General features: G+C 45.8%; 6 protein-coding genes and 3 pseudogenes across 6 annotated transcripts; 4 read left to right on the top strand and 5 right to left on the bottom strand.

Moving 5' to 3' along the window:
- The first annotated feature begins 30377 nt into the window (after nt 1–30377).
- On the top strand, nt 30378–31135 carry LOC125506538 (non-specific lipid transfer protein GPI-anchored 23-like). The gene is made up of 2 exons (XM_048671332.1): nt 30378–30815; nt 30907–31135. Exons 1-2 carry the CDS (start codon nt 30434–30436, stop codon nt 30996–30998), a joined length of 474 nt encoding a protein of 157 aa, XP_048527289.1. The 5' UTR covers nt 30378–30433; the 3' UTR covers nt 30999–31135.
- A 7449-nt stretch (nt 31136–38584) lies between these two features.
- LOC125506539 (protein synthesis inhibitor II-like) lies at nt 38585–39595 on the top strand. The gene has a single exon (XM_048671333.1). It carries the CDS (start codon nt 38585–38587, stop codon nt 39323–39325), a length of 741 nt encoding a protein of 246 aa, XP_048527290.1. The 3' UTR covers nt 39326–39595.
- A 1921-nt stretch (nt 39596–41516) lies between these two features.
- Nucleotides 41517–44141, top strand: LOC125507649 (annotated as a pseudogene).
- Nucleotides 44142–44592: 451 nt separating this feature from the next.
- On the bottom strand, nt 44593–49542 carry LOC125506540 (annotated as a pseudogene).
- Nucleotides 49543–70147: 20605 nt separating this feature from the next.
- Nucleotides 70148–71363, bottom strand: LOC125511658 (annotated as a pseudogene).
- A 12403-nt stretch (nt 71364–83766) lies between these two features.
- On the bottom strand, nt 83767–96641 carry LOC125511656 (putative L-type lectin-domain containing receptor kinase I.4). The gene is made up of 4 exons (XM_048677081.1): nt 95958–96641; nt 95791–95856; nt 91970–92480; nt 83767–84666 (listed from the first exon to the last, which is right to left on the bottom strand). The coding sequence occupies exons 1-4, from the start codon at nt 96547–96549 to the stop codon at nt 84054–84056; spliced, it is 1782 nt and encodes a 593-aa protein (XP_048533038.1). The 5' UTR covers nt 96550–96641; the 3' UTR covers nt 83767–84053.
- Nucleotides 96642–114188: 17547 nt separating this feature from the next.
- Nucleotides 114189–115141, bottom strand: LOC125511659 (60 kDa jasmonate-induced protein-like). The gene has a single exon (XM_048677083.1). The coding sequence runs from the start codon at nt 115106–115108 to the stop codon at nt 114389–114391; it is 720 nt and encodes a 239-aa protein (XP_048533040.1). The 5' UTR covers nt 115109–115141; the 3' UTR covers nt 114189–114388.
- Nucleotides 115142–121655: 6514 nt separating this feature from the next.
- LOC125511657 (probable nicotianamine synthase 2) lies at nt 121656–122965 on the bottom strand. The gene has a single exon (XM_048677082.1). The coding sequence runs from the start codon at nt 122880–122882 to the stop codon at nt 121881–121883; it is 1002 nt and encodes a 333-aa protein (XP_048533039.1). The 5' UTR covers nt 122883–122965; the 3' UTR covers nt 121656–121880.
- A 4570-nt stretch (nt 122966–127535) lies between these two features.
- Nucleotides 127536–128475, top strand: LOC125506541 (60 kDa jasmonate-induced protein-like). The gene has a single exon (XM_048671335.1). The coding sequence runs from the start codon at nt 127551–127553 to the stop codon at nt 128256–128258; it is 708 nt and encodes a 235-aa protein (XP_048527292.1). The 5' UTR covers nt 127536–127550; the 3' UTR covers nt 128259–128475.
- Nucleotides 128476–144179: the final 15704 nt, after the last annotated feature.

The following is a 144179-nucleotide window of genomic DNA, read 5'->3' on the forward strand; positions in this document are numbered from 1 at the left end:
AGCCGAGTCTCCCCTTCACCGGTAGGGTGGTCAAGCTGGAGGTCCTCAAATCCCTCCGTTATCTCATCCACCATCACCCTAGCATATTCTTTTGGAATCGGCCGGTAGTGAAAAGTTGCGCCGGGTTCAGTAGGAAAAACAGAGCCAACAGCCGCCTTGACCTTCAAATTCATCCATTGCGTCATAAGGTGGCAATTTTGAGACTCCGTTATAGCATCCACGGGATAGCTGGCAGGAGCCGTCAAGGCATGCTCCGGCTGAAGCAGCTCGGTGGAAGCCACGCTGCTTCTGCGCTGAGATGGTGGGGTAGCTTCGGGGGAGGCTTCGGCAGTACGTTTGCTGCGATTTGCTTCTCGTTCCTCTATCGCGTCCACCCTTGCTTTCAGCGCCTGCATTTGGGTCTGCTGCACTTTTTTCCTCCTCTCATGGGATTTGTAACCGCCTGCGTCCGGAAACCCAACCTTCCACGGAACGGAGCCTGGCGTGCCTCGTGTCCGTCCAGGGTGCTCAGGATTCCCGAGGGCCATTGTGAGCTCGTCGTTCTCTCTGTCTGGAAAGAACGTCCCTTCATGCGTTGCTTCGATATACTGCTTAAGCTTATTGACTGGTATGTCCATTTGATCGTTCGTCCAAATGCACTTCCCTGTTTCAGGGTCCAGGGTTCCGCCAGCCCCGAAGAACCAAGTCCGGCAACGGTCTGGCCAGTTATTTGTCTCTGGTTCGATCCCTTTATGAACCAGATCATTCTCACTCTTGAACCACTTAGGCCGGGCTACGAGGTAGCCACCTGACCCCGTGCGATGGTGAAGCTTCTTCTTCGCAGCATTTTGCTTGTTTGTCGCCGACATCTTCTTACTCTTTTCTGATGTCTTGTGGGCCACAAATGCGGGCCAGTGATCTCTGATCTTCTCATATCTGCCCTTGAATTCTGGTGTATCATTATTTTCGACAAACTTATTCAGCTCTTTCTTCCACCTCCTGAATAGTTCTGCCATCCTCTTCAGAGCAAAAGACTTGATTAATTTCTCTTTAACTGGGTTCTCTGGATTATCCTCAGGCGGTAGGGTGAAATTTGACTTCAGCTCAGTCCAAAGATCATTTTTCTGCATATCATTGACATAAGACACCTCAGGGTCTTCTGTAGCTGGCTTAAACCATTGCTGGATGCTTATCGGGATCTTGTCCCTAACCAGAACCCCGCACTGAGCAACAAATGCGCTCTTTGTCCGGAGGGGTTCAATAGGTTGGCCATCGGGCGCGATTGCTATGATCTCAAACTTTTCATCCGAGCTCAACTTTTTCTTCGGGCCTCGTCTCTTTACCGAAGTTGTGCTCGATTCGGAGGGCTAGAAAAAAGAACAAAGACTTAATTAATATGTGTACATACCAAAACAATGAATGCGTCAATCAGCTAGTCAGCATAGGCTTAACTAATATATATACCTGGCCGGACTCGGTTCGGTCACCGGAGCCGTCATCGCGGTCTCCTTCTTGCACCGGCATTGGGTCACCGGAGCCGTCCTCATGTTCTTCTTCTTGCACCGGTATTAGGTCACCGTAGCCAGCTTGTTCAGCCTCTCCTTCCAGACCATCGGTTTCGTTGAGAAACAACGAGATGGCATCACTTCCTTCTGCGATTATGTCCCTCAACAACGCTTCTTTTGTTGCTTCGTCTAGGGCGGTGTCCATAGTTTCTACAAATATTTACAACATGGCAATTATTATTCAAACATGACAGATGGATATATTAGTGCCAAACGTAGAACTAGCTACCTAATCATAGTAAACTATCGGGAGGGGGTATATATCGACAACGACGACACTACATCATGTTCGAGAGGATCGCCGAGGGGTCGGGAGGTTGCCTAGTGTCAAAGGATTCAACAAAACCATGTCTTCATCATTAGGCGAAAGTAACATGTGCATGATGGTACGAAGCTCTTCAAAGTTGTTCTGGAACGGAGTCCCAGATAGGATAATTCGCTTTTTGGTACAAAGTTCAGCAAGAGCCTTCCGAATATCGCTATTTGGAAGGCCTTTGCTGAATTCGTACCAAAAAGCGGATTATTCTATCCGGGACTCCATTCCAGAATAACTTTGCAGAACTTCGTACCAACATGCCCTGGTTACTTCCGGCTAATGATGAAGGCATGGATTTCTTCAATACTTTGACACTAGGAAACCTCTCTCTACTTCCGGCTAATAAGAAGAAGAAGAAGAAGAAGAAGAAGAAAAGAAGAAAAAAAATAGGAGAAGAAGAAAGGAATAGTGGAGAAGAAGAGAAAATAGAATATATTCTTTTTCTTATTTTTTCTTCTTCTTATTTATTTCTCCTCTTCTTTTCGGTAGAGGAAACCCTAAATAGCTAGCAAGTATCGTGGGTGCGAGATACATGTGGCCTTCGGTGTCGGACACTACATCCACGTCCCACAAGTGACGTGGGCGTCGAAGCCCGCGCCACTTGTGGGATGTGGGTGTAGTGTCCGACACCGACGGTACATGTATCTCACACCGACGATATTTTCTATTTAGGGTTTCTCCTCTACCATGCCTCGACCTCTCGACGACCCTCGTTCCCGATAAAATAAAGAGGAAGAAGACGATGAAAAAAGAAGAGAAGAAAGAATAGAGGAGAAGACTTCCTCTCCTCTTCTTCTCCCTCTTCTTCCCCTTCTTCCTCGCCTCTCTCATGAATGTCCGGCGTTCTCGACCCCCCCCCCCACGTGTCGAAGAAAAAAAAGAAGAAAAAAAAGAGGAGAAGAAGAAAGGAATAGAGGAGAAGAAGAGAAAAATAGAAATTCTATTTTTCTCTTTTCTCCTCTATTCCTTTCTTCTTCTCCTCTTCTTTTTCTTCTTTTTTCTTCTTATTTATTTCTCCTCTTCTTCCTCTCCCCTCTTCTTCTCCTTTCTTCCTCTTCTTAGTTCCTTTTTCCTCTCATTCTTTTTCTTCTTCTTCCTTTCTTAAAAATACATGAAGTAGTATTGCTTGTTTTTTTTTAAATAATGATCAAATATAAATTTTAGAAAAAAGTAAAGGTTTTGCCTAATTCATTGTTCATATGAATATACAAACATTTGCATATTTACAATAATTAATATCACCAAAAAAATCTATGAACAGAAAAAAATACTATTTTTTCTAAAAATCTATCTTCTTATTTATTTCTCCTCTTCTTCCTCTCCTCTTCTTCTCCTTTCTTCCTCTTCTTATTTTCCTTTTTATATGAACATACATTTTCTTTGCATATGCATATGAACATACATACATACATTTTTCTTTCATATGAACATACATACATACATTTTCTTTGCATATGACCATACATACATTTTTCTTTGCATATGACCATTCATACATTTTCTTTGCATATGCTTTGCATATAAACATACATACATATGAACATACATACATACATATAAACATAACATACATACACAAAAAATTCTAAAAATCTGCCTAAAAAATCTAAAAATCTGCCTAAAAAAATTATATGAAAAAAAAGCATACATCATCCATCCATCCATATAATGAACATATACATCATCCATCCATCCATATAATCAACATATGCATATGAAAAAAAATTATATGAAAAAAATTATATGAAGAGGATCGAGGGGACAGGGAGGAAAGGGGGTCGCCGGAGCCGGACCGAACGGGGAGGAGGGGCGGCGTCGAGGCAGGGGCGGCAGTGGGGGCGGGCGCCGGCGACGACGACAATGGTTGGGGGGCGGGCCGGGGCGCAGGGGCGCGGCCGTGCGTGCTCGAGGACGGGGCAGGGGCACGGGGCGGCGGCCGGCGTGGGCTCGGGCGCGGGCAGGGGCACGGGAGACGGGGATGGCGGCGGCGGCGGCGACGGGCGACGAGGAGCGCGAGCGATTTGGGCAGCCTGGCGGCGGGGCAACTGGCTAGGGAGGCGAGGGAGATGTGAAATTTTCACAAGTCCTGGTTATATAGCAAGGGCATTGGTCCCGGTTCGTGGCACAACGGACCAATGCCACCCTTTAGTCCCGGTTGGTGCCACGAACCGGGACCAAAGGCCAATTTTCAGCAGCCCAAAGGGCGGGAAGCGAAGCCCATTGGTCCCGGTTGGTGGCACCAACCGGGACTAAAGGGGGGCAATGGTCACGGATTGTGCCACCAACCGGGACCAATGCCACCTTTAGTCCCGGTTGGTGCCACCAACCTGGACCAATACCCTTGTCCTGCCCCGCGCCCATAAGTTTAGTCCCACATCGCTAGTTGACAGCGCCCAACACCAGTTTATAAGCTCTGCTGCCTCCTCCCTCTCGAACTCCTCTGAACAGCAGGCCTATGGGCCTAATTTGACACTGCTTTGCCTGTGGGCCTATTGGGCCTTCTGCGGGCCTGAATCCTGGCCCATGTAGGGTTTCTAGTCGTATTCAGGCCGTGGAGGCCCAGTAGGTGGCATTTTTTTTGGTTTTTTCTTTTTTATTTCTATATTTTTTGGTTTTTTATTTTTTTATTTCTACTTAAAACTAAATACTTACAGTTTTTTAGTGATTTCTTTTTGCTTTTAGGTCACAAAAATTATAAACTTTCTATTAGTGCCATTAGTTTTAAATTTTATAGTTTAAATTTGAATTTTTAAAAATTTGTGTGAATCACTAGTTTATGAATAACTTTACTATAAAATTAGAATTTTTTTCTTCTTTGTATTTATTTTTTATTTATACTTACAACTAAATACTTATAGTTTTTTAGTGATTTCTTTTTGCTTTTAGGTCACAAAAATTATAAACTTTCTATTAGTGCCATTAGTTTTAAATTTTGAATAGTTTAAATTGAATTTTATAAAATTTGTGTGAATCACTAGTTTATGAATAACTTTACTATAAAAATAGAATTTTTTTCTTCTTATTGCTATTTATTTTTTATTATACTTACAATAAATACTTATAGTTTTGGTAGTTCATTTCCATTCTGTTTGCTATTAATTCATTCTTTGAGCTAAATGACTCTGAAATTGGAAAGCATTTCAAAATGAACTCTGAAAAGGTTGAAAGTTGGCATGGTCTCATCATTTCACCCACATAGCATGTTCCAAAAAAGTAGAGAGGGTTACGACAAAAACTTGAATGCACTTCGTGTACAAAATGGACATCACTTTCGAAGTATCAAAGTTTCGAACCATAGACATGAAAGCATTTCAAATGAACTCTAAAAAAGTTGAAAGTTGGGATGGTATCATAATTTCACCCACATAGCATTTGCTTATTGCGGGAGAAAGTCTTCACTTTTTCTTCGCTTGTGTCATTTGCTTATTGCGCCGTAACCATGGATAATCTTCATTGTTTATCAGGATGCTTGGGTCAGCCTTGACATTGAAGGGAGGAATTTCATGAAACTTTTCATAATCTTCAGACATGTCTGTCTTGCCGTCCACTCCCAGGATGTCCCTTTTTCCTGAAAGAACTATGTGGCGCTTTGGCTCATCGTATGATGTATTCGCTTCCTTATCTTTTCTTTTTCTCGGTTTGGTAGACATGTCCTTCACATAGATAACATGTGCCACATCATTGGCTAGGACGAACGGTTCGTCAGTGTACCCAAGATTTTTCAGATCCACTGTTGTCATTCCGTACTGTGGGTCTACCTGTACCCCGCCGCCTAACAGATTGACCCATTTGCACTTAAACAAAGGGACCTTAAAATCAGGTCCGTAGTCAAGTTCCCATATGTCCACTATGTAACCATAATATGTGTCCTTTCCGCTCTCGGTTGCTGCATCAAAGCAGACACCGCTGTTTTGGTTGGTGCTCTTTTGATCTAGGGCGATCGTGTAAAATGTATTCCCATTTATCTCGTATCCTTTGTAAGTCAATACAGTCAAAGATGGTCCCCTGGACAACAAGTACAACTCATCACAAACAGTGTTGTCACCTCTGAGACGTGTTTCCAACCAACTGCTGAAAGTCCTGATGTGTTCACATGTAATCCAGTCGTCGCACTGCTCCGGGTGTTTGGAGCGCAGACTGTTCTTGTGTTCATCGACATACGGGGTCACCAAGGTAGAGTTCTGTAGAACTGTGTAGTGTGCTTGAGACCAAGAATATCCGTCCCTGCATATTATTGAGTCTCTTCCCAGAGTGCCTTTTCCAGTCAGTCTCCCCTCATACCGCGATTTAGGGAGACCTATCTTGTTAAGGCCAGGAATGAAGTCAACACAAAACCCGATAACATCCTCTGTTTGATGGCCCATGGAGATGCTTCCTTCTGGCCTAGCGCGGTTACGGACATATTTCTTTAGAACTCCCATGAACCTCTCAAAAGGGAACATATTGTGTAGAAATACGGGCCCCAGGATGACAATCTCGTCGACTAGATGAACTAGGACGTGCGTCATGATATTGAAGAAGGATGGTGGGAACACCAGCTCGAAACTGACAAGACATTGCGCCACATCACTCCTTAGCCTTGGTACGATTTCTGGATCGATCACCTTCTGAGAGATTCCATTGAGGAATGCACATAGCTTCACAATGGCTAATCGAACGTTTTCCGGTAGAAGCCCCCTCAATGCAACCGGAAGCAGTTGTGTCATAATCACATGGCAGTCATGAGACTTTAGGTTCTGAAACTTTTTCTCTGGCATATTTATTATTCCCTTTATATTCGATGAGAAGCCAGTCGTGACCTTCATACTGAGCAGGCATTCAAAGAAGATTTCTTTCTCTTCTTTCGTAAGAGCGTAGCTGGCAGGACCTTTATACTGCTTCGGAGGCATGCCGTCTTTTTCGTGCAAACGTTGCAGGTCCTCTCGTGCCACGGGTGTATATTTTGTCTTCCCATACACGCCCAAGAAGCCTAGCAGGTTCACGCAAAGGTTCTTCGTCACGTGCATCACGTCGATTGAGGAGCGGACCTCTAGGTCTTTCCAGTAGGGTAGGTCCCAAAATATAGATTTCTTCTTCCACATGGGTGCGTGTCCCTCAGCGTCATTCGAAACAGCTAGTCCACCGGGACCCTTTCCAAAGATTACGTAGTGTAAATCATTGACCATAGCAAGCACGTGAACACCGGTGCGCATGGCGGGCTTCTTCCGGTGATCTGCCTCGCCTTTGAAATGCTTGCCTTTCTTTCGACATTGATGGTTGGTCGGAAGAAATCGACGATGGCCCAGGTACACATTCTTCCTGCATTTGTCCAGGTATATACTTTCGGTGTCATCTAAACAGTGCGTGCATGCGTGGTATCCTTTGTTTGTCTGTCCTGAAAGGTTACTGAGAGCGGGCCAATCGTTGATGGTCACGAACAGCAACGCCTTAAGGTTAAATTCCTCCTGTCTGTGCTCATCCCACGTACGTACACCGTTTCCATTCCACAGCTGTAAAAGTTCTTCAACTAATGGCCTTAGGTACACATCAATTTCGTTGCCGGGTTGCTTAGGGCCTTGGATGAGAACTGGCATCATAATGAACTTCCGCTTCATGCACATCCAAGGAGGAAGGTTATACATACATAGAGTCACGGGCCAGGTGCTGTGATTGCTGCTCTGCTCCCCGAAAGGATTAATGCCATCCGCGCTTAAAGCAAACCATACATTCCTTGGGTCCTTTGCAAACTCATCCCAGTACTTTCTCTCGATTTTTCTCCACTGCGACCCGTCAGCGGGTGCTCTCAACTTCCCATCTTTCTTTCGGTTCTCACTGTGCCATCGCATCAACTTGGCATGCTCTTCGTTTCTGAACAGACGTTTCAACCGTGGTATTATAGGAGCATACCACATCACCTTCGCAGGAACCCTCTTCCTGAGGGGCTCGCCGTCAACATCACCAGGGTCATCTCGTCTGATCTTATACCGCAACGCACCGCATACCGGGCATGCGTTCAGATCCTTGTATGCACCGCGGTAGAGGATGCAGTCATTAGGGCATGCATGTATCTTCTCCACCTCCAATCCTAGAGGGCATACGACCTTCTTTGCTGCGTATGTACTGTCGGGCAATTCGTTATCGTTTGGAAGCTTCTTCTTCAATATTTTCAGTAGCTTCTCAAATCCTTTGTCAGCCACAGCATTCTCTGCCTTCCACTGCAGCAATTCCAGTACGGTACCGAGCTTTGTGTTGCCATCTTCGCAATTGGGGTATAACCCTTTTTTGTGATCCTCTAACATGCGATCGAACTTCAGCTTCTCCTTTTGACTAATGCATTGCGTCCTTGCATCGACAATGACCCGGTGGAGATCATCATCATCGGGCACATCGTCTGGTTCCTCTTGATCTTCAACAGCTTCACCCATGGCAGCATCATTGGGCACATCGTCTGGTTCCTCTTGATCTTCACCAGCTCCCCCCGTTGCAGCATCACCGTATTTAGGGGGCACATAGTTGTCATCGTACTCTTCTTCTTCGCCGTCTTCCATCATAACCCCTATTTCTCCGTGCCTCGTCCAAACATTATAGTGTGGCATGAAACCCTTGTAAAGCAGGTGGGAGTGAAGGATTTTCCGGTTAGAGTAAGACCTCGTATTCCCACATTCAGTGCATGGACAACACATAAAACCATTCTGCTTGTTTGCCTCAGCCGCATCGAGAAACTCATGCATGCCCTTAATGTACTCGCCGGTGTGTCTGTCACCGTACATCCATTGACGGTTCATCTGCGTGCATTATATATAATTAAGTGTCCAAATTAATAGAAGTTCATCATCACATTAAAACCAAAGTGCATACATAGTTCTCATCTAACAACACATAGCTCTCCAGAGCATCTAATTAATTAAACCATACATTGAAACTATGTAAAACATTTCAATGCGAAAACAAATGCGATCATAATCGCAACCAAGGTAACAATTGATCCAACGGCATAATGATACCAAGCCTCGGTATGAATGGCATATTTTCTAATCTTTCTAATCTTCAAGCGCATTGCATCCATCTTGATCTTGTGATCATCGACGACATCCGCAACATGCAACTCCAATATCATCTTCTCCTCCTCAATTTTTTTTATTTTTTCCTTCAACAAATTGTTTTCTTCTTCAACTAAATTTAACCTCTCGACAATAGGGTCGGTTGGCATTTCTGATTCACATACATCCTAGATAAATAAAATCTATGTCACGTTGGTCGGCATAATTTTCATAAACAATAAATGAACCAATAGTTATGAAGATAATATACATACCAAATCCGAATCATAGACAGGACGAGGGCCGACGGGGGCGGATACCAAAACCATCGCACTATATAAGATGCAATAATAAATGTAAGAAAATGATACAAGTATCTATCTAAACAGACAAGTAAGAATATTTTTCCTTTCAGAAAGAAGATAAGAACAAGAGGCTCACCACGGTGGTGTCGGTGATGAGATCAGCGCGGGTGATCGACGGCGGTGAAGATGGGGACGGGGCGTGACGGACCGCTAAATCTAGACAAATCTCGAGGAAAATGAAGCTTGGAGGTCGAGCTTCGAGAGGAGAAAGTTTAAGTAGTGTGGCTCGGGCATTCCATCGAACACCTCATGTGCATAGGAGGTGAGCTAGAGCACCACAAACCCCTCCCCTCGCAGGCCAGAGAAAAACAGAGCACTGGAGTGCTTTGCTCGCGGGCGAGGGTATATATAGGCACCTCATTGGTCCCGGTTTGTGGCAAGAACCGGGACTAAAGGGGAGCCTTTGGTCCCGGTTCAGGCCACCAACCGGGACCAATGGTGGTGGGCCAGGAGCGAGGCCCATTGGTCCCGGTTCGTCCCACCAACCGGGACCAAAAGGTCCAGACGAACCGGGACCAATGGCCCACGTGGCCTGGCCGGCCCCCTGGGCTCACGAACCGGGACCAATGCCCACATTAGTCCCGGTTCTACACTGAACCGGGACTAATGGGCTGAGCCGGCCTAGACCATAGCCCTGTTTTCTACTAGTGGATCCGGAAGGGAGACGCACCACATGTCTCTAATGTAAACAGATTGCCACGTCATCGCATGAATGCATGTAGGAATCTTTTTGGATTTTCAGTTTTTAAAATTTTTTATCTCTTAAACGAAAAATCCGATTGAAAATCCGTTTTCATCATTAAATCCCTCGCGATGAGATCTTCAAAACTAGATCCCATGTTGATATGTTTTGATGAAAAAAAATTGGATTAAAAGTTGCCATGTCTATTGCATATGAATTGCCATGATGTTTACACTGAAGTTGCCATGATATGTTTCAGCTATTTTCTTCTACATTTAAAAGTAAATTTTGACATTTATAAAACGGGGAATTAAGAAACTAGACTTGCAATGAACCATAAACTAAAATTTCCATCATACATGCACGTAAAATTGCCATGGTTCATACAAAAAATAATTTTCATGGTCAAAGTACTGGAGTTGCCATCATCAAAATACTAAAATTGCCATGATCTACAAACTAAAATTGCCACATGGCAACTTTAGTTTAAGCCCTATGGCAACTGCAGTGTAAACATCGTGGCAACTTCTGGCAAAAAAAAATCGTCGAAACATATCAACATGGGGTCTAGTTTTGAAGATCTCGTCGAGACAGATTTAATGGTGAAAACGGATTTTTAGTTCGCTTTTTTATTTAGGAGATACAACATTTTTAAGCCGAAAACCAAAAGTCGGAAGTGGCTCTATTCTGAATGTCATAATCGGCTAAAGTACAGCAGCCCTGTAAGATTTTGTGTGGAAGAGTTGTGGATGTCATGGTGGTCTTGTCAAATAGGAGGCGCTGTTGGCCTGGATGAATACCATACTCATCTTTAATCTTGGCCTTGACGGTGTCGATAGTGTCTGAGCTCTTAACAAAGAGAGGGTCATCTAGCGTCCTGATGCATATTTTCATCCTTTCCTAGAGGTGGTAACGAAAGTCGGGAGTGGGCCTATATAGCATGCCATAATTAGCCAAAGTAAGGCTCTCGCTCAGTTGCTTCCCGTTGAAGATAAGGTGATGCCGAGCCTGAATCTCTGCCTTGACTGCACAGATGGTATCTAATGGGTCGACCTCGAGGGTGATCACCCTGCCGTCAAGGGTCTCCACAGAAATCTCTGTTAAACATCATTGTACATGATTGTATGCCTTGCCACAGTGTGTTATAAACTGTGCCGGCTAGATATGTGGCGTGCGTGTTGTAGTTAGGATAGGATAGGTTGTTGTGATTAGATCTTGGTAGTTAGTTTAGCTTGGAGATCAATCCACACCTAACCTATCCCTAACCTCCTCTTGTAATCTTAGCCGCATGTCTAGCCTATATAAACACGCAGCGCGCCCCTGCTCCGGCATGCGCTTCTAGCCTCTCGTTTGACATGGTATACAGAGCCTAGTTCTTCCACACATCTAGATCATGTCATCTTCTTCCTCCTCCCACTCCATGGCCATGCCCTCGCTCGCCTCCCTCGGCCACACCATCACGGAGAAGCTCACCCGTGACAACTTCCTGGTGTGGACTTCCGCACGTCAGGGCTGCGGCGATGATGGGCTACCTTGACGGCTCGATCAAGGAACCCGCTGATGTCATCGTCACCGAGAAGGAGACCAATGGGAAGAAGGAGATCACCGAGCTGCCCAATCCAGAGCATGCAATCTGGGTTACTCAAGATCAACAGGTCCTAACTTTTTTGCTCGCATCTTTATCCCGTGAAGTTCTGATGGAGGTGTCCAATCACCCCACGGCCATGGGCGTCTGGCAAGCCCTGGTCGAGAGCTTCTCCGCGCAGTCCCGAGCACGCCAAATTCAGCTTCGCTCGGCGATCGGCAACGCCCGCAAGGGCGATCTCTCCGCCTCTTCTTACTTCACGAAGATGAAGGGGTTAGCAGATGAGCTCGCTGCTGCAGGAAAGCCTCTCGAGGAAGATGATATCGTTTCGCACATCCTCGAGGGCCTCATGCATGAGCCTGACTACAACGGGTTCGTCACCTCCATCTCCACGCGCGCTGCCACCGATCGGCCGATCGGTCTCAGCGAACTCTTCTCGCTGCTACTCTCTGCGGAGGCCCGGATCACCGCCCAGCACGCCGCCTTCTCCGCTCATCACTCCGCCAACCTCGCTGCGAAGGGTGGTCGTGGCGGCTACGGCGGCGGACGCGGTGGTCAGGGTGGTGGACGCGGCGGCTACGGCGGGGGCAACTACTCCGACAACTCAGGCCACGGTGGCTACGATGGTGGTGGCGGTGGTGCGCCACGCCAGCAAAACCGTTACCGCGGTGACCGCGAACGCTGTCAAATCTGCAAGGAGGAAGGCCACGGTGCGTGGGGCTGCAAGAAGAGGTTCGATAAAGGCTTCAACAATAATGTACGTAATCCTGCAGGCAGCAGTGGTGGCGGACGCGGCAGTGGTGGGCGCGGTGGCGGCGGCGGTAGTGGTGGCAACCCACACTCCGCCAACTCTGCCCACTCCTACGGCGTGGATACCAATTGGTATCTCGACACCGGAGCCACAGATCACGTCACCGGCGAGTTGGAGAAGCTAGCCGTCCGTGATCGCTACACCGGCACCGACCAAATTCACACGGCAAGTGGGCAAGGTATAGACATAGCGCATATTGGCCATTCAGTATTATCTACTCCCTCTAGTTCCTTACATCTCAACAATATTCTTCATGCACCTAGTGCCGACCAAAGCCTCCTTTCTGCCTATAATCTTATGTGAGATAATGATGTGTTCATTGAACTTCATCCTGAATTCTTTCTTGTTAAGGATCAGGCTACCCGGAGAACAATTCTGCAAAACAAGAGTAGATGGGGCTTGTTCCCCGTGACCGGACGGCAAAGTGCACCTCCATGCCAAGTCCTTGCTGCCATCAAGCCTTCCACCTCTCGGTGGCACAAGCGTCTAGGGCACCCTGCCCTTCCGGTAGTTCAAAAGATTCTACGTGATTTCAATCTTCCTGTTTCGAATAAACAAGACCACCTTCTGGTGTGTGATGCATGTCAAATGGCCAAGAGCCATCAGTTACCTTACTCTCGTTCAACTAGTGAATCCACAGCTCCTTTAGAGCTGATATTTTCAGATGTTTGGGGTCCTGGACCGTCTCTGTAGGAAGGCAGAAATATTATGTCAGTTTTATTGATGATTTTAGCAAGTTTAGTTGGATATATTTGCTCAAAAATAAATCTGATGTCTTCGACAAATTTCGCCTTTTCCAAGCTCATGTTGAACGTCTCTTTGATAGTAAAATCATTGCCATGCAAACCGATTGGGGTGGGGAGTACCAACGGTTGAGCTCATTTTTTGAACGCATTGGCATCACACACCACGTATCTTGTCCGCATGCTCATCAGCAGAACGGCTCCGCAGAAAGAAAACATAGGCACATCATAGAAGTTGGTCTCTCTTTACTTGCTCATGCATTTATGCCTCTTAAATTTTGGGACGAAGCGTTTCTCACTGCGGTCTATCTTATTAACCGTATTCCCAGCAGAGTTATCAAGAACCAGACACCTCTAGAACGACTCTTTGGCACCAAGCCCAACTACTCTTTTCTACGCATTTTTGGGTGTGCCGTCTGGCCAAACTTTCGCCCTTTTAACAAGCACAAGCTTGAATTTAGGTCCAAGCAATGCGCCTTCCTAGGGTACAGTACCCTTCATAAAGGTTACAAATGCCTTGATATCTCTTTTGATCGTGTGTATGTGTCCCGTGATGTCATTTTTGATGAGAAAGTTTTTCCCTTCGCAAGCCTCCACTCAAATGCCGGTGCTCAACTTCGCAAAAAGTTGCTTCTCCTGCCCTCTCATCTCTTGCCGTCTCCTTTTTTAGCTTAAGGGGGAGCTGATTTTACTGCTGATAATATGTCCTTGTCCAATGCTACTGACCCAGCTGAAAGCGTGCAGGAAACAGGGCAGCCAAACATTGAAGACTTTGGCGAAAATTCTTATGATTTTATGCAGCACCCTGAGGAGTCTGATACAGCCATAGAAGATCCGATGGCCTCGGGATCCGCGGCTGCAGCTGCGCCAGGCGAATCGGCAGCGGGATCCGTGTCCGCAGCTGCGCCAGGCGCATCCTCGCCGGGATCCGCGCCAACAGACAGGCGGCCAGGCGGGCGCCCTGTCTCGCTCTCCTCTGGTGGGCCAGCCAGGCGCACTACCGCGTTGTCCCCGGCCTGGGAGGGCGTGCGGTCTCCTGGTGGGTCGGCCAACCCGGCTGGGCGCGGCCCACCTGCCCCCACGAGGTGCGGCGCATGGACTCTGGCGCGGCGCGATCTTCCTCGAGGGATGTGACCGCTCCAGAACTGCCAAGTGGCAGTTCGCCATCGGCTGCCGCACCGGATCAGCCTGGGTCGCTGCAAGAAGGAGATTCGGGATTTTCTGCGTCTGACTCCGCGGTCTCCTCCATGCAAAATCGTCTACAACTTCAGCAAGCTCAACCAGCTCAGCCGCCTCCTGCCCGATCACATACCCGGTCACAAAGTGGTATTGCCAAGCCTAAGGTATATAAAGATGGTTGTGTTCGTTGGGGCTCTTCTTGTACCACAGGTGAACCCAAGAATCTGCATGATGCTCTTGCTGACTCCAAGTGGAAGCAGGCTATGGACGAAGAATTTTCAGCCCTCATAGCAAACAAGACATGGCACTTGGCTCCACTGGTCAGAGGGAGAAATGTGATCGATTGCAAGTGGGCGTACAAGGTAAAACGCAAGTCTGATGGCACGATTGACAGGTACAAGGCACGTCTCGTGGCAAAGGGCTTTAAGCAAAGGTACGGGATTGATTACGAGGATACCTTTAGTGCTGTGGTAAAAGCTGCTACTATTAGGTTGATTCTTTCAGTTGCAATATCTAGAAACTGGTGCATGCGACAACTAGATGTAAAGAACGCGTTTTTGCATGGTGTTCTGGAAGAAGAGGTGTTTATGAGGCAGCCTCCTGGGTATGAAAATTCAGCTTTACCACAATATGTCTGCAAGCTTGACAACGTAATCTATGGTTTGAAACAAGCACCCAGAGCCTGGTATTATCGCATGTACTCCAAGTTACAGTCTCTTGGTGTTGCTGCTTCCAAGGGAGATACCTCACTGTTTTTTTATCATCGGCATGGAGTGACTATTTTTATGCTTATTTATATTGATGATATTATTGTCATCAGCTCCTCCGTTAGGCCAGTTGATGCTCTTCTTCAGGATCTGCGCATGGATTTTGCTCTCAAGGATTTGGGTAATCTTTTTTTTTCTTGGCATCGAGGTGAAGCATGTGGCTCGTGGAATCATTCTGTCCCAAGAAAAATATGTACAAGATATCCCAAGAAAAATATGTACAAGATATCCTTGCCGGCATGAAAGTTTGCAAACCTTCCCCAACTCCGTTGTCCACTTCAGAGAAGTTGTCTCTTTATGATGGAGAGGCACTTGGAGCCGAGGACTCCGCCAGGTACAGAAGTGTGGTAGGAGCTTTGCAATATTTGACTTTAACCAGGCCAGATATATGTTTTTCAGTCAACAAAGTCTGCCAGTTTCTCCATGCACCCACTAGTACTCATTGGACAGCAGTCAAAAGAATTCTTCGTTACCTTCAAGCAACCAAGAGTCATGGTCTCAAGTTTGCCAAGTCAGACTCTACACTTGTTAGTGCTTTTTCAGATGCAGACTGGGCAGGTTGTCCTGATGATCGGCGGTCTACTAGAGGTTTTGCAGTGTTCTTTGGTGGCAATCTGATTTCTTGGAGTGCACGTAAGCAAGCCACTGTGTCCAGGTCAAGCACAGAAGCTGAGTACAACGCCTTAGCAAATGCCACTGCTGAGATTATTTGGATTCAAAATATGCTGACAGAATTGGATATTCGCCATTTGCCTGCCGCCTCACTATGGTGTGACAATCTTGGAGCAACTTATCTCTCTGTCAATCCTGTCTTTCATGCTAGAACAAAGTACATTGAGATTGATTATCACTTTGTTCGTGAAAGAGTTGCTAACAAGCTTTTGAATATTCAGTTTGTTCCTACTGGTGATCAAGTAGCAGATGGCTTCACTAAACCATTATCGTTGCGGCAGCTGGAGGTCTTTCGACGCAATCTCAACTTAGATAGTTGTGATTGAGAGGGAGTGTTAAACATCATTGTACATGATTGTATTCCTTGCCACGGTGTGTTATAAACTGTGCCGGCTAGATATGTGGCGTGCGTGTTGTAGTTAGGATAGGATAGGTTGTTGTGATTAGATCTTGGTAGTTAGCGTAGCTTGGAGATCAATCCACACCTAACCTATCCCTAACCTCCTCTTGTAATCTTAGCCGCATGTCTGGCCTATATAAACACGCAGCGCGCCCCTGCTCCGGCATGCGCTTCTAGCCTCTCGTTTGACAATCTCCATACGAGAGACAAGATGAAGGAAGCATTCCTTTCGGATGCAGTAGTCTGCCAAGGTCCGTCCATCCTCCAGCTCCTTGCTGCTACCAAATATGAGACGCTGCTGCTGTGGAGGGATACCCTCCTTGTCATGAATCTTGGTCTTGACGTTATGAATCGTATCTGAACTCTTGACATCAAGAACAAAGCCCCTGCCAGTGTGGGTTTTAACAAAGATCTGCAGCTCAAACGAGCACAACTGATTTTAGACAAAAAGGCGACTGCAAGAATATTAGAAACTCCAACAGATACTAGAAGTGCAGAACTAATAACATAGATAAACGTCAGGCGAGTCCACAGTTCGACACGAGCGTTCGATAGGTTAAACAAGTTATTAAACCTACGTCTCTGAGGCTTTCTTGGAAAATGCAATGAACATATATTCAGGTAGGGATCCTTTTCTGCGGCGACAGTTTCAAAACGAAAAACAATTCGACAGGTTATATGGGCGTAACTGTTGCTCTGGTGTGGACTGTGTTTATGCTATGATGCCTTAACAAGCATAGGAAGAAACTACATTATATTATTCACATGATAGTTTTTACCCCAGACTGTATTTTATCTACGTATGATGCATATTAACAGTATCATACGTAGATAAAATATGGGGAGAGGGAGGAGCACGTAAAAGAATATGGGGTGACTCACAGGGAACGAAATTGTGTTAGAATCAGCGTTGGGGAGAGAAGCGTGCCAGCCTTGCGCGTCATGCCCCCGGAGACGGCGTCTACAGGATGGACGGAGGGGCGGCGGACCACGTCGTCGCCCATCGGCTCTGTCTCGTCTGGGAACGGTAACAGCACCTGCAGTCGCCGCCACAATTGGAGCTAGTTGTTAGAGAACCGTATCGCGGGGCACACTAGCTAGGTACGGCGCCCAATAAGGAGAGACAGAGGGAGGCAGAGGCCATAGGGTGCTTGCCTTGGGGGTTGTAGGAGCAGGAGACGCGCGCGTGCAAGCTAGGGTCTGGAGCTTGCCTGGCGGGGGCGTCCTGATTTCTTCTTCTCTCTTCTTATAATATAGGGTGATCGAGGGCGTGCTGGTAACATACGTTCTTGTCCAAGGAGAGACCTTCTCGGTTTGTAAGATTTCTGTAAAAACCAACCAATGTCGGTCGATGGGCACTTGTAGTTTCTTCTTCTTTTATTTCCGAAAAGGACTTGTAGTTTCTCAAACACACATCCCTACAACGGCTGCGTCTGGACACGTCTACAGATTTTTTTTTTGAAAGATCCAGCACTGCTGGCGTTTCATTGATTTAAAAGGAAGAAGGCGGGAAAACATGATAATCAAACGATCAGGTGGGTGGCTAGAGTAGAGCCCATGAAAGAGAAAAATAAAACGGCCTTGCTGTGCTAAGGGAGCCAGCAGAGGGCCTAAGAAAAAATCCTTAGGCTATAGTTTCCCGACTGTCCCCAAAGGGGCTCATGAGATGCTTCGCTCCCGCCACTCTCCATTAATCCAGAGCACGCCGGACTGCAGCGAGGATGAAATGAGCCGAAGGGCACTTGCCTCTGAATGTTGCCTCATTTTGCTCCTGCCAGATCTCCCAAGTGATCAGCACAATCATGGACTTAATCCCCCTCCGCGTCTCACTCGGAGTTTTTGCGATGATCTCTCTCACCAAGGTAGTGGTGTTGATGTTTGATCTCCAGGTGCCCGGATGGAGCGCGTCGCAGCCGTGCCATGCAGCCGCAGCCAGCCAAACCGCTCTGGAGACGGGACATTCCCAGAACAAATGCTGGAAGGACTCCAGATGCCTTGCACACAGGCCGCAGAAGTAGTTGTTGGGCCATCTTCGTCGTTGCAACCTATCGTTGCACCATAGCCGATCCTGGTGGAGCAGCCAGGAAAACATCTTCGTTTTCGCCGGCACCCACGTCTTCCAGAAGAGTTTGGTGAAGCCCGGCCTTCTTGAGGTGTCGCATTGAGCCAGGTAAGCTGAGGACGTGGTGTACGCGCCGGAGTTGGACGCCTTCCATCTGATGACGTCCGAGACCCCTTGCACCGGCGCGATGTCGGCCGATCCAAGGACGCGCCACAGGCCAACGAAATCTACCACCAGGTCAGCGCGGTTGCTGTGCTGAAGATCAGCAATCCACCGGTCACCAGTCAGGGCCTCGGCCACCGTCTGATTCTTTCTCCTTGCATGCTGATATAGCGCGGGAAAACGCCTGTAGAGCGGCCCCCCAGGCAGCCAGTTTGAGCGCCAGAAGATTGCCCGCTTCCCGTCGTGCACTGAGACCTTGGTGCAATCCTCGAAGAGCCGTCGGTCAGCATCGTCGCAAGGGGGGTCCGTGCCCACCCATGGTCGCTCCGGGCTTGTCCAGGCAAGCCAGAGCCAGCGTAGGTGGAGCGCTCTGCTGAACTTTTCGAGGTTGTGGAGACCTAGGCCCCGGAATCAGTCGGAGAGCACACGCGTTGCCAATTCACCTTGCAAGTGCCGCCGGTGATCTCCTTCTCATGCGCCCACAGAAATTTATGACGGATCTTGTCTACTTCAGCGAAGAACTTCTTTGGAGCTCGTAGAACGGTGATTGCGAAGGTGGGCATGGCCGACAGGACGCACTTGACCAGAACGCGCCGGCCGGCCAGCGTCAGGAGCTTGCCCTTCCATCCCGCGAGGCGGGTTCTGATTCTATCCAGGACAAATTGAAGCTGCACCATCCTTAACCGCCCCAAGGTTATTGGCAGCCCTAGATATGTGAGGGGGAAGCCCACCTGCTTGCCACCGAAACTCTGGAGGATTTCTGCCAGGTTCAGATCAGTGCATCAGATCGCGGAAACCGTAGATTTCTCCTGGTTGATCGTTAGCCCCATGGCCTCCCCAAAGAGTTTTAGGATCCTCATGAGCGCCTTGACCTACTCTTTCTCGGGGTTGGCGAAAATCATAGTGTCATCTGCATACAGATTATATGGGAGCCGGCTATTCAATCATGCATGTTTGCATACAATTCAAATTGGATTCGAGGAAAACAGATGATTTTCATTTAAACTGGACCAAATTTATTGTAATTTTGACATATTTCAACTAAACAAAAGCGGACGACATTTTATTAACCTATAATCTAAATCTTCGCCAGCCATGGAGGAGTCCGTGTTTCACATCCTGTCTACCCCGTGTCCGCCAAGCTCAACGGTCGTGAGCCCCAGGAATTGAAGATGTGGGAAGGGAAGACTATGTCTACCCCCGTGTCCGCCAAGCTCAACTGTAGTGAGCCCCAGGAATTGAAGATGTGGGAAGGGAAGACTATGACATGGAATACGGCCCACATGGGTCACCAGACATGGCCACGTCAGCATCCATATCCATATCCTACTATTCCTCACTGGAGTCTACCATGTGGACACCAGCGAACGTGGACAGGACGGCCTCATAGTCATTGTGGCCGGGCGCGAACAATGCAGGTGGCGCGACTGATGCAGAGCTGCCGACGCCTGCGATCGCCTATACCTCCTCTTCGCTAGCCTCCGCATCGACCTCTGCAAACATGATGTCTATTTGTGCCTGCCGGACACAAAGTTGACATTGCTCACGACGGATGTCCCGGTTGCTGCGCTTGAACTGGTACAACGCCCCTTGCTCATACAGGAAGCCCGGATCCTCCACAACAGTACCGCCGTACGCCTGCTCGCCGGCGATTTGCCCTCCGTGAGTCGGAGGTTGTAGCAATGGTCCTCTTGCGCCTACCGGGAAGTCGACACCGGTTGCAACGACTGCTCTTCCGCCATGATGGCGTTGAAGTGCTCCTGTTCGTGCTCCATGGTGCAGCCGGCATGAACCGGGAGCGTCCGCTCACCGTCAACCACCTCTTCCATCGACTTGTCGTCATTGTTGACCTCCGGCGAGCTAGAAGCAAGCCAACTGCTATCCATCATGTGCGATGAGCCTGCCAGTTAGCCGCACTATCAACCAACTCCTACTTCTGTTCCGTCGAGAGGCTCTCTCACATCACTCTATAGCTCGGGGTTATAGTGGATGTGGTGCGGTGCAGATGCAGTGTGGTTGGTGCTTGGCGAGGAGGCAACATCTAAATGGCATGTGTCGGCTAGGCTAGGTGGCGAGTTGTGGCATTGGAGGCGCCAGAATGGGTTCTTCGGCCGCCATGTCTGTTTAGTGTCGGCAGGCGGACGAACGGGGGCCGGTTTGAATGTGGTAGATAGTTGCCCATCCCGTCCGGTCACGTCTCTTCAACATTGGACAGTCGTGGAGACCAAGACATGGACTAGGTGGCACTCTCTGCCGGTGCGCCACTTCAATGTCGGCTCCAGTGAGAGGTCGCGTTCACTCTAGGCTAGCATAAATGTGGCGGTGAAAGCGGCGCTGAACGGCATGAATGTGTGGCAACCACTTCACGCGAGAGAGTATGCAGGAAAGGGAAAATGTTTTGGTGGGTCTGGGGTGTCAGACGTGTACGTGGTAGTAGTCTGGACGCCCACAAAAGTGTGTATGCTTAATCTTTCTAACATTTGATCAATAAAAGGCAAAAGAAAATGATCTTTTTTAGTAGCCTTATTTAATTTCCTAAAATCAATATCATCCTATAACCTGTAACAACTCCTTATGGGATAAGTTCATTTTTATCATTAGAAACAACAATAATACTGCCTTTCTTTCGGGCACAATGAATAGGACTTACTCATCTACTATCAGCTATATGATAAATTATACCTCCCTCCAGGAGCTTTAATATTTTTGTTCTTACCACAGACTTCATCTTAGCATTTAAGCAACGTTGATGATCGACAATAGGTTTAGCATCGGGCCCCATATAAAAAAAATTTGGCATAAAGAGGGACTAATGCCTTTAAGACCATCCAAAATATATCCAATTTTTCTTGGGCGGACAGTTTTTCTTTATGTTTTTTCTCGCTTAATTTTTTTATTTATACCAATTTTTCTTTTTCTGTATTTTCCTTTTTCACTTTCCATCACTTTTTAAATTATTTTCTATCTTATGTTTCTGGATTTCTTATTTCTTATTCATTTCAATTTTCTGCTCTCCTTTTGCTTTTTCATTTCACTTTCCTTTTTCTTTCATGTTTTAATGTTTTTTGCTTTTCATATTCTTATTCTATTTACCTAAAATAAATTTAAAAACATTAATGGTAATTATGTGAAGTTTGTTTATAAACGTAATGTTTTATACATGATTATTTTCCTAATAATCAATGCACAATTTTTAATAAACTTAGAAAATTTCTCAGATACACGTCTGATTTTGTTCATTAATGTTATACATTTTTAATGCACGTTGAACATTGAACATTTTGAAATACATGATGAGTACTATTCAAAATATTTTTACATGTTTTAACACGTGATAAATGTTCATAAATACAAGATAATATTTCAATTACGAACAATTTTGTTTTTATATATACATGAGAATTGTTTTAATGACATGAACAATTTTTAAATACATGTTGAACTTTTCAAATATACGTAAGAATACATGAATTTTTATAAATATTTCAACATATTTTTAGTAACATGCACATTTTTTAATATGTGTTGAAAAAAATTTAAATACCTGTTGAACTTTTGAAATTGGATTTTTTTCATAAATATAACTGAACACATTTTCAATAAAATGCTTGTGTTGCAGAAGCGCAGGCTCCCATCACTGGCAATATTTGTAGGTAGTTTATTCCGGGAGAGACTAGTGTAAAAGCAGCACCTAGTGTGCAAAAATAGACAAATTCAATGACATTCGTTGGACCTTGATTGGATGTCTCAGATTCAAAGCACGTGAGTTGGTAGAGCTTCCTGTTTATTTTCTGAAAACCCCCCTGACTAACAGTTTTGTATAAATTGATCCCTCCACCATGTCCCTCAAGCTGAATCTGAAATATCCATTTAAGATCAGACGGATGCCATTGGTTTTTCTATTTTTGCACATTAAGTGTTGCTTTTACACTAGTGTCTCCCGTTTATTCCCTACATATAGAAAACGACGGAATAGAACGGTTCATTCTTTTTTCTATACAAAATTGGCCGAAATTGGCTCCCATCACAAGCACTTCATAATCACTTTTAAATGGCTTTTTGCGCCATCGACGCGACGGGTCATCTATTATGTTACTAAGAGTGAAGTAAACCATTTTCAAAACAAATATTATGCTTTGCTTTTCTCCCATGATTACCCCTAAATCAGCTCTTCCTCAATCCTCAGTTGTGCCAAACACCTCAGTAGTCTCACCATAAGCTAGGGGCAAATATAAAAGAACTACCACATTAAAAAGGAAAGGATTGCCATATGGTTCTACGCGCCTAAAGGCGGAAGAGCGGAAGGTCAAGCTGTTCCAGCATCTTCTCGCGAAGCTTCCTCACCGTCAAGTCTCGACAACGTTGGCACTCGGTATACAAGATGTACACTCCGCTACCAGCAGCCTCCAGCAACCACCCACTATCACCCCTTGCTACCTTTAGAACATAATTGTTCTATCCGCCAAATCTCTAAATTAATGTGCTCGGTATTGAACTTTGTGGCTAGATTCGATGCGACTGTGTCGAGTTTGCAATTAAAATCTTCGCGGGCTTGTCCGGAGCAACAAATATGACACAGCGAACCAAGGGGAGTGCATTAGTTGGAGCAACAACGCCGACATAGACCAACCAACTTTTACGTATCCATGGTAGTTGAATTGCATTTACATCACATCTTCACAATAAATGAACCAATTAAGCACTGTGTTGATGCATTGTGTTCAACAACTCTATACAACACTATTTCTGCATTCAAACCTACCTACCTACCTAAGCTTATTGTAACCAGTAACTCAAATCAGTGGATGTACCGTTCTGCTCAGGAAGAAGGTCGATACTACATGGTGTGTACACATAAGACTCTCGTACTTTGGGCCAAAAAGTAATCCATTCACCTCATACTGGATAAAGATCTCCCAAATACTCACACTTCATCGTGTCCAGATAGTAAGCGAACGCACAACCATTGCCAACTTCTCGACTGCCCAAGAGGATAATCTCCTTGTGAGGATGGTATCCTAGCAAGTCCAATGAACTCATGGTCATATAGTCGCCATCGGCATAGTCATCATTTTCATCATCATCGTCATGTTGTTCATCATTAGAAACAAATCTATCATCATTGTCCGAGTCCCACTCTCGGTATCCTTGTTCTGTTTGTACAGCCTTTTCATGATCCAAGATCCACGACTTGTCCTTCTCTTCACAATTTTCATGCGAGAGTTGGCTCAACGGAGGCTCGAGGTCAGCATTGTGAATCATCGCCCACACCGGCAGTGCCCCACGAGATGCCTCTGTTTCTTCTGTCAATAGCCATACTCGGAGTTTGAGGTAGTCGGTTGCGGTGTAGTACACCCCTTTCTTTGACTTGCCTAGATACGTTATCGGTTTTTCCCACCAGTTGTACGGGCTAACAATTCTTGGGGATTGGATCACTTGATACTCCTCCGTCATAACTGAGAATCTGAAATGTATAGTAACATAATTTATTTGAGAGAGAGAAAAAATATCCTTCTAAAGCCATATTAATCACCAGATTGTAACAAACATGATTGGACCAAGTAGTACCTCATGATGAAACCAGCACGGCATTGGATGTAAAGAAATTGCTGCCAATAAACGGTGTATCTTCGGCGAGGTCTCCAATTACTTTGCGCACGAGGTGACCAATCCGTGGCAGGTGACCAACCCAAAATGATTGACGAGTAATCCGGCCACATGTCTGCCACCGTCCCTGCTGGGTCAGTTTTCCGTACAAAAGTCCTCTCCGACCACTGTCCGGTGACAGATGAGAAGACCTGCACCACCTATACCAGCGGTGGCCATTCCATCAGGCCCATTGCGTCCCTCACCTCAGAATGCTCGCTCGAATGATAATGCGGACGTGTTTCATCCGCTTGTGAATCCATAAACCAATCCTCTCCGTCGTCGTCGTCGGTGTCGACCTCGGGCCACAAATCGCCATCTGCAGCTCCGGCCATGAAGAGCCTTCCCACATTGAACGGCGGTGGTGACGACTTGACAGGTACAGGGGGCTCGGGCATCTCGGGCAGCTGGTCAGGCAGTAGGAACACCTGGAAGTGGAGAGACACGGCAGGATCAAACACGAGGTAGGCAGCGGAGCCGATTCCCCAGTTGGCCCCTTGGGCGCCGGGGGGAGCTGGCAGCTGTGCCGATCGCCAAGTCACCGGGTTGTAGACGAAGCATGTTTCTTCAGACGTGCACAGCAGCAGGCCGTTGCAATGGTCGATGACCGCGTTCCACAGCGGCGCGAAGCCGAGACGTGTGTCGATGGTACCGTCGAGGATCCCCCGGGAGAAGTAGCCGACGTCGCTCCACCCGTCTCTGGCTGTGTAGTTGATGAATATGCCGCGCGGAGCCGCCGGCAGGAGGTGCGGGAGAAGCAGCTTGTGGCCGTCGATGACACGGCGGCAGTTGGCGCATACGCGTCTGCACGCGGCGAGGTGCTGCGGTTGGAGCACGCGGCGGAGAACGTCGGCGAGCACCTCGTCCGGTATCTCCATGGATCGATCGAACGCATGTACGCGTTGTTCGATAGATTGGTCAGGGACTCAGGGTTCGCTTGAACTATAAAGGCGGCGCCGGTGCCGCAGAGTTTGGTCCAAACTGTTTTCGTACTACTTGCAGGAAACCTACATTTTTTTTTGAGACACATGCAATTGCAAACTTCGTCGGACCACAGTCATTATAATTGCGAGAGGCCCAACATCAAAACTACGTTCGTGTTAAGCCCAAAAACCAGGCCCAGTTTCATCTCTTTTCTGAAATTTTTAGCTTAGCAATTAAGAAGTTCAATTCAACTAGTAGAATGCCCGTGCGTTGCCACGGGCTTTTCAAATATTTTAGGGAGTTATGTAAACAATTATTATGTACAATTTCACATGTAGAGAAAAGATAGTACGACCACAATTGTATAAGAATTTAAACCACTTCCCTTGCAACGTAGCAATTTGACAATGAGTACAATATAGAATGATGATCCAATTAAAAAACGGTTACAAATTAAGATCTATTTGATGCTCTTAAGAAATTCTTGCACAATATCAGAAATGTTGACTTTATTCATTGGCACGATATTTGAGCAAGTATAATAAAAACGTCTTCCTCAACTCATACATGTCATGCACAAGCAATATATGCAGTTGGCATGAATAATTCCCGTCGAAGGTCTTAAAATGTATAACAGAGAATACTCGTCATACAAATTGGGTTTACTAATTCGTTACCATTCCACGTGAGCATAAAAAAGGAGCCAGACAAATCTCTCCAATTTTGTAAAATAATGTTATCTCGAATATACTGATAATACAAATAAAATGTATTAGTATAGTCCCAATGCATGGAAATTCGAAAGGAGTGCCTAAGCGAACTAAAAAGAAATTTATGTTTTAGTCAAACTCGCTTGCCGCTGTTCTTCCTCCAAATGTTTTCCCTCTTTCTTCATCCATTGATCCAACCACCTCCACTACACCCCACCTTTCATTGTCCGGGACACGCCCACGGACGTATAGCATGCCTAATTTGATGACCCTGCAACCCATAGTTGAACCCACCAACCCCCTGCATTGCTTCTCGTCCACTCGGCATTTCCAGACTCTTCTTGATAAATGTTGATCTCGTTAATCATTGATGGTTTTAATTGAAGAGCTAAAGATGCAAAGTTCACGAACTAATCTTTCCTCAAGAAGTCTTGAACCAAGTATCGAGAGCACTCATAATTGTAAATGTATGTTATACTATATCAATGCCAACATCGTCCTTCAGAACATCGGGAAGAACAAAATACATATTTGATCCTCTTAGAAGAAATGAAAAAGATTACAAAATATATGTCCCATGTAGTCAAGAACTGCAAATTTTGAATAAGCTTATGCTTGAACTGCAAATTTTGAATAAGCTTATGCTTGTACTTGGCTCCAAGATCCATGTTGATAGCCCTTGATCTGGCTACTGAGCTTCTCCTAGCCGCCTCAACATCATGCCATTACCAAACATGCAGTGGATGCCTAGTGGGACAAGGATTAAGAAATAATATGAGATGAAAAATACGATGACTGTCCATTCCCTAAGACGATCCAAGTAATTTGACAAAACAAATCGCGACCATCTTGTATAATCTAGAAAAAGCAACTAATCAAGATGAAAATCAGCCCCTGCTCACATTCATGCTCGCTGTTGTAATGGGAGGCAAGGAATGGGGAGACCAGGAGAGGAAAGGATACGCTCGATTTGCGTGGTATGTCACCTTAGTGAGGCTGCTGCTGCAGACGAGAAAAATACGCACCCATGCTGTTCCTCCTCCAGTGCGGGTCGTCGCCCTCCTCCACCGCGGTGGAGACCATCGTTCCCCTTGTCTCTCGTTCGCCGCATCGCCAGCGGAGGAGGCGCCGGTGGTGGCAGTGTGGGATCTGGGATCTCGAGGGGATGGAGAGACGATGGCGGTGCAGCGATCTCGAGGGCATCGAGAGACGACGGCGGCGGCATTTAATTGAGGAGATCGAGAGCCAACGGCAGCGCCGCTTACTCGAGGGGATCGAGAGGACGGCGGCGGCGACGGGAGGGGATCGAGAGGAACTCCTCCTGCGGGATGGTTTTCTTGGGGTGCGTGCGTGGGGTGGGGTGAGGTGGGGTGGGGACGTGATGAAAAAAATGGCGAAAAAAACGGACGAAAAAATCCTTCTCTGATGGGACGAAAATTAATCGGCGGAGACTACCAACTGCTCCATTAGGAGTAGAGATGAGTATGCTAAGGCCACAATGATGAGTTACTCTCTATATAATCCAAAACCAGCACACTCCATTATAATATTTATTTAAAAAGCTGGGTTGTACATAAATCATGTAATATCTTCCAATGAAGTTGGATAAAATCTTGAGAACTAGCTAGCCGATGGAGGCACACATGTAGTTGATGATGCAGGTTTCATCGCCAACCCTACGGAGCACCTCGCAGCAGTCCTTGGTGATGTGCACCTCGCCGTAGAGGAGAGCCTGGAGGACCTGCCCCGCGCACTTTTTCGGCGTCTCTGTCACAGACCTGTAGCAGTTGGCTTTTGGAGGTAGGGGGAAATCTACAGGGGGCTCCACATCGATGGACGAGGCCACTATGAGGAGGAGGCAGAGCGAGAGGGAGAAGAGCCAGCGGCTGGCCATTGTAGCAGACTGGTAAAGATGAGAATGGATGGATGTTGTTGTACTATAATGTCATTGCTACTATTTATAGTGAGATCTAGTGTGTGCTTTTTTGGGTTCTTGTACAACGGGTACTCAATTTATTCTCATTGATTACACGGTCTGGAGGATTTAATCACATGCCTCTTATTACATAGGGCATTATTGATAATACGCCTTCTTTTCTCTGTCTACTTGATTACATGCCATTTTTAATTACAGAAATTATAATTTAATTTCCAGGGAAATTTATGCCAATCATGCAAAAATACCTTGTTTCTCTTGTGCCAATTTTTACTTACTGTGATCCTTCCCGCATACCTGGCCCGATGGAACTAGCACATTGATAGATTAGTGATACTCCTCTTATCCCTCGTGTACAACATGTGACTCGAACGACACTAAGAAATTAGCGCTGTCTTTGCCGTAGCTTCTCCACGTCGTATCCTGTGAATCTGCCTATGTTCGTGCACCCAGCACTCCTGCATCTCGTCGCTATCATCCATCTGATTCAAATCCCGCATCTATGAGCGACTTTAATTATATTGTGTTAATTTTGCTCCAGAATTCGATCGGCCTTTGTCTTTACTGGATCCACTTGAATCCAGTCTTCGTTTGTATGTGTTCATGCATCTTCAGATTGGATTCTTCTGTTGTACATTTCTATTCATCAACGGCGCGGCGGTTATCTTCAGTGGATCCACTTGGATCCAGTCTTCGTTCGTCTGTGTTTATGTGTTTTTAGATTGGATCCTTTTGATCAAGATTTCTCTTCATCGACAGCGGTTGTTGTTCTGATGCGCTATACAAAGAGTAGAAAATAGTCAAAAAATATTAACAAGTCATTATTCAACTAGATCATATTGAATTCATGCATCAGCCAACTCATCCAAAAGTCCGAACTGATGGAGGGAGGTGAGCAATATATTTCAACACTCCCCCTCACGTCTAGGCTATTTTAGACGTGGGATCGATGTAGGCCACAGAATCGTTTTATTTAATACTGCGTTAGCAGGGCCTTGAACTGAAGACCTCTTAGTTCGGATACTATATTGAATTCATGCACCAGCCAACTCATTCAAAAATCCGAACTGATGAAGGAAGGTGGGTAATATATTTCAACAAACCAAACTTGGAGAAGGTCTACTATTTGGTACTCACAGCTCTCAACAGTTCTATCTAGCAAATACGAAACCAAACAACTCAACTCCAAGCATAAAAAAATTGATTATTTTTTACAGGAAAGCTAGCTACTACAGATGTAGTATATATGAAAAGCATTAGTTGCATCATACGAAGCATTGCATCGATGCATATAGCTAGCTAGCAGTAGTACGGAAACAAAATAATAGTCCAGCTGGTTGGGCGGTAAGCCGCGTGCATTTTGTCAGAGACTCAGCTTATAGTCGACAAAACTTTTTTGGGTTTTTTTTTAAATCTATTTTATGTGTCGGGAGTTCCATTACGGCATCTTCAACAATTTGTTTGTTAGCTTCTTGATAAAATATGCCATGTCATCAACCAACACTTTAATATAGAAGTACTCCAATAGATTGTATCTAATTTGCTGAATAGAATGTGAGATAATAAATAGCATGCTCTTTCATTCTACATTGCAGCTTCTGCAAGAGGTGTTGGTTCATGTACATACATCCTTATTCTCTTTCCTCATTTATTATATGACACATCATCAAATATCTTATGTGTCAAAGTCTACCAATAACTATTTTACAACCATTGAAGATGCCCTTAGGCAGTACTTGGCTGTAAGGACCACCATCACGGTTCTGTAACCTAGGGCTTGGCTAGGCTTTTCACCGTGCAGGCCACGACGACACTCGGCATTTACCCTACACGTGGAGTTCTTAAATACGTGGAGTGTTTTTCGAATCATGTCACGGCGTACATGGTGGTACACCGAGCACTGCTATTAAATTTGCGCCATTGCGTCGCCACATGCATGGCTTAGAGGGATATAAGCCGAGTGGTGGATGTAAAACTCTAGGCGCACTGAGAAGCAAAGGGCAATATATGTTTTCATGTAACCCTATGGCCTCTGTCATGGCAATGTATGCAGATCTTCACTATGAAAACATCTAACCGGACGTGATTAATTAGTATCAGTGACAGACCAGAATTATTGATCATGGACGCGGTCAGCACTTATATCTCGCTTATGAACAGGCTTATCAGAAAACAAATGTGCTGACCATCATTCTAGCGCGTTATTCGGTGTGATCATGTGGACGAGACTTGCCTGCTTCCCCAGCGTGCTTCCATCCGTGCTCCCGCATACGTGACATGATTTGATTGAAACAAAATAAGGCCCAACCCCACCCCTTAAAATCAGGGGGAGATAATTAGATTAGAAAGAAAAAAAAGAAAAAGACAGTCGTAGAATGAAGTGCGAACACGGATGAAAGCATGAGGAGGGAACAGGCAAGCCGGATCCGTGACCATGTGGCACGCACGTCCGTTAGTCCCGTTGAGATCATGCATGTGCTGCGTCTGACGCGGCCACGTCGTGGGCGGCACAAACATGCACCATCATATCATTCTGAGTTGTATGCTAAACAAAAACTCCAGACCCACCCTGCATCATATCATTCTAACTGCCAGCTATGCAAAAACTCTTACTGCATGCCTGTCTTCTCCTAATCTCCGTGTTTCATGGAGAGAAAGGATCTGTTATGATCAGCATGACTGCATGACATGAGAGTCAACATCTCGTGGATTGAAAAATAAAATAAACAACGTAATCGAATGAGAATAAACACAGTGACAGACTAGTACGCCCATGGAACATGGGCAGCACGTACGCTCCAGCTCATTACGTTGGTGAACACATGCCTATAAGACATCCAAGCCGGAGACCCCTTTCCTCATCACACCTCGGTACCTCACCATAGTCGACGCAGCTAATCAAGATCGATCATGGGGCACCACGTGCGCCGATTAGTCCTGGTGCTCCTCTTCGCCGCCGCGGCCATGGCGACTAGTGAAGTGGAGACGACGCCGCCGATCCCGGACCAGATAGTCCTCCCGCCACTCCCGTCGCCGGCCGACATCCCGGCCACGCCGCCGTGCCTGAACAGTATAACCGTGTGCGGGGCAGTCTACGGGGACCCCTCCAAGCTGGCGCCGTGCTGCGTCGCGGTCAAGAAGCTCTTCAAGAGCGACCCGGAGTGCATCTGCAACGCCGTCGGTGAGGCCCAGAAGTTCGCAAAGAAGTGGGGGGTCAACGACACCGTCGACGGCCTGGAGATGTTCCGCCAGTGCCAGATGCCTACCACCAGCTGCGACCCCCGAAAACCAGGTTAGAAAGATGCATTATTTTCTTCGCCAATATATTCTCATAATAGCTATTTAGATTTATATCGAAGCTCTGTTGTTTGGTGAATTTGCAGGATCAGAAAATATTGGAAATGCGGCCCATACTACGCGATCCTTTGGTGGCTTTCAGATCCTACTTGTCTTCCCATTATTCTTCATGATGTAGGCCTGGAGTGCTGGAGGGCGAACTTTGCTTATTTTTTTGCACTCCGTTTCTTTCATTTTTAATATTAGGGATCTTGTTTATTTTATATGTTTGACTCATGATGCAATCAATAAAAATCGGTGAGTGGTTTCTCTTCATTTCTAATCCTCTCTCTAAGCTCTAAATATTCTTCTGCCAGCAAAAGGCATTTGTTCCTTGCATGTAAATGGAGCATGGGTGTGTTGGAATTAATGAGATGTTTACTGCAGCGTTTTGCCTTACCACAAGAAGAAATGTTGCAATGTACGAATGAAGTATTGCGCATGGGATTTTAATTGGTGCAATGATCGGATGGTCTATGTTTTTCATTTAATAAATATCTAACGGGCCAAGATGTTGGCCGATTCGGGGCTCAACCCGCCCAGCTGCCGGCTAGTGTACCCCTTCCCAATGCTTGTGTGAGGCTCTTTGGTACATATGTGTTGGCTTATTTCAGTGAGAGAACCTCTCGCTGATTAATGCAGACATTGATATGGATTAGTTAGTGCTTTTCTACCGGTATACATATTCCATCTTTTTGTCTGCTTCTTCTCCGATGTTGGACTTTGTCACAAGATCGATCACATCAAATAACACGATAAACACGCGCACACAAAACTAATAGCCAAGGGCCCGTATCGTGCCTTTTGTTTTCCTCTTTATTTTTCTATTCTGGTTTTCTCTGTGCTCACAGTTATAATAAACTCACGCACCTGGCTGTGTATATATACACAACCATGACCATCGTGAACCCAACTCCTATACGGACAAGCTACCTAGTCCAAATAGAACTCACGCTAACATAAGGAAACTCTAAACCGATTTGTCTATACTTTTCTATATTACTAGTACTACTAATTATCCGGCAACCTTGATCACACTTATACTAATCCTAACCAAACACGCTAGCACCCACGGCTACACTAGCCTAGTTAACTAGCATACTCCTAACATAACTCAAATTTCTTTGGATTAAGCTAACATCCGAGACATGCTGATATTAGTCGATGTTTGATCTTGTAGCATGAGCACACATAGCACATAATCTGGTAAATTTGGCCGTTAAAATTCAGCCCCATCAAGATCGGGAGGAGCATACATTTCGAGTTTTAGCATATGTGGTGGAGTAATAGATATCTCTAGAGACTCGTTATGTCATTGTGCTGGTATGTAATTAAAGATACCGTCAGAAGAGGATGGGCCAGCGAGTCCCGCGTCGCCCCCGAGCACCGGCCCTACATCGAGCACTGGGATACCATGTCCTATGAGATCCTCCATTCCAACCGCACAGGCAAGTGGTACGGGCCCTTCACCAAGATGCTAGAGACCCAGTCCATCATTCGCAACAAGCAGGAGGCGGTAGTGGTGATGAACATGCTGATGGATCTGGACTTCGAGCAAGTGCCCAAGGCTCACGTGAACTTTAAGTAAGCTTGCATACATGCTGCCTGGATAATGCTTTAGATAGGTTGTGCTCCATATTAATTCTCGATCGAGTCCATGTTTCTTTTCATGTTCGTCAAGTTGGTTAATCATCGGATCTAGTTGGATAATATATGTTCTTTCAGCACGAAATCTCAACCTCTCAAGTAATTTAATTAGTCAATTTTATTCACCAAATGTTAAACTTCTGTGTCAATTAAGTTTAACATCCTTCAATGCAAAAATAAATAAAAATAGCCTCACCTACTTTACGAACTACTTAGTACTTCCTCCGTCCGAATTAGGCTCCCTCATATTTTGGTTTAAATTTTAACCATCCATTACTAATAGCATATGATTTATATGAAAGAGGATTCACACCATATAATTTTTGTAGCATTTTTTAAATATTTTATCAGTTAACTTTATAGTCAAAATTTAACGTTAAATACAAGGGGGTCTAATAAACCCAGAGGGAGGCAGTCTGCTTAAACCAATGCTATTTTTGGCCGGAATGCTTACTCTGAAAAAGATAGATGGTGAATCACATTATCCGCGTAAGTTGTGCTCTCAAGAGGCAAAGAAAGTAAAGGTGGTGCTGCATCATTACGATGTTGTTTCACGAAAAAGAAACGTCCCCCGGAAAAGGGTATTTCCTAATCCGTAACGGCGATAAAATAAAGTGCGGGCGTGCCAGCATACAATAGTTACAAATAAAAGAGACACACAAGATCAGGGAACTCTGTATTTGATTAATTCTTTTGAGAATTACATCAAATGGTTCCCACACAAGTATATCATATTTCTCTATGCAATCTGACTAAGTTTAGCGACTGTGTAGCTTCAGGTTCCCAGAGCCTCGGAAGACGATCCGGTTAATTACATCCACAAGATGCATCTTGTAGAAAACCTCCGATTAAGCTGCTCTTGATGGTCGTCGTCTTCAACCTGAAATATTCTCCAAAATATATGTGGCCGATGTGGCCATGCTGTGACATGGTAAAGACTTGTCGGTCTTTAGACTAAGATATCCGGCCTCGTCGGCACCGGGTTCATAGCAAAGTCTCAAGGTGAACATTCGGCCTCATCGGTCGCGGACAAAGGGATATCCTGCCTCGTCAGCAAGGACGTATGAGCAACTTCCGGCCTCGTCGGTCACGGAAGGTAGTGGTCTCCTAACCTCGTCGGTCCAGAAGAAAATGTCTAGCCTCGTCGGCCTAGACTAATGAGTTGTTCCGGCCTCGTCGGTCGCGGAAAAGAAATCATGTCATGAGACTTCGTTATGGACACCTAGCCGTGAGGGCCGTCAATGAAATATCAAGATTTACATGCTAGGCATGTCATCATATTGAGTAACCATGTTGTTCAGAAAATCACGAAAGATATTTGGATCTGGATATTTAATGTCCAGCACGGGCTAAGCTAATTAGCCCGTGACAAATAATATTGCAATATGTCGTACTGCCTTCTCATCATACAATAAAATGGTGCGCCTTTGCGAGTCCACTTGAGCTGAGTCTTTTATATAAATATAAAGGGCTGGATCTGTCACGACACTAAATACTTTCAAGCCCAAACTCTCCATGATCAGGCTAAATGACTGTTCCAATTGTAGCGCAATCAACTCTAAAATTATGCATAGGAACGATCTGCTCCTAGAGTGATCCGAATCCAAGTTGAACATTCTAGTTCACTCCTCACATATTATGCATGGAAGAGATCAACTATATGAGTGATCTGCCTCTCAAATATTTCTGCTTGGCGACCATGGCAATGATCTGAATCCAAGTCAGGCACCAACTAAATTCCTCCATAAATATTTCTCTACGGATACGATATGCTAGATGAGAGCGATCCGAATCCAAGCCGAGCACTATTTGATTTTCTTCTCAAATATTTCTGTACGAAAACGATCGACTATGAGAGTGATTCGAATCCAAAATCCGGCACCAGCAACTTGCCACCAAATATATTTTTTTATACGGAAACGATCTGCTATGGGAGCGATCCGAATCCAAGTCATGCACTAGTTGATCTGCCTATCAAACATTTACCACATGCCGCAACTGGATTGGTAAACCAATCTAAAATAATCTGGGGCAACAAAAGGATTCGGTGTAAACCGATCTTCTAATATGAGGCAACCAGCTGTGAGAAAAAGGGACATCAGATCTCACCATTTCTTACCATAAGAGAACGTTGCCGTGTCGATGCGGCCGCCGGCCAGGCGAGGTATACTATGGGATTTTGGTGGAGTAGCAGGGCGGAAGTAGTGGGGCTTTATCATCAGGGACTATGCGAGATGTACATGTTCAGGGCTCCATGCATGCGAGCAGCCTGGCCGCGAGCAGCCCGTGTGTGCGTCCTCTCCCCCCTGTACATGGGAGGAGATGAGCGTTTTATAGGGAGCACTAGGGCAGCAGGATTAGCGAGAGAAATCAGTAGTGTGCCGCCGTAAGCTGTTGGCCAGAGTCCGATTCTTGCTCAGCGGCTCGCTTATCCTGCGTGCATGCTGAGCAGCCCGTACCAATCTATCTACTAGATAACTATGCAGTGTTATAAAAACTCATAGGCTAACACCGACCAGGCGGTTCGGCCACACGTACGTTACATGCGCGCTGCTTCCATGTACGTGGCTGGCTACGTGTTGACTCTTTCCATTGATAAACGTGCTATTTAGCAATACTATCTACTTCAGTCATGGCATGGCATGCATAGACTAGGACATGGGCTGTAGCCTCTCAAGCCCACTTAATTAAACCATAAAGATTATGCATGTACCAGCACATTCCTTTGTACTCTTAAATTCACACACTAGTGCTTCACATTATTATTTATATTTTCCATATGAAATGTGGGCTAGATAAATAAGTGACAAAAACTCATCAAACAGATGTCCATATGGTTCGTGCGTCCATGACAGTGAAGAGCACAAGTGGTCGAGCCTGCAAGCAGTCCAACCAATTAATGTACTTGGATGCAATGACCAGACGCAAATGCTGGATGACATTGACAACAGATCGAATTGCTATGTGCGCAAAATGCGAATGTTATAATCGATGCTATGTCTTTGTCAATCAATTCTAATTAATTTGTATTCAATCAAATGAAACACTGTTTTTTCTAACCAATGCTAATTAATTTGTTGTTCAATCAAATCAAACAATATATAATTGGCACAAGCTCAAACTCAAAGCTATATACATATATGCACAAATTTAGCTTTGTAAACGCATGACCCATGTTCTCCACGGCTGGTGGAGTGTTTTTTAGATCTAGAGTAGCAGAGCTACTCAGAAGGCCTATTATACTCGGACAGCATCAAAGTTCATAGGCAAGTTGGTACATCGCCAATGAGCACTTGATCTCCATCTCTTCTGTTCAGAGCAGCTAGCTCGTGAGCCAGGGCATTATTGCATCGCTCGTACCAAACTTCACGCATTGCCGACCTGAGTCCTCTGCTCTTCGTGCACTTGGCGACAGCATGGTACTCATTCTCTTAGTCTTGACCACAAATACTGCAGGTTGCATCCGTTTTGAGGGTTCGTTTAAACTTATTTTCCTTAGTGGCTAGTGTTTTAGTTGCCACTCTCCAGCCGAATATCCGAATCTTTCTGGCAACATTAGCTTTTCATATTAGGTCCCAAATGCTGCGGTCATTGGCTTCTCTTGCTGAATTGGGCGGGTTATAGCTTGGTTGGGCAAGACTTGCTGCAAGCTTCTAGGCACTCTTTATTGAAAAGACTCCATTATTTTCGTAGTGCCACGCTAGTCGATCCTCAGCATCGGAGCTCGGGATAGGGATCTTGTAGATCACATCGGCATCGAACGGGTAGAATATCTGTCTGATTAGACTTCCATTCCACTCCTTCCTCTCAGGAATCATGAGTTGGTTCACCCATCGAAGCCCTGATCTCCGGATGAACGCCACTGTCATGAGCCCTTCCCTTCTTGGTAGCCATTGGTCTCGCTGAATTTGAATGTTTTTCCATCGCCCACCCTCCATATTATCCCTCTTTTCAGTAGCTGAAGTCCGAACTCAATGCCTCTCCACACCGGTGACGCATCTGTCGCAAAAAACGGTGTCCATGAGGTTTCCATTAGGGTAATACTTTGACTTTAACACCCTCGCACACAGGCTCTCTGGGTTTTGAATCAACCTCCACCCTTGTTTTGCAAGTAGAGCCTGATTGAAGAGGTGCATATCTCTAAATCCAATACCACCTGCTCTCTTCGGTTTTGTCATGCGCTCCCATATATATATTCTTCTTATTTCACAAGGCGAGTCATGTTTAAAAAATTATGAAGTAGATGTAGCTTTTATTCGGTGGATAAAGAAAACACATCCATAGTACACATATATAATTTGGAGTACTATAATTTGGTTTGCATACAAATCCCCTATGAAGTTCATCGATAGTGAAATTTTGGCATAAAATTGACATATATGAAATTGAATATAAAATTGACTTATAAAAAAGAATATTAAATTAGCAATTAGATTTTGGTTTGGCAATAAGTAATATCTAGTCATAATGTCCAGTGCCATTGAAACAGGCCTAAATATATCAACATGATAGAATCGCTAGAACGCATGGCAATGAGACGATTCAAACAAGTGAATCAGAGAGTATAATGATGTACAATGGCCCCCTACAAGGTATACATGTGGTCATGTACGAAGAATCACGAGGTCGATGCCAGATATATATGTGACAGCTAGTGTGTCATAAGAGTTAATGAAGAAAACAATGTTGCCACTACAACAAATCGTGTGAAGTATGCAAGAATATGCCAGTTCTGGTGAACAAACTACAAGTTGTTGGAAAACAACATTAACACGGCAAGAAATTACAAGCTATGATGAAGATTCAGTGGGAGATAATGTTTTCACACTAATTCCTATGTATAGTAACTGATAAGTACATTCTCTTAGATGTCACAAAAATGTGTGAAATATGCAAGAGTACAACTCATTTATGGTGAATTAAATACAATTTCACTTAAAACAACATGATCATGATAAGATAGTACTCCCTTGGTCCCATAAATATAGTGCGCATTGGTTTTCAAAAAGTCATGTTTAAGAAACTTTGACCGAGTTCATAGAAAAATCATCTATATTCGAAATACCAAGTATATATCTTATGCAAATATATTTCAAGATGAATCTAATGGTGCTTATTTGATATTTTATTATGTTGATTTTTGAAATTAAAGTCGGTCAAAATTCAAAGATTGAGTTTTTTTAATACGCACTATATTCCGGGGCAGAGGGAATACAAAGCTATAACGAAATTAAGTGGGTAGTATACCAAATTCCGAGAAATGGGAACACAAATAAATATTGTCTCAAATGGGCAACCGGCTGAGGCAACTAGACTAAGATGACCATGGGTTGAAGGTTCTAGATACATGACATTACGCAAATGATGAGTTGACAAGAACACAAAGTTTAGATAGGTAACACATTGTAAGATTTAATTTTAAGGAAAATATTAAAAAGGAAACTAAGAACTTGGTTAAAAATATTGTTCTACATAAGGCAGTAGGTCTCAATTCCATTCTCTCATTTTCACATAACAACGGCAACAACATATAATAAACCGCTTAGAATTTCTTGTAATAAAATACAATCATATTTATCAAGGCAGGTTCAAAACAATATATTTATCAAGACTTACAGTTTATCTACAATTTTTTTTATAATTTAAATTGTGTAATCAAATAACTTGCCAACATGATGAAAACGATATATTCATAAATCTTTGCATGCAACTGTGTGGTTTTCTCAGCTACTTTTAATACGATAATATAAAAGCCATCATCCAAAAAAAAAAACGGCAACACATAGTGTTCATTTCCTCGTGAAGCAAAAAGCTAGAGTTGGAATGAAAAGCTGGAAGCTGCAATGGCATCACATGCATAGTACTCACATCCTTGTGCTGAAGGCAGGCACAACATGGGTGCCAAGCACGGCCTGTCAAATCACGCTCTTCTTCTGACATTCACGCTGGTTCCATGCATTGCACTAGCAGCAAGCACAGTTGTGTCATGCGATCAGCGACGCTGGTGTCAGTTGCCCGCCATATATACTACCACTTCATTGTCAGTGCTGACTAATTGTTCACTGCTCAAGAGAATAGATGGACGGATCCACCATCAATCGACTCGCCGACATGGCCGTGTTCCTCCTCTTCCTCCTCATACTTGTTCTGTCCGTCAGCCACATCATGCACGCAGACGGGTCAGGAGCAGTTGCTGCCCCCAGCCTCGTCATCGTGACGCTGCGGGGTCACGGCCCCGACGACAAGACCTCCGTGGCCGTGCAGAGACACGACCTCTCCTTCGCCGGCTTCACCAACGGGAGAGGCCATTGGCAGGCCTTCCCAGGCTGCGAGCACCTCTTCCCTGCGTCCACGACCCTCCCGTTCGGCAACAGCTACAGCGAGCTCATCGGCGGCCTCGACAACCTGCCCGGCGTGCCGCTTGGACGGGAGGCGATGATGGAGGCCTCCCGGTTGCTCTCCGCCTACCACCCGGGCGCCGACGTCGAGCCTGTCAAGCGGGCGCTGGCGGCGATGCAGGTCATGATAAGCGAGGTCCAGCGGCTGGAGCCCATCCGCAAGACAGTCCTTGAAGGATGGGTGACCGGTGCCCGCGTTGCCCCCGAGCACCTGCCCTACATCGAGCACTGGGACACCATGTCCTACGAGATCATCCGCTCCAACCGCACAGGCAAGTGGGACGATCCATTCACCAAGATGCTGGAGACCCAGGCCAACATCCGCAGCTTGGAGGAAGCGCTCGCCGTGGTCGGACTGTTGCGGAATGCCGACTTCCAGCAAGTGCTCAAGGCTCACGCCGCCCCTGTCAACGTGGAGTAAACATACTTACAACAATGCTTTTTTTTTTTGAGGGGAATACTTACACCAATGCTGAAACTCTAATAGAGATACATGAGGAATCACGTTACATAACTCAAATAAACTAACAAATGCATCTTTATATGGGAAAGTGGGAAAGACACTCGGCCTCTGTGTCAAGTGATGCACACAACCAATTATTCATTATTCGAAAGTTCAACATAGGAATATAATAAATTTATGTAAATAAATCTCACAAATGGCTGCCCCGAGGGCAATTTAAAAGACATAAAAAATGAACCTCATGCATAAAAATCATACTAGTAAGCTACCAACCAAATCGGTTGAACAACCTCGAATGGTCATCTTCCATCGGTTAAACATAGCCTGGGTATTTGATTACTGAATTCGAACCTTACCAAACCGAAATGGAATGAACATTTAGTATTGTTAGTGGTTAACTGTAAGGTCAACAAATTGCTTACCTTTGAAGCTCTAGGTTGGTCGGTTAGAAACCAAATTAGTTCAGTTAGTACCAAACAAACCAATTATTCAAATATGACCAAACCGACTAGATCATTTATGTAATTTTCTCAGAATGCTAGCTCATCCACATGTGGCATCTCCCCTAGGCCTACACACGTCAGACCAGCAGACTACTAAGAAATGGTGGATGACAAACATGAAAGCTTGGTGCCACGTGTTAGTGTGCAACTACATAATTAGTGCATGCAAGCGTTGTGATTGCTTCTAGAGTGTGGCACTACGTGAAAGATGGGTGTCACGTACTAGTGTGTTGACTACTACAGAATTAGTGCATATAAGTGTCGTGCTTGCTTCTAGAGTGCTAACTACCTCATGAGTGTTGCTGGTGCTACTTTTTGGTTAGAAAATTTCTCATGCTGGTGATCCTGTATGTGCGCCTTTTGGCGATGGAACCATGAGCGGGTGCAAGTTACGGGGCCATGAATGCACTTTAACTTGCAAAATAGTTCACATGTGTTATTAAAATCAACCTTTCTTAAAGTTACATGTTTGTTTGCCCATAAAAATCTTGACTGCATGGTCATCACTTCAAAAAATAGCACACTCAATAAATTAACAAGATGAATGTTTAACACTCATCAGCCATACAATTCTTGAACATATATATTCTTCACTATGCTCACCCGCATAACGAGTAACTAAAAAAACAGTGTTTGATGAAGAAGTAAATGAAGTTCTAAGATAGAATAACCTTTTAAAAAAATATCAGCACAATAATTTAGATTCTTGAACATGTCATCCTTTTTCATGTAATCACTGATGCTATTAGGTCGAAAGATAAATCTCACCAAATGCAAGTTTCTGAAATCACGCGTGTTTTTTGCTCAGATGTTAGGGAACACCAATATAAACACATAAGATTTGTATGAAGTAGTATTTTTGTGCAAATTATTTGTGCTAACCATAACATGAAATTCACATTTTTCTAAAAAAGATCATTATTAGAAGAAGATGATAAGCTGGAAAAATGTTTGTTGAGATATTATACAAAAATAACTTAAATATGTTTTTTTAGATCTTTAGCAGCGCCATGGTCACAATTTGGTACAGTTTCTGGAAAGACATCATGTGCATTAGGTACTTGTGGGAGGGTGTTACAAAGCAGTGCGGAAGATTCACCTTATCTCGATTACCTTGATCTCCAGTCCATATCTTGGCTTGCAAGTTGCGATGAATGACTTTTCAGGCATATCACCCATCATTTTGATTGCAAACTTGCTACTTGAGCCTAACAAAGCTCGCAATTTCTTAAAGTAAAGAACTCGTCTTAGGACATTAATTTATATGTTGGAAACTATAACTGCACATAATTTGTTCTAGAGAAGACTAGTATATCATGTTACCGAGATGAGTTTTTTACGTGCATGTTGCACTTCTTCATTGGTTTTCTTTCTTTCATAGCTGAAACTGATTAAGATCACGCATGCCTTCGATAACACTCAATCAAGATCACATTGCCTATAAAATTCTTGAGTACATGGTCATCACAAAAAAAAGATCATGCTCAATAAAAATCACACCAGGACCTTTTGTGGTCCTCTAGATGGAAGCAACACATACCCCATGTTGGCACTCCGTTGCTTATCAAGCAAACAGCGTGATCACCTACTCCACCCCACTCCACACCACCATGAAAGGGGTAAAATGAATGCCTAGAGAATTGGAGATGGATGTCCTGGTCCAGAAGATCACCGGGTTCCATGATGCCATCGCCAAGCTGTCATGGCTCAACCCATCCCCGGACGTCGACGCGCTGTTTATAGAGTTGGTCACCGCATGCATTCCCCCAAGCCCCACAGATGTCACCAAGCTTAGATCGAAGACGTAGGGGAAGCGAGAGGGCCTCACCCGCCTCTGCGATGAGGTCAAGGAAAAGCTGGAGGAGTATTTCCCTGACATGCTCGCCGCCTTCGAGAACCCGCTGGGCCACCATGGCTTGTTACCCTGGTACCAACAACTACATCAACCTCAAGAAGCTCAGAGTATGAGCTTTTGGTGCTCCACGTTCCTTGTGGCATCGCCCCTCCCCGCTTAGCCTTCATCGGCTATGGTCCATTTAGGTTTAGCTCCTTTCTCCTCGTGACACGCTACCTGCCTTACACCATGTTTGAAATAGACGACCTTTTTGACGTGCCCGACGACCGTGCCGATAAGCTGTTCTGCATGGACTCGGATGTGGGCGTGCGCATGTCCTTCCACATGGCCGACATAGCAACCTTGCCGGCGAGCTCGCCGCTTAAGATGTTGTACTCCTGGACACACTCGTCGACATGGACGTCGAGGACATGGTGAAGGTGGTCGTGCTCCTCGGGGCGCACATGGCAGACAGGGTAACCCTTGTCGTGCACGATGCTCATGGAGCGCGCGTGGTTCCTATACCCGATTTTGGACACCGTGGACATCAGCCGAAGCGAGTTTGAGGTACTGGCCGTGTGCCATGCCAACGACGATGTCGTGAACTCTATCATTATCACATAGAAATCCAAGGACGTGCAAGCCAACGGACTTTGCAGCAAGTGTGGTAGGATGGACAGTACAAGCGTGGCACGATGTCAGTGGTCAGCCCTCCGTGCAGGTTCGGTGAGATGGTAGGTGACATGACCCAGCAGACTGAGGAGTTTGCCAACGTTGAAGTGGCCTATTGATTGTTCATCGCTGGGAGAACTAATACAACTGGCTGCTTGACCGGTTGCAGTTGTATGTGGTCATTATCCTACAAGTACTGGATTTCAAGTCATGTGTCGTTTGTACACAATAATGTGATTGTGGGACTTAAAGGCACGTATTTATGTGTAAGCAGTGTTGAGGATTTTTTTTCCTTTCAGAAATAGTATGTGCAAGTGATGAGAATCAATAGTTTTCCCTGTGTGGCATAAACATATAGATTGATGTTTTACGATTAAGCTATACAATCTTTTTCAATGGATCAGTTGCACATTTCTCACAGAAGGGTTGCGCAAATAATACATCAGACCTTTAGTGTCAACAATATGCAACGGAGTAAATATTTATTCTTGTTATTTACTTTGTTGTTTCCCTTAACTAGAAATGTAGTTGTCTTGTAGTTGTTTTGCCATTCCTCGGATATTGACTTGCGGCATTCGATCCAAGAGCATCTTCACTTATGGATAGTTCGGGCCCCCGCCCACATAGACTGTGCGCCTTTGCGTCAATGGCGCATGGATGTTTGTAGCTGACGCACCCCCCTCCCTCCCTCCCTCCCCCTTCCCCCCATTAGCATTTCGGGGGGTGTTTATGTGATGCATGGAATGCTTCGTTGCTATTATTAATACAAAAATGTTTAGGTGGGCGATCGCCCCCGGTTGATTGTTCAAATAAAAAACATCGTTGTGCTAGTGCACCGGTCGCACCAATTCCCTTGGTGCACCAGATATGTTCCCGCCGTCCCTCAGCCCATCCCCAGACGTCGATGCGCTCTTCACCGAGCTGGTCATCGCGTGCGTTCCCCCGAGTCCTGTGGACGTGACCAGGCTAGGCCCGGAGGCGCAGGAGATGCGGGAGGGCCTCATCCGCCTCTGCTCCGAGGCCGATGGGAAGTTGGAGGCGCACTACTCCGACATGCTCGCCGCCTCCACCTCAATATGTTCCCCTAGTACAGCAACTACATCAACCTCAGCAAGCTAGAATACGAGCTCCTGGTGCGCTACGTGCCCGGCGGCATCGCCCCCGCCCGCATTGCCTTCATCGGCCCCGGCCCACTTCCATTCAGCTCCTTTGTCCTCGCCGCGCGCCACCTGCCCGACACCATGTTCGACAACTACAACCTGTGCGGCGCGGCCAACGATTGTGCCAGCAAGCTGTGGGCGCCCGCATGTCCTTCCACACGGCCGATGTCGCAGACCCCGCCGATGAGCTCGCCACATACGACGTCGTGTTCCTGACCGCTCTTGTCGTCACGGCCGCTGAGGACAAGGCCAAGGTCATCGCACACCTCGGTGAACACATGGCGGACGTGGCGGCTTTCGTTGTGCGCAGCGCCCATGGAGCCCGTGGGTTCCTGTACCCGATTGTCGACCCCGAGGACATCGGCCGAGGCGGGTTCTAGGTGCTGGTCGTGTGCCACCCCGACGACGACGTGGTGAACTCCGTCATCATCGCACAAAAGTTCAAGGACGTGCATGCCAGTGGACTTCGGAGCGGCCGGGCTGGTGGTGGACAGTCTGCACGCAGCACGGTGCCGGTAGTCAGCCCGCCATGCAGGTTTGGCGAGATGGTGGCGGACGTGAACCAGAAGAGAGAGGAGTTTGCCAAAGCGGAAGTGGCCTTTTGATCGATCGTCGCATGGAGAGAATAATGAACGTGTATGTGGTAATTTCCTACCTCGATGCTTGATCGCTTGCAATCGCATGCACGTGGTAATTGTCCTACTACTACTTATATATTTCAAGCCATGTGTTCTTTGTACCCAATAATGTATGTGTGGTGTTTAAACGCGAATTCCTTTACACCTTGTACGTGTAAGTGTTGACAATGATGAATTTCAGTTCACCCGCAAAAAAAAGAAGTACGATGGATTGGGCGTCATACTAGTACGGGGGCGGGAGTACCTTTGTACGTTGGACGGAGCACGTAGGCGAGGCTGATTGACTATGGGAGCGGGAGTACCTTTACTTGAAGCAAGCAAGCTGAAACCATAGATATATTATCACACCAGCTAACACGAACATGAACGAAACATTGACTCCGGAAGCCGCGATGGACCAATTGCATGAACGTTCACTTTACATCGGGGTGGCGTGAGCCTCGAGCACTTCCTCGAAGTCGGCATTCCGGATCATCCCGACAATGGCGAGCGCCTCCTCCTTGCTGTGGAGTGCGGATGTTGGCCTGGGTCTCTAGCATCTTGGTGAAGGGCCCGTCCCACTTGCCTGTGTGGTTGGAGCGGATGATCTCGTAGGACACGGTGTCCCAGTGCTCGATGTAGGGCAGGTGCTCAGGGGCGACGCGGGCACCGGTGTCCCATCTGTCAATCCGAGGCGCTTCATTGATCTATTAAGAACCACGCAATCATATAAACATGACATCAAGATTTGTGAACGATGTTCATCGATATGGCTATATCTTCAGGGCCTGCCTACAGACATTCCTCCTCATGACACCGTCACAATACCACACCCCGGCCGTCCGAGCGCCGGCACACGCCGCAGGCTCTCCCGCGTGCGCGTGCTATTATGTTGGCATATGTTATATCGTGTGTCTACCCCGATATATATGAGAGGTCTAGGATACAAGTGTCCTACTAGGACACAACTCCTACCCTGTCTACACATAGTCTAAAACCAAGTTCAACTGTAACCTACCTTGTACAATAATATTTGACACAACTTTAATAAACTCCACCTTAGCGAATATTATTTACCACCTTGGATTCATCCATGCGTGATACGCCATGAGCACCGCTGCTACTTCCAGACTCCATGTGACTCCACTGCAACTGTACTCCTTTCTCGTCTTTTTCATAGTCAACACTCCAGCAAAAATGAAGCTCCTTGTTACTCTAGTTTGTGCTCCCAACTTTCAAAGAATCCGTTCAACGCCATCACACACCGACCACTGTCTGCGTGAAATTGAACAACTCACATATTGGGCGCCACGTATAAGAGTTATCTGAAATCAATATCACCGCTCTTTCTTGACCGTCTGTCTGAAACTTGAAGAAATTTCACCGTCACCATGTGTCATCCTGAGTCAAATTCACAGTTGTCTCACCCTTCTCCTAGATAGTCTCTGACATGCCTCACCGCTATAGCACTTCGCCTCTTTCTGTACTAGTCGTCCGCACTTTGCCATGCGCACTTAACACCATAGAATATACGGCCATGTACTCTCTCAGCTTTTGACAATTTCAGACTTTCCTTCACTCTCTTAGATTCTTCATGGTTAACTTCTGTCTATCAACCGACACCGATAGACCCAGTCACCAACTTGAATTTGGTACTCGTCAACACTACTTCAGCACCCCTTGCACACTTTGTCTGACCACATGTCTGACCACCAGTGCCTTGGTCTGTCGTTGTGTCCGTGCTTACCGCACGCCTCGCCGCTATCACCGTGTCGAGCCTCTACTGTCCTGGTCGAGTCTCCCGGGTAGCTAGCCCACACTGCCTCAACCCCCACTGCAGAGAACCATCGATCATCATCGACCGATGCCGGGTATCACGTCTCCATCAGACCATTGGGCCCCAGCCTGATCCACGTGTCTCTCGCTATCCCGCTGAAATAGGCTTCGACTCTCCGAATTCTTACGCCGTCACTAGTAGAAAAAGGACCATTTGTCCCGGTTCATAAGGGACTTTAGTCCCGGTTCTGAAACCGGGACTAAAGGGTCGTTACTAAAGGCCCCCACCTTTAGTCCCGGTTCTTATACGAACCGGGACTAAAGGCCCTCCACGTGGCCGCTGTATGGAGGTCCACTTTTAGTCCCAGTTGGTAACACCAACCGGTACTAAAGGAAATTTTATGATTTTTTTTGATTTTTTCCCTCTGTTTCAAATTTCTGAATTATTTTAACCTCTAATCTCTAATCACCACTCATCACTTCTCAATTTAACCTCTAATCTCTAATCATCCCTCATCATTCCAAATCATCTAACTTCCCGGACGGTCACCCATCCTCTCACTACCCCAGCCTGTGCACGCTTAACTTCCGGATTCTATTCTCCCTCGTTTCCAAGTCTGCACTTGTTGTTTTCCTGACAATAGTAAGATGTCAATCCTATTAACTCTCAGGAGTTTAGCTTGAGCATGAAGTTACACATTTCACTGTTTGAGTTTGAAACTATCGTTCTAAAAAACAGTAATTATTTAGTAACAGTAATATTTCTTGAATAAGTAGTTTGACCATTGTTTGACCACAGTTTGACTAGATTTGACCAAAATTTAAAAAACTGAAATAATTATTTAGTAACACTAATATTCTTGAATAATTATTTAGTAACACTAATACTTCTTGAATAAGTAGTTTGACCATAGTTTGACTAGATTTAACAAAAATTAAAAAAAACTGAAATTTGAGCATAACTTCATGTAGTTGTGCCTTGCTACCCCGCGTCTTGTCGACTTCAAGCTCTCTTATATGTGCACCATCTTGAATCAACCCCGCGCCATAGTCCGTCGAAGCCGCACAAGCCCTCAGGCTTGCACCACATGTTTCCACGCCCCAGAAGTCGGCCACCATTAGCATCACACTCCTATATCGTCGTCGCTGAAATCACCGCCATCTTCTGCTTTGACCAACACCCCTGTCGATCCATCAGACTATCCAGTCCGACCCAGCTGAAATTATCTGACTGCAACCATGCTCCACCATGCGTCATGGCCAGCCCCAGACATCTCAATGCATTACTCGATGCCCTGTGTTTGCATGATCCTGTCACGACGCGCTCCAGATTCCTCCCGAACCTTATATGCACGTCTTTCATCCTTTGTCGTACACACTCCGAGCACTTCCCGCAAACATGACCCACCAGAAAAAATCTCCATGCAAACTTGACCCCACGGATACTTTCTGCATAATTTTTCTTGTTGCCATTTGCTAGTCACTCATGTGTACGCGTAGACCTTTAATCCAGAACTTGTACCTTTTCATGCAGCCTTCTGTATCCCCTTAACATAATAGGAACCAAAAAAACCTTTCTTGATTCCACGCCAATGCTCCTTAGACATCATGCATGCACGTCAGGACTTTGTTTCTTTCCTTTTTTTAATAACAAATCTCCGGCTCAGCAGTCAACGTAGCACCGATCCAATCCTGCCGCAGCATTGCCTACACATAGGAATGAAAATGGAGTGGAAACTTTCCGTTTTTCCGGAAAAAAAATGAAAACGGAGAGGAAATATGAAAATGGAAATGGAAATTTACAAAATGAAAGTGGAAATGAAATTTTTTATGCGGAAACGGAAACAAAAACGGAATGCTGTTTTCCAATGGAACATGGATGGAAACGGAACTTTCCGTTTTCATGAATATGGAATTTCTGCTTTTACTAGACCTATAGCTGCTTTGTAGCCCAACCACCAAAGAGAACACAATGACACAATTAGTAGAATGAATATGAGACCCAACTTCTACTACCACACATGTACTCAGCTTGACCCTATACACAATTGTCCGGTACTACTACAATACTACGCTAAGTTGCTAACATAATGATATTATTTTGTAGCCATATTAACAACTTATTAAATTTGTTTGTTTTTGTGTGTATTTCTCTATGATCAAGGGGTTTTTAAGTTAATGATCAATGCCTCTTTTTGTTTCTGTATCCGCTTTGTATTCGCTCCATGTCCATTTCTAGTAGTATCTGTTTTCGTATTCATTTCCGAGGTTTCTGTATTTGTTTCTACTTCTATGAAAAAATGTGAAAACAAATATGATAGCACTCGGTTCCGTCCGTTTCCGCTCTGTTTTCATCCCTACCTGCACACACGCCCGTGCCTGAGTCGCACCAGTCCTTTGCCTTGCACCCGAGCACCCGTGGCACCAGCTCTGCCTTGTACTCAGCCTGATCAGCATCCAGCAGCAGTGCGACGCGCCGCCGCCGCTTCGCATCGATCGAATCGATCTACGTATATGTCACTTCGGCTGCCGCCACTTCATGCGATCTGCTTGATTCCAATTGATCCTCGATCGTACCGCTCTTCGACTTCGACTTCGACTCTGCTGTTTCCCGTCGCCTTGACAACTCCGACAATCATCGTGACAACATCCACGACCCGATCTCCAGCGCCTTGGTGACTACAGCCAATACGTCCACGAACTCTGCGGCATTCTCTAGATCAACAATGCGCAGCATCCTCGTAACCTTGCTCATGATACCACTTGTTAGAATAATCCGAGGCGCTTCATCGATTTACCGAGGACCAAACAATCACACAAACACGACACCGAGATTTGTTAACGAGGTTCATCGATATGGCTACATCCCTGGGGCCTGACTACGGGCGCTCCTCCCCATGACACCGTCACAATACCGCACCCCGGCCGCCCGAGCGCCGGCACACGCCGCAGACTCCCCCGCGTGCCCGTGCTATTATGTTGACATATGTTACATCATGTGTCTACCCCTGATATATATGAGAGGCCTAGAATACAAGTGTCCTACTAGGACACAACTCCTAACCAGTCTACACATAGTCCAAAACCAAGTCCAACTGTAACCTACCTTATACAATAATATTCGACACAACTTTAACACCATTCATCGTTGAGGGTCTCTTTGATGGCCCCAATCGCTGGGCCTCGCTACTCACAACCTTCATCACCGTCAGCGCCCGCTTGACCGGCTCCACGCCGCCCCCGAGCGGTAGGCGGCGAGCACGCGAATGGCTTCCCGCCCCAGCGGCATGCCCGGCAAGTTCACAAGGCCGCCGATGAGGTCGCTGTAACTGCTGCCGAAGGGGAGGGTCGTGGACGTGCGCAAGAGGTGCTCAAGGCCAGGAAAGGCGTGCCAATGGCCGCTGCCATCGGTGAAGCTGGCGAAGGAGAGATCGTGTCTGTGCACGGCAACGGAGGTCTTGTCGTCCGCGCCGCGGCCGATTAGCCGCACGACGACGGGGCTGCGCGCAGCAACTGCTCCTACGTGTCCGTGCTCGCTGTTGCCAGCGGCAAGGACAAGTATAAGGAGGAAGAGTACGAAGGCCGCCATGCTGGCGAGTCGGTTGACGGTGGATCCGTCCATCTCCTCTCTTCAAAACTAGAAGAGTGAACGATGAACAATCAAGTTGTAGTATGTATGGGGGCAACGGACACCCCAGCGCACTGATCGCGTTGCCCAACGGTGCTGGCTAGCTAGTGCAATGCATGTCACCAGCGTAATTGTCAAGAGAAGAGTGGACATGATTCATGGGCCTCCTTTTGTTTTCGACCGGCCGTGCCTGGCGCCCATGTAGCAGCGCAAGGATATGATGCCCATGCAGCTTCCAACTTCCAACTTTCATCTTTTCCTTCACAAAGATGTGATGTGTGAGTGAGTACCATGTGATTGCCTTTTTTTCGTTCAGGAGAGATTTTATATTATAAATAGCTGGGTTAGCTCGCCGATTTGAGCGCCTTGATTTACAATATAATGTTATGAACTACTACTATATGAGTTAATTTGTCACTCTTAGCATTGGCACACAATGTAAACTACAAAAAGAAATGGTGTATTAAATGTAAGACTTGAAAATATTGGTTGTATAGAATTTTTCTTACAAGGTGTATTAGGTTTGTTGTAAAACCTTGTTATTTAAGATGAGAGACCGGTGGAATTGGTGTCTGCGGCCTCATGCACAACATATAAAAGCATAAAAGATTGCTTTTATCAAATTTTGTATCCCCCCCCCCCCCTATCTCGCTGTACTGATAGTATTTTTAAAAAAAATAGACAAATAACTCTTTGGTTTGTACGCAAACAAAGGCATCTGGTTATGTTGAGAGCTATAGACATAATGATTCTCATGTCATTCGGAATTTAGGATACACACAAGAAGGTGAAAATGGCAGAAATCACACTTCACTTTCTGGCATAGTAAAGCACGTGGTTGTTAACCAAGAGCCCATTTGTTGCTCCAGTAAGAGTTTACTGTTATGTCATAAAATGATGATTTCAACTTACTGTTGTGTCCAAATCTGATGTATTGTATTGTTGTCATCGAGGATAAAAAGGTGGGGTTTATATCATATTGCATGAGTTTATCCCTCTACATCATGTCATCTTGCTTAAAGTGTTACTTCGTTCTTATGAACTTAATACTCTAGATGCATGCTGGATAGCGGTTGATGTGTGGAGTAATAGTAGTAGATGCAGGCAAGAGTCGGTCTACTTGTCACGGACGTGATGCCTATATACATGATCATACCTAGATATTCTCATAATTATTCGCTTTTCTATCAATTGCTCGACTGTAATTTGTTCACCTACCGTAATAATTATGCTATCTTGAGAGAAGCCACTAGTGAAACCATTCTCCATCATACAAGTTTCCAATCTATTTTATTTGCAATCTTTACTTTCAATCTATATTATGAAAATATCAAAAAATATTTATCGTATTATTATTATCTTTATCAGATCTCACTCTTACAAATGGCCGTGAAGGGATTGACAACCCCTTTATCGTGTTGGTTGCGACGTTCTTATTTGTTTGTGTAGGTACGAGGTGACTCGCGCGTGGTCTCCTACTAGATTGATACATTGGTTCTTAAAAACTGAGGGAAATACTTACGCTGCTTTGCTGCATCACCCTTTCCTTTTCAAGGGAAAACCAACGCATGCTCAAGAGGTAGCAAGAAGGATTTCTGGCGCCATTGCCGGGGAGATCTACGCCAAGTGAAGACATAGCAAGTACCCATCACAACTTTTACCCTTCGCATTACATTATTTGCCATTTGCCTCTCATTTTCCTCCCCCCACTTCACCCTTGCCGTTTTATTCGCCCTCTTTTCCTTTCGCCCTTTTTTTCCATTCGCTTTTTCTTCACTTGTTTGCTTGTGTGTTGGATTGCTTGCTTGTCACGATGGATCAAAATAATACTAAATTGTGTGACTTTGCTAATACCAACAATAATGATTTTATTAGCACTCCGATTGCTCCTCTTACCGATGCTGAATCTTGTGAAATTGATGCGAGCTTGTCCACCGCCGGCTGCTGAACAGAAATAGGTGCGCCGCCTTGGACCATGGGAAGAGAACCACCAGCAAGGCGAGGAGCATATCCAACCATCCCGCTTCGTCCTTGAGCTCGACATCCTCCCGTCATGCGGTGCGGAGGTTAACCTACCAGACAATGCACGTGCTCTCGGCCTTCCTCGTTATCGTGGGGCAGCACGTTGTTGGAATTTTTCTAGTAGGCCATTGGCCCAAAGCCTAACTAAAATTCTGAAATTCTCTTGGCCCATTCATGCACACATGTGAGTGGAGTGAGTGAGGCTAAAGTTTAGTCGCACCCCGGAAGTTGAGAGAGAGTTGCACCTCTTTATAAGGTGAGCTCTTCTACCACTTGTATGAGCATGAGAAGAGGAGACCTACACGCGCGCTCCTCCTCCTCGCTCGAGGCACGACGCGCCGCGGGTTGCGGGATTGAGCCGAGCCGAGGACAGAGCTATGCACGTTGTCTATATTTTTGCTGCATGGGAAAATTAATGAGTCATTAATTAATAATAACGGACACGTTAATTACTAAACCGTTTCCGATTCTTTTGGATCGTGACGACTCGGACGTGGGGTTTACTCCCACGACCTACCCGGCCCGCACTATATAGTCAGGCAGACGTCTACCCTAGCCGCCGTCGCTTCGTATGGTTTCTCACCACCATTCCAGATCATTGCGCCGCAAAGCAAGTCTTCTCCATCCCTCCTTCCGGCGTGCACCGCGAGAAGGGACAGCAGGCCTCCGGAACCCCGCCTCTCGTGATCCTGTACGGGAGAGGGGCGATCAGGTTTTTGGGGAGCGCACTCGCGGGACTGCTGGCAGCGACGACTTCGCGAACGACGACTTCTTCCCCGACCTCGGCAACCTCGTCCTCGACGACATGGGCGACAACGTCAACGCCGGCGGTGCTGCACCCGCTGCACCATATGTGATTCTATCCTTCCTGTTTGAGATCGTGGTAGAATTCATGCTTCTAGTATGTGCCCTAGATGTGATATGTTCATCTGCTATGCTAGTTCGCATGATTAGTTTAATCTCTGCTATTGTGGTCATGATTTATCTTCTGTTTATTCGGATTAAATCTCGTAGTAATTTGCTCATATTTCCAACAATCCAAAAACCTGATTATAGGCAATTTACTCCGAGTGGTTTTGCTGCGCATCTGAAGCCGTCTACCTTTAAGGGGGCGCAATATAAGAGGTGGCGCACGAGAGTAGTCTACTGGTTTTAGACCATGGGCTGCTATGATGCCACCAAGGGCAAGCCTGAGGGCGATCTTAATCCAGCACAGCTGGAAGCTTTTGAGAAGATCGATACCCTCTTTAAAGGCGCTCTTCTGAGTGTTCTTGATGACTCCATTGTGGATTCGTATATGTCGTTTGACAACGGCAAGGACATGTGGGCTGCGCTCGAGGCCAAGTTTGGTGCCTCAGTGTTGGGGAACGTAGTAATTTCAAAATTTTCCTACGCACACGCAAGATCATGGTGATGCAAAGCAACGAGAGGGGAGAGTGTTGTCTACGTACCAACGCAGACCGACTGCGGAAGCGATCACACAACGTAGAGGAAGTAGTCGTACGTTTTCCCGATCCGACCGATCCAAGCACCGTTACTCCGGCACCTCCGAGTTCTTAGCACACGTACAACTCGATGACGATCCCCGGGCTCCGATCCAGCAAAGCGTCGGGGAAGAGTTCCGTCAGCACGACGGCGTGGTGACGATCTTGATGTATCACAGCAGCAGGGCTACGCCTAAACTCCGCTACAGTATTATCGAGGACTATGGTGGCTGGGGGCACCGCACACGGCTAAGGAATAGATCACGTGGATCAAATTGTGTGTTCTAGGGTGCCTTTGCCTCAGTATATAAAGGACTAGAGGGGGGAGGCTGGCCGGCCAAGGTGTGGCGCGCCAGGAGAGTCCTACTCCCTCTGGGAGTAGGATTCCCCCCCCCAATCCTAGTTGGAATAGGATTCGCGGAGGGGGAAGAGAGAGAGAGAGGGGGCCGGCCACCTCTCCTAGTCCTAATAGGACTAGGGGAAGGAGGAGGCGCGCAGCCCATGTAGGGCTGCCTCTTCTCTTTTCCACTAAGGCCCATCATGGCCCATTTAGCTCCCGGGGGGTTCCGGTAACCTTCCCGGTACTCCGATAAAATCCCGATTTCACCCGGAACACTTCCGATATCCAAACATAGGCTTCCAATATATCAATCTTTATGTCTCGACCATTTCGAGACTCCTCGTCATGCCCGTGATCACATCCGGGACTCCGAACAACCTTCGGTACATCAAAATGCATAAACTCATAATATAACTGTCATCGTAACCTTAAGCGTGCGGACCCTACGGGTTCGAGAACAATGTAGACATGACCGAGACACGTCTCCGGTCAATAACCAATAGCGGGACCTGGATGCCCATATTGGCTCCTACATATTCTACGAAGATCTTTATCGGTCAGACCGCATAACAACATACGTCGTTCCCTTTGTTATCGGTATGTTACTTGCCCGAGATTCGATCGTCGGTATTCCAAATACCTAGTTCAATCTCGTTACCGGCAAGTCTCTTTACTCGTTCCGTAATACATCATCTCGCAACTAACTCATTAGTTGCAATGCTTGCAAGGCTTATGTGATGTGCATTACCGAGAGGGCCCAGACATACCTCTCCGACAATCGGAGTGACAAATCCTAATCTCGAAATACGCCAACCCAACATCTACCTTTGGAGACACCTGTAGAGCTCCTTTATAATCACCCTTTTACGTTGTGACGTTTGGTAGCACACAAAGTGTTCCTCCGGTAAACGGGAGTTGCATAATCTCATAGTTATAGGAACATGTATATGTCATGAAGAAAAGCAATAGCAACATACTAAACGATCGGGTGCTAAGCTAATGGAATGGGTCATGTCAATCAGATCATTCAACTAATGATGTGACCTCGTTAATCAAATAACAACTCTTTGTTCATGGTTAGGAAACATAACCATCTTTGATTAACGAGCTAGTCAAGTAGAGGCATACTAGTGACACTCTGTTTGTCTATGTATTCACACATGTATTATGTTTCCGGTTAATACAATTCTAGCATGAATAATAAACATTTATCATGATATAAGGAAATAAATAATAACTTTATTATTGCCTCTAGGGCATATTCCCTTCACCCGGACACCGGCAGCGAGTTGTACGTCATGGAGCAATTCTATGACTACAAGATGACTGATGAGCACCCTGTTGTACAGTAGGCTCATGAGATACAGTCGCTCGCAAAAGAACTTGAGTACTTCAAGTGTGTGTTGCCGGACAAATTTGTTGCCGGAGGCATCATTGCCAAGCTTCCACCTTCGTGGAACAATTTTGCTACTTCCCTGAAACACAAGAGGCAGGAGTTTTCCGTTGTGGATCACATTCGTATTCTTGATGTTGAAGAGAAGGCGAGAGCAGAGGACACACGTGCTCGAGTTGTTGAGGGAGGTTCTAGTGCCCACATGGTACAAAAGAAGAACTCCGAGCCCAACAAGTTCAAAAACAATAAGAACAAAACTCAGGGCAAAGGAAAGTTTGATACAAAGAACAAGCCATCACATTCTACCAACTTCAAGAAGAATTCTCATAAGAAGGGGAAGGGACTTTGCCATGTCTGCGGTGATCCTAATCACTGGGCTCCGAAGTGTCCTAACCGCTTTGAGGAGCGCGAACATGAGAAGAGCGGCAAGTCCGCTAATGTTGTCATCGGTGATACTGATATGAAGGAATCAGGGTACGGTATTTTTCCTACCATCCTTTTAGTATTTCAATCCCCTGATTGGTTAATTGACACCGGTGCCAATGTACATGTTTGTGCTGACGCCTCCATGTTTTCTTCTTACCAGGCAACAGGGACTTCACCCGTGCTGATGGGGAACGGGTCACATGCCATCGTTCGAGGTGTTGGTACGGTCGATCTGAAGTTTACTTCGGGGAAGACTGTGTGTCTAAAGAACGTTCATCATGTGCCGTCCATCAATAAAAATCTCGTTAGCAGTTCCCGTTTATGTCGAGATGGTTTTAAGTTGGTTTTCAAATCCAATAAAGTTGTAATTTTTAAGTGTGGACAATTTGTTGGAAAAGGCTATGAGTGCGGAGGCTTGTTCCGCCTATCTTTGTCAGATATTTGCACTAAAGTTATTAATAGTGTTTGCCACAATAATGAGTCTGATATTTGGCATTCACGACTCTATCATATTAACTTTGGTTGCATGACGCGGTTAGCCAATATGAATTTAATTCCGAAAATCTCTACTGTCAAAGGCTCCAAGTGCCAAGTATGTGTGCAAGCTAAGCAACCTCGAAAGTCCCATAAGACTGCAGAGGCAAGAGACTTGGCGCCACTAGAGCTTATACATTCTGATATTTGTGAGATGAATGGCGTGTTGACAAAAGGTGGAAAGAGATACTTCATGACGTTGATTGATGACTCCACTAGATATTGTTATGTGTATCTTCTGAAATCAAAAGATGAGGCTTTGACTTTCTTTAAAAACTATAGAGCTGAGGCAGAGAACCAACTTGATCGAAAAATTAAACGGCTTAGGTCCGATCGTGGTGGAGAGTATTTTTCCAATGAATTTATCTGTTTTGTGCGGAACATGGTATAATCCATGAGAGGACGCCTCCCTAATCACCCCAGTCAAATGGGGTAGCCGAAATAAAGAACCGAACTCTAATTGATATGGTTAACACCATGTTAGACACTTCGGGTCTATCCAAGGAATGGTGGGGGAGGCGCTAATGACCGCGTCTCATGTCCTAAACCGAGTGTTGGGGAACGTTGCAGAAAACAAAAAATTTCCTACGGTTTCACCAAGATCCATCTATGAGTTCATCTAGCAACGAGTGATTGGATGCATCTACATACCTTTGTAGATCGCGAGCGGAAGCGTTCAAAGAACGGGGATGAGGTAGTCGAACACGACGTGATCCAAATCACCGGAGATCCTAGCACCGAACGGACGGCACCTCCGCATTCAACACACGTAGGGTCAGCGTAACGTCTCCTTCTTCTTGATCCAGCAAGAGGGAAGGAGAGGTTGAGGAAGATGGCTCCAGCAGCAGCACGACGGCGTGGTGGTGATGGAGCTGCAGTACTCCGTCAGGGCTTCGCCAAGCGCTATGGAGGAGGAGGAGGTGTTGGAGAGGGAGAAGGAGGCAACCAAAGGCATGGATGAAAAAGCCCTCCTTCCCCCACTATATATAGGAGGGCCTAGGGGGGGCGCCGGCCCTAGGAGATCCAATCTCCTAGGGGGCGGCGGCCAAGGGAGGTTTCCCTCCCCCCTAAGGCACCTAGGGGTGCCTTCCACTTGTGGGACTCTTCCCCTTTGGAAACCCTAGGCGCATGGGCCCCTTGGGGCTGGTTCCCTTGGCCCATGTAGGCCAAGGCGCACCCCCTTACAGCCCATGTGGCCCCCGGGGCAGGTGGACCCACCCGGTGGACCCCCGGGACCCTTCCGGTGGTCCCGGTACAATACCGGTGACCCCGAAACTTGTCCCGATGGCCGAAACAGCACTTCCTATATATAATTCTTTACCTCCGGACCATTCCTGAACTCCTCATGACGTCCGGGATCTCATCTGGGACTCCGAACAACATTCGGGTTACTGCATATACATATCCCTACAACCCTAGCATCACCGAACCTTAAGTGTGTAGACCCTACGGGTTCGGGAGATATGTAGACATGACCGAGACGACTCTCCGGTCAATAACCAACAGCGGGATCTGGATACCCATGTTGGCTCCCACATACTCCACGACGATCTCATCGGATGAACCACGATGTCGAGGATTCAAGCAACCCCGTATACAATTCCCTTTGTCAATCGATATGTTACTTGCCCGAGATTCGATCGTCGGTATCCCAATACCTCGTTCAATCTCGTTACCGGCAAGTCACTTTACTCGTACCGTAATGCATGATCCCGTGACCAGACACTTGGTCACTTTGAGCTCATTATGATGATGCATTACCGAGTGGGCCCAGTGATACCTCTCCGTCATACGGAGTGACAAATCCCAGTCTTGATCCGTGTCAACCCAACAGACACTTTCGGAGATACCCGTAGTCTACCTTTATAGTCACCCAGTTACGTTGTGACGTTTGGTATACCCAAAGCACTCTTACGGTATCCGGGAGTTACACGATCTCATGGTCTAAGGAAAGGATACTTGACATTGGAAAACTCTAGCAAACGAACTATACGATCTTATGCTATGTTTAGGATTGGGTCTTATCCATCACATCATTCTCCTAATGATGTGACCTCGTTATCAATGACATCCAATGTCCATAGTCAGGAAACCATGACTATCTGTTGATCAACGAGCTAGTCAACTAGAGGCTTACTAGGGACATGTTGGTGTCTATTATTCACACATGTATTACGATTTCCGGATAATACAATTATAGCATGAACAAAGACAATTATCATGAACAAGGAAATATAATAATAATGCTTTTATTATTGCCTCTAGGGCATATTTCCAATAGTCTCCCACTTGCACTAGAGTCAATAATCTAGTTACATTGTGATGAATCGAACACCCATGGAATTCTGGTGTTGATCATGTTTTGCTCTAGGGAGAGGTTTAGTCAATGGATCTGCTACATTCAGGTCCGTATGTACTTTACAAATCTCTATGTCTCCATCTTGAACATTTTCACGAATGGAGTTGAAGCGACGCTTGATGTGCCTTGTCTTCTTGTGAAACCTGGGCTCCTTGGCAAGAGCAATAGCTCTAGTGTTGTCACAGAAGAGCTTGATCGGCCCTGACGCATTGGGTATGACTCCTAGGTCGGTGATGAACTCCTTCACCCAAATTGCTTCATGTGCTGCCTCCGAGGCTGCCATGTACTCCGCTTCACATGTAGATCCTGCCACGACGCTCTGCTTGCAACTGCACCAGCTTACTGCCCCACCATTCAAAATATACACGTATCCGGTTTGAGACTTAGAGTCATCCAGATCTGTGTCGAAGCTAGCGTCGACGTAACCCTTTACGACGAGCTCTTCGTCACCGCCATAAACGAGAAACATTTCCTTAGTCCTTTTCAGGTACTTCAGGATATTCTTGACCGCTGTCCAGTGTTCCTTGCCGGGATTACTTTGGTACCTTCCTACCAAACTTACGGCAAGGTTTACATCAGGTCTGGTACACAGCATGGCATACATAATAGAACCTATGGCTGAGGCATAGGGGATGACACTCATCTCTTCTATATCTTCTGGCGTGGTCGGACATTGAGCCGAGCTCAATTTCACACCTTGCAATACAGGCAAGAACCCCTTCTTAGACTGATCCATATTGAACTTCTTCAATATCTTATCAAGGTATGTGCTTTGTGAAAGACCTATGAGGCGTCTTGATCTATCTCTATAGATCTTGATGCCTAGTATATAAGCAGCTTCTCTAAGGTTCTTCATTGAAAAACTCTTATTCAAGTAGGCCTTAATGCTGTCCAAAAGTTCTATATCATTTCCCATCAAAAGTATGTCATCTACATATAGTATGAGAAATGCTATAGAGCTCCCACTCACTTTCTTGTAAACGCAGGCTTCTCCATAAGTCTGCGTAAACCCAAACGCTTTGATCATCTCATCAAATCGAATGTTCCAACTCCGAGATGCTTGCACCAGCCCATAAATCGAGCGTTGGAGCTTGCATACCTTGTCAGCATTCTTAGGATCGACAAAACCTTCCGGCTGCATCATATACAATTCTTCCTTAAGGAAACCATTAAGGAATGCCATTTTGACGTCCATTTTCCATATCTCATAATCGTAGAATGCGGCAATTGCTAACATGATTCAGACGGACTTCAGCTTCGCTACCGGTGAGAAAGTCTCATCGTAGTCAACCCCTTGAACTTGTCGATAACCCTTAGCGACAAGCCGAGCTTTATAGATGGTCACATTACCATCCGCGTCTGTCTTCTTCTTAAAGATCCATTTATTTTCTATGGCTCGCCGTTCAACGGGCAAGTCAGTCAAAGTACATACTTCGTTTTCATACATGGATCCTATCTCGGATTTCATGGCTTCTAGCCATTTGTCAGAATCCGGGCCCGCCATCGCTTCTTCATAGTTCGAAGGTTCACCGTTGTCTAACAACATGATTTCCAAGACAGGGTTGCCGTACCACTCTGGTGCGGAACATGTCCTTGTGGACCTACGAATTTCAGTAGCAACTTGATCTGAAGTTTCATGATCATCATCATTAACTTCCTCTCTAGTCGGTGCAGGCACCTCAGGAACATTTTCTTGAGTTGCGCCCTTTTCCGGTTCAAGAGGTAACACTTCATCAAGTTCTACTTTCCTCCCACTTACTTCTTTCGAGAGAAACTCCTTCTCTAGAAAGGATCCATTCTTGGCAAAAAAGACCTTGCCTTCGGATCTGAGGTAGAAGGTATACCCAATAGTTTCTTTAGGGTATCCTATGAAGACGCATTTTTCCGACTTGGGTTCGAGCTTTTCAGGTTGAAGTTTCTTGACATAAGCATCGCATCCCCAAACTTTTAGAAACGACAGCTTAGGTTTCTTCCCAAACCATAATTCATACGGTGTCGTCTCAACGGATTTCGACGAGCCCTATTTAAAGTGAATGCGGCAGTCTCTAAAGCATAGCCCCAAAAAGATAGCGGTAAATCAGTAAGAGACATCATAGATCGCACCATATCTAATAGAGTGCGATTACGACGTTCGGTCACACCATTACGCTGAGGTGTTCCAGGCGGCGTGAGTTGAGAAACTATTCCACATTTCCTTAAGTGTGTGCCAAATTCGTGACTCAAGTATTCTCCTCCACGATCTGATCGCAAAAACTTGATTTTCCTGTCACGTTGATTCTCAACCTCACTCTGAAATTCTTTGAACTTTTCAAAGGTTTCAGACTTGTGTTTCATTAAGTAGACATACCCATATCTACTCAAATCATCAGTGAGGGTGAGAACATAACGATAGCCACCGTGAGCCTCAACACTCATTGGACCGCACACATCAGTATGTATGATTTCCAATAAGTTGGTTGCTCGCTCCATTGTTCCTGAGAACGGAGTCTTGGTCATTTTACCCATGAGGCATGGTTCGCACGTGTCAAATGATTCATAATCAAGAGACTCTAAAAGTCCATCTGCATGGAGCTTCTTCATGCGTTTGACTCCTATGTGACCAAGGCGGCAGTGCCACAAGTATGTGGGACTATCATTATCAACCTTACATCTTTTGGCACTCACACTATGAACATGTGTAGCATTACGCTCGAGATTCATTAAGAATAAACCATTCACCATCGGAGCATGACCATAAAACATATCTCTCATATAAATAGAACAACCATTATTCTCAGATTTAAATGAGTAGCCATCTCGAATTAAACGAGATCCCGATACAATGTTCATGCTCAAAGCTGGCACTAAATAACAATTATTAAGATTTAATACTAATCCCGAAGGTAAATGTAGAGGTAGCGTGCCGACTGCGATCACATTGACCTTGGAACCATTCCCGACGCGCAACGTCACCTCGTCCTTTGCCAATCTCCGCTTATTCCGCAGCCCCTGCTTTGAGTTACAAATGTGAGAAACTGCACCGGTATCAAATACCCAGGAGCTACTACGGATACTGGTAAGGTACACATCAATTACATGTATATCACATATACCTTTTGTTTTGCCGGCCTTCTTGTCCGCTAAGTATTTGGGGCAGTTCCGCTTCCATTGACCACTTCCCTTGAAATAAAAGCACTCAGTCTCGGGCTTGGGTCCATTCTTTGGCTTCTTCCCGGCAGCTTGCTTGCCGGGCGCGGCAACTCCCTTGCCGTCCTTCTTGAAGTTCTTTTTACCCTTGCCCTTCTTGAACTTAGTGGTTTTATTGACCATCAACACTTGATGTTCCTTCTTGACTTCTACCTCTGCTGATTTCAGCATTGCAAATACCTCAGGAATGGTCTTTTGCATCCCCTGCATATTGAAGTTCATCACAAAGCTCTTGTAGCTTGGTGGAAGCGACTGGAGGATTCTGTCAATGACCGCGTCATCCGGGAGATTAACTCTCAGCTGAGTCAAGCGGTTATGTAACCCAGACATAGTGAGTATGTGCTCGCTGACAGAACTATTTTCCTCCATCTTACAACTGAAGAATTTGTCAAAGACCTCATATCTCTCGATCCGGGCATGAGCTTGAAAAACCATTTTCAGCTCTTCGAACATCTCATATGCTCCATGTCTCTCAAAACTCTTTTGGAGCCCCGGCTCTAAGCTGTAAAGCATGCCGCACTGAACGAGGGAGTAGTCATCAACACGTGTCTGCCAAGCGTTCATAACGTCTTGGTTCTGTGGGATGGGAGCTTCACCTAGCGGTGCTTGTAGGACATAATATTTCTTGGCAGCTATGAGGATGATCCTCAGGTTCCGGACCCAGTCCGTGTAGTTGCTTCCATCGTCTTTCAGCTTGGTTTTCTCTAGGAACGCGTTGAAGTTGAGGACTACGTTGGCCATTTGATCTACAAGACATATTGTAAATATTTTAGACTAAGTTCATGATAATTAAGTTCATCTAATCAAATTATTCAATGAACTCCCACTTAGATAGACATCCCTCCAGTCATCTAAGTATAACATGATCCGAGTTGACTAGGCCGTGTCCGATCATCACGTGAGACGGTCTAGTTAACATCGGTGAACATCTTCATGTTGATCGTATCTTCTATACGACTCATGCTCGACCTTTCGGTCTTCTGTGTTCCGAGGCCATGTCTGTACATGCTAGGCTCGTCAAGTCAACCTAAGTGTTTGCATGTGTAAATCTGTCTTACACCCGTTGTATGTGAACGTCTGAATCAAACACCCGATCATCACGTGGTGCTTTGAAACAACGAACTGTCGCAACGGTGCACAGTTAGGGAAACACTTTCTTGAAATTATTATGAGGGATCATCTTATTTACTACCGTCATTCTAAGTAAACAAGATGCAAAACATGATAAACATCACATGCAATCAAATAATAATAGTGACATGATATGGCCAATATCACATAGCCCCTTTGATCTCCATCTTGGGGCTCCATGATCATCTTGTCACCGGCTTGACACCATGATCTCCATCATCATAATCTCCATCATTGTGTCTCCATGAAGTTGCTCGCCAACTATTACTTCCACTACTATGGCTAACGCGTTTAGCAATAAAGTAAAGTAATTTACATGGCGTTTCTCAATGACACGTAGGTCATACAAAAAATATAGACAACTCCTATGGCTCCTGCCGGTTGTCATACTCATCGACATGCAAGTCGTGATTCCTATTACAATAGCATCAACATCTCATACATCACATATAGATCATTCATCATTCATCACAACTTAGGCCATATCATATCACAAAGCACTTGCTGCAAAAACAAGTTAGACGTCCTCTAATTGTTGTTGCAAGTTTTACGTGGCTGAAGTAGGGTTCTAGCAAGAACGTTTTCTTACCTACGTGAAAGCCACAACGTGATTTGTCAACTTCTATTTACCCTTCATAAGGACCCTTTTCATCGAATCCGCTCCAACTAAAGTGGGAGAGACAGACACCCGACAGCCACCTTTATGCAACTTGTGCATGTTAGTCGGTGGAACCGGTCTCATGTAAGCGTACGTGTAAGGTTGGTCTGGGCCGCTTCATCCCACAATACCGTTGAAGCAAGATAAGACTAGTAGCGGCAAGAAAGTTGACAACATCTACGCCCACAACAAATTGTGTTCTACTCGCGCAAGAAGAACTACACATAGACCTAGATCATGATGCCACTGTTGGGGAACGTTGCAGAAAACAAAAATTTTCCTACGGTTTCACCAAGATCCATCTATGAGTTCATCTAGAAACGAGTGATTGGATGCATCTACATACCTTTGTAGATCGCGAGTGGAAGCGTTCAAAGAACGGGCATGAGGTAGTCGAACACGATGTGATCCAAATCACCGGAGATCCTAGCACCGAACGGACGGCACCTCCGCGTTCAACACACGTACGGTCAGTGTAATGTCTCCTTCTTCTTGATCCAGCAAGAGGGAAGGAGAGGTTGAGGAAGATGGCTCCAGCAGCAGCACGACGGCGTGGTGGTGATGGAGCTGCAGTACTCCGTCAGGGCTTCGCCAAGCGCTATGGAGGAGGAGGAGGTGTTAGAGAGGGAGAAGGAGGCAACCAAAGGCATGGATGAAAAAGCCCTCCTTCCCCCACTATATATAGGAGGGCCTAGGGAGGGGGGCGCCGGCCCTAGGAGATCCAATCCCCTAGGGGGGGGGGGGCCAAGGGAGGTTTCCCCCCCCCCCCCCCCAAGGCACCTAGGGGTGCCTTCCACTTGTGGGACTCTTCCCCTTTGGAAACCCTAGGCGCATGGGCCCCTTGGGGCTGGTGCCCTTGGCCCATGTAGGCCAAGGCGCACCCCCTTACAGCCCATGTGGCCCCCGGGGCAGGTGGACCCACCCGGTGGACCCCCGGGACCCTTCCGGTGGTCCCGGTACAATACCGGTGACCCCGAAACTTGTCCCGATGGCCGAAACAGCACTTCCTATATATAATTCTTTACCTCCGGACCATTCCGGAACTCCTCGTGACGTCCGGGATCTCATCCAGGACTCCGAACAACATTCGGGTTACTACATATACATATCCCTACAACCCTAGCGTCACCGAACCTTAAGTGTGTAGACCCTACGGGTTCGGGAGATATGTAGACATGACCGAGACGACTCTCCGTCAATAACCAACAGCGGGATCTGGATACCCATGTTGGCTCCCACATACTCCACGACGATCTCATCAGATGAACCACGATGTCGAGGATTCAAGCAACCCCGTATACAATTCCCTTTGTCAATCGATATGTTACTTGCCCGAGATTCGATCGTCGGTATCCCAATACCTCGTTCAATCTCGTTACCGGCAAGTCACTTTACTCGTACCGTAATGCATGATCCTGTGACCAGACACTTGGTCACTTTGAGCTCATTATGATGATGCATTACCGAGTGGGCCCAGTGATACCTCTCCGTCATACGGAGTGACAAATCCCAGTCTTGATCCGTGTCAACCCAACAGACACTTTCGGAGATACCCGTAGTCTACCTTTATAGTCACCCAGTTACGTTGTGACGTTTGGTATACCCAAAGCACTCTTACGGTATCCGGGAGTTACACGATCTCATGGTCTAAGGAAAGGATACTTGACATTGGAAAACTCTAGCAAACGAACTATACGATCTTATGCTATGTTTAGGATTGGGTCTTATCCATCACATCATTCTCCTAATGATGTGACCTCGTTATCAATGACATCCAATGTCCATAGTCAGGAAACCATGACTATCTGTTGATCAACGAGCTAGTCAACTAGAGGCTTACTAGGGACATGTTGGTGTCTCTTATTCACACATGTATTACGATTTCCGGATAATACAATTATAGCATGGACAAAGACAATTATCATGAACAAGGAAATATAATAATAATGCTTTTATTATTGCCTCTAGGGCATATTTCCAACACCGAGTTCCCACAAAGCATAAGACCATGACTCCATTTGAGGAATGGGAAAGGAAAAGGTTGAAACTCTCTTACCTACGTACTTGGGATTGTTTGGCAAAAGTCAATATACCAATTCCCATGAAGTGCAAGCTTGGACCAAAAACTGTGGATTGTGTTCTTCTGGGCTATGCTTTTCATAGCATCGGCTATAGATTTTTGATAATAAAATCTGAGGTATCCGACATGCATGTTGGTACGATTTTGGAATCAAATGATGCAACTTTCTTTGAGGACATATTTCCTATGAAGGATATGTCGAGTTCATCAAATCAGGAGATACCTACTCCATCTAGTGAGGAATTCACTGTAATTCCTGAACCCACCATTGCGATGGAACACGTTGAGAATCCTGTTGAGGGTAACAATGGAACTCCTGTGAGGAGTAAGAGACAGAGGACTGCAAAGTCTTTTGGTGATGATTTCATTGTGTACCTCGTGGATGACACACCCAGGACTATTTCAGAAGCCTATGCATCTCCTGATGCTGACTACTGGAAGGAAGCTGTACGTAGCGAGATGGATTCCATCTTAGCTAACGGTACCTGGGAGATCACTGACCGTCCTTATGGGTGCAAACCTGTAGGATGTAAGTGGGTGTTCAAGAAGAAGCTTAGACCTGATGGTACGATTGAAAAGTACAAGGCACGACTTGTGTCCAAGGGTTATACCCAGAAAGAAGGTGAAGACTTCTTTGATACTTACTCACCCGTGGCTAGACTGACCACAATTCGGGTGCTACTATCACTGGCTGCCTCACATGGTCTTCTCGTTCATCAAATGGACGTTAAGACGGCTTTCCTCAATGGAGAGTTGAAGGAGGAAATTTACATGGATCAGCCAGATGGTTTTGTAGTACCTGGTCGGGAAGGAAAGGTGTGCAAGTTATTAAAGTCTTTATATGGCCTTAAACAAGCTCCTAAGGAGTGGCATGAGAAGTTCGAAAGAACATTAACTGCTGCTGGCTTTGTAGTAAACGATGGTGACAAGTGCATGTACTATCGCTATGGTGGGGGCGAAGGAGTTATTCTTTGTCTGTATGTCGACGACATATTGATCTTTGGAACCAAACTTGATTTAATCAAGGAGGTTAAGGATTTCTTATCTCGCTGTTTTGAGATGAAGGATCTAGGAGTAGCTGATATTATATTAAACATCAAGCTATTGAGAGATGAGAATGGTGGGATCACACTACTTCAGTCTCATTATGTGGAAAAGGTCTTGAGTCGTTTTGGGTATAGCGACTGCATGCCTTCTCCAACTCCATATGATGCTAGTGTGTTGCTTCGAAAGAATCGACGGATTGCTAGAGATCAATTGAGGTATTCTCAGATTATTGGCTCGCTTATGTATTTGGCGAGTGCCACGAGACCTGACGTCTCTTTTGCTGTGAGCAAGCTGAGTCGGTTTGTGTCAAAACCGGGAGATGATCATTGGCATGCGCTTGAGAGAGTTATGCGCTATTTGAAAGGCACCGCGAGCTATGGGATTCACTACACTGGGTATCCAAGGGTACTGGAGGGTTATAGTGACTCAAACTGGATATCTGATGCTGATGAGATTAAGGCCACAAGTGGTTATGTTTTTACACTTGGTGGTGGCGCTGTTTCTTGGAAGTCTTGCAAGCAGACCATCTTAACGAGGTCAACTATGGAAGCAGAACTCACAACATTAGACACTGCCATTGTTGAAGCAGAGTGGCTTCGTGAACTCTTGATGGACTTACCTATGGTTGAAAAACCAATACCCCCTATCCTGATGAACTGTGATAATCAAACTGTGATCGTCAAAATAAACAGTTCTAAGGACAATATGAAGTCCTCAAGGCATGTGAAGAGGAGACTAAAATCTGTCAAAAAATTGAGGAACTCCAGAGTTATTACGTTGGATTATATCCAAACATCGAAAAACTTGGCAGATCCCTTCACAAAGGGTCTATCACGTAATGTAATAGATAATGCATCGATGGAGATGGGTTTGAGACCCACCGCATGAGTTGTCCATAGTGGTAACGCACTCTATGTGATCGGAGATCCCGTGAAGTAGAAGTGGGAGACAAGCTGTTGGTCAACTGGGAGGAGAGTATCCCTATATTAATTATCCCACTCCGTAAAGATGCAATACTCTCCTGATCTGCATGGCAGGTTGATACTTATCTTAATGTGTTCCAAGTGACTTATTTGGGGAAGCAGAGATATTGTCCTGCAGAACATCTTCTGAGGAACACACCTATATGAATTTGACTGTTAACGTCGCAGTCTGTGAGAATTGGGTGTTCTCTAATAAATTCATGAAAGGCCCTGGAGTATGACGTATACGCTCCACCCGCAGGGAAGCCTTGCGGCAGCCCAGTATCGGTCAAGAATTTGTGTGAAACTAGTTTCACAGAAAACTTGTAGTTCAAGGCATAGTCCACTATTCAAGTTGTGATCTAGTGTAGCATAAATTTCTAAGTGGAAGTTCAACTTCACAGTCTCCACTAAGCACCGATATATAAAACAATGTTTTGGAACTAAATGATGAGATGTGCCAATGAGACTTTGTGGGGGATTGTTGGAATTTTGCTAGTAGGCCTTTGGCCCAAAGCCCAACTAAAATTCTGAAATTCTCTTGGCCCATTCATGCACACATGTGAGTGGAGTGAGTGAGGCTAAAGTTTAGTCCCATCCCGGAAGTTGAGAGAGAGTTGCACCTCTTTATAAGGTGAGCTCTTCTATCACTTGTATGAGCATGAGAAGAGGAGACCTACATGCGCGCTCCTCCTCCTCGCTCGCCACGCCACGCCACGCCTCGTCACGACGCGCCGCGGGTTGCGGGATTGAGCCGAGCCGAGGACAGAGCTATGCATGTTGTCTATATTTTTGCTGCATGGGAAAATTAATGAGTCATTAATTAATAATTAACGGACGCGTTAATTACTGAACCGTTTCCAATTCTTTTGGATCGTGACGACTCGGACGTGGGGTTTACTCCCACGACCTACCCGGCCCGCACTATATAGTCAGACAGATGTCTACCCTAGCCGCCGCCGCTTCGTATGGTTTCTCACCACCATTCCAGATCATTGCGCCGCCAAGCAAGTCTTCTCCATCCCTCCTTCCGGCGTGCACCGCGAGAAGGGACAACAGGCCTCCGGAACCCCGCCTCTCGTGATCCTGTACGGGAGAGGGGCGATCAGATTTTTGGGGAGCGCACTCGCGCGACTGCTGGCAGCGACGACTTCGCGAACGACGACTTCTTCCCCGACCTCGGCAACCTCGTCCTCGACGACATGGGCGACAATGTCAACGCCGGCAGTGCTGCACCCGCTGCACCGTATGTGATTCTATCCTTCCTGTTCGAGATCGTGGTAGAATTCATGCTTCTAGTATGTGCCCTAGATGTGATATGTTCATTTGCTATGCTAGTTCGCATGATTAGTTTAATCTCTGCTGTTGTGGTCATGATTTATCTTCTGTTTATTCGGATTAAATCTCGTAGTAATTTGCTCATATTTCCAACACACGTCAGGTGGAGCGTCGATGACCTAAATGGTGCGGGCTGGTGGACGGGGGTCACTTGCGAGGGAACATGCATCACTATGTTCGGTTTGCTTGAGAGCGCATGGCCTACCTCTACGGTCGACACCACGCTGGAGATCAAGATAGCTAGTGTCGGGGAAGGAGGTGCTTTCGAGGGCCGCACCGGAGACAAAGGTGGCCTACCCTGTCGGAGCCAAGGACGGAAGGTAGAATAGGAGAGGTGGTACGGTGGGGATGAAGTGGACAGGAGAGGTGCGACAGGGCTGGGAATTATTTTGATGAAAATCGAAACGGGGTAGGGGAGAGGAAGGTGTGGCAAGAAGTGAAAAAAAAAGGAGGTGAGATAAGCGGTCCCCATTGGAGCCATGGACGGAAGGTAAAGGCGGAGAGACGACACGGTGGGGATGAAGTGGACAGGAAAGGTGCGACGGGGCTGGGAATTATTTTGATGAAAATCAGAACGGGATAGGGGGGAGGAAGGGGTAGCAAGAAGTGAAAGAAAAAAAGGAGGTGTGATAAGCGGTGAGCGTGGGACCCGGGGTGAGATATTTCTGGAAAGTGAAACTGACTATCGTAGTTGTAAGACATCTCCACGTAATTTCTCAACGGAGGCAGTAAAAAAGTTGAAAAGGAGAAAATCCAAAACTTATGTGCTTACACATGTCAATTAGAGATGAAGCATGTGCTACAATGTGAAAACGCACATGGTGTGGGCTAGCTTAGTCACTTTGATTCTTGTATATATAAGCCATACATGGATTGTGTGGTCTTCTCCGGTCCAGTATTAACCAAACTAGCCTCTTTACACGTGGTGGGCTGCTTTAATTATTTCTTTTTGAGAAAATTTTCAATCTATTAATTTTTAATCATAGCAGTACAACAAATATATAAAAATAATAAAAGTTACATTCAAATCCGTAGACGATCTAACGACGACTACAAGCACTGTAACAAGTTGAAGGCGCGCCACCATCATCATTCCTTCTTTGCTGGAGCTGGGCAAAACTTATTATAGTAAACAGTCAAAAAATCGTCGTGCTAAGGTCTCATAGGACTAGCAGATTAGAACAACAACCACTGCCCATAAAGAGTAGCGTAGACCGAAAGGATACAATCTGAGGACTAACGAATGTAAAAGAACGATGACCAGATCCACCAGAGACACATCTCCACACACACACACCAACAATGTTAGGCGCACCGCCAGGACTGGGGCTAGGCGGCAAGAACCTTATTTCACCGCTGAGCAGAACACAACCCCTAACAAAACTCGAAGAAACATCTAAAAAATGAAGCCCTCCCACCGGCAAGTGCCAGGATCCATCACGCCCCATGGCCCTTAGGCCACCGGAGATAAGGCAGACCGGCGGCGGTTCCAGCGGGAGGCAGAGAAACCCTAATCTCTTTGTTCAGGAGGAGGCTGGGCTTCTTTAATTGAAGCCTTTGTAACTGGGTTGTTCCATGACATAGAAAAAAAATTCAACTGAACCTAAATAAAAATTTAGGCAACTGAACATATAGCAAAAGTATCATATACTTTATTGGGTACAAACATCACATGGCTTAATTCAAATGCATCAGTAGTAGTAGGATAATTACCGCCAGGCGTGCGATTGCAAGCGATCAAGCATCGAGGTAGGAAAATTAATTACCACATGCACGTTCATTATTGTCCCCTGGCGACGATCGGTCAAAAGGCCACCTCGGCGTTGGCAAACTCCTCTCTCTTCTGTGTCATATCCGCCACCATCTCACCGAACCTGCGCGGCGGGCTGACCACCGGCACCGTGCCGCGAGCAGACTGTCCACCCACAGCACGCCCGCTGTGAAGTCCACTCACATGCACGTCCTTGGACTTCTGTGCGATGATGACGGAGTTCACCACGTCGTCGTCTGGGTGGCACACGGCCAGCACCTCGAACCCGCCTAGGGTGATGTCCTGGGGGTCGACGATCGGGTACAGGAACCCGCGTGCCCCGTGTGTGCTGCGCACGACGAGGGCCGCCCCGTCTGCCATGTGTGTACCGAGGTGTGCTATCACCTTGGCCTTGTCCTCGGCGGCCATGCCGACGAGCGCGGCCAGGAAGACCACGTCGTATGTAGCGAGCCGCCAGCGAGGTCCGCTACGTCGGCCGTGTGGAACGACATGCGGGCGCCCATGTCCTTGTCCGCGCGGAACAGCTTGCTGGCTCGGTCGTTGGCCGCGCCGCACAGGTCGTAGTTGCCGAACATGGTGTTGGGCAGGTGGCGCGCGGCCAGGACGAAGGAGCTGAACGGCAGCGGGCCGGAGCCAATGAACGCGACACGGGCCGGGGCAATGCCTCCGGGCACGTAGCGCGCCAGGAGCTCGTACTCCAGCTTGCTGAGGTTGATGTAGTTGCTGTAGTAGGGGAACATGCCGAGGTGATCCAGCGGGTTGTCAAAGGCGGCGAGCATGTCGGAGTAGTGCGCCTCAAGCTTCCCCTCGGCCTCGGAGCAAAGGCGGATGAGGCCCTCCCGCATCTTCTGCGCCTCCGGGCGAGCTTGGTCACGTCCACGGGGCTCGGGGGAACGCAAGCCGTGACCAGCTCGGTGAAGAGCGCGTCGACGTCCGGGCATGGGCTGAGCGACGGCAGCTTGGCGATGGCGGAGTGGAGCCCGGTGATCTTCTCCACCAGGGCATCCACCTCCTTGTTGTTCTGGGCAGCCATTTTCCTCTTCTTGCTTGGTGGAGTGGAGTGGAGAGTGGCTGATGGAGCTGCTTGCTTGATGAGCAATGGAGCGGGCAAGACGGGGTATATATATGTACCTGCCGTCTATAGAGTATGGCTGCCGGAAAAGGTGCGCATGCATGCACGCTTCACGCGTCCCTGCCCAATGCAATGAGGCTGGTTTCATGCCTCGGTTGTGACCTCTTCACGTCCTGATGTTGAAGTGGACAGCGTATTCTATGTCTTCCTTCCTGTACATCGTTTCAAAAAACGATGCAATAAATTCGTCTAGAAAAACTATATGGTAGTTATCTAAACTCTTCAAATTGCTTTGACTATAGTGAGTTAATATTAGGAGAAGGGCTAGGTGCAAGAATGTTTAACTCCACAAATTTTAAAAAGGTTTGATTTTGCTATATCTCAGGTGCCTGAAAATTTTCTTCGCGTCGGTCACTTTCTCTAGTTCATTCTGAGCTCGCCGGAGAAAGCCATAGCCCCACTATCTATTTTAGGGGGAGTCACGGCCCCATTATCTATCTTAGGGATGGGGTGAAGGGAATCGTCGGAGTTTTCACCAGTGGTGTGGGGCTTAGAAGGACGGCCGAGGCGGTGGGGCAACAACGGTGGTAGAGGGGGGTTGAGGGGGAGAGCGGGGCGGCGAGGCAGTGTACGGTAGCGCCCGCCGGCCAGGGGGGATGGAGGCAGGCGGATGGGGCGAGATAGGCTGCCGGGGGAGGAGAAACTGTCGTCGGGAGGAAGAAGCTAAACAGTCCGCAGCATGATTGAAGCCGTTGGATATTGATCCGATGGTCGAGAAAAAAAGTGAGTCTTGAAAACATTTTGTAGGCACCTGTTAAATAGATGGTCCCAAAAATATTAATTATAGAAGGTGATTTGAGGAGTTAAGTTTATGGAAAGGCTAGAAATGCTTTTAGTGCTGAAATGTTGGCTTTAAGACTACTCGTTCCTGTGAATAAGTGTACATCTGCCTTTTGTACTAAGTCAAAGTTTTATAATTTTGACAAACTTTATAGAAAAGAGTAGTAGCATACATGACATCAAATTGATATATTATGAAAGTACATTTCAAAACGAATCTAGCGATGCGAATTTAGAGCCATAAATGCTACTGGTTTTCCTATAAAGTTGGTCAACGTTTTTAAAACTTTGACTTAAGACAAGAGCTAGATGTACATTTATTCATTCGCGAGCGGAGGGAGCACCTTTTGAGACCAATGGTTTGTGACGCCAAGAGATGTTAACCTGCTTTTATGCAAGGTGTGCATCTCTATGAAATGGAGCTCGATCGGGCAACTCCGTGCGTTCAATTTTTCATGCTATTCCATAATTCGTATGGCTTAGTTTTACCTAGCAATTTAGTGCTGTGGATAGCAGGAATTCGAACAGTTTGTAAGCGTCGCTACTCAAAACCGATTGAAAAGCTGGAGGTAAACAGACACCAACTCATGTGGTAGAGTAACAACTTTGCGTCTCATTGGACATTACTGCTTAATACTACTCCTTACTACGTACTACTTTGCCAATCTCCATCTCCACCGACAGAAGCATCGCAGCTCCATTAGTGCAGCTCCATTAGTGCCAGTTGACAGTGGTGGAGTAAACCAGTCCAGGAACAGCTACTTAATTATCATCTTACACCCTGCATTGCCTCATAATAACCCCAGCCCAAACCATCTCTTCGTCGATCATCCCCCGACTAAATACCACCATAATCCAAGGGGGCAAACCAAAAAGAAGCACCAAAAAGCAGAGACCCTCGCCGTCGCCGCCGGTTTCACGACGCCGCCGCTGCCTGCCTACAGGCAGAAGCAGCCGCCGTTGTACTTGCCGCCCTTCATCTGCTCACCGACCTTCCTCACCGTCACCGACGACGGCGCGCACGGCGTCCACTCCGCCGCCAGCCGCACACTGGCCAGCCACCACCACCCGCTCCCGCCGCCCTTGCCGCCCCCACGCTTCCTCCTCGACGATGCCGCAGCCTGGGCGGCCTCCGCGGCGAGGCACCGGTTCTCGGCGCGGAGCCGCTCGATCTCGGCGACGCCGGCCTTGCGCTCGGCCTCCCAGGCGGCCATGGCCTCGAAGCACTCGCGGTTGCGGAGCTCCAGCCCGTACGCCTGCGCCTGCAGCGCCTCGACCTTCCGCCCGAGCATGCACGCACGATGGTCGTCCCGCAGCTTCACGGCCAGCCGGGCCAGGTCGGCCGCGCGGCGCCGCGTGTAGCCGAGCTCGGTAATTTTGCAAAACCATCTATGGTAGTTCATGTGATGAGAATGATCATATGCTCGCGAGGTGTTGGACACAATGCCAGATAGGTACGTGTTTTGTATTATTATTTTTTCTCAAAATCTTGGATCATGTGATATTGAAATTTGGTAATGGTTTTTGACATCGTACTATGCAAAACGAGTTGGGTGGCCTGGAAAAATTCATGGCGCTGGATGAAAGGAACGCCATTGACCTCAACGACGTTGTCATTTCTGTGGCAGATGAAAGCCAAGGAGAGAGACATAGTGCCAAAGTAGAGGGTAACCACACACATACCATGAAGAGGGAGCTAACAAGGTCGGTGAACTACAAGGTTGAGGAGGACATAACTTTGTGCAATGCTTGAATGAACATATCTCTCTTGACGCCAGGGCTAGAGGAGCCGATCAAACCAAGGAAATATTTTGGAGGTGGATTAAGCAATACTATTAACACAATGTTCTGATTCCATCCAATCACACGCAAGGGTATCTCTGCTCATCGCTGAAGTAGCATCCAAGATCAGTGCAATCGATGGTCCGATTGTGTTGAGCAGGTGAACAACTCACCGACCAGTGTAGTGCCAATAACCGAGTATGAATGAAAGGATGAGACAAGATTGGTAAATTGTTCCTGGAGAGATCTTGGCAAGATTGAGCTTCTTTGGTGGTTACACTAGTGGTAGTGGTGCCAATGAGAATATTGTTGAGAACTTGAAATGGTGTGGAAATGCCTATGCAGAAAGATGGATGAGATAGGTAGAACATATAGTGAGTTAAGATTAGGAGAAGGGCTAGGTGCAAGAATGTTTAACTCCACAAATTTTAAAAAGGTTTGATTTTGCTATATCTCAGGTGCCTAAAAATTTTCTTCGCGTCGGTCACTTTCTCTAGTTCATTCTGAGCTCGCCGGAGAAAGCCATAGCCCCACTATCTATTTTAGGGGGAGTCATGACCCCATTATCTATCTTACGAATGGGGTTAAGGGAATCGTCGGAGTTTTCACCAGTGCTGTGGGGCTTAGAAGGACGGCCGAGGCGGTGGGGCAGCAACGGTGGTAGAGGGGGTTTGAGCGGGAGAGCGGGGCGGCGAGGCAGTGTACGGTAGCGCCCGCCGGCCACGGGGGATGGAGGCAGGCGGATGGGGCGAGATAGGCTGCCGGGGGAGGAGAAACTGTCGTCGCACTACAACAGGACTGCCCCTGTAGCAACGCATCTTTCCGTATCTAAATGTTCATATATGCGTTGCTAGTGACTTGTTTGGCATGCATAGCCTTATCCGGTGTTGCTAGCACATAATGCAACGCTTATGCTGCCGTTGGTAAAAAGAACTGATGCAAGACTACAACGGATCAGGCAGACTTTTACAACACTTCTATATGTTGGAACTTACTGTATAGGAATCAATATCCCATTGCTCAACAACAGAGAATTTCCAACGCTTCCAAGTGTTGGTACATATATAGTGTGAATAATATTATATTATATATATATATATTGTTGAGCTTTTATATATTTATAGCTCTAGTGCATCTGTTACATGGCAATCCCTACTCCCTGCATTAACATCAATCGATGGGCATCTCCATAGCTCATTGATTAGCCTCGTTGATGTGAGACTTTCTCCTTTTTTTGTCTTCTCCACATAACCCCCATCATCATATTCTATTCCACTCATAGTGCTATATGCATGGCTCACGCTCATGTATTGCGTGAAAGTTGAAAAACAATTGCTTGGCTTGTCATCGGGGTTGTGCATAATGAGAGCATTCTTGTGTGACAAAAATGGAGCATGACTAAACTATATGATTTTGTAGGGATGAACTTTCTTTGGCCATGTTATTTTGAGAGGACATAATTGCTTAGTCAGTATACTTGAAGTATTATTATTTTTATGTCAATATTAAACTTTTATCTTGAATCTTTCGGATCTGAATATTCATACCACAATTAAGAAGAATTACATTGAAATTATGCCAAGTAGCATTCCACATCAAAATTCTGTTTTTATCATTTACCTACTCGGGGACGAGCAGGAATTAAGCTTGGGGATGCTTGATACGTCTCCAATGTATCTATAATTTTTGATTGCTCTATGCTATATTATCTTCTGTTTTGGACATTATTGGGCTTTATTATTCACTTTTATATTATTTTTTGGACTAACCTATTAACCGGAGGCCCAGCCAGAATTGCTATTTTTTGCCTATTTCAGAGTTTCGCAGAAAAAGAATATCAAACGGAGTCCAAACGGAATGAAACCTTCGGAAACGTGATTTTCGGAACGAACATGATCCAGAGGACTTGGACCCTACGTCAAGAAAGGTACCAGGAAGCCACGAGGTAGGGGGCGCGCCTACCCCCTGGGTGCGCCCTCCACCCTCGTGGGCCCCACGTTGCTCCACCGACGTACTCCTTCCTCTTATATATACCTACGTATCCCCAAACGATCAGATACGGAGCCAAAAAACCTAATTCCACCACCGCAACCTTCTGTACCCACGAGATCCCATCTTGGGGCCTGTTCCGGAGCTCCACCGGAGGGGGCATCGATCACGGAGGGCTTCTACATCAACACCATAGCCTCTCCGTTGAAGTGTGAGTAGTTTACCTCAGACCTTCGGGTCCATAGTTATTAGCTAGATGGCTTCCTCTCTATTTTTGGATCTCAATACAATGTCCTCCCCCTCTCTTGTGGAGATCTATTCGATGTAATCTTATTTTGTGGTGTGTTTGTTGAGACCGATGAATTGTGGGTTTAGGATCAAGTTTATCTATGAACAATATTTGAATCTTCTGAATTCTTTTATGTATGATTGGTTATCTTTGCAAGTCTCTTCGAATTATCAGTTTGGTTTGGCCTACTAGATTGATCTTTCTTGCAATGGGAGAAGTGCTTAGCTTTGGGTTCAATCTTGCGGTGTACTTTCCCAGTGACAGTAGGGGCAGCAAGGCACGTATTGTATTGTTGCCATCGAGGATAACAAGATGGGGTTTTTATCATATTGCATGAATTTATCCCTCTACATCATGTCATCTTGTTTAAAGTGTTACTCTGTTTTTATGAACTTAATACTCTAGATGCATGCTGGATAGCGGTCGATGTGTGGAGTAATAGTAGTAGATGCAGGCAGGAGTTGGTCTACTTGTCTCGGACGTGATGCCTATGTACATGATCATACCTAGATATTCTCATAACTATGCTCAATTATGGCAATTGCTCAACAGTAATTTGTTCACCCACCGTAAAATACTTATGCTCTTGAGAGAAGCCACTAGTGAAACCTATGGCCCCCGGGTCTATTTTCCATCATATTAATCTTCCAACACTTAGTTATTTCCGTTGCTCCTATTTTACTTTGCATCTTTATCATAAAAATACCAAAAATATTATCCTATGAGTTAAATGCACTGGAGGTCCTAAAAGTTTCGCCATTGTGTCACTTTAGTCCTATTTCTTTGAAAATGCACCTTTAGGTAACAATTCTTTCATAAGTGATTCACTTGAGGTCTTTTTCTTCACTAGCGCTCGCTGACCTGCCCTCGTGGCGCGTTGACCCATGCCACGTCGACACAGGGGCTGCGGAGGCTGCTCTTTTTTTTTACAGAAAACCCCTTAGAAACACTCTTCTTCACATTCCCCGGTCCCTTGCTCTATTTCTTCCCCAAATCCCTCTCTGTCTCTCCCGTGCCCTAACCCTAGCCATGGCCAGCACTTCAAGCTCCTCGGTGGGGAAGCAGTTGAAGAAGAGGAGCATGGTAGCACCGTCGTGAGCACCGCCGCCGCAGCCAGTGCAAGCTCCAACTTTGTCTGGTATGTTGCCGCTCGTGGCTTGTCCTTGCTGCCATGTCCGTGACACCATTGTGCTCCGTTCCAAATCTACTGCCAACCCTAGACGGGTGTTCTACAAGTGCCACATCCATAAGAATACTCAATTTTTCCATCAATATAAGACTTGTTTGACCCAAATCCACAAAACAGCCCACCATAATTGATTTCAATAGAAAACACTTCTTTATTTGGTCCTATCATTACAATGGAAACAATTTGTCAAATTTCAATTGACGTCTTGCAGCGAAAAAATTACAAAAGAAGTGGTCTTTTGGAATTTAGAACTGAAACTCTAACCCTAACCTCAAATCAGAGCATGCGGTTTCGGAATCCTAAATGTGACAGTGCAAATCGAAGTAAATCTATGACTATGGCACAGTCCTTGCAGATTAGAAGCACTACAGGAGCAGAGGAACGACAAGATTAGGGTTCTTACCGTAAGATGGAGGAGGATCGCCCACTGGCCATCGTAGAGGGGGCATCTTGACGGGCACCCACTCAGATTGCCCTCAAGATCACCTCCGGTCATCGCCGCACGGAGGAAATCACCACCGCGTGCAGGAAATCGTCGCCGGCGCCGATCGCCTCCAGTATCGCCAGAGTAGCCCCGAAAGAGGAGATGGGATTCCACTGAGAGGGGAATAGATCAGGAGGGGCTTATTGCAAAATTTCTTGGCTAGCGGATGGGCCCTGTGTCGACGTGGCGTGGGTCAACGCGCCACGAGGGCAGGTCAGCGAGCGCTAGTGAAGAAAACGACCACGGGTGAACCACTTAGGAAAGAATTGGGACCTAAAGGTGCATTTTCAAAGAAATAGGACTAAAGTGACACAACGACGAAACTTTTAGGACCTCCAGTGCATTTAACTCTTATCCTATCATATCTATTAGATCTCACTCTCGTAAGTGACCGTGTAGGGATTGTCAACCCCTTATCGCGTTGGTTGCGAGGATTTATTTGTTTGTGTAGGTGCGAGGGACTCGCGCGTAGCCTCCTACTGGATTGATAACTTGGTTCTCAAAAACTGAGGGAAATACTTATGCTACTTTGCTGCATCACCCTTTCCTCTTCAAGGGAAAACCAACGCAGTGCTCAAGAGGTAGCATCCCCCTGCTGCTTTACAGGTCGACGCGGCTGCTCCTTCCCCGTACGGCCCGTCTCCATGACTGGCGCATCCCCACCCGCGCGTAAGCTGTGCCGCTCCCATTCCCCGCTTGAGCGCCTCCCTGCCACGCCGCTCCCCGCTTGAGCGGGCCCTGCCGCGCCGCTCCAGTCCCTCCTGCCGCGCCGCTCCACTCCGGGTCCTGCCGCGCCGCTCCACTCCTAGATCGGGTGCTCCTCCGCCAGATCCCGCTGAGGTCGGGGTGCTTCTCCAGCCCTCTTCTTCTCGCGCCGAGCCGTGTCCTTCTCTGGCTGGCCGCCGCATCGAGCTAGCTGCGGTCGATCCGACCCCGCATCGAGCGCGTTTCTGCCTCACACCAGCTCTGCTCGATCCAACTCATATCTTCCTTCGTTGACTCAAAAAAAACAGAGGCAGCAGAGAGACTTCCTCATGTCCTCTTCGGGCTACATCGCGGTCCCTCGGTGCTCGGTGATCTCCGATGGCACCAACTATGTTGCGTTTGTGGGCTTCATGTGCATTCATATGCGTGGCCTTCTTCTGTGGGGTGTTCTTTCTGGCGAGGTCCCCTGTCCGCCATGCCCTGTTGCGCCAGTGGCCCCAATCCCACCAGTGCCGCCGGTCCTTGCTGCTGATGCTTCTCAGGCTGACCGGGATGCAGCCAAGGCTCTCGATGATGTTGCCATCGAGGCTTATGACCAGCGGGTATCAGCTTATTCAGATGCTCTCTATGTGTACCGCGATGGTCTGTCTGCTTACACTCAGTGGTGCAATGATGATGCTCGTGCTACTATTGTTCTCACTGCGAGTGCCCTCCCTCAGTTTGCTTCGGAGTCCATGGGACTTGGCACAGTTGCAGCGATCTGGTCTTATCTCTGTCAGCGCTATCAGCCCTCTGGTGATTCTCTCTACCTATCTGTGGTGCGTCAGGAGCATGCACTCCAGCAAGGTGATTCCTCTGTTGATGAGTTCTATTCATAGTGCTCTACCATCTGGCGTCAGCTTGACTCTCTTCGGACAGTTGTTTGTGGGACTTGCCGCTGCTGTCAGACTACGTGGTTCGATTTGGAGTTTCGGCGGGTTCATGAGTTCTTATCTCGTCTTCGCTCTGAGTTCGAGCCTCGACGTGCCCACCTGCTTGCTCGTGGTCATGTTCCTATCTCAGAGGTGCTTGCTGAACTTCGTGCTAAGGATACCCGCTTTTGCTCTGCTGGGTTACTTGTGATTCCATCAGTGTTGGCCGCATGAGATCCTGTGTCATCTGCTCGTCTCACCGCTCCACCGCTCCTGCCTACTCCTTCAGGGGGTGAGTCGCCCTCCTTATGTTGAGAAGGGTACGTCACCCCGTGACACCTTATGTGGTTACTGCTCCCGGTCAGGTCACCCAGAGTCTGATTGTCACCAGAAGAAGCGAGACCAGAGGCGCTCCTCTTCCAGTGGGACTCCAGGGTCTTCCTCGACTCCGTCACTCACTGACCAGGACATTGTACGCCTCAAGCGTCCACTTTCTTCCTGCGGCTCCTCGTCGACTGGTTCCGCTACTGCTGTGACTGCATCCACTTCTCCACCACCGCAGGCATCTACATAGTCAGGTACATCTTCGTGGGTTCTGGATTCTGGAGCCTCCTTTCATATGTCTTCTTATTTTCTCGTGTTGTCTTCTCTCCAACCTCTTGATTTGCCGGTTAATGTTCTTACCGCTGATGGCACACCTCTTCCTGTTGCTAGTCGCGGTATTCTTTCCACTCCTTCTTTTTCTGTTCCTAGTGTTTCACATGTTCCTCGCCTTACCATGAATCTTTTTTCCGCTGCCCAACTTACTAATTCCGGTTGTCGTGTCATTCTTAATACCGACTCTTGCTCCATTCAGGATCGTCGCACCAAGGCTTTGGTTGGTGTTGGCCCCGGCGCCGTGAGTCAGAGGGCCTTTGGGAGGTTGACTGGGCTTTTTGTTCCTTCCGCTGCCACCACTTCTGCCAGCTCTCATGCTCTGACTGCCTCTTCGTCTGCGTCCTTCCAGCAGTGGCATCATCGCCTTGGTCACATATGTGGCTCTAGCTTGTCTTCTTTAGTTCGTCAGGGCCTCTTAGGGTCTGTATCTGGAGATGTTTCTTTACATTGTAATGGTTGCAGACTTGGCAAACAGACCCAGTTACCTTATCCTATCAGTGAGTCGGTATCTCAGCGTCCATTTGACTTATTTCATTCCGATGTCTGGGGTCCTGCTCCCTTTGATTCGAAAGGTGGCCATCGCTACTATGTTTTTTTATTGATGATTTCTCTCGCTACACTTGGCTCTACTTCATGAAATCTCGTAGCGAGGTTCTCTCTATATATAAACGTTTTGCTGACATCGTTCACACCCAGTTTCCCACGCCTATTCGCACCTTTCGTGCTGACTCCGCTGGAGAGTTTATCTCCCAGCTGTTGCGTGGTTTTCTCGCGGAACAGGGTACTCTGGCCCAGCTCACTTGTCCTAGTGCTCATGCTCAGAATGGTGTTGTGGAACGAAAGCATCGTCATTTGCTTGAGACGGCTCGTGCGCTGATGATTGCCGCTTCCCTTCCCCTACACTTTTGGGTTGAGGATGTTTCTGCATCCACCTACCTCATCAACATTCAGCCATCGACTGCCCTGCAGGATGGTATTCCTATGGAGTGTCTCATTGGTCGTTCTCCTGACTACTCAGCCCTTCGTATGTTTGGATGTGTGTGCTATGTCCTTCTTGCCCCGCGGGAACGCACCAAACTGACTGCTCAGTCGGTTGAGTGTGTTTTCCTTGGCTACAGTGATGAGTACAAGGGCTATCGCTGTTGGGATCCTGTTGGTCGTCTCTTGCGCATCTCGCGTGATGTAACCTTTGACGAGTCTCGCTCTTACTACCCATGTCCTTCTTCCTCGAGCTTCTTTGTGGATGATATCTCTTTTCTCCTTCTCTCCGATACACCTTGCTATGTGCCTCATATTCCACCTCTTCCTCCCGCCCCTCTCATTCCTTCTCATTCACCACTGACACCATATTCCCCATCCTCCTCCTCCACCTCTCCACCATCATCTCCCGTCCGTCGCCCTCTCTCACCGTTTCCTCTCCACTATACTCGTCTCTCTCGTTCTGAGGATGCTTCTCTTGACACGCCTTCCACCTCTGGTGCACCTCCCCTCACTCCTCCCCCGGTTCATAACCTCCGTACTCAGCCTCGCCCCCCGCCTGATCGCTACTCCTGATCGGTACGGTCTCTCTGTTATTGCTGAGCCCACTTCGTGTCGGACTGCCATGACTCATCTTGAATGGCAGCTTGCGATGGCCGAAGAGCTTGCTGCCCTTGAGCGCTCTGGCACATGGGATCTGGCTTCCCTCCCTTCCGGTGTTCGTCCCATCACCTGCAAGTGGGTCTACAAGATTAAGACTCGCTCTGATGGTTCTCTTGAGCGCTACAAAGCGCGTCTTGTGGCCCGTGGTTTTCAGCAGGAGCAGGGACGTGATTATGATGAGACATTCGCTCCTGTGGCCCACATGACCATTGTCCGCACTCTTCTTGCTGTGGCTTCTGTTCGTCATTGGTCTATCTCCCAACTTGATATTTAGAACGACTTTCTCAATGACGAGTTGCGTGAGGAGGTTTATATGCAGCCACCACCGGGGTACTATGCTCCTGATGATATGGTCTGTAGACTTCGCCGCTCCCTCTATGGTCTTAAACAGGCCCCTCGCGCCTGGTTCGAGCGCTTCTCCTTTGTCATGACTGCCGTTGGTTTCTTGCCCAGTGATCATGATCCCGCATTGCTTGTTCAAACGTCTCCTCGTGGTCGGACTGTTCTCCTTCTCTATGTTGATGACATGATCATCACTTGTGACGACTCTGACTACATTGCTTTTGTTAAGGCTCGCCTTCGTGACCAGTTCCTCATGACTGATCTTGGTCCACTTCGCTATTTTCTTGGGATTGAGATCTCCTTGACCTCTGATGGCTTCTACATCTCACAAGAAAAATATATTCAGGATCTTCTTGCTCGCGCTGCTCTCGGTGATGAGCGCACAGTTGTGACTCCTATGGAGCTCAACGTTCAGCTTCGTGCCTCTGATGGTGAACCTCTTTCTAATCTCACTCGCTATCGTCACCTTGTTGGCAGCCTTGTATATCTTGCTGTTACGCGTCCTAACATCTCCTATCCTGTCCGCATCCTGAGTTAGTTTGTTTCAGCCCCCACCTCTGTCCACTATAATCATCTCCTCCGTGTTCTACTGTATCTTCGTGGGACGATCTCTTGGCGCCTTTTCTTTCCCCGCTCCAGCTCTCTTCAGCTCCAGGCCTACTCTGATGCTACCTGGGCTAGTGATCCCTCTAATCGACGCTTGATGTCTGCTTATTGTGTCTTTCTTGGTGGCTCTCTTATTGCCTGGAAGACAAAGAAACAGACTGCAGTTTCTCGCTCGAGTACAGAGGCTGAGTTGCGAGCCATGGCTATGTTGACGGCTGAGGTGATCTTGTTACAGTGGTTACTTGAGGATTTTGGTGTGTCTGCTACTACCTCGACTCCCTTACTGTCAGACAGTACCGGTGCTATCAGTATTGCGCGTGACCGAGTGAAGCATGAGCTCACCAAGCACATCGGTGTGGATGCCCACTTTGTGTGTGCTGCTGTGCAGGATCAGACTCTCGCTCTTCACTATGTGCCCTCTGAGTTACAGTTGGCTGACTTCTTCACGAAGGCACAGACTCAAGCGCAGCATGGCTTTTTTCTCTCCAAACTCAGTGTTGTTGATCCACCATGAGTTTGAGGGGGGGGTGTTAGATGTGTATAGTCTCTTTTCGGTATATCCCCATTGTATAAGGGGTTTCATGCACTTTACCACACATGTAAATGTAATGGCCTTTGGCCCTGGGTAAAGATCGGTTGCTCATTATCTAACAATTAAAACCCTTAAAACTATTACCAACATCATATCGATGAATGCCTTAATTAATTACTATAGTGGTAAACTTAAGAACCGAATGTGCAATCCATCGTCCAGCTAGCAGGAGTATATATATGGTATGACGATGGAACTTGCATGCACGCTCGATGATGCATATATAATCAAGTTGCGACCCATGACGCCGTCATGTGCCCTATAATTTGGAAGCTGGGACGTGGGGCGTAACTAGTGAGATACCGTTGCCCGAGGACAGTAGTCTCGGCGACCTGTGGCGGCAGCAACCGGCCCTAGCAGCAAGGTTGAGAGAACCGTGTGCGGCGTAGGAGCAAGAGGTTAGCTTTTCTGCCTGTTTTATTGATCACGTGGGGGTGGCTATATATATAGCCAATTACAATTGAGGAAACAGACTTGGACTATTGTTGGAATTGGATCCTGTCGGCAGGGTAACCTTCTTCGGGACAAAACCTTTCCGACTTAGGAACCGAACTCCCACTCTAACTCTAGATGAACTCAGCAAGTTCTAGACTCGGACAAGAACTAGGGTGCAACATGGCCCCTACGCGTTTGGCCTCACATGACAGATGCACTGAATTATGTAGCTCAAGGGTAATAAGAAGAGACATCACCATGTGTCATCATAGGTGCCTCCTCGTTTACAATGCAAGGCACACCATAGCTGCCGTCTCCTTGTGTTGTGGCAGGAAACTCTTGGCCGTCCTCGAGGAATTTCATTGCATCCTCCATGGAAGGTCGTTGTGCCTCTGCTGAGTGAGAACACTTGAGGCCAAGGACAACCACACGCTCCATCTCGGTACGGTCAAAGAAGCGTAACCTTTCATCCACAACACCATCCACATGAACTTGCTGCTCACTGCCACCGCGCATCTGCCAGACTTCCTCCCTTGATTTTTGTGTACATGCAATCTTTAGTAGGACGATCCCGAAGCTGTATACGTCTGACTTACGGCTGAACTCCACAGCCCCATCTTTCATGAGATGTGGATCCATGTATCCCACTGACCCCACGGCGGTTGTGACCACTGTCGCTCTGTTTTTGCTGGCGATCATGGATAGCCCGAAGTCCCCAAGCTTAGCGTTGAAATACTCATTCAAGAGTATGTTGCCAGGCTTGATATCTCTATGCAGGATGCATGGATTGCACTCGTGGTGGAGGTAATGAAGAGCTGACCCTATGCCCTTCACTATTTTGTACCTATTGCAAACATTAGCAAGCGAAATGTTCAGACATCAGTCATGTTTATCTTCTGGTTCCTGAATAATAAAATACCTATTTTTTATGTGCCATAGATTTTTTTTTCTTACTCACTCCAAGAATTACAAATTGGCAAGTCAATTTTTCATTCCATTATGATACCATTCAGAAAAATCCTTGACTTGAATCAACCATGGGGAAACACATGCAAAACCCTGCCTGATTATCACTGCATAGGGAAGACCTATAATCGTATCTTAACCATTGATCGACAGTATTACATTTTGGGAAATAATAACTCCGGTAATTCCTTCCTTTAAAAGAGACATCGTATAGAACCATGAGTAATAGTTCAACTAATAAATCATAGTAAATATTATGTATCTAGTCCCTATAGCAACGCAAGCAGGAATATAAAATATTTAGTCTTTTGGAACATGGGTATGTGGTTAACAGAATGTTGCAGGCTTGGCGTCACCAATTATTGATGGTACATTTAATTTGAATAATACGGAAAAACAATATTATTTTGGAGTATTATATCAGCGGAAGTTCCATCATATTCAAAGTTCAATGAAAAACAAAGGGAACAAGGATGTATCAACCATGCATATAACTTAACATATACAGATTTCACCAATCAAAAGTTTTCCATTTCATAGAACGATAAGCATTGATGATGGTGTGTTTAAATATTATCAGCTGGATCCATGTCAAGTACAAGGGATTCTAGTCCGTTTACTAATCTTAACTCCTAGGACATAACAAATCACCATGGCCCTCAAATCAAAAAGTATGAATGGATTACAATAGTTTAGAAGCACACCTTACCAAATCTGAATTTTTCAGTAGACATTTTGATAATCGCTACTGGATTTGAGCAGTTTGCAGAGTGCCCAGGACACTCGGCAAACGTCGAAAACCACATGGCAAAGGATTTATCAAGTGCTCCCGCTCGGCATAGAACAAGCCGACAAAGGGGTCTTTGTTGAGTGTTTTTCATTGGCAACAAAATACATTTCATGTAACAAAACCTTAGAAACTCCTTTTTTTCACTATTGTTTGGCATGGAAAGATGCACCTTTGTGCCAAGTATGGGCGCATTATTATGAACTATTCCATGTATATGGCCATGACCATGGTCATTTGGTTTGAAAGCCATAATGTTCATATATGATAGTCCATTTTATGATTTGTTTTTAGAAAATATGTCAAAATCCATGTTTATCAATTTTTTTTCTGAAAACTACAATACATAAGTTAACTTCATGTGGGATTGCATTTCTTCTTTTTTTTGAATTTTTCTTCATTTTATTTGTTTTTTTGAAACGGGGTCTTAATCGTCGGCAAAACTATTCATAGCAAAGGTATGGCGCTTTCAACACCAGTCGTGACTATTGCATAGATCCTACTTACATACCATAAGAACACATTTGTGTGTGGTGTCTAATATGGGAAAATGAGAAAAAATATGAATACTTCGAATCGGCATTTAATATGGTATACTTTGTGTGAGGTGTCATTTTACAAAGTATTATTTGCACTTGCTTCACAAAAAACCCATTTTTGATGCTTCGAAAATTTATATATAGAAAGAGTAGCACTATTCTGATCATGGGATCAAAATAGTTATTTTGATCACGATCGTGCTAGGGCCGACGAAGATGCTGCTGAACTCCCGATAAACCAGCGAACAGGCGCGGCCCAAAAAAAAACTACCCTGTCCCACCTCCCACCCCACGTCCTCCAGCTCTCGTTCCCACCCGCACCTCCCCGTGAATCACCGCCCGCCCCCACCTCCAACTGCAGCGCCGGCCACCTCCCCCAAACCCGACGCCAGGCTCCTCCCGTGGACCCTCCGCCGGCCACCTCCCGCGGACCCGCCGCCAGCCTCATCCCCGGGCACCGCCGCCACGAGCAAACAGCACGCCGCCCCACCACCGCCCCCGGCCACCGCGCCGCCCCGCCCCCAGAACCCGCCGTCGCAGCGCCCCACCCACTGAGCCGGCCGTCGCAGCGCCCCGCCCCCGCCCCAACTTTCGGCCGCGCGCACCACCCATCTGGCGGCGCCGCTGCAACCGCCGCCAACCAACCTCCCCTGGTCGGGATCTTGCGGCCGCGCGACAGCCACCAACCCGCGTCGCAACCGCCGGGATCCTGCCTCCGCGCGACCTTCCTCCACCTGCCGCCGCGACCTTCCTCCACTTGCGGTCGTGACCTGCAGCGGCCACGACCCTCCCCGCGGCGACGCCACCGTCCATCGCCCAGTGGTGCAGCACACAACTCACGGAGATCCCCATCGCCGCTGACCGTCCGGCGAACTTCCTTGCCACCTTGCGGTGGACCTCGCCTTGCTGGTAACCTGCTCCGACGACCTTCGCCGGCCTACTTCAACCCCGCTCGTGGGCAGTCCGCGCGGGCAGCCATCTCTCATCGATTTGTCTCATGGTCATCCAGCACAGCATTTGTCTCTGCAACAGTTGCTACTCTGAACATACACGTAATCTCTGCAACAGTTGCTACTCTGAACATACACGTACAGCTCATGTAAATAAATGAGAAGTCCAACTATCAAAAAGAACAGAGTTCGGATATAACAAAATGAGTAAAATTAGTGTAAACTAAAAAATGAGAAAAATGTGATGAATCAAAAATTTAAAAACTCAGATTTTTGTCGCTCCTAAAGAGTAAAATGAAGAAGTTCAAATTAAAATAAAAGGAGCAACTAAAAAAGATTAAAAATAGAAATTTCTTGTTTATTAATAAATTAGAAGTTCAAACTAAAATAACAAAGTGGTTTGATGTTTATTAAAAAATCTAGGATTTTACCTTTTTAAGAAACGCAAACATCTGTTATTATTAAAGTATCAACCACGAAGTTCAAAAAATTGGATAAAAAGTCAGATTTGAAGTATATATAAAAATCAAAAAGAATTCTTTACTAAAAAAATAAAAATGTGAAGTTCAATTTGAAATAACATAGAAGTTCGAAGAATATAAAAAACTCAGATTTGTTGCAAGAAGTTCACGTGCACCCCCGTGCATGGTTCCGAATTTATATTGTGGGATATCCGACCTCCAATTACATGTTTTAAAAATGACAAAAAATGACGTCGGACCTCCAATTGTGTGTAACTCGACATATACACAAAAATGTGATAGAAGTTCGTAGTGAAAACAGCGAGAAGTTCAAGTACTGCAAGCAATGCATTTCAGGTGAGAATAGAAGTATAGAAAAATAAAAGCTTAAAAAGTTTGTTGACAGAAGTTCAAGTGCTCTGTCCGGGGAATTTCAAAAATTCTTGCGAGAAAGGTTCACCTTGTATTTCCATGTTCGATTTTTTCCGTATAAAAATCGAATACAATTCTTTACTCAAAATATGAAAAGGTGAAGTTCAAATTGAAATAACAGAGAAGTTCAGAGTTTATTAAAACATAGGATTTACCTGTTAAAAAAATAAAAAACACAAGCTATTTTTTGCACTTTTAAAAACAACTCATATACGAAAAAAATGGTAGCTAGAAGTTTCGCACTGACATAACTGTAATTAATTAGGAGAAACAATATATATAAAAAAGTTTCGCATTTCTTCAAGCCTTCCAACGCCATATTATTTGCTGCATTTGGACATACAGTTAAAAATTAGCTCGAAAATACGAACTCGATGGAACTTGTACTATTTTCTAAATTACTTTTAAACCGTTCAAAATTAGAAAAACTTTTAACATGAAAAATTAGCGCATTTTCATAAGCTTTCCAACGCCATATTATTTGCCTCAATTAGATTAGCCGTTTAAAAATGACATCGAAAATACGAACTCGGGTGTTCCGTTTGTGAAATTCTACGATTTTCCGAATTACTCTTTAACCGTAGGGAATTAGAGAAATCTTTCAACATGTGGAAGGAGCGGTTTTGCAGCAGCTTTCCAACGCCATATTATTTGCCTCATTCCGATAAACGGTTTAAAAATGCGATCAAAAATATGATTCACGTTTTTTGTACGAAGAAAAAACGATTTTCAAAACTGCTCTTAAACCACTTACATTTTGCCAAAATTTTAATATTTGTCATGATACTGGTGTCCATAGCTTTCCAACGGTATATAGCGAGCCCCATTTGGACTTCTTTTAGCTGAAGTTCAACCTAGCACATGAGGAAGGTCAGGCGCGTTACTCAGGAAGTTCATGTTGTGATCAGAATATTATTCTGATCCCGTGATCAGAATAGGTGCGCTAAAGTGAGCCTGAGCGCAGTGCGCTTATTCTACGCTCCGGCCTAACAATGCGCAACCAACCAGAAAACATGCGCGTGGCTAGTGCCTTGGCCTCCAATTTTTCTTCCACCTACTAGTAATCAGCCATGTTGGATATAGTAACTGAATTAATTCGGTTACTGGCTGCAGCAATGGTTCACCGCTCTGCCACAATTTTTTTATTATATGCGTCCTCCTGATTACATATAGTAATCATCCATGGAAAATGTAGTAAAATATTAATTTGATTACCGTGTGCTTGTGATGGTTCATCACCTCAGCATAGTTTTGCTTTATTACTTGTCTGCGCCAATCACACATGGTAATCAACCATGTAAAGTATAGTAACATAATTTATTGGGTTACTGGTTGCACAAAAGCTACCATTTTATGTCAGAGAATTAAGGAGTGGTGTGTGGCATCTCGTAATAGATCTCGTAATAGATCTAGTCCGTTACCATATGTGCCAGTTCTTTTACCATGCATAATGGTACAAGACGTTGGGTGTAGTGCGGTTGCATGCAATCTCGTAAAGCTATTTGTTCCATTACCATATTTCTAACCTTTTTACTGTCATTAGCAAATAGAACCCCGCGGGGCGGAGGTCGGCGGTGGGAGTGGTAACTGAATTAAATCCATTTCTACAAGCGATATTACCATCAATTGCCGAAGCGTGTGGAGGTGGGGTTGATTAGTGTGACCCGAGCGTACGATTACCAGTTTTGCATTATAGCTCGTAACTAGATAACCATAATGATCAATTTTATTACTGTGTGCATTGGCTGGGTCGATCGAATCTAGGACAATAGTAAAAAGGGCATTACGATCAAACCTGTAGCACTAGTAGTACATAGTAAATGGCATACTCCCTCCCTCCTTTAAAGAGTGTACTTTCAACTTTGTTGGATAGTCAAACTATCTCAAAGTTTGACTGGGTTTGTGCAAAAAAATATCAATATTTATGAAACTAAATAGGTATATGATGAAAATATATTTTATCATGAATCTAATGCTACTAATTTAATGGCGTAAATATTGATGTATTATTGTTGAAATATGGTCAAACATAAAGAAGTTTGACTTTCCAACAAAGGTGGAAGTACCCTCTTTAAAGGACGGAGGGAGTAGCACTTTACTACAAATGGGAGTAAGCACTACCGTCAAAATGGCACATAGTAAATGGCATAGCACTTTTACTACGAATAGTAGTAAGCATTACCATCAAATTAGGAAAGTGGTGGATGGTGTGCGTGGGTTGGCTGGCTTGGCGGGTTGCGTGATTAAGCCAGAGCGTAGAATAAACCATTATGCGCGCACGCGCAGTTTATATCTCGGCACTATTGTTTGGCATCAAAATATGCACCTTTGTGCCAAATATGGGCACATTTTCATGAACAATGCCATGGATATGTGCATGACATGGGCATTTGGCTTGAAAGTCATGAATGTTCATACATGGTAGTCCATTTTCTGAAAGTTTTTTATGTCAAAATCCATTTATATCATTTTTCCTAACCACTAAGTACACATAAAACAACTCCATGTGAAAGTATAGCATTATATTTTTTTCTTCATTTTTTTCATAATGGGGGTCAGTATCATCGGTGAAACTATTCATTGCAAGGGCCTAGATCTTTCAACACCATGTTTTTGTATCGCATAGAATCCTACTTAGACACAGAAAAATGATTTTTTCGGAAAAATTGGACTACACTAGAACATACTTTTAGTTCAAATTTGAATTACTTTCGGAATATTGGCCAAAACTCATTTAAATGGGCGAAAATAGATAGAAAGCGAGAAAATTCTTAATAGTTGAGAATTGTCCATCTAATATAGTCTACTTTGTGTGAAAATTGGAGAGGCAGCATTTTTTGGAACTTGGAAAATATAAAAATATTTTTTGTAACAAAAAGTTAGAAACTTGTTTTGGCAATATTGTTTCAGATGGCAAGCTGCCCTCTATACAAAAAATGTGGCCACATTATCATGATCGATGCCATGGATATGGAATTAAACAAAATTGCCGAGAGCCAAACCGGGAGCACTCAACAGAGCTAACTGATCACCTCCTTCCCGTCAACCACGATGGGCGGAACATGTGTCCCCCACCTTTGTTGAGTGTATTTCTTTTTATTTTACCTTTTTACTATTGTTTGTCAGAAAACACTTGGCAAAGATCTCCTTTGTCGAGTGCCATTTAAAAAGCACTCGACAAATGAGTTTTTCTGTAGTGAATGTGAAATATTCGATAATAACATTCCATGTATCAATATGACAGTATGTAACACCATCAATGTAACCGAGCACTAGAGACATGAAAGAATTAGTTTCTCTAGTGAACAAAGTAATCAAGACTTTTTATGAATCAACATAGCAAGAGGAAGCTTAACAATATAGTTTTTTCATATCTTAGATGGTGAGACGTACTATAGAAGATTAAGCTAGTACCGCATGTGGTGTTCATGCGGGGCAATGCTGGAGCTGAGATCATTTTCATTCAACGTAAAAATTTCTCTTTCTGTTATAACTCTTTAGCTACTTTTATCTCATCCCTTAATATCTCCACAATTCAATTTTTTTGGGGGAAATTCAAAGTATCTAAAGTTTTTACTAAGTTTACACAAAAATATACCAATATCCATGGAATCGAGTAGATTTATTATAAAAATAAATTTTATGATAAATGTAATACACTAATTTGGTGCCATAAATGTTAGTGTTTTCATATGATCTATGTGAAACTTACGATAGTTTGACTTTCAATTAAAGCTGGTTTGAGATGAATGGAGGAGAAGCTAAGGTTTGCATAATAATTTTGTTTCAAAAAATTATACATGTTAAGAGCGAGAGATAAAAGCTTAATAGTGTTCCTTATGGTGTTTGACTTATGCACTTCCTCTCCCACCACCCTTGGCACTAACTAATTCAATATTTTGACCAGGTTTTCGGGAAAATGCATGTACCAGAATGTAAAAGACAGAATCAGTTCCATTAGATAAATCATAAAAAATCATTAAAATTCAGTTTCGTTGCTCCAAATACATACCTTTTGTCCCATGATAGAACTTGGTCGTTGTTGTGCAGGTGGTGTTCAAGGTCGCCATTAGATATGAACTCAAAGACGAGGAAGAGTTCAACCTTGATAACCCTTTTCCACCAAGTCTTGCCATCGATCACTCTGACTTTGCCGCACCAGCCTTTGAGGTCAACTAGATTCTCGTGCGTCGTGTTACCAACTGTCTGGAGCTCGCGGTGGAATTCCTCAAGCTTTCCCTCTGCTTTAATTCTCTTCACAGCCACTTCCTGGCCCTTGAACGTCGCCTTATATACTGCTCCGAACATACCCTCTCCAAGAAGAGCATCTCTGGAGAATTTGTTCGTGGCGCAAGCTAGATCACTATAACTGAATTCCATAAAGCCATTCGCCCCTGACGAGAGGAAATTGCGTGCGCTTCTCCAGTAACACCATGTTGTAACGAGATACACAAGAACGCTTAGAACGGGTACAACTACTTTTACAATGTTAATTACTTTTGATGTCGTAACCCCAGGATCCCCTGAAAGAAATTAAGGAAGTATATTACTAAATAAAAGGTGCTCAGTTCAAGGTAAAAAAAAGTTCTAGCAATTCCAATCGAAAATTTTACGTGAGTATTAAGTAGTAGTACTGTATACACTCATAGTATGTATTAATCGCAATTGCTTTATTTTCCTTTACTACAAAGATGTTTCAGTTCGCTAGGTTGTGTCTTGCCTACCCATGCATTCAACATTTAGTTTATAAGCTTGTCCTATTTTCGAATCTCTGGATCTATGCTTATTTTCAATAGCCCGAAGCATTTCCTAACTTGCTACACCTGCCTCATCACTGGGTGTCTGGGTATCCACCGCAAGTCTTTGCACTTATGAACCTCGCCGTTAACGTTAAGGCTATGCCATCATAAGTTGCTACTACATGCAAGGATCTTATTGAAGTCCAGAAATAGGAAAGTATAGATAAAAACGCCGACTCGACAAAATTTGGTGCTATCAAAGTGTCCACTAAGTTCACGGGCTCAAGATGAGCGGACTCGAACAGCTGACATCCGTCGTAGAGTAAACCACCCCCTATCATGCCTCGCCAACGGGTTCTACCATAGAGTCCAATGATAGACAATAACTATGCCTTGCTGAACACGTCTTAATACTACGACTTCAGTTGTACTTTCTCTCCAAAGTGAAACTCCTCTCAAAATCTCAAGACAAAAGAGCTTAATTGGAATCCCATTCTAAGGATTCATGTGGTTCCGCAGAATCCAACAACACGAGAACCAAGAATGGTGAGATCTTCCAAGTGAGTTTGATTTAATGGTTTTAGTGTTTGTTCCTTCATTTGATCGGGTTATCAGCTTTGTTCTCCTATGAGATTGTGCAAAATTTGTATGTTAAATAATATACAACATCAACATGTTTCTTCCTTAACTGCACTGACATGATAGCAGTTTGCCTATGATACCGTTATAAGAGGCAACCATTGGCACGTGCAAATTTATTACATAGATTTTGGACCACTTTGCTTTTAAGATATGGGGTACAAGAATCAAGTGCGAGGCAATTTTTATCAAAACATTTCTTTGCTCTGTAACCATTAGACAACTTCTTCAACCTAGTTTCTCAAAAAAAAAACTTCTTCAACCTCTCACTTCTATTAACCTTGGTGGCCACTAAGGGAGCTTTCCTGTTCTTTTTTCACATAAATGATAGGAATTGTGGAGTGAAAACCAATCTCCGTAACATTTTTTTTGGAGGCTTCTGGAGTTCAAAACCCTTGGGTTGCATCTAGGTAGGTAATACTAAGAGAACATACATGTGGAACTTTAACATGGTAAGCATGAGGGAGATGGAACACCTGTTAAAAACAGATGATTCTTCCCCAATATCCTTAAGAATGTTCCATACTTTGGAAACAGGGAGAGTTTTTGTCCAGTTAAAATCTAAATGAGGAGGGAATCTAGCAAGCAATCTAAACCTGTTGATTCTCCTTTCTGGATAGGACTCGTGAGAGTCAAAGAGGAGTTCTTTAGTAAGATGGGGTTTTACTATTAGAAACGGTACTAGTACTGATTTTTGGGAAGATACGTGGTAAGGACGCAACAAATAAATGTTTCGGTTTCGACTGTTTTATCCGTAGTGACGTTGAATACTCAATTTCGTCGATGCCAAACAAACCTCACCAGTTAAACAGAACTTAACTGGTGATAAATGAACTGCTTGGTTACACTTAGTTAGTGGTTGACGATGATTCATCTTTCTGATGACCATTATAGGTTTGTTTGGAATCTGATAGCCTTAGGAACCTTTACTGTGAAACCTATGTGTGTGGACCTTATGAATGGCCATACTAGATTTTTACGTAAATACATGTGGAAACTAAAAGTATCATTGATGACTAAGATTTCATGTGGTTCTTACATGGGATGGTTTTGGTAAGAAAAATTGTAATGTGTCTGGAAAGTGTTGCTTTTGCGACTATGATGTATATATTGAGCATTTGCTCCTTGCATGTCCTTTTTCCTCATCTTGTTTGGAGGATAGTTCATACAAAATATAATTTACCTCCACCAACAAATATCACAAATATGTTTGGGAATTGGTGACATGGGGTTAGCAAAAACATAAATCTCAATTTCGTGTTGGACAGAATGACATTATTTTTAACAAGACTACGTACTGCATCCGTTTATGGTCCTATCTCATTCTTGTGGAGCAGCTGGAGCCTTTGGATATTTTTTGGAGATGTCTGGAGACGGTGGCACAAGATATCTTCAACCAGGGTGGATGGTGGTCCATTAATAGAATAGATGATACATAGGCACTTTATGTTTGTTCTATTCTGGCAGGTGATTTCTTTATCCACTTTATATGATCCATGAAGTATAATACTCTTGAGCTTATGTTGCAATAAAATGACCATGTGCATCGCTTTGATACAGAGCCCAGGATATGCCCCCTTTAAAAAATGCTTCAAGCGAGGCGGGGCACAACCACGGTTTTGGTTACCGAATGATATTTTTACTTGGGGGTAGTGGGGTGGAGGGTTGGTATTTATGATTACCACGGTTACCGGGCAATTACCGCCCAAAATATTCAAATGAAATTGGAATTCATTTTTTCAGAAACCTTAAATTAGCTTTAAAAATCCGACAGGGCATAACATTGGTGGTAACGCAGCGGTATGGCCCCTCTGTTCATCTACCCTCCTAATTATCTGGTTTTGTGTTCGAGACTTGGTGACCGGGGTGCTTAGGAAACATGATTACTGGAAGTAACCAGATTACATCCGAGTAACCCAAACCCTGGGCCCGGCACAACGCAAAAGCACACATGTGTACATCACCTTTGGGCAATTTCCTATCGATATTCAAACACTTGATGTATTAGTGGATGGTAGACTCTTAGATGGAGAGATTGGTTGGCTATATCATACGTTTTGGCATTCTGAAATTTTCATATTTTCGTGTTTGTTTTGCTATAAAATATCATCACAACATGAACCAGCAACCAGAAGACATGTTGTTATCCAAAGACGCGAGTTACGTCAAAGCTCGAAGAGTCTTGCATTGACAATCAATGTTGATTTGTTTTAAAACGTCCTAAATCTGGCCTCAAATGGAAAAGAGTGCTCAATATGAACTTTCTGCTCCTCATAGAGACGAACAATTTCGCTGTCTAGATCATTTCAACCAGAGATCATATGCGGCCTCTGAGCCAAACAAGGATTAGTGCAGAAGATGCAGTAGAGTTTTGAGGACTAATAGTATCTCCTCTGATTATATTAGTGGAAGAGATCTCACTATTTGGAGCGAGTTTCGGAGTAAGTTGGCATACCTCCACCCTGCAATCTTCTTTTCCTATGTGCTGAGTTATAATGTACCCTGGACCATGTGCCCATTCCTGGGTCAAGTAAGGTACTTAGTTGCAGCAAATTAATTAATCAAATGATTAGAGACTATTAGAAAAGTATATAAATTAAATAGACACGTAGACGTCCGTACCTTGGAATAGCGGGATATCAAGAATGTGGCCTTGGCGAATCAGCAGCTGGCTGCTAGTGATATTATTGATCCTGAGCAGCGTTGACTCCCGCAGCCCATACTTGGCGGCGATCTGGGAGATATTGTCGCCTGCGCGGACGATCACATAGGCAAGGTGCATCACGTGGGAGCCGTCCACCTTGTCGCAGCTGCAGGGCAGCGGCCTCCGCCCATAGTATTTGCCCGCGGCAACGTTGTTGGCGGTGACGACCTCCATGAAGTAGTCATCGCCACGGCCGCCGGTGTACATATCCAGGTCCGACTGGCCCAGGCCGCCGGCGCAGCGGCACCTGAAGGGGATGCGCACGGCTGTTTTCGCGGGAATGGCTTGGCTGGTGTCGGTGTGGGGCGGGAGTTGGTTGGCGGCGAGGAGGTGGTGAAGGGTGGCGGTGGGGCTGAAGCGGGAAGCGAGTTGCTCGTAGGTGGTGGCGTTGGGGACGACGTAGGCGACGGCGGATCGGCATGTGCTCGGTTTGGCGCAGGTGAAGCTGGCGGCGGAGGCCGAGGAGGCTGCGGCCCAGAGCAGGAGGAGCAGGGCGGCCAGCGGCGGCATAGTTCACTCGCTGGCCAGCGTCCGACCACTACGAGAGAGGTACTCCGGGCGTGGCAGGAGGAGGAAGATTAATAATGCTAGGCCTTATCCCGGAACGGCCGCCGTGCATCTCTCACGTCGCCCTCCCATTCGACTCACATTCCTAGGCCTACCTAGTGTAGTACTACGTACAACAGAGACAAAACAAAACAAGAGCCAACATGCATGACCCGTGCCAAGACCGCAAGCCCTGATCCTTCGTTTGCTAGCTAGACCCGCCGGCCGTGTCAAGACCGCCAGCAAGCGCGTCCAGCCTCAGGCCTCAAACAAAACAAACCCTCTACTCGGGCGACGACTTTGCCGAGTGGTCACGTACCAAGCCGACATCTTATTGATGAACATTCCAAGTCATCACGCCGAGCGTAACAAGCGGACATCCTGGACAAGTCACAAACACCATCGTGGTCCTTCTCGAACCTTCAGGTACAGTCGTCCCTTATTTTTCCCCGGCGATGTTTGTTCAGGGCAGAGCTTGATGGTAACACATGGGAGACAAGTTCTATACAGGTTCAGGCCCTCAGAAAGAGCTAACACCGTGCTCATTTTTCTTCCAGCTCTTTAATTATTGTCTTCATATGCCGGGTGTGATCTCAAAAGGGGGCCCCTGACATCTCTAGGGTTTGTGGATTGTCCAATGAGTTGAGTCGTATCAATCTTGCTAACGTTCGCATATTGTCGTTCTTTTGTCTCGAACATATTGCATGTTAGGGCATTTCTAAACAATCCCTTATAACCCGTTAGAGGAGTAAAAATGCGGTTTCACTCCTCTAACCGGGACCTAACTGATCCATTATCTGCCGTATGTGAGTAAAACTTTTACTCGCGCCCTAAATTTCTCCTATATTTACTCCACCGCTGGGCGGCTGAGTAAATGCCGCATCTCTCCTACACTGCCTCCCCCTCCCGTCCCGCGCCGCATCTGAGCCGGCGCCACCCCTCCCACTGCACATGGAAGTGTTTTTTTTTGGGAGCGACTACGTGTAAGTCGACTGATTCTTATTTTTGGGTCAGTCGACAAACAACACTTGTGTATAGTAGCCGGTTCATTCCAGCCTGATTCGCTATGCATGCACACATTTCACACGCGTGCATGATATGCATGCATGTATCTATGCATGCATGTACGCATAATGCATTCTGCATGCATATGCATGGACACATGATACAATTGTCCTCCTTTTCATCCAAACTATTTTGTGGTACGTAATAATTGTATGCTTGGAATTTCGCAAAAAAAATGTATCCTTGGATGCTCCTTTGTATGCCTGCTCTTGTCGTTGAGCCGAGGAGTCAAGCAAGTTGCACTCCTACACCATCAACCGTACACCTCACCACCCCCACCCCCTCAGAAACAAAATAAATAATGATAAAACTTGCACACGATATGTAAGGAAATTTTGTTTTTTTTACAATATGCAAGAATAAATATATGTTAGTGGAACTTTTGCAAAAAAGATGTTTTCTCAGAAGAAATGAATTAGTGGAGGTAATAATGCCCTTAAAGAAGAAACAAAAACATAGAAGCAAAAAAATCATAATAATGAAGTATTCTCAGCTAAAATGAATCATTGACCTTTAATACTACCCTTGAAGAAGAAAGAAAATAAATAAATAAACTGAACATTGGCAGTACCCTTTCAGAAGAAAGGCAGTATAAAACAAGCAATGGCAAACTTGGCACGCAATTTACACAGAAATTGCGCTTTGTTATAATATACAAAAATAAAGTTATTACCTTAAAGAAACAAAATAAAATAAAATAGAAATTAAAATGAAAACAAAATAATGATTTTTTGTAGGGAAGAATAAAACCCTTTAAGAAGAAAGAACAAAATGAATTTCCTAGGAAAGATTGAAACCCTTTAAGAAGAAATAAAATAAAAAAACAAAATAATGAAGTTTCCAACGGAAGAATGAAACACTTTAAGCAGAAAGAAAATAAAAAAATAAAACAAAATAGTGAAGTTTTCTATGGAAGAATGAAACCCTTTAAGAAAACAAATTACAAAAACTGAAACTAAAACAGAATAATGAAGTTTTCTATGTAAGAATGAAACCCTTTAAGAAGAAAGAAAATATAAAAACCTAACTTGCACACAAGTATGCCCTAAAATTGCAGTTTTCTAATATGGCAAAAGTAAGTGTATACAATGCAATTTTTGCTTCTACTATAATTTACACACATGGTGTATCATACTTGCGTGTATACTTACTTACAAACACAAAAATAAAAATAATTTTTTCTAAGAAGAAATGAAGTATAGTGGCATTGGTACCACCCTTTAAAAAGAAAGGAACTAACAAAATGATAGAATTTGCACATAATTTAAACATAAATTCTAATTTTTTAGTTATGTAAGAATAAACACATTATAGTGAATTTTACATAGAAATGAAATTTTTAGACAAGGAATGAATAAGTGGCATTGGTATCGTCCTTAAAAACAGGAAATGAATTAAGAACTAAACATAATAAAAGAAATAAACTTTCTAAGAGAGAATAAATTAGTGACATTGGTATTACTCTTAAGAAGAAAGAAATTAAAGAAAAAACTTGCACACAACTTTGCACTGAAATTGCATTTTTTATAATATGCAGCGAATACACACATTACAATGCAACTTTAGCAGTCTAGTATAATTTACACACATATTGTATAGTACTTTCATGCATAGATACACATAACAATAGAAAAATGTATTTAATTAGCAAAAAATAGCACAAAACAATTAGCATTGGTATTACCCTTAAAGAATATATAAAATGGAAAAAAACAAAATTTTCCACACAATTAGCACAAAAAATACACTTTTATGATATGTAGAATAAATATATAAGAGTGAAGTCTTCATACTCTAATGTATTTGTACATGTAGTACTTGCATCTATACATTTTCACGCACTCAACATCTGAAAACACACATAAAAAAAAACTCAACTGAAAAATAAAAAATTAAAGCATACACGCGCAAAAAACAAAAGCAAACACATGAAAAAAAGCATGCGCCCACCAAAATCCAGCCCAAGAAGGAAATCGACTGACCCAAATAGGAATCGAATCCAAACAGCCCAATACCACCAGCAAAACATGACAGGAAAAAGAAAAGCTAGACAAATCTTAAAGCACAATCCAAGGGCCAGAAAATCGGTTGACCACAAAACAAAAATTCATCTGACTGAAATCTAGCTAAAGTTGTTTTTTTTCTTTTTGAAACCTGTACGTGGAAGTGTTGACAATGATGAATTTCAGTTCACAAATAGTATTAGTGGATTCGGTGTCACACTCGTTCAGGAACGGAAGTACCTTTGTTCGATTGTCAAGTTGAGAGACGACATATGCGAGACCCTTAGGCAGAGTAGAGGGCTTAGGCCTTGGGATATCTCCAACGCGTCGACGTAAACGGTCACCGATTTGATCCCTTTTTGTCTTGGATCGAGCCTTTGTGCAAGTCAGGCCCCGTCCGTGTTTTGCTGATCAGTGCGCCCAATCGGCCGACGGACTTCGTCCGCGCGGCCCATATGCGGCCATATTTGAACACAAGTTTTGCATACAAATATGAACATTGCCCAAAGTCTAAATCACATAGTTTTCAAGCAAATATAAATCCCATAGGTTACAAACCACGTGAAAAAAGACCACTAACGCCTGCAAGAGCGGCCATCGGGTGCGGTGTGCAACTGGGGGAGGTGTGTGGGTGCAAGCGGCAGCCCGGGTAGCGTTCAACCGTCAGCGATGACGGCAGGGTGGCCGGGTGTCTCGGTTGTGGATAGGAAAGGGGGAGAATGGCCGATGTAGCCCGGCGGGCGGGCTACGGGGAAGACAAAGACGGACGTCACACGCGGCCGTGCCGTGTCCGCGCCGGTGCAAAGCCGTTCCAAATTTGGACCGAAAATGGGTCACGGGTGAACAAAAAGTGGACACTCGTCCATTGGCGTCAGCATGTTGGGCCGATATTTCTGTCTATTTCGACCCAAAGGGACGTGCGAGGACAAAATGTGCCGATGCATTGGAGTTGCCCTTACACACGTCACACACCAAATCTAAATCTTCCCACGCATTCCCATATTTCTTTTGTTGTGTTGTTAGGGCATCTCCAAAGCTGACCCGCAAATGTCTCCGGTATTTGTCTATTTTTATATCCCGACAAGATCCGCATATATGATGCGGGAGGGAGCCATCCAATGGGAGGAGAAAAACTAGATGGGGGCCATGCATGTGGTGAGATATTTGTAGTTTATTGTCCACATGGCATGAGAGAGGGGGAGGGGGACCATGCATGTGCGCTTAGGTGGAGAGAGAGAGAAGAGAGGGACCATGCTTGTAATTACTCAAGTACTTGTCTGGACTCCGGCATAGCTCCCCATGTTTGTCTCTTGGATAACGATCGGTACGTCCAGATTGCTAAGAGGACATATACAGGTTCTCCTTACATGGCAAAAGTGGTTCAAAGACAGTAGTTCGAACATATAGCGAAGATTTGAGGGTCCGCTTTGGACATGCCTTACAAGACAATCCAATTCAAAGAAAATTGAGTTGGAAAATCAAAGAACAAAGAACAAGTACGAAGGAAAGAAAATGGTTCGCATAGAGGGAGCTTGAGGGAACTCCGAAGTGGGCAGGCCCAAGAGGGAGTGCCAATTGAGTAAGCTCAACAATTTGATGCACAAGGAGAACCAAATAGGGGAGCACTTATGCCTCGCTTTTAGCGAGACCGTAGAAGGTCTCGCTAAAGGACCGCCCACCCAACAGCAAATAATGGGCCTGTCCAAATTTTAGGTTAGTTTCATTTTTCCATGTTTCTTCATTCTTTTTTACTTTAATTTATATATTTCATATATATTAAAAATGTATCTATTCCTAAAACTAATTTACTTCAAAAAATAAAATTTGAAAATTGTTAATGCAGTGTAAATATTCTGATAGCATAACTTATAAAAAAATGTCCCCGGTGTTTAATAAAAATGTATGATTTGTACAAAAAAAGTAGACATCAAAAAAATATAAGTTGTTTTGAGGGGTGTAAAAAACAATATTTGGAAAATGTTAAGCAAGGATATGAAACATGTTAAGCTTGTATAAAATATATTTTTGATATATACCAGAGATGTACAATGTGTAAGAATACAATAGAAATCCAAATATATATTTTAAAAATGTTAATCATGTATTTAGAAACTGTTAAACATGTATAAGAAAAATGTTCTTGACTTAAGCTATGTATTTTAAATTATGCTATGTATGAGGCAAACGTAGTAGGAATGGACTGTTACTTATGTGATGTATGATGCTAATGAGAAAGCGTTGTCGAATAATGCAATTAAGTTGTTTAAATGAGTGTTTGAAACGTGTTTGTTTATTAAAAAAAACTGTAGTTGATTCTTTTAGGGTGTTAAGTTAGGGCATCCTCTAGCTGAGCAAAAGTTTAATCACCCCCAAATATTTGACTTTTTGAGATAGGGAGAAGGTTTGAGAGGAATTATGTTTACTAGATCGGTATCGCGCCTTGGTGCGAGGGTGCCGTCCCCAACGTTTTGGTCCATCGGATATGATAATGGGTTTGGAATACTACTGATTTTGGAGTGTTGAAAGCTTTCATAAATGGGAAAGTATTTACATAAAATGCATTCAGATACATATAAAAATTGGTTTCTTTGTCATACATTGACATGATGACACAATCATAATATACACATGAGTTAAATAATAAGTCTTGGCAGGTACAAAAGATTCAGAAGGACCTTATATTATAGTGCTTGCCAATGTTAGGGATTAACGCTGGTCACATCCATGCCAAGGTGGGCTTCAGGTCAGAGAGTGATGCAACTGGCAACGTCCTCTACTTCTACTCCAGGGCAACCCTCCTTGCGTGTCCGCTTGCTTGATGGTATCCTTTGACTGCAGATCATCCAAATCTCCTGTTAGATTCAAAGCCTTGTTAGATTCAAGTATTATTTTTTTTACATTGGGCAGCTGCATATGATTTTATATGACCCGTGTATCAAAAAGATATTACATGCTAGGACAAAAAACGCCAATGCTATTCTTGAAGCACCTATTAAATGTTTCAACAAAAACTGCGACATGAAGATTAGTTGATGTCCTCAAAGAGGTCATAGAAGAATCTTAGTGACAAACAAAGGAGAAAGAAGATGAACAATTCAATAAATGTTAGATGTAAAAAAGAATGCATGCTGGCATTGTTGTAGTGCAGTGACACTTTTTTAGAACAGATAGTCATCTGCAGTTACACACATAAGTGTTTAGCAACAATCATAATTTGCACTGGAATACATAGTACAAACAAGTAGTGTATGAATATTCAGCTAAAAGAACCAGTCATGGGATAAACAGGCACCAGTGTCACTACCAGTCCAAAGATTGCATCAGCCTCAATGAAATTGCTCACACTCTTCGGCCTTGCAGACAACACTGCAAGAAGAGGCTTTGTAACTCAACCACATCATCTATACAAAGGGCAAAAGGAAAAGGAAAGCAAATTGTGTGTACACATATACTGGAAGACACTGCGGACCAGTTCCTAATGCTTCTCTTGGTCCTACAGCCATCGGTTAATCCGTGAGCAGGAGAACAGAGAAAAACAAAGTGCATAGCTTAGTCTCTAAGGCATTTCATCAAGCACGAAAAGATCTAAAGATGAAGCAGTTCTGGATTTGGGTTGGGAAAATCGCCGAGCAATTATGACCAGGCTACAGCAATAAGTCCTTGCCAACGTGTAAATTATCCAGTCTAGTAAATGGAATACTTTCGTAAATAACCTGCCCTATTTTTTTAGTAATCCGTTATTAATCCAGGACAAAGTGAAATGGCAAGGTCTTCAGAAACAACCAGCCGGCAGTCTCAAATTGGAGGCTTGAATTAAAGAAGGATCTTCAACTACTTCAACACAAGATCAAAGACAAGCATTCCACCTTGTTCAAGCAATGGCTGCCAGATAATTTTGAAATGATTCTCATGTTGCCGAAAACTGAAATTGGATAAGGGCTCTGCCCCATTAGGTTAGATATTTTTTCTTTTGCTTCTATTTTCTCCTTTCCCTTTGTATCATACTGTTTTTTTAATGAAAATATACCATAGAACTATTGTCCTGTGGTTTGCGGTTAAAAAAAGTAAATTTACCTATTCACACTGAGAGGAAATAACAGAAAACTCGTAGACATGACAAAAAAAATAGATCTCCAGTCCTATTCATATGGTTCATATGTACCAATGCATGGTTTTTGTATATAAATAGAAAATTTGAAGGCACATGTTCCAATTTTCTTTATTTACTGGGACACGATAGAGATCACATGCCTATAGTTTGTCGTGCAAGATTCTGCAAATTAATAGCTACAGCGACATTTCACTACAACAATCAGTGGATCATGTATTTGACTAAAGTAGTTCCATTACAGTGTCTCTAATGTATCTCAAGAATTAATTGGACGTCTGTACAACAAATACTACTCATGAGCGTAACTTTCACTCTAATTCTTCACCAACTTATCGAAGATTATTCTAAAACCGAAGCGACAAATCTTGTTATTGTACATATGAGATAGTTTAAGTCCAAATACTACATCAGGCGGTGGCCTCTTTGGCATGTCATTGTCTAATAAAAGCGACATTTCCATCAGTTCTACTAACTCGTCACCAACTTCCTGAAGATTATTCCAGAACCCCAAAGTGAAGAGTTTTTTCATTACTGGAAATATGAGATAACTGAAGGGAATACATATATAGACTATCCTATGCGTCAAAGTGTTTGATATGTCGTCATGTAATGCCAGATGGCGCAAGCCATTTATTTTAACTGGATTATTTGCATATCAAGGAATTTTTTGCACAGCTATAGGTTTTATATAGCATTTAGTAGCACCAGGCAGAACATACCTTAAATGCAGCAATGGCCGCTCAACAGCAAAATCACAGTGGCTATCCTTCACATCACCTGCAAGAGAACCATTAAAATATGGGTCCAGAAATCTGTTGGAAAACGGCTAGCACCCACTCGGCCCGCACCGTGCCGCACGCTCACCACGCGGTGATCGTGGCCTCACCCCGCGCCCCGCGTAGCTAGCGCACGTCTCTCCGGGAGACTAGCTCATTTCTGTTGTAACCAACCCAGCACCTGTGCGTGCTCTCCTGTGTATATAAGGCTATGCCTTCCTTCGTAATATCACACACAGATTCTTATCCTTCTTCTTGGTATCAGAGCCATCTTTCCTCCTTGTACCCCATGGCCGGTTCCCATGCCTCTGACGAGGGTTCAGATGCCGGCGAGCAGACCGACGCCGGTGTCAATTCCGGCAGCCCACCCCTCCCCAGCGCTACTGCTCCGCTGCCCACTACTTCCGCTCCACCCCCCGTCCAGAGCGCCCCTCCGGCCACAGCTCCGCTGCACCTCACCGTCGCACCGCTCGGTGCGGTGACCTCCGACGCCGCGTCGTCCTCCACGGCGCCGCCACCTTCGATCCATGCCGTCAACGTCGGCGCCCACATCGACTTCAAGCTGGACGCCGTCTGCGGCAACTACTCCAAGTGGAGGCGCATCATGTCCTTCATCCTCCGCAAGTCGGGCGTGGAGAGCCACGTCCTCGTCAACCTCGACCCGCGCACTCAGACTGCGCAGTGGCGCCACGACGATCTCCAGATCCTCCTCATGATCTACGGTACGATCACGGATGAACTTTACGATGTCATTTCTGCCCAAGACTCCACTGCCTATCATGCCTGATTTCTCCTCGACGCCTTCTTCCGCGATAACCTCGCGGGACAGGCCATCCACGTCGGCGCCGAGTTTCGCGCCACCGTTCAAGGTGATATGAAGATTGCCGAGTACTGCAGGCGCCTCAAGGCGCTCGCGGAGTCCCTCGACGATCTTGACGAGCACGTCACCGACAAGACCCTCACTCTCCAGCTCATCCGCGGCCTCGCTCCTCGGTTCGGTGTCATGGCGTCCCTGCTTCCGATGCAGGTGCCCTTCCCCACCTTCGTCCAGGCCCGCTCCAGGTTGATGCTGGAGGAAATCAGCCTGGATGCGCGCGCCCGGGCGGAGGGGGCTACCGCCCTCATCGCCACCCACGGCGGCGGCTCCAGCGGCGGTGGCTCCGGCAGCTCCAGCGGCGGTGGAGGCGGCTCCGCTTCCACGGGCGGCACAATCCAGCGGCAGCCCGATCACCCCTCTGACCGCGGCGGGCACGGGCGCGGCCATGGCCGCGGCGGGCGCGGTCGAGGCTCCGGTGGCCGTGGGGGGCCTCCAGCGCCTCCATCTCCATCCCAACAGCCCTGGATGGGCTATTTCGCCCCGTGGGGCGCCCCTTTCCCACCGGCCGGCCGCGCACCGTGGGTTCCACCGAACGCCGCCAGCGTGCTCGGTCCACGGCCCGGGATTCCACACCACGCCTACCCCATGATCTACAACGTCAACTCCCCACCGACGTACGGCGCCGCACCACCAACCTACGGCGCCCCGCCCGTCTACACGCCTCCGCCTACTTCATGGGACACCGGCCACATGCTCAACGCCGCCATGTCCAACATGTCCATCCAGGCTCCGGGGGGCGGCGGCGAATGGTACCTGGACACCGGCGCATCTAGCCACATCACCAACAATGCGGGTAACTTGGACACGTCTCGTTTTTCTGCAAAGTATCCCTCTATCTTAGTTGGTGACGGCTCCTACATGCCTGTCCTTACCACGGGCACCGCCTCTCTACCACCTCGCCCTTTCTCCCTTAATCATGTTCTCTTCGCCCCTTCTGTTGTCAAAAACTTGCTCTCTGTACGACAATTTACTATTGACAATTCTGTCTCAGTTGAATTTGACCCACATGGCTTTCTTGTGAAGGATCTGGCGAGCAGGACCCCTCTCATGAGGTCAAATAGTTCCACTGGGCTTTATCCTTTCTTCGGCGAATCACCCACGGCTCTCTCCGTCGACATCGGCAACTTGTAGCACAGGCGTTTAGGGCACCCTAGTCGTGCTTCTTTAGCCAAATTATCTCATTTTCTTTCTTCATGTAATAAACCCCTACCCCCCTCTGCCACTTGTGAGGCGTGCCAATTCGGCCGACAGCCCAGGCTACCCTTCCCCTCCTCTAGTTCCTTTACTACTTCTCCTTTTCGGCTTATACATTGCGATTTGTGGACATCACCTATCTCTAGCTGTTCTGGCTATGCTTACTATTTAATAATAATGGATGATTTCAGTCATTACTCCTGGACTTTCCCTTTGCGTCACAAATCCGAAGCTGCCGATATTCTTATACGCTTTTATGCCTACGCTCTCACCCAGTTTCATCTCTGTCTATAGTGCATCCAGTGTGATAACGGAGGAGAATTCCTCAACACCCGCCTCCGCTCTTTTCTCTCTGCCAACGGCATCACCTTGCGCTTCTCTTGCCCTCACACTTCACCACAAAACGGCAAGGCCGAGCGCGCCATACGCAGCACCAACGATATCATGTGCACTCTCCTCCTCCAAGCACACATGCCGCCCGAGTTTTGGGTGGAGAGCCTCAACACCGCCACGCACCTTTTAAACCTTCGTCCTTCTCGCGACATCGCCCACAACACGCCCTACTTCATGCTCCACGGTGTCGCCCCCACCTACGACCACCTCCGCACGTTCGGCTGTCTATGCTACCCTAACCTCTACGCCACCTCCCCCCACAAACTAGCAGCCCGATCGCGCCACTACGTCCTCCTCGGTCTCCCTCGTGAACACAAGGGCTACCGTTGCCTTGACCTGGGCACTCGTCGGGTCATCACGTCCAGACACGTAGTCTTCGACGAAAACCAGTTTCCCTACACCCCGGCCACACCCTCTTCACGTGCCACAGAAAATCCCATGCAAATCCTACCTACCTCGTACTATCCAGGCGCACCTACCTCGGGATCGCCGCCTAACCACGCGCCTCCTGCGGCTACTCCCCAACCCACCCACCAGCCCGACCCCACCTCGGCTCTCGCACCCGCGGATAACGCGCCCACCACTCCACCATCCGCTCGGTCCCACCCTGGCCCCACTCTCTCCACCAATCCCAGCTCAACCGAATCCACCTGGTCGGCCACTTCCCGAAGCAACCCGGAGCCATCCCCTCCCACCTCGCCACCTGGCCGACCCCTCCCACCGCGCGCCGTGCCCATTACCCCACGCCGCAATGATCACGCCATGCACACCCGGGGCAAAGCTGGTTTCCTTCAGCCGAAAAACCTCTTCTCCCCCGCTGCTCTCGCCGCCATTCCTGCCTCGCCTACCATCTCACCCATCCCCGCCTGCCATCTCACCCATCCCCGCCACCTACAAACAGGCCCTCAAAGACCCCAACTGGCGCCGCGCCATGCAAGATGAGTTCGATGCTTTGCTGCAAAACAATACGTGGTCTCTTGTTTCTGCAGGTGTCAACACGGTGACGGGCAAGTGGATTTTTCTCCACAAACTCCACCCCGACGGCAGCCTGGCACGCTACAAGGCCAGACGGGTTCTCCGTGGTTTCACACAGCAGCACGGCATGGATTTTGGCGAGACATTCAGCCCGGTGGTGAAGCCGGCGACCATCCGCGTGGTGCTCAGCCTCGCCGTCTCGTCGGGGTGGACAGTTCATCAACTGGACGTGAAGAACACGTTTCTTCACGGCCACCTCGACACGATCGTCTACAGTCAATTACCATCCGGCTTCGTCGACTCGCGTCACCCCACGCACGTCTGTCAGCTCCACCGCTCCCTCTACGGCCTGCGTCAGGCGCCACGGGCGTGGTTCCAGCGCTTCACAGCCTGCCTGCTCTCGCTCGGCTTTGTCGCGTCCAAGTCCGATACCTCGCTGTTCATCTTGCGCCGCCGCACATCCACTGCTTACCTACTGCTGTACGTCGATGACATACTCCTCACCGCCAGCACCACCGCCCTGCTTCGCTCCATCATCGCCGCGCTCCACTGCGAGTTTGCCATGTCCGACCTCGGCGAGCTCTACCACTTCCTCGGTGTCAATGTGCACCGCACCACGGACGGGCTGTTTCTCTCGCAGCACCAGTACGCGCTCGAGATCCTTGAACGCGCCGCCATGAGCAACTGCCGCCCCATCGCCACGCCCGCTGACACCAAGCGCAAGCTCTCCGCCCAGGCCGGACCGCCCGTCTCCGATCCATCCCTCTACCGCAGCCTCGCCGGTGCCCTGCAATACCTCACTCTCACTCGTCCCGACATCGCCTACGCCGTCCAGCAACTATGCCTCTTCATGCATGACCCGCGCGAGAGCCACTTCACCTACCTCAAGCGCGTCCTGCGCTATGTGCGCGGCACTGCTCATCTCGGCCTCCGGCTCCGGCGATCGCACGACACCAACCTGGTCGCCTACTCCGACGCGGACTGGGCAGGCTGCCCCGACACACGCCGGTCCACGTCGGGCTTCTGCGTCTTCCTCGGTGACAACCTCGTCTCGTGGTCGTCCAAACGCCAGCACACCGTCTCACGCTCCAGCGCCGAGGCGGAGTACCGCGCTGTCGCCCACGCCGTCGCCGACACCTGTTGGCTCCGTCAACTTCTTCACGAGCTTCATCGCCCACCGGACAGCGCGACGATCGTCTACTGCGACAACATCAGCGCTACGTACCTCTCCTCCAACCCGGTACAGCACCAGCGCACGAAGCATGTGGAGATCGATCTCCACTTTGTTCGCGAGCGCGTCTCCTTCGGCGACATACCTGTCCTTCACGTGCCTTTGACGTCCCAGTTCGCCGACGTCTTCACCAAGGGCCTCCCGACGGCCATTTTCTGCGAGTTCAGGTCCAGCCTCAACATCGTCGAGGACCCTGTTGCGGCTGCGGGGGGCTGTTGGAAAACGTCTAACACCGACTCGGCCCGCACCGTGCCGCACGCTCACCACGCGGTGATCATGGCCTCACCCCGCGCCCCGCGTAGCTAGCACACGTCTCTCCGGGAGACTAGCTCCTTTCTGTTGTAACCAACCCAGCACCTGCGCATGCTCTCCTGTGTATATAAGGCTATGTCTTCCTTCGTAATATCACACACAGATTCTTATCCTTCTTCTAAATCAACATGGGTTTACGGCCTAAAGAAAGAAAAATATGCGTGCAACTTTGCACAACATATTGAATGAAAGATACGGTAACAACAACCTACAAATACGACTATGTATGGATTAACAACACTAACCACTGGCGATGGAATTATCAAGATAGCCATAGAGGACGCCCCCCATGATCTAGGAGCGGGCTTGAGCGAGGCAGAGTATGAAATTGGTTCGGTTTAGAAATAATGAATTAGTGGCATTGCTATTGCCCATTAAGAAAATAAATAAGATCTAAAACAAACAATAAAATAAGTTGCGCACAATATACACAAATATTGCGCTTTTTCAAAATGTTTAAGAATAAACCTATGATCACTACCGGAATATGCCCAAATCGCGACGGCCTAAACTATGCCGACGGCACCCGGCATAGGTCAAGCCGTCGGCGTAGAAAAGTTGTCGGCATACGTCAACATGTGCTGACGGGTGCCGTCGGCATAGCTCGGCCATCGGCAATACTAGCTCTATGCCTACGGTCGCCTTCGGCATATATGTGGGCCCGGCTACCCAGTGGGCGACGGGCGTTTGACGATGTCATATCTACGCCGATGGCTCTAATGGGGCCGTCGGCATAGGAAGTGACCCACGTCATTGATCCAGGGGACGGGACACGTCATCTATCTGAGCCCCTCATCAGTCTGTAGGGTGGCATAGATATGCCGACGGCCTCGCCGTCGGCATAGGCCTGACCCACGGCCTCTACCACGTCATCGATCTGAGGCCCTCATTAAGCCGGGGGCGTAGCTATGCCGACGGCATTGCCGTCGTCATCAATTTGTGTTATTTTTTTATATTTTATTTATTTTTCTCCTTTTTTCTAAACAAATTTGATTAACTTAAATGTGCCTTATCTAAACAAAAAACATACCTAAATTATATATCGGTTGACCCCCCCCTCACGGACGTCACTGCCGCCGTCTCACGTTGGGGGGAAACGGCCACGTCGGGCCTACATGGAGGAAATCTTGCAGTGGGTTGGGCCCGGACCGTGTTCGTGGGTGTAGCTACGGGCTGGACTATGACAACCCGGTGAAAAGGTCCATTGGTCAAACACCGTCCGGTGAAAGTCAAAGGCCTAGATCCGTTGGTCGACTGTGTCAGGGTTAGACGGGACGGGGTACTTGGGGTAGTTATGCTGCCAAGTCTTGTTGTGGGCCCTCTTACGCGTGTGAAAGCGTGGTGGCAGTTGCAAGTACCCGGAACGCGGCTCCGGCGTGTGACCCCCCTCACAAACGTCGCTGCTGCCATCTCACGGAGGGAGGAAACGACCACGTCGGGCCGACACAGAGGGTATCTTGCGGTGGGTTGGGCCCGGATCATGTTTGGGGGTGTAGCTATGGGCTGGGCTATGACAACCTGATGAAAAGGTCCATCGGTCAAACCCCATCCGGCGAAAGTCGAAGGCCTAGATCCGTCGGTCGATTGTGGCAGGGTTAGACGGGACGGGGTACTTGGGGGGTAGCTATACCGCCAGGTCTTGCGGTGGGCCCTCTTACGCATGTGGAAGCGTGGTGGCAGGTGCAAGCACCCATCACGTGGCTCGTGGGTGTGACCCCCCTCACGGACGTCGCTGCCGTCGTGTCATAAAGGGGGGAAACGACCACGTTGGGCCGATACAAAGGGAATCTTGCGGTGGGTTGGGCCCGGACCGTGTTCGGGGGTGTAGCTATGGGCTAGGCTATGACAACCCGGTGAAAAGGTCCATCGGTCAAACCCCGTCCGACGAAAGTCAAAGGCCTAGATCCGTCGGACGACTGTGTAAGGGTTAGACGGGACGGGGTACTTGGGGGGTAGCTATGCCGCCAGGTCTTGCGGTGGGCCCTCTTACGCGTGTGGAAGCACTACCACCGTGACTTGGAGGTGGGAATCATGTGCGTCTGGTAGAACCGTAGGGAATCTAGTGGTGGGTTGGGTCCAGGCAGTGTTCGGGGGTGTTCCTATGGGCCGATCTAACGCAACCAGGTGGAAGCTTCCACTGGTCAAAGCCCATCCGGCAATAGTCAAAGGGCTAGATCTCCTTGTCAATGGGGCTTCGGTGTGTAGCTACACGACCAAAACATTGAACAGGTCCTCATGCATGTGTGAAAGTCATGTGGCATGCGTAGACACCCGTCTTGGTGCTCCAGGGTGTGGCCCCCTTCCACGGACGGCACTGCCACCATGACTTGGAGGGGGAATCGTGCGTGTCAGGTAGAACCGGAGGGAATCTAGTGGTGGGTTGGGTCCAGACCGTGTTCGGGGGTGTTCCTGTAGGCCGACCTAATTTAACCAGGTGGAAGCGTCCACTGGTCAAAGCCCATCTGGCGATAGTGAAAGGGCTAGACCTCCTGGTCAACGGGTCTTCGGGTTGTAGCTATGCGACCGAAACATCGCACGGGTCCGGACGATAGGGTGGTGGTGGGCATGGGGCCTAAGGCTCATGGTCGGTAGACGGTTCTGGATGCCGTGGTCACTCCTTCTATCCCCTACACACAGCTCCGAGCTACCGACCCGAGCTCGAGCCAGCTCACGAGCACGACCATGACCAGTGCGCAGTCACACTCCCTCCTAGCCAAACGGTACTCTGTAAGTATTTTTCCCTCTTATCTTCATTGCTCACTTTGTTTTTTCGCATTGAGATGTTTAATGACTTCCGTCATGTCATATTGTAGGCCTACATGGACTACACACGCCAGGAGACCATGGCGTGGAGCGCGACAATTGCAGCCGTCCAGGAGCGCGTTAGTTTAGCTCCTTTCATTTCACTTCCATATTTGCAATTTCATTTCTTCTGACATTCGTGTTTGCTTTGTCAATTAACATGCAACACATTTTTGAGAGCATGGCGGCAGGCATGTTCCTGTAATGGAACCACCACCACCACCTGCCGGACCACAACCAGTGCTGCTTACCTTTGAGGAATTTCTGGCACAGCACCCGGGGACTACGGTGGTTAGTATATCCCCAAACTATCCAACCACCGCTTACCGTTTATTCAACACAATCATATATCCCCCGAACATGTCTTTTCAAACATCCAGGGAACCGGTGGATCATCCGTTTGTGGTGGTGCCGGTCTTCGCATCACTCCCGAGTCATGGAGCCCGGTCACTTCGATCCACCGAGGCGGTGACGGTCTTGGCGGTAGCACTGCCGTTAGCAGTGACGACCTAGGCTTTGGCGGACTTGGCGGTGGTGGTGGACGTCTTGGCGCTTAAGCCTGTGGGTGGCGGTGGTGGTGATGTTATACTTGTGTGCTTTAGATGACTTGTGGTCTTTTATGCACCTTTAGATGACTTGTGTGCTTCCTTAGATGCTTATGTTGTTTCTGATTTTGCTTATGTTTGTCGGTGGTGTTGGTTGTGAGGATGTGATGGTTTGGTGGTGTTGGTTGTGAACATATACTTATGTTGTTGTGATGGTGGTGGTGGTGGTTGTGAGGATGATACCTATATGTGATGTGTATGTCTATTTCATCATATATATCTGTTGTGTACTTGAATTGAATTAAATTCAAACAGAGAACAGAAAAAATCAGATAAGGTAGTGTCGAGCTACCAGTGGGCGATACGTGTCACCTATGCCGACGGCCTTGCGTCGGCAATGTTTTACATATACGTCGACGGGTAGGCCGGCAACATAGGCGAACATGGCGCCCATTGGGCGCGTCCTGGCATGTAGATATGCCGACGGCTAGGCCCTCCGCACCGATTTGAATCTACGCCGACGGTTGGGCCATCGGCACATGTGTAGATTCATATATATGTCGACGGCCTACCCGTCAACATACTTGTGCCACGTGGCTCCTTCTAGTTGGGTCATACTTGACGATGGCGTCGTCAGCCGCCGTCAGACATGGAACTTTGCTGACGGCAAATCTATGCCGATGGTCGTACGGAAGCCCTGGGTATAGGTATCTATGTCGACGGCCTCCCGGGGTATGTCGACACAAATGTTGCCGACGACCCTATGCCGATGATGTCTGTCGGCATAGGCATAGGGTAGTGTCGAGCTACCAGTGGGCGACACGTGTCACCTATGCCGACGGCAAGGCCATCGGCATAGTTTTACATATACACCGACCGTAGGCCATCGGCTTAGGCGACACGTAGATATGCCGACGTCTAGGCCGTAGGCATCGATTTGAATCTACGCCGACGGCTGGGCCATCGGCACATGTGGACACCTGGCAGCCTCTGGGTGCCCATGCCGACGGCTGGGCCATCGGCACATGTGGACACGTGGCAGCCTCTGGGTGCCGTCGGCATAGGCCTATCCCGACAGGAAACTGGCCTATGCCGACGGCCTAATAGTACGTCATTCTGGTAATGTAGTCAATTTTTTGCAAAAGTAAGTTTCTTACGAAGGAATAAATTAGTGGCATTGATAATACCCTCTTGATGTGATTTTTCGTTGTATTCCTATCTCTATCAGAGTTTCAGCATGTCGCCCATAAATAGCGTCTACTTAAGCAGCATGATTAGTACGTAGGCGAGGCTGCTCAAGTAAATTGGACTGCAGAAGTTTTAGCATTTCTGAATAGATTTGAAAATATAAATTACTTGAGACATTGGGCTGAAAGCCTCAAACAACATACTTGTGTAAGCAAGCTGAAACCATGCATATTATCCCACCAGCTAATTAAGACGAACGTGAAGCAAACATCGACTCCAGAAGCTGCGATAGACGAGTTGCATGCATATGAGCACGAAGGTTCACTCTAGGTTAGATCGGCGAAGCGTGAGCCTCAATCACTTGCTCGAAGTCGACGCTCCGGAGCACCCCGACGACGGCGAGCGCCTCCTCCTTGCTGCGGATGTTGGCTTCCGTCTCCAGTATCTTGGTGAAGGGCCCGTCCCACTTGCCCGTAAGGTTGGAGCGGAGGATCTCATAGGACATGGTGTCCCAGTGCTCGATGTAGGGCAGGTGCTCGGGGGCGACGCGGGCACCGGTGTCCCATCCGTCGTTGAGGGTCTCTTTGATGGGCCTCACCCGCTGGGCCTCGCACATCACAACCTTCATCGCCGCCAGCGCCCGCTTGACCGGCTGCACGTCGGCCCCGGGGCGGTAGGCGGCGAGCACGCGGATGGCCTCCAGCATGGCCTCCCGCCCCAGCGGCACGCCCGGCAGGTTCGCAAGGCCGCCGATGAGGTCGCTGTAGCTGCTGCCGAATGGGAGCGTCGTGGACGTGGGGAAGAGATGCTCAAGGCCAGGAAAGGCGTGCCAATGGCCGCTGCCATCGGTGAAGCCGGCGAAGGAGAGGTCGTGTCTCTGCACGGCGATGGTGGTCTTGTCATCCGGGCCGCGGCCGATTAGCCGAATCCGGACGACGACGACGTTGCCCGCATCAACGGCTCCTGCGTGTCCATGCTCGCTGTTGCTGGTGGCGAGGACAAGTACGAGGAGGAACAGGATGACGAGTCGGTTGACGGTGGATCCGTCCATCTCTTCTCTTCAAGACTAGAACAGTGAACGATGAAGGATGAAGAATCAAGTACGCAGTAGCTAGTATATAGGGTGGCAAGCCAAGGGACACCAGCACACTGATCGCGTTGCCCAACGGTGCTGGCTAGTGCAATGCATGGAACCAGCGTGATTGTGAAGAGAAGAGTGTGAAATGACTCATGGGCGTCTTTTTTGACAGGCCGTGCTTGGCGCCCATGCATATGTGATGCCCGTTCAGCGTCCAACATCTACCTTCCACCTTTTTCTTCACAAAGATGTGATGTGTGAGTGAGTACCATGTGATTGCCTTTTTTACTTTCGTTCAGGAGAGCTTTTATATTACGGCCTGTCTAGAACTCAGTCAAGTCTCAGTCTAATGACATCAGCGTAGTTGTGGTGCTAGATGCTGCGAATGGCGATGAAAAATGTTGCAACAGTACTGCAAGCAACGACAACCTATACGACAACCGTTCCAAGTAAAATTGCTACAACCGTCAATGGAGGATGTTGTGACCGGTGAGATGACATGCTACAATCGACGAGGGACAACATGCTACAATCAGCATGACAGATGTTGCAAACTGACAGAAAAAAAGTTGCAAGCAATGGGACAAAATGCTGCAAGGTTGAATAGGACTTAGTTAAATTTCAGTCGACTGAGTTTTAGCAAGCCCATTTATATTATAACTAGCATGTTATGAACTACTATTTGAGTTAATTTGGCACTATTAGCATTGGCACGCAATGTAAACTATAAAAAGCAAATGTGTACAAAAAGTAATTCTTGAAAAAAATTATTGTATGGAATTTTTCCTGTAAGGTGTCTTAGGTTGGTTGTAAAAGCCTTGTTATTTAAGATGAAAGTCCAGTGGAATTGGTATCTACGGCCTCATGTAAAAGCTTTTTTACCATTTTTTTCCTTTCCTCCGCACCCCTCCCTTCTCTATCTCCTTGTCTACAAATATTTAAGGTTTCTTTATTGAAATCAGACCTATACATCAGTGGTTCGTATCAAAACTTCAGTCAACTCGTTATTTGTCATATTGTATGTTATTCTTTTAATTAGTGCGGTGCCATGTCTCTAGAAGCTTCAACGCATGACCATCTTACCCTAACAATGTAATACACAATCAATTGCACAACATAGTTGGTTGGTGGCAAAAAAAAATCCGGTTTTTAGCATGCATGAATGCAAAGATGTACAAACAACAATTCCAATTATTATGTTGGTGAACTCTGGGTCATTAGAGGAACAATGTATGACGGTGCACAAAGTTTCGTTGGTTTGTGCTCTTAAAATTTCCAACCGGGCGTCTCCATTTCCATTGATTACAAATCAACACAGGGGAAGGGAAAGAGAGAGCGAGTTGGGGCACTATCAGAAAACCCGCTAGTGGTGTTCGACATCAAAACACCCGTTACAGGGCAAGAACTTGATAAGACCCATAAATTCCCATACAACAAACAAAATACTAACTAGAGTTCAAAGATAAAAGGTTAAAAACCAAACCCTCTGGGCCGATATCTACAAATTTCCCAAAGGATCACCAAACGACTCTAGGACCAAGGTGAACATAACCAGACTATGCAAAAAAAAGTTTATGATGTCACAACGGTCGGTTCAACTGTCAGAGGAGCGTCTTCCACCCTAAACGTGTCTGGTACCTGGCCCGCACATATATGCCAGCTTTTCTCTTTCTATGTCATTTATACATTTTTGCAGGAACTATCTACGTCATTTATACGTTTGTGTCTGCGTATATGTTGTAAGTTGCACTTGTCTTGATCCAACATGAAGTCCTACATGATTTTTATGCGGCGGTGTTTAAGGCCCTCCGCCCATTCTCGCATTTCTTGTGTGTGACCCCTCTACTCTGCCTAATGATCTCCCTATGTCTCCCATACGAGTATGACAACAAATTCATGGTACTTTTGTGAACTAAAATTCATCAATCATGGACCGTCTAAACTTCAGGCAACTGAAATTCTTAGTAGGGTCACTCAGTTTTTTTTCTAGCGTTGTCGTTTCATGCTATATGAAATGCGGCGAAGGCAAGACCAGTGTTGTACATACTTAGAACAAGCGTAAGTTGTGCACCTTTAATAATACTTATGGTTTAATGATTAATTATAGAATGAATTCTATTTGAAGTCCCAAACACACAATTATATAGTGTCACACCATTACAACATTAAACAGCTGGCGCTAACACAATTATAGGAGAAAATCTGAAGACCAGAAAATCGAGGAAGGAAGAAAAAAACAAGAAGAGGCATTACCACAGGCAAGAAAATAGGTGATTTTTTACGTGAGTTACTTTTTCCTTGCGAGTAAACAAATACATACAAACCATTAACTAGAAAATATAATAAGAAAGATTTATTTAAGATATAAATTCATCTAAGGAACAAATGATCAGGAAGTGGTGTAGATTGAAATAATAGCATAAAAAGGAAATTATAAAATATATTTAAAAAAGAATGAATTGATGGCCCTTATATACCCTAAAAGAAGGAAGAAAACAAAAAATGTAAAACAAAAATGACAAAAGGAATTGACGCAAAATGCATTGAATTTGCACTAATTAACAATATAGAAGAACAATCATATAATATTAAGTTGCATATATATTCATCCATGTTAGAAATTGGTCATCTATTGACATATTGAAACTGAATTGCCGCTCATATCAATAATATCATCCCCATCATTTCTCTCCCTCTCTCACGTGTGTACAGACAATACGCAATGCACACTCATGCATTGCACACACGCCACATAACAGAGAGTTCCTACAGGACGCACGCCGGCGTCAAACATTGAGCCTTCTGGTTTTTTGGACGATTTTTATTTCGACTATTATATACATATGATTTTTCTTAATATGAACATTTTTGAATTTTCCAATCATTTCTTAATACTGTGCTATTTTTGTAATATACACTAAACAATTTTTAAACAAACATTGAACTTTTTTATATATGTTGAATATTTTTAAATATACAATAAAAAACTAAAATACACGGTGAACATTTTTGTAAAAAGACGATGAACACACTGAAAAAGAATTAATATATGTTGAACATTTTTCTAAACTATGGGGGATTTTTTGTAATATACAGCAAAAAGTTTCTTAATATACGATGAACATTTTCTTAATACACAAGGACGATTTCATATGCTACAAAAAAGAGAAAAAAATAGAAAACATATACATAGAAAAAACAGAAAAGCAAAACAATCGAAAAAAACAGAAACGAAAAACCTAATACAGAAAACCAAAAAGGAATTAGAGGGGCAAAGAAACGAAAAAGAAAGAAAGTGCTAACGTAAATCACTGTTCAAAAAATCTTCCTATTCAGCGATTTATCGCTACTCTTGGGGTGACCGATAAGATTATGCCTTATTTTCACGGTTTGTCATTTGGGCTGATTTATCACTCTAACAAGTGATTTAGCAAGAATCTACTGATAAATGGAGCCTATTCCTAGCACTATTGTTGCAACAACTATGTTTATTTGTGTTTTGTGGACCTTGTTATGCAATATGTACTGTTGTCCTATTTCATTTGATATTATATGAGGATTCAGAGGCTAGGAATCAAGGCAACGCTTCGCTCACCTAGTTACCAGATCAAAAGCACAAAAAATGAAGAAAAAAACTAGGTGAGCGAAGCAAGGGGGGTAGGGGAGCGAACTCTGCTATGAGCACGCCAACTTACTTTCCGGCGTTGAAGGCACCTAAGAGCTCCCCGCATTACATGCTCTGGTTGACTAATCAGTTACTAGCAGGCAGAAGGCGCGGCGGCGCGATGCCTGTCGTGAAGTAGGTGTGCATGGTTGCGTTGTTTTTCATGGGAAAAAAGATGACAGTGGATAAGCGAGATGGCAGTTGGTAATGTGCAAGCCAATTGAACATAGATAAATACTGAAAGATACCAGAAAACAGTTCACCTATGGTTACAAACACTTAGCTATATATCATAAATGTTCAATTCAAAGGTGTTCCTAACAAAATACTCACAATATGAAAATTGTGTGGTACAAGCAAAATTTGTACAAAATGGAGCTTCCTTCGAACCAAAGGAAAATATCCCTAGTACACATTTTAAGGATAGTACCCCATCACGCAAAAGATAAAAATTTGTATTAGTGAACAAAGCAAGATGTGCCCATGGTAATCTCAACCAAATAAAATGACGGGCAAAGTCATGTTGCAAACAATCTGAATAGCTGATGCGCATATGAACTTTCTCTCCATATATCTGATACGGTATAACCAGTAAAGGATATGTTCTAAAAATATTATTTGAGTTTAATAGACACAAAAAAACAAAATGATTCGAGTGGATGGCTGAAGGGTCGTCACCTGAAACCAGGATATTAGTTGTGACTCCTCACTTCAGTTCAGTTGAATGTTCCTCCTTATATCTGCTTCAAATAAATCGCAAAAATAAGATGAGAAGACACAAGTTAGGTTCGAGTAAGTTCTTGTCGCTACCACATGAAGTATCATAGTTAATTACTAATATCCACTTAGTCTGAATCAACAGAAAAAAATTATATTACATAAAAAAACTAAATAAAAATTGTCCCTAAATCACCTTCTTGGAAAATACTTCGGTCAGGAGAATAGCCTGGCAGCATGACGTCCAAAGAATACCTTCCAGTTCATAATGAAGATGTTTCACGTGGTCGGGGTAAACGGGCATGGTAGAAGGTAGTGGCAGCTAGGCGAAGTAAGGGCCCAAGCGAAGCGGATGCCAATAGTGGAACCATGAAAGGTGGAGAAGAGTAGCGTGAAGCTAGAGCACAACATGGATGCGAGCTTGTCCACCGCCGGCTCCTGGTCAGAAATAGGTGCGCCGCCTTGGACCGTGGGAAGAGAACCACCAGCAAGGCGAGGAGCACATCCAACCAGCCCGCATCATCCTTGAGCTCAACGTCCTTCTGTCATGCGGTGCGGAGGTCAACCTACCAGACAACGCGTGTGCTCTTGGCCTTTCTCGTTGTCGTGGGGCAACACGTCAGGTGGAGCGTCGATGACCTCGATGGTGCGGGCTGGTGGACGGGGGTCACTTGTGAGGGCACATGAATCGCTATGTTCGGTTTGCTTGACAGCGCATGGCCCACCTCTACGGCCAACACCGCGCTGGAGATCAAGATAGCTAGTGTAAGGGAAGGAGGTGCTTTCGAGGGCCGCACCGGAGACAAAGGTGGCCAACCCCGTCGGAGCCAAGGACGGGAGGTAGAAGAGGAGATGCGGTACGGTGGGGATGAAGTGGACAGGAGAGGTGCGACAGGGCTGGGAATTTTTTTTGATGAAAATCGGAACGGGGTAGGGGAGAGGAAGGTGTGGCGAGAAGTGAAGGAAGAAAAAGGAGGTGAGATAAGCGGTCCCCGTCGGAGCCAAGGACGGAAGGTAGAGGCGGAGAGGCGGCACGGTGGGGATGAAGTGGATAGGAAAGGTGCGACAGGGCTGGGAATTATTTTGATGAAAACCGGAACGGGATAGGGGAGAGGAAGAGGTGGTAAGAAGGGAAAGAAAAAAAATGAGGTGAGATAAGCGGTGAGCGTGGGACCCGGGATGAGATATTTCTCAAAGTGAAACTGACTACCGTAGTTGTAAGACATCTCCACGTAATTTCTCAACGGAGGCAGTAAAAAAAGTTGCAAAGGAGAAAATCCAAAACTTACGTGCTTATACATGTCAATTAGAGATGAAGCATGGGCTACAATGTGAAACGCACATGGTGTGGGCTAGCTTAGCCACTTTAATTCTTGTATATATAAGCCATACATGGATTGTGTGGTCTTCTCCGGTCCAGTATTAACCAAACCAGCCTCTTTACACGTGGTGGGCTGCTTTAATTATTTCTTTTTGAGAAAATTTTCAATCTACTCATTTTTAATCATAGCAGTACAACGAACATAAAAAATAATAAAAGTTACACTCAAATCCGTAGACCACATAACGACGACTAGAAGCACCGAAACAAGCTGAAGGCGCGCCACCGTCACCATCCCTCCCTTGCTGGAGCCGGGCAAAACTTATTGTAGTAAAGAGTTGGAAGTCGTCGTGCTAAGGTCTCATAGGACCAGCGGATCAGAACAGCAACCACTGCCGATAAACAGTAACGTAGATCAGAAGGATACAATCTGAGGACAAATGAATGTAAACGAACGACAAGCAGATCCACTGAAGACACATCTTCACAGCCCACCGACAATGCTAGGCGCACCACCAGGACTGGGGCTAAGCGGGGAGAACCTTATTTCATCGCCGCCACCGTCTCGTCTTCCTGACCAGAACACAAACCCTAACAAAACTCGAAGAAACATCTAAAAAACGAAGCCCTCCCACCGGTAAGGGCCAACGGAGATGAGGTGGACCGGCGGCAGTTCCAACGGGAGGTAGAGAAACCCTAATCTCTTTGTTTGGGGAGAAGGTGTGGGCTCCTTTAATTGAAGCCTTTGTAACTGGGTTGTTCCATGACATAGAAAAAAAAATCAACTGAACCTAAATAAAAATTTAGGCAACTGAACATATAGCAAAAGTATCATTCCCAGCACTTGCACATACAAGGTGTATACAAGACATTCGCGTGTAAACACCACACATAGTTTATTGGGTAGAAACATCACATGGCTTAATTCAAATGCATCAGTAGTAGTAGGAGAATTACCACGAGCGTGCGATTGCAAGCGATCAAGCAGCGAGGTAGGAAAATTACCACATGCACGTTCATTATTGTCCGCTGGCGAGGATCGGTCAAAAGGCCACCTCGGCGTTGGCAAACTCCTCTCTCTTCTGTGTCATATCCGCCACCATCTCACCGAACCTGCACGGCGGGCTGACCACCGGCACCGTGGAGCGAGCAGACTGTCCACCCACAGCAGGCCCGCTGCGAAGTCCACTAACATGCACGTCCTTGGACTTCTGTGCGATGATGACGGAGTTCACCACGTCGTCGTCTGGATGGCACACGGCCAACACCTTGAACCCACCTAGGGTGATGTCCTGGGGGTCGACGATCGGGTACAGGAACCCGCGTGCCCCGTGTGCGCTGCGCACGACGAGGGCCGCCCCGTCTGCCATGTGTGTGCCGAGGTGTGCTATCACCTTGGCCTTGTCCTCAGCCGCCATGCCAACAAGTGCGGCCAGGAAGACCACGTCGTACTTGGCGAGCTCGCCAGCGAGGTCCGCTACGTCGGCCGTGTGGAACGACATGCGGGCGCCCATGTCCTTGTCGGCGCGGAACAGCTTGCTGGCGCGGTCATTGGCCGCGCCGCACAGGTCGTAGTTGTCGAACATGGTGTCGGGCAGGTGGCGCGCGGCGAGGACGAAGGAGCTGAACGGCAGCGGGCCGGAGCCGATGAAGGCGACGCGGGCAGGGGCGATGCCACCAGGCACGTAGCGCGCCAGGAGCTCGTACTCCAGCTTGCTGAGGTTGATGTAGTTGCTGTAGTAGGGGAACATGCCGAGGTGGTCCAGAGGGTTGTCGAAGGCGGCGAGCATGTCGGAGTAGTGCGCCTCCAGCTTCCCCTCGGCCTCGGAGCAGAGGCGGATGAGGCCCTCCCGCATCTCCTGCGCCTCCGGGCCGAGCTTGGTCACGTCCACGGGGCTCGGGGGAACGCACGCCGTGACCAGCTCGGTGAAGAGCGCGTCGACGGCCGGGGAAGGGCTGAGCGACGGCAGCTTGGCGATGGCGGCGTGGAGCCCGGTGATCTTCTCCACCAGGGCATCCACCTCCTTGTTGTTCTGGGCAGCCATTTCACTGGTGTTGTTGGTACCTCAGTGCAGGCAGACGAGTGGAGTGGAGAGTGGATGATGGAGCTTCTTGCTTGATGTTAATGGAGCGGGCAGCACGGGGTGTATATAGCTGACGGGTGGAGCTAGAAAAGGTATGCGTGCATGCATGCACGGTTCATGCGTCCGGCCCCTGCCCAGGTGAGAGGCTCGTTTCATGCACGCCTCTGTTGTGACTTGTTCGGTGCTTCACGTCCTGCTGTTGAAGTGGACAGCGTTTTCTATGTCTGTATGTAGATACGATCGCTTTCAATAAAGAGTGTACCCAACATAGCTTTAGCCTGATTACGACTTCAGATATTCCTATCTAAAAGCTCCTATGTATACACGCAAGAAAATGTCAAAGTTTTTTTTTGCGTGGGAAGAAATTGTCACAGTTAGAGACTAATTTTACTTTCTTTTTTAGGATGACTTACTTTTTTTCCGTACAAAGAACTTAAATTTCCTTCGAGCCAATGTTGAGGATATCGCTTATCGGGAACTTATCGGTCGGCCTATGATAAGGGGTAAATCGGCCAGTTTATCGGCATATCGGCCGATTTATCGCCATATCGACTGATTTATCGGCTGATTTATCTTATCGGTCAGACCACGGTAAGCGATAAATCGGCCGATTTATCGGAATATCGGAAGATATCTTGAACAGTGCTTCGAGTCACTACTGGTTGCTTGCGTGGGATATTTTGTGCCGCCATTGTATATATACTCTTATTAATTTAGTTAATTCAAAGTGCTCCCTAAAAAATCTCGGTTATGGTAGTGACCAAATTTTGCCCAGGTTTTGATTTGGCTACCCTTTCAAATTCCATAAGGTATATTGATTATCAAAGGATTTTCATAACAACATTTGCACTCGCGTCTATAGGAACTGGTTAACCCCTGTCGTGGCAACCCACATCCCATGTGAATTCGGGAATTCCAATATCCTTCATTATCTGTGGGCGAAGAACAATTTTTTTCCTGACAACTTTTCTCGTTTGCTTCAACTTTAGTTAATTTTGGTTTATGGTTAAAAAATATATAGATTATTATTTCCTAGTTGTACACTTTCATGAACTAAAGATGAATTTCTTTTTTTTTTGTGAAACATGAGCCAAACAAATGTGAGATTGTAACTAGAAATAAGTTGCCAAGTTTTTTTTGTAACATTCATTTTTTATTAAAATTTGGCCTGTGATGATTTTAAAGTTTATTTTATTTTATAACATTTTAGTCCTCTAAAGGTGTCCTATATCAATATTTGTTATAAGTCCAAAAAAACGTATTATAGATCATATTTGCACAAGTAATAGGTGTGCAAATTTAACTGCACAAATGTGTAACCAGGACAACTGCGCCTTTTACAGTAGCCAATTGACAGTCAATTAACAGCTAGCTAGCAATGGTAACATATACTCTATCCGTTCCAAAATATATGATACATTCTTTGCAATGATCCTTTGATCAACAATTTATGCCATGTATTTTAGATCAGATAGACACTGGTGCCAATTATATTAGTACTTTCGGGACCGAGAACTTTCAGAGTAGTTCAAATTGACCTTTTCCTAAAGTTAAATGTTGGGAATTTTCATTTTCTAGGGCATTACATGTATACTAGTGCTGCAATGTACCATTTAAATGTTGAGAAGTCAAAAGCTCAATTGAATTTAAATAGTAAAATTTTCTTTTTCATATGTACAGTTGCACGAGCCTTCATGTTCATTCTCTCAATTTGTCTGATTTAGAAAATGTATTGGGTTTTTAAGAGATCCGATAGCCTCGGGTTGTCCTATAGAATGATGCAAAAGGCCTACGAAGCACATCCCAACTACAAATAAAGCCTGTCAGTAAGAAACACACAAATATGAAGGCAAAAATACTTTTCAACAAACGGTATTTTAAATGTAAAGGTCGCTGTTGTAATTGTCGTTGTTTATTAGCACCCGTGACGAACTTTGACGGTACCCCATGTAATATGTGTGATAGCCGAAATAGCCTAGCGTAACTTGCTTGTTTACATTTTTATTTATCGTAGGTACTCTACTTTTATCGGAGGGGCTATGGTGTTGATGTAGAAGCGCTCCGTGATCGATGCCCCCTCCGGCGGAGCTTCGGAAAAGGCCCCAAGATGGGATCTCGTGGATACAGAAAGTTACGGCGGTGGAATTAGAGTTTTGGCTCCGTATCTGATAGTTTGGGGGTATGTAGATATATATATAGGAGGAAGGAGTACGTCGGTGAAGCAACAGGGGGCCCATGAGGGTGGAGGGCGCGCCTGGGGGGGTAGGCGTGCCCCCCTACCTCGTGCCTTCCTCGTTGATTGCTTGACGTAGGGTCCAAGTCCTCTGGATCATGTTCGTTCCGAAAATCACGTTCCTGAAGGTTTCATTCCGTTTGGACTCTGTTTGATATTCTTTTTCTACGAAACCCTAAAATAGGCAAAAAAACAGCAATTCTGGGCTGGGACTCCAGCTAATAGATTAGTCCAAAAAATAATATAGAAGTATATAATAAAGATAAAGCCTAATAATGTTCAAAACAGAATATAATATAGCATGGAACAATCAAAAATTATAGATACGTTGGAGACGTATCACACCTTGCCTATGGTGGAAGCAGCTCCGTTGAACGGTATCATCGAGGAACATGTCGCCGGGGCAGGAGGAGTGGACGAAGGCGGCGGCCATTTTTTTGGAACCTTCTTCCGCTTCACGCCTGGAACCTTGCTCACCTTCTCCGCCGGCGGCCGGGCAGATCGCGCAGCGGCGGCGGCGCCCGGTGTGCGTGCCTTTTGGCGGGGCCAGTCGGATTGCCGCCCTGAATGACGACGTTGACCCGCCGCTTGCGGGTAGGCACGTTGGGGCCTTGGGCGATGGCGAGGGCGACATGGCCGGTGCCGAGATCCGCCGGGGGGGGGGGGGGGGGGGGGGGGGGGGGGGGGGGGGGGGGGGGGGGGGGGGGGGGGGGGGATTGCGCATGCGCGACCTCCACGGTGGCAGGGGGCGGCTGGAAGGATTCCATGGCGGCGAGGAATGGCGGGGAAGACGAACCAGAGCGCGCGGTGGCGGGGCAATGGCGGCCGAGGAGGGGGGAAGCAGGAACGGCCGCGCGGAAAGTTCCCTCCCGCCAAATCTCGCTGCGGATAGGGGGCGAGCTCGGGTCGGCCTCCCACCCCATGAATCTAGAGGTTGAGGTCGAACTTTTGCCGCACCCCGCAAAATCTTTTACGGGTCGGTCGCGTTTGAGGGATCTACTCGGGCAGAATTTTCCGCGCTGACCCGTATTTTGACTATTATTTTACGGGTCGCGGCTATATACGGGGTATGCTAGAGAGATGGTCTAAGCCCCTTGTCCCGTAAACATTATGTGGGTGTAGCAAATGTCGTATTTTAGCGCCGCCTTGGATTTTATCTGGAGAAAAGCAATTCTCCCATGCACGGGAGGAGGTCCCGTGCATGGGACAGCCATTGATGCGCTTTGAGATTCGGAGCCATGCATATGTACTTTCACCACATGCATGCCAACTGTTCCAGCTATGCAGTCTATGCTCCGCCATTCAATACTTTTTCATCTTATTCCGAAGTTTATATATATTTGATCTTTTGAATAAAAATCCAATTAATAATTTGTTTGCATATTTGTGTTTATGATGACAAGATCTTGAAAACGAGACCACTTTTGAATATACATTGAATTTTTTAAAATTGAAATTCTGAAAACATGGTAAAAATATGCGAAACACGATGAAACACTATACAAAACTATGAGTTATTTTTGTGAAACAGAATGAAGTATTATTGATTTTTTCGCATGGAATTAATGAATTTGGATGGTGATTTAGTTGTCAAAATAATAATATCAAAAAATATATTAAATATCGGTCTTGTTTTAAATAACTTGTCAGAAAAAACACAATTTAAAAATTGTTCGCATTTTTAATTTTGTTCACAAATTCTAATTTTTTCCATAAAATGTTCCCATTTTCAAAATTTTGTTCACAAATTTTAAAAATATTCATGTTTTGGATATTTGTTCACAAATTCTAAAATGCTCAGAAACTTCAAAAAATGTTCCCGCACTAGATTTGTTCACGAATTTTAAAAAAAAATCGTGTTTTGAATATTTTTTTTCTGAAATTTAAAAAAATTATGAGAATTTAAAAAATGTTCACATTTTTTTATTCACAAATCTAAACACACAGTGTAATCAAACTTTTATTTCAAAATATATTGGACATCTATTTATCTAAATCTAAACGAGTATAGAATAATATATGAGTGTATATAACATGAGAGAGAAAACACTATGCATGATGTGGTGGTTGCATACAACAATAATAAAAAATGATGAGATGCACGTGCATGGTAGAAAATCCGCTCTCCTGCTATTGCAGTCTACGGGGCGTCCGTTGTTGGCTTATTAATACGATTTCAGCAAACGAAACCACGTACACTCTTTGATCAAAGCAGCCGCCTCGTCTGATGAGTGTCACTCTTTTCTTGTGCTATTCACGCTGCTTTCACTTCCCTAAACAAGAGCAGTTGGGTAATGCAATCGGCGTGGTAGCTAGCGACTGCCCGCTGCCAGCAGTCCATATATACTGGAGTACTTGATCCATAAGAGATGGACCGACCCACCCACCCAGTAGCCATGACAGCGTTCCTCCTATTCCTCTTACTCGCTATCGCCGCCAGCAACACCGAGCACGGAGGTGCAGTTGCTGCCGCCGACGACCCACCTGCCGCCCTTACCATCCTGACACTGCGCGGTAGCCACGAAAACACCTCCCTGGCCGTGCAGACCCACGACCTCTCCCTCGCCGGCTTCACCGACGAGAGCCTCCACTGGCACGCCTTCCCAGGCCACGAGCATCTGATCCCCACGTCCAAGCCCCTGCCGTTCGGCAGCAGCTACAGCGAGCTCATCGGCGGCCTCGCCAACCTGCCGGGCCTGCCGCTAGGGCGGGACGCCATGATGCACGCCGTCCGTGTGCTCTCCGCCTACGACCCGGCCGCCGACGCAGAGCCGGTCAAGTGGGCTCTGGCGGCCGTGAAGGTGATGATCTGCGAGTCCGGGCGGCTGAAGCCCATCAGAGAGACCGTGAGAAGCGGATGGGACAGCGAGTCCCGCGTCGCCCCCGAGCATCTGCCCTACATCGAGCACTGGGACACCATGTCCTACGAGATCATCCGCGCCAACCGCACGGGCAAATGGGAAGACGGGCCCTTCACCAAGATGCTGGAGACCCAGGCCAACATCCGCAGCAAGGAGGAGGCGGTGGCGGTGATGAACATGCTCATGGATGCGGACTTCGAGCAAGTGCTCAAGGCTCACGCCATCCCGATCAATTTAGAGTAAACGTGCATGCATGCTTGCTTGCAGCTGGTTTTAGACTTTATTTAGGTCCGTCTCCAGTCGATGTTTCTTTCATGTCCGTCTAGTTTGTTGCTCATCTAGCTAGTTGGAACACGTAGGCTTTCAGTTTTGCTTGCTTCCTTGTGCTAGCTGTTTCAGGCTTTCAGCCCCGATATCTCAAATAATTTAGTCAATTCTATTCAGAAAGAAAATGCTAAAACTTTGGCATGCATTGACAATCTGCAGTCCATTTATTTTAGAGAAAGCATAATTTTTGTAATTGAACTCTGTTTAAAGTGTAGAAATGACCCCTCAACTCCAAAGCCCATAAACTTAGAGCATCTCTATCAGATGCCATAAACATAATTCCTCTCAAACCTTCTCCCTATCTCAAAAAGTCAAATATTTGGGGTGATTAAACTTTTGCTCAGCTAGAGGATGCCCTAACTTAAAACCCTAAAAGAATCAACTACAATTTTTTTAATATAAAAAACGTGTTTCAAACACTCATTTAAACAACTTAATTGCATTATTCGACAACGCTTTCTCATTACCATCATACATAACATAAGTAACAGTCCATTCCTACTACGTTTCCCTCATACATAGCATAATGTCAAATACATAGCTTAAGTCAAGAACATTTGTCTAATACATGTTTAACAGTTTCTAAATACACGATAACATTTTTTAAATATATATTTTGATTTCTACAGTTCTCTTACACATTGTACATTTCTGGTATACATTAAAAATATTTTTTATACAATCTTAACATTTTTCATATCCTTCATTAACATTTTTCCAAATATTGTGTTTTATACCCCTAAAAAATTATATGTTTTATGTCTACTTTTTTTTTACAAACCGTACATTTTTCTTAAACACCGGAATTTTTTTATACATGTTGAACATTTTTCTGAATTACACAAACATTTGTGTACACTGTATAAGAATGTTTTCAAAAACTATCCATGTACAGGTTTTGGAAAACACGTGAAAATTTTCTAAATGTTACCACACATTTTACATATATGTCAGGAACTTTTTTTTAATACACGTTTAACATTTTATATCTGCTTACATAAATACATTAGTGCGATATCTTTTGTAGAATATAACACCAACATTTATAAATAAATGACTTACTGGTGGATACCTTACTCTATCGAGCATGAACAACTAGTTAATTTAAATTAGTGGGTTTGGCCCTCTTCCCCCACTGTATGTTAGGGTAGGGGGCTATGGCCTCCCTCCACTTCACAACACCACGTCGTATTTCTGTAGCCACGTTGGCGATGGGTGCCTACATAGTGGTCGCGCTGCTATCTATAGCCATCTTACCATGCACCATTGGCGATGGGTGCCTATATAGTTGTGGCGTTGCTATCTGTAGCCACCTTACCATGCACCATTGGTGATGGGTGCCTTCTACTATGCTCCTTGAGCTTGTGTAGATTTTTCTCTTGAAGAGGAAAGGGTGATGCGTTAAAGTAAAGATAAGTATTTTCCTCAGTTAAGAACCAAGGTATCAATCCAGTAGGAAAAACACACAAGTCTCCAATGATAGCACCTACACAAACAAACAAATACTTATACCCAATGCGATAAAGGGGTTGTCAATCCCTGCATGGTTACTTGCAAGGATGAGATCTGATAGAGATAGGAATAAAAGATGAATAAAAGTGCAAAATAAAGTAAAGGTAAATAAATTGCAGCAAGGTATTTTTAGGTTTTTGGTTTTATAGTCTGAAAATAATATGATAAAAATAGACCCGGAAGCCATAATTTTCACTACAGACTTCTCTCTTGAAAGAACGCACTAGTAGAAAAAGGCTCATTTGTCCCGGTTCATAAGCCCATTTGTCCCGGTTCGGCAACCGGGACTAAAGGTCGGTACTAAAGCCAACACATTTAGTCCCGGTTCTTACACCAACCGGGACAGATGGGCCTCCACGTGGCCGCTGCGGCTTGCCCAGGCAGGTTTACATGAAGAGGGAGAATGCCGACAGCTGGGATTCTGGGCTGGAAAAGGAGCAAATATTAGAGACATATTCTGCACAGCTCCAAAAGTCTTGATACTTCACGGAAGACGTTTTCAGAATATATAAAAAATACTCAGCGAAAGATATTCACCAGGGGGCCACACCCTGCCCACGAGGGTGGGGGCGCGCCCTACCCTCCTGGGCGCGCCCCCCTACCTCGTGGGCCCCCTGGTGGCCCTCCGGTGGCCATCTTCTGCTATATGAAGTCTTTCGATGGGAAAAAAATAACAAGCCATCTTCTCGGACAAAACTCCGCCGCCACGAGGCGAAACCTTGGCGGAACCAATCTAGGGCTCTGGCGGAGCTGTTCTGCCGGGGAAACTTCCCTCCTGGAGGGGGAAATCATCGCCATTGCCATCACCAACGCTCCTCTCATCGGGAGAGGGCAATCTCCATCAACATCTTCATCAGCACCATCTCCTCTCAAAACCCTAGTTCATCTCTTGTATCCAATTCTTGTCTCCAAGTCCGGGATTGGTGCTAGTAGCTTGCTAGTAGTGTTAATTACTCCTTGTAGTTGATGCTAGTTGGTTTAATTGGTGGAAGTTCATATGTTTAAATCCTATATGCATATTAATACCCCTCTGATTATGAACATGTTTATGCTTTGTGAGTAGTTACGTTTGTTCTTGAGGACATGGGAGAAGTCTTGCTATTAGTAGTCATGTGAATTTGGTATTCGTTTGATATTTTGATGAGATGTATGTTGTCTCCCCTCTAGTGGTGTTATGTGAACGTCGACTACATGACACTTCACCATTATTTGGGCCTAGAGGAAGGCATTGGGAAGTAATAAGTACATGATGGGTTGCTAGAGTGACAAGCTTAAACCCTAGTTTATGCGTTGCTTCGTAAGGGGCTGATTTGGATCCATATGTTTCATGCTATGGTTAGGTTTATCTTAATACTTTTATTGTAGTTGCGGATGCTTGCAATAGAGGTTAATCATACGTGTGATGCTTGTCCAAGTAAGGGCAGTACCCAAGCACCGGTCCACCCACATACCAAATTATCAAAGTATCGAACGCGGATCATATGAGCGTGATGAAAACTAGCTTGACGATATTCCTATGTGTCCTCGGGAGCGCTTTTCCCTATATAAGAGTTTGTCCAGGCTTGTCCTTTGCTACAAAAAGGATTGGGCCACCTTGCTAAACTTTATTTACTTTTGTTACTTGTTGCTCGTTACAAATTATCCTATCACAAAACTATCTGTTACCACTTATTTCAGTACTTGCCGAGAATACCTTGCTGGGAACCGCTTATCATTTCCTTCTGCTCCTCGTTGGGTTCGACACTCTTACTTATCGAAAGGACTACGGTAGATCCCCTATACTTGTGGGTCATCAGTGGCTTCACCCGCCAAGACCTTACTTCAAGTCGCCATTGACTCCGTGTAGAACTATAGTGGCCGCGTTGAACCACTCTTATCGCACGTCGAGCCACCCTATTATGTTTGATCCGCCGATTGCCGCCTTTGAGTCACCTCGGGCCTCCTTCCGAGCCGCTTCGGCAACCTCAAGTAGCCATTGCATGTTCAGGTCGCCGCTGCACTTTCTACCGTCGCTACAGTTATGGCTTACGGCCTCGCCACTCCAAGTTGATGTAACCCACCACCCGCGCTTACTGAGCCGCCGCGGTCCGCTTTGAGCCGGATTCGCCCCTGCTGCAGACAAAGGAGACTTAAGAATATTTTAATAAAAGAGAGTCAGGAGACTAGTCGGTTTAAAGGATGAGCTCAGATCAGTAATGGAGGATTTTGAAGGAATGAAAGAAGAATTGTCAAAAGATGAGTTTGAAACACGAAGGATATATCTGCTGATTACAAGAGAGATGCGATCACAAAATATGGGTTTGCCAAAGGAGACTCATTTACCTCATGTGAGGATTAAAAGAAAGGAGCAGAGGAGGGTCAGCCCACGTGAAGCATCAGACTATATAATAGCAGTATTAATCAATCAAGAAACAGTTGATACGTGCAGACAAACGAGCATTGTACTGCTCGCTAGTTGCACAACCAATAAAAAACCAGGTGCAATCCTTTCTATATATTTTATCAGCACGTATTAAATTGTTTGAGAACAATTACTTGGCTCTGTGGTATTTCTTCGCAGGACCGTTATTCAGTACAAAGGTGTCGTAAAGGGGCATGCGCCAACATTATTTTTGGCACTAGCGCTTGTCTGTGCCTTACTGCTCGACGGATATGTGCGCAAATCGCCGCCCCCGCTACATCAACACACGCGACTGACTCGTCGTCCGTGCCTGTGGCCAAACCGTTTCCAAAACTGCGGGCGAATCTCCTGTCCACACCGGCTTGTGACCCATGGCCGACTCATCTGTCTGCTCCCGCGGCCGACTCGGCCGCGATTGATTTCAGCTTCACCGTGGTCATCATCAATTCCGCGGTGGATAATTTCTGGCCCGACAAATCAGGTGAAATCCGTCCAGTATATTTTTATATTGAATATTGCTTTCTTTAAAAGAGTAATTACTCCGGCTTGCAAGTTCTCTAATGTAGGACAAGTTATCTACTGTGAAAGGGACTATTGTATCACTGAGCTATTGAAAGACTTATACCGGTTTATATCACGGTCAAAAATGGAGAATCTTAAGCCAACTCCTCGAGTCGTCTTACTACTCGGGGGCTACAATGGTATGACTCAGCAAATCTTGCCAGTTTCAGCAAATTCAAGAACCCCAGGACGTTGGAGGGAAAGATAACCCGGTATCGGAGGCTACTGCCATATTGATGAAAATTGAAAGGCCATCAGAAAAATTCTGGCTTAAAAAGAAGATTCTGGCTCAACATCTGGTTCAAGAGAAATCTGTCTCTCACTAAAGCTCTCAATATCCGGTTTAAAATTCCAGCTCAAGAAGAATTTATCTCTCACAAAGTTCGAGTTCTCAGAAAAAATTAAAGGTTGCCAAAGAGAACTTGCTGCTATGATGCACGGTTGAAACATGGGTATCCTGCCTTATGGGCTTATCTTGGTCACTTGGGGGCTTCCTGCTCAACGAGCATAGCTGTGAATATCCCTCTTGATCGGCTCAACGTCACACTTGTCAGTATGTCACTTGGGGGCTTTCTGTTCAAACATAGGCGTATTCGACCAAAGAGAACATAGCGTTACTACCCTCTTGACTAGGTTTGTTCAAACATAGGCGTATTCGACCAAAGAGAACATAACCTTTTCGAGTCATCCAACCTGTAGCCAGCTACTTCAACTCCATCAGGTAATCCTGATTGACCCGTCGAACTCTTAACGATCAGTCTTTACGGCGTATTCGACCAAGATCTGAGCTTGCTAAGGTTAAAACGCCGGTTTGTCATGTGAGAGCACGGCTCACAAATAGTCAGGATAGATCCAGGCTTCATAAGCCGCCTTCTTTAAAACTTGGATAAATCGGCCCGTGATGTATGTCGTTACTCTGAGCCCGCGTACTCCTGATAAGTCTATAAAGCAAGACCTGACTTTATCTGGGTTCAAATGTCGATTGGGTAATGTGAGTCAAGATCACGGAAAGCACGTACCTTCCAGTGGCTCAGGCTAGTTTCATCGAAGTAAACACTTTGGCTTGGCGGCCTTCAAAAGCCTCGAATTTTTTGCTTTCTTTTCTTTATACGATTTCTTTTTTGCCATCTGGTTTTTACACATCGGGCCTAGCTGCCCTACTTATGGCTCATATTTGAAGCATCTCCAGGTCTTTGCAACCCGCCAGGATGGCAGACTCTAAGTCGCCAGTATATGATAATAGCCCAACTTGGCTGGATTTTCATGATGATATTGAATGATTGAGGTTTTCATACCGGATTATATTATTCAACTCTTGAATAGGCAACATGGCTGGATTTTTATTATGGTTATCAATAACAAATATTATGATTGAGGTTTTCAAAGTCGCTTCAACGCAATGGCTATTATTTTATCAATGGATATAATTTATTCTACAATGGAAGGAATAGTCTCGTGTCGCTGCAGACTTACGACCCGGCACTTGGGGGTTACATTATTCAAGTTCAGATTACATCAAATATGCAAGTCCCATGTCACTGCCAGCATGCACCATGGCAGTTGGGGGCTAATGCAAAGTCATTTTTTGCTCACCTTATTGAAGACCCGACTCATCACATTGTAATGAGCCGGCCCTTGGGGGCTACCAATTGCTCCTTTCAACAATTCAAGGTACACAAGTCTTAAATCCATTATATTGAAAGGTCCACTACTCAGTTGGAAGAGTGCAAAGCTCTTAACCTTATGGACGTGGGTTCGAGCCCCATGGAGAGGATTATATCATATGATATTATTTTCAATGAAGTATATATAAAGTCCCAGCTTGTAATATCTTACTAAGCTGGCCCTTGGGGGCTACACGTTGCTGTTCAAATCTACATGATCATATCTACAAAGTCCCTGCTCATTATTGCTTAATGACCCGGCCATTGGGGGCTATATTGGTCGAAGAAGGGGGTCAATACATATATATATAAATGAAACTCAACACAAATGATGGTAATAAAATAAAATTGTGAATATTATTGCTTACGCACATCAAATTGTCTTTTAGAGTAGCCCCGATTTTTTTTGCAAGTCGCGTTGTAGATGAACTCGCAAGCGTAATATCCACAGTAATCATTCCAGGGTTCCTACCACAAGCACTTTACGAGAAATAGAGGTCAATCAAACTGGTAATGAAGCATTATAAATGGTATTGATGAAAGTAGCTAGAATCAACGGGATCGAGATGCGCGGAACTAGCTAGCTAGTACTACTTACTTTCGGGTATGTCCAACGCACATCCCCCGGCAGTCCCGGAGCTTGTGCGGTGAATACTTTCCAAACCCTGCGAGACAAAGAAAACAATTACTTGACATCAGGAAATGAACAAAGTTTTCGATATGGTGCGATAATGATCGATTGAACTTACTTCTCGAGCATTTTAATCATGTCCGCATAGTCCTCGGGAGATTTTCGTCTCGAGTCTAAGATGGTTACTAGTCCCTGCTCAAGCTTAATCTCTAGGAGAATATAGTGGAACCTGCGCACGCATGCATAACTCATCAATTACATTACTATAACCTCGAGTAATAAGGGAAACCGAATATGCACAAGACAGTAACACTCACTTGAGATTGTAAGGAAAGAGTATTTTAGCTTTGTTTTGATTTTGAAGCAACGATCGTAGCAAGTTGGCCTCGGTGTCTTTGGCATGAAATTTAACCGTATATTCATCTATGAGATTTGTGTTAATGAACCCAGTATCATTGATTTTTGCTTTTCTGCATTCGACGATCTTCAATCTACATAATATAGTGAGGATAATTATATATACAAGCAATGAAAGAGCTGAGCTATATATAGAGAGACTTAATGATAGAAGTAGTACTTACAGATAGTAGCAAGTGACCATTAATTTATCGAGGGCCTTTTGATTGAACCACTAGAAGAACTCCTCAAATGCAACAGACAACAGTTCAATTACAATGAGGTCGTGCTCCTCTTTAACTCTCAGTGTCAAAGTATCCTTTCCCCAGACTCTCTGCAGGTTTTCATGTACCAATCATGGAATCTTCGCATCATCGTTGTCAGAGGACTTCCATCTTTGACGAGAGGCTTCCCGTACTGGTATTTGTGTTCGTCCACCTCCATTGTATCATAATGTGCATCGTCGGGCAGGTAATCTCCAAAATTGGTACCGAGCAAAATCATCGGATGATTAGCGATGATATCGCTAGACACCTTGAGCGGGGAGCACGATTAGTTTGCTTGTTCGCCGAGCTGGGCAATTTTTTCCCAGCTCGTCGTTCTGCTAACCCTCGATCATTGATAGTACTTCCCGACCGCTCCGCTTCGATATATGACCTTTCAATAATGCGCTCATAGTTGGTTTTTGGCAGAGACGGTGGTGGTTTCTTGAGGGCATCGATAGTGTGCTTTGCTTTCACCGGATCTATCTTCTCCTCCGGAGGTGGATGTTTCTTAGCTCTTTGCGTTTCAAAGAACTCCCTCACTTGGGCTTGACAGATCTCCGCGTTTTCCTTCTCAGTCATCTCGTATGGTAACTTCTCTAGAGGCATTAGAGATGAACCGAATCTGAATTGCCTCCCGCCTCTGGATGTACTGCTAGACGCCGGAGCAGACGGAGCGGTTGTGGCAGTCTTCTTTCCTTGCTTACGAGGCGGAGCAGACGGAGCAGACGGAGCGGTGGCGGCTCTCCTCCGCCCTTGCTGACGAGGCGGACAAGGAGGTGGGCTGCTTGGGCGCGCCGGCGCAGGCGAAGAAGTTGGCGGAGTGCCGCCGCGCGCCGGAGAAGGAGGCGGAGTGCCCTGATTACTCGCCGGAGGAGGAGGCGGAGGAGGAGGCGGGGTGCCCTGACTCGCTGGAGGAGGAGGAGGAGGAGGAGGAGGAGGAGGAGGCGGAGGCGTCCAGTTCGGAAGGTTGATGAGCTCCTTCCGCCATAGACATGGAGTCTTCAGAGCAGAACCCAGACGAGTCTCCTGTTGGGGAACGTAGTAATTTCAAAAAAATTCCTACGCACACGCAAGATCATGGTGATGCATAGCAACGAGAGGGGAGAGTGTGATCTACGTACCCTTCTAGATCGACAACGGAAGCGTTTGGTTGATGTAGTCGTACGTCTCCACGGCCCGACCGATCAAGCACCGAAACTACGGCACCTCCGAGTTCTAGCACACGTTCAGCTCGATGACGATCCCTGGACTCCGATCCAGCAAAGTGTCGGGGAAGATTTCCGTCAGCACGACAGCGTGGTGACGATCTTGATGTACTACTGTCGCAGGGCTTCGCCTAAGCACCGCTACAATATTATCGAGGACTATGGTGGAAGGGGGCACCGCACACGGCTAAGAATATGATCACGTGGATCAACTTGTGTGTCTCTGGGGTGCCCCTGCCTCCGTATATAAAGGTTCAAGAGGGGGAGGCCGGCCGGCCATCATAGAGCGCGCCAGGAGGAGTCCTACTCCCTCCGGGAGTAGGACTTCTCCCCCAATCCTAGTTGGAATAGGATTCGCGAGGTGGGAAAAGAGGGAGAGAGAAGGAGGGGGGCGCTGGCCCCCTCTCTCCTTGTCCTATTCGGACTAGGGGGGAGGGGCGCGCGGCCCAGCCCTGGCTGCCTCTCCTCTTCTTCCACTAAGGCCCACTAAGGCCCATATAGCTCCCGGGGGGTTCCGGTAACCTCCCAGTACTCCGGTAAAATCCCGATTTCACCCGGAACACTTCCGATATCCAAACATAGGCTTCCAATATATCAATCTTTATGTCTCGACCATTTCGAGACTCCTCGTCATGTCCGTGATCTCATCCGGGACTCCGAACAACCTTCAGTACATCAAAATGCATAAACTCATAATATAACTGTCATCGTAACCTTAAGCGTGCGGACCCTACGGGTTCGAGAACAATGTATACATGACCGAGACATGTCTCCGGTCAATAACCAATAGCGGGACCTGGATGCCCATATTGGTTCCTACATATTCTACGAAGATCTTTTATCGGTCAGACCGCATAACAACATACGTTGTTCCCTTTGTCATCGGTATGTTACTTGCCCGAGATTCGATCGTCGTTATCCAATACCTAGTTCAATCTCGTTACCGGCAAGTCTCTTTACTCGTTCCGTAATACATCATCCCGCAACTAACTCATTAGTTGCAATGCTTGCAAGGCTTAAGTGATGTGCATTACCGAGAGGGCCCAGAGATACCTCTCTGACGATCGGAGTGACAAATCCTAATCTCGAAATACGTCAACCCAACATGTACCTTTGGAGACACCTTTAGAGTACCTTTATAATCACCCAGTTACGTTGTGACGTTTGGTAGCACACAAAGTGTTCCTCCGGCACACGGGAGTTACATAATCTCATAGTCATAGGAACATGTATAAGTCATGAAGAAAGCAATAGCAACATACTAAACGATCGGGTGCTAAGCTAATGGAATGGGTCATGTCAATCAGATCATTCAACTAATGATGTGATCCCGTTAATCAAATGACAACTCTTTGTCCATGGTTAGGAAACATAACCATCTTTGATTAACGAGCTAGTCAAGTAGAGGCATACTAGTGACACTCTGTTTGTCTATGTATTCACACATGTATTATGTTTCCGGTTAATACAATTCTAGCATGAATAATAAACCTTTATCATGATATAAGGAAATAAATAATAACTTTATTATTGCCTCTAGGGCATATTTCCTTCATCTCCCCTTCACCGGTAGGGTGGTCAAGCTCGATCTCCTCAAATCCCTCCGTTATTTCATCCACCATCACCCTAGCATATCCTTCTGGAATTGGCCAGCAGTGAAAAGTTGCACCGGGTTCAGGAGGTGCAACAGAGCCGACAGTCGCCTTGACTTTGAAGTTCTGCCATTGCGTCATAAGGTGGCAATGTTGAGACTCCGTGATAGCATCCACGGGGTAGCTAGCAGGAGCCGTGAAGACAGGCTCCTGAAGCAGCTCGGTGGAATCCATGCTGCTTCTCCACTGACATGGCGGGGTAGCTTTGGCAGGTCGCTTATTGTGAACTGCTTCTCGTTCCTCTAGCGCTTTTACCCTTGCGTGCATCGCCTGCAGTTGGGTCTGCTCCATTGCCCTCCTCTTCTCATGGCCTTTGTAACCTCCTGCGTCCGGAAACCCATCCTTCCATGGAACGGAGCCTGACGTGCCTCGTGTTTGTCCAGGGTGCTCAGGATTCCCGAGGGCCATTATGAGCTCGTCATTTTCTCTGTCGGGAATGAACGTCCCTTCCCGCGCTGCGGCGCTATACTCCTGAAGCTTCGTGACGGGTATTCGTAGTTGCTCGTTCGTCCAAACGCACTTCCCTATTTCAGGGTCCAAGGTTCTGCCAACCCCGAAGAACCAAGTCCTTGAACCGTCTGGCCAGTTCCATGTCTCTGGTTCGACCCCTTTATCAAGCAGATCATTCTCAGCCTTTGCCCACAACGGCCGGGTTTTGAGGTAGCCACCTGACCCCGTGTGATGGTGATGCTCCTTCTTCGCAGCATTTATCTTGTTTGTCGCTGACATCTTATTACTCTTGTCCGATGTCTTGTGGGCCACAAATGTGTCCCAGTGATCTCTGATCTTCTCAAACCGACTGGTGAATTTTGGTGTCTTTTCTTTGTCAACAAACTTTGTTTTCAGCTCATTCTTCCACCTCCTGAACAGATCTTCCATCCTCTTAAGAGCATGAGACTTGACCAATGGCTCTATAGCTGGCTTCTCCGGATCCTCCTTTGGCGGTAGGGTGTGCTACCTCTTGAGCACTGCGTTGGATTTCCCCGAAGAGGAAGGGATGATGCAGCAAAGTAGCGTAAGTATTTCCCTCAGTTTTTGAGAACCAAGGTATCAATCCAGTAGGAGGCTACGCTCGAGTCCCTCGTACCTACACAAAAACAATAACTCAACAAAAACAACGCGCTTAGGGGTTGTCAATCCCTTCACGGTCACTTACAAAAGTGAGATCTGATAGAGATGATAAATAATATTTTTGGTATTTTTTGTATAGAGATGCAAAGTAAAAAGTAAAAGCAAAGTAAAAGCAAAGCAATAATAAAAGTGATGGAGATTGATATGATGAGAAAGAGACCCGGGGGCCATAGGTTTCACTAGTGGCTTCTCTCAAGAGCATAAGTATTCTACGGTGGGTGAACAAATTATTGTTGAGCAATTGACAGAATTGAGTATAGTTATGAGAATATCTAGGTATGATCATGTATATAGGCATCACGTCCGATACAAGTAGACCGAAACGATTCTGCATCTACTACTATTACTCCACTCATCGACCGCTATCCAGCATGCATCTAGAGTATTAAGTTAAAAACAGAGTAACACCTTAAGCAAGATGACATTATGTAGAGGGATAGTTTCATGCAATATGATAAAAACCCCATCTTGTTATCCTCGATGGAAACAATACAATACATGCCTTGCTGCCCCTTCTGTCACTGGGAAAGGACACCGCAAGATCGCACCCAAAGCTACGCACTTCTCCCATGGCAAGAAAAACCAATCTAGTAGGCCAAACCAAACTGATAATTCGAAGAGACTTGCAAAGATAACCAATCATACATAAAAGAATTCAAAGAAGATTCAAATATTATTCATAGATAGACTGGATCATAAACCCACAATTCATCGGTCCCAACAAACACACCGCAAAAAGAAGATTACATCGAATAGATCTCCACAAGAGAGGGGGAGAACATTGTATTGAGATCCAAAAAGAGAGAAGAAGCCATCTAACTACTAACTATGGACCCATAGGTCTGAAGTAAACTACTCACACTACATCGGAGGGGCTTGGATGATGATGTAGAAGCCCTCCGTGATCGATGCCTCCTCCGGCGGAGCTCCGGAACAGGCCCCAAGATGGGATCTCATGGATACAGAAAGTTGCTGCAGTGGAATTAGGTTTTTTGGCTCCTTTTCTGATCGTTTGGGGATACGTGGATATATATGGGAGGAAGAAGTACGTCGGTGGTGCTTCGAGGGGCCCACGAGGCAAGGGGGCGCGCCCTAGGGGGGCGCCCTCCACCCTCATGACCACCTCGTGGCTTTCTTGACGGAGGGTCCAAGTCTCCTGGATCTTACTGATGAGAAAATCACATTTCCGAAGGTTTCATTCCATTTGGACTCCGTTTGATATTCCTTTTCTTCGAAACCCTAAAACAGGCAAAAAAAACAGCAATTCTGGGCTGGGCCTCCGGTTAATAGGTTATTCCCAAAAATAATATAAAAGTGGATAATAAATCCCAATAATGTCTAAAACAGTAAATAATATAGCATGGAGCAATCAAAAATTATAGATACGTTGGAGACGTATCAAGCATCCCCAAGCTTAATTCCTGCTCGTCCTCGAGTAGGTAAATGATAAAAACAGATTTTTTGATGCGGAGTGCTACTTGGCATAATTTTAATGTAATTCTTCTTAATGTGGTATGAATATTCAGATCCGAAAGATTCAAGACAAAAGTTCATATTGACATAAAAATGATAATACTTCAAGCATACTAACTAAGCAATTATTTCTTCTCAAAATAACATGGCCAAAGAAAGTTCATCCCTACAAAATCATATAGTTTAGTCATGTTTCATTTTCGTCACATAAGAATGCTCTCATCATGCACAACCCCGATGACAAGCTAAGCAATTGTTTCATACTTTAGTAATCTCAAACCTATAAACTTTCACGCAATATATGAGCGCGAGCCATGGACATAGCACTATGGGTGGAATAGAATATAATGAGGGGGGTTATGTGGAGAAGACAAAAAAGGAGAAAGTCCACATCAACGAGGCTAAGCAATGGGCTATGGAGATGCCCACCGATTGATGTTAATGCAAGGAGTAGGGATTGCCATGCAACGGATGCACTAGAGCTATAAATGTATGAAAGCTCAACAAAAGAAACTAGTGGGTGTGCATCCAACTTTCTTGCTCACGAAGACCTAGGGCATTTGAGGAGGCCCATTGTTGGAATATACAAGCCAAGTTCTATAATGAAAAATTCCCATTAGTATATGAAAGTGATAACATGAGAGACTCTCTACTATGAAGATCATGGTGCTACTTTGAAGCACAAGTGTGGTAAAAGGATAGTAACATTTCCCTTCTCTCTTTTTCTCTCATTTTTTGGGCCTTTTCTTTTTTTATGGACTTTCTCTCTTTTTTTGGGCCTTCTCTTTTTTTATGGCCTTTTTTTAAGATTCCTCACTTGGGACAATGCTCTAATAATGATGATCATCACACTTCTATTTATTTACAACTCAATGATTACAACTCGATACTAGAACAAAAATGACTCTATATGAATGCCTCCGGCGGTGTACCGGGATATGCAATGATCCAAGAGTGACATGTATGAAAGAATTATGAATAGTGGCTTTGCCACAAATACCATGTCAACTACATGATCATGCTAAGCAATATGACAATGATGAATGTGTCATGATGAACGGAATGATGGAAAGTTGCATGGCAATATATCTCGGAATGGCTATGGAAATGCCATAATAGGGTATGGTGGTTGTTTTGAGGAAGATATAAGGAGGTTTATGTGTGAAAGAGTGTATCATATCACAGGGTTTGGATGCACCGGCGAAGTTTGCGCCAACTCTCAATGTGAGAAAGGGCAATGCACGGTACCGAAGAGGCTAGCAAGGATGGAAGGGTGAGAGTGCGTATAATCCATGGACTCAACATTAGTCATAAAGAACTCACATACTTATTGCAAAAATCTACAAGTCATCAAAAACCTCGACACTACGCGCATGCTCCTAGGGGGATAGATTGGTAGGAAAAGACCATCGCTCATCCCCGACCGCCACTCATAAGGAAGACAATCAAATAACACCTCATGTTTCAAATTTGTTGCATAACGTTTACCATACATGCATGCTACGGCACTTGCAAACCTCAACTCAAGTATTTCTCAATTTCACAACTACTCAACTAGCATGACTTTGATATTATTACCTCCATATCTCAAAACAATCATCAAGCATCAAACTTTTCTTAGTATTCAACACACTCATACGAAAGTTTTATTATTAATCTTGCATACCAAGCATATTAGGATTTTCAGAAAATTACCATGCTATTAAGACTCTCAAAATAATCTAAGTGAAGCATGAGAGAACAATAGTTTCTATAAAACAAATCCACCACCATGCTCTAAAAGATATAAGTGAAGCACTAGAGCAAAACTATAAAGCTCAAAAGATATAAGTGAAGCACATAGAGTATTCTATCAAATTCCAAATCATGTATGGCTCTCTCAAAAGGTGTATACAGCAAGGATGATTGTGGTAAACTAATAAGCAAAGACTCAAATCATAAAAGACGCTCCAAGCAAAACACATATCATGTGGTGAATAAAAATGTAGCTCCAAGTAAAGTTACCGATAGAAGTAGACAAAAGAGGGGATGCCTTCCGGGGCATCCCCAAGCTTTGTCTTTTAGGTGTCCTTATAGATTATCTTGGGGGTGTCATGGGCATCCCCAAACTTAGGCTCTTGCCACTTCTTGTTCCATAATCCATCAAATCTTTACCCAAAACTTGAAAACTTCACAACACAAAACTTAAAGTAGAAAATCTCGTGAGCTCCGTTAGCGAAAGAAACAAAAGACCACTTCAAGGTACTGTAATGAACTCATTCTTTATTTATATTGGTGTTAAACCTACTGTATTCCAACTTCTCTATGGATTATAAACTATTTTACTAGCCATAGATTCATCAAAATAAGCAAACAACACACGAAAAACAGAATCTTTCAAAAACAGAACAGTCTGTAGTAATCTGTAGCTAGCGCAAGATCTGGAACCCCAAAAATTCAAAAATTAATCGCTGGACGTGAGTAATTTATCTATTAATCATATTCAAAAAGAATTAACTAAATATCACTTTCCAAATAAAAATGACAGCAGTTCTCGTGAGCGCTAAAGTTTCTGTTTTTTACAGCAAGTTCAACAAGACTTTCCCCAAGTCTTCCCAACGGTTCTACTTGGCCCAAACACTAATTAAACACAAAAAATACAAACAAAACAGAGGCTAAATAATTTATTTATTACTAAACAGGAGCAAAAAGCAAAAAATAAAATTGGGTTGCCTCCCAACAAGCGCTATCGTTTAACGCCCCTAGCTAGGCATAACAAGCAAGAATAGATCTAGGTATTGTCATCTTTGGTAGGCAATCCATAAGTGGCTCTCATGATAGATTCATATGGTAATTTTATTTTCTTTCTAGGGAAGTGTTCCATGCCCTTTTTTAATGGAAATTGAAATCTAATATTCCCTTCCTTCATATCAATAATTGCACCAACCGTTCTAAGGAAAGGTCTA

This window comes from Triticum urartu, chromosome 5 (assembly GCF_003073215.2).
Source record: "Triticum urartu cultivar G1812 chromosome 5, Tu2.1, whole genome shotgun sequence".
NCBI lineage: Eukaryota > Viridiplantae > Streptophyta > Magnoliopsida > Poales > Poaceae > Triticum > Triticum urartu.

What these genes read in the sequence shown, in the direction of transcription:
- LOC125506538 (XM_048671332.1), top strand. Translation starts at nt 30,434, where the DNA reads ATGGGGCACCACGTGCGCCGATTAGTCCTGGTGCTCCTCTTCGCCGCC. An exon ending in CTGCGACCCCCGAAAACCAG is followed by an intron (nt 30,816 to 30,906) that starts GTTAGAAAGATG and finishes GTGAATTTGCAG; the next exon opens with GATCAGAAAATATTGGAAAT.
- LOC125506539 (XM_048671333.1), top strand. Translation starts at nt 38,585, where the DNA reads ATGGACGGATCCACCATCAATCGACTCGCCGACATGGCCGTGTTCCTC.
- LOC125511656 (XM_048677081.1), bottom strand. Translation starts at nt 96,549, where the DNA reads ATGCCGCCGCTGGCCGCCCTGCTCCTCCTGCTCTGGGCCGCAGCCTCC. An exon ending in TGATATCCCGCTATTCCAAG is followed by an intron (nt 95,857 to 95,957) that starts GTACGGACGTCT and finishes TACTTGACCCAG; the next exon opens with GAATGGGCACATGGTCCAGG. An exon ending in AAGAAGATTGCAGGGTGGAG is followed by an intron (nt 92,481 to 95,790) that starts GTATGCCAACTT and finishes AATTTCTTTCAG; the next exon opens with GGGATCCTGGGGTTACGACA.
- LOC125511659 (XM_048677083.1), bottom strand. Translation starts at nt 115,108, where the DNA reads ATGGACGGATCCACCGTCAACCGACTCGTCATCCTGTTCCTCCTCGTA.
- LOC125511657 (XM_048677082.1), bottom strand. Translation starts at nt 122,882, where the DNA reads ATGGCTGCCCAGAACAACAAGGAGGTGGATGCCCTGGTGGAGAAGATC.
- LOC125506541 (XM_048671335.1), top strand. Translation starts at nt 127,551, where the DNA reads ATGACAGCGTTCCTCCTATTCCTCTTACTCGCTATCGCCGCCAGCAAC.